A 111,668-nucleotide genomic window follows, 5' to 3' on the forward strand; every position below is an offset into this window, starting at 1 on the left:
CATAACCGTAGGGAACAAGTCCCCCCTTGCTTGTTCTGAGAGCATGACGCCATCAGATTGTCCACCACTACCCTGCCTTTGCCAAGCCGATTGCTCTGCCACCTAATCACGGAGCTGAAAGGCCCCCGAGCTCCACCCAAAACTGCTCCCCGGCGCGGTTAGAGGGAACGGAGGCAGCTAGTGTGCAACTCTCCTTTTACACCGGGGGTCGGCAAACTTTTTGGGCCGAGGGCCACATCTGGGTGGGGAAATAGTATGCAGGGCAAGGGGTTGTGGTGCAGGAGTGCGGTGTGCAGGAAAGGGATCAGGGCAAGGGATTAGGGCAGAGGGGTGTAGCAGGGGGCTCAGGGCAGGGAGTTGGGGTGTATGAGGGGGCTCAGAGCAGGAGTGCACAGGGGTTCAGGGTGCAGCAGGGAGCTCAGGGCAGGGGGTTGGGGTGCAAGAGGTACGGGGGGGCTCAGGGGAGAGAATTGGGGTGCAGGAGAGGTGCAAGGTGCAGACAGGGGGCTTAGGGCAGGGAGTTGGGGGCAGGGTGCAGGAGGGGTACAGGCTCCAGGGTGGCAGCGGCGCACACCGGGGCCAGGACGCACTCCCGGAAGCGCTGCAGCTCCTGGGGGCAGGGCCAGCTCCAGGCACCAGCGAAGGAAGCAGGTGCTTGGGGTGGCCAATGGGAAGGGGTAGCACATCCGGGTCTTCGGTGGCAATTCGGCGGCAGGGCCCTCAGTTGCTCTCATCCTCTTTGAGCTGCCGCCGAAGTGCCGCCGAAGAGGAAGACGGGGAGCAAGGGACCCGCTGCCAAATTGCCACTGAACAATGAAGCAGCGCGATTCAGCTGCCACCGAAGTGCCACCGCTCGACTTTTTCTTTTTCCCCCCCTTAGTCACTTGGAGCAGCAAAAAAGCTGGAGCTGGCCCTGCCTGTGGGAGGGGAGGGGAGGGCAGGGCAGGGCAGGGCTCCAGTGTGCTGCCCTTGCTGTGCCTCCAGGTACCTCCCCAGAAGCTCCCATTGGCTGCAGTTCCCCGATCACGGCCAATGGCAGCTGCAGGGTCGGTACCTGGAGGCAAGGGCAATGCACAGAGCCCTCTTTCTCCCTCCCGGAGACTGCAGGGACATGGTGCCGGCTGCTTCTGAGTGGCATGGGGCCCGCCCACCTCTATTTTACACCCTCACCCTGGCACGTGTGACGGAAGAAAGGGCGAGGGAGGCTCGTGAGCGCCCAGCCAGACACTGCTAGCTCGTCTTCTACAGCTCAGGCTGCCGGCAGAGCATCCCATGAGCGGGAATCTGCAGAGAACACTCCAAGGAGAACCCAGGGCTCCTGGCTCCATGCCCTGCTGTGACCACTAGACCCTTCTTCCCTCCTAACGACCATTCCCGTGAGACCAGCTTGTTAGCAGAACACTCCTGCCCCAGCCCCACCCAGACGCAATGAATGGGAACATCTGGAACCTGGGCCTCCTGACTCCAGGCATTGCTGCCTCTCAGGCAAACAGGAGCAGGACTGGGCTGTTTTCAGGCTATTCCAGAAGGCTGAGTGTTGGGAATCCCAATACTCCTGGGTGCCAGGATGCTAAGGGTTAACAGGTGCCAATGACAGAACCACTAGGGTGACTCGCACTTTGCAGCCCAATTGCTCAGGTGTGGGGGTCCTGGAGGCCCACCCCCCGTGCAGAGACCCACACTGATGGGGGGAGGGGGCAGAACACACAGCACTGGATCCTCACATTGCTTGTGCCCAGGGAGGGGCAGCCCAGCTCTCCCTAACTCATTTCGTTCAGGGGTGGAGGCAGTTAGCCCTGGCAGGGCGAGGGGAACGCTCAGGCCCAAGAGGTCACGCACAGGGGCTGTTCACTGTCCAATGCTGGTTTATTGTGGAAAGGAAATAAAGAGACAACAGGAGCTACAAATCAAAACTTGGTGAGAGCAAGAAAGATTGTGTCAAAGTATAAAATCAGTGCCTCCCACCCCAGCGGCCGGCAGCCTGCGGCTCGATGGGGCTGGAACCAACGCTACAGGATTCCGTGGAAATACTGTGATCCAAAGGAGAGTGCTCCATATAAAACGTGTGCAGTGTGCTGCACAAACGCACCATGGAGAGTCCAGTCCTGCCAGGGGATTTTACAGCAGCCGCCCTCGCTGGCGAGCACAAGGCCCAGAGCTCCCGGCAGTTGTATCTCCCAAGGCAGGCAGGAGGCTCTCAGAGCAGAACCATCGTGGAAGGGAAGATTCACTGGCCCCAAGGTCAATACAAGTTCAGCCTAGAGCTGCGCTCTTCAAGCTGGAGGGTCAGAGCTTAAGGGGGTTCCCCAGAGGATTCACAGGTGGGGTTGAAGGTCACCTGATTTCCCCCAGCCAGTGAGCAGCGCTCGGTTCTGCTGCTCAGGCACTCGTGCAAGGACTGATCTTGGGCTGGTGAGATGGGGCTGGCTGATGCTTCTCAGGCCCTGAGGGGTGGTGAAGAACAGAGGGACAGCAGGCCTAGCGCGTGGGTCTGAACAGCCATGGCTGGATGCAATGGCGCAGAGAGAAATAAGTGAGTGGGTGACAATCCCATCTAGGGGTTGAGCTATTGCAAACCACGAGAGCCACCCACCAGAGGGACGTCCCGCTCCAGCCGGCTGGATCCCAGGGAGCAGCGTATTCCTTATTGCGGCTGAAAGGCGAGAATGTTTCTAGCTGAAGCTCTTCCACTTCCACTCCACCTGCCTCCTGAAGTTCTAACTGTACAGACCAGTGCCTCAGCAACACTTGGCAGGCTGAGAAGATGGAGCCTGAGGCCCAATGCTCAGCAGAAGTCTGCCACAGCCCCCAATCATCAACACAGAGGGACAGCCCTCCCGGTTCCGGCAAGCCATCCTCCACAGTAGGCCAAAGGGGCTTTTGCTGAGCTCACATGGGACTTGGCACACTGGGACTGGACTCCTGAGGGTAACAAGGGCGTGAAGCTGGGGTAGCCCTCAGACACCTGAGAAGCTGCCAATGCTGCCCTTGGGTGGAGGTGCGGGGCTCAACACAAGGCTCCTCGGAGCCTCATGCAGCGGGAGGATAAAAAAAACCCATGTCTGACCTGCGCAGGGAGGGGACACACGGTGGGCCGGCCTCTCTGCAGAGAACAGGAGATGAGAAGGGTGCCATCGGCATGCCCTGTTCGAGCCCCGCGTAAGCAATGGGGAGCAGAGAGATGCTATCCAAGGCTGCTCCCATTTAGGACACTGCTCCGAGGCCCCAGGTGCGGCTAGAGATCATTACTGATTAATCAGCCCCCCCACAGCTCCCCACGGCAGATGGACTGAGGGGCCAGAAACCAGCTCCCCCGTCCCACTCGCAGGCCATGTTTCAGTGGGAGAGCTGTCAGCACAACAGGTGCACAGACCCATCCATGGGCTGTGGTTGGTCCTGGGGTGAGGTGCTTTGCTGAAGTGATTTTATTGCTGAGGGCAGGAGCTCACAAGGGTCTGGGCACACAGCTCACACCAGGTGTCCTCTGGGGGGGAGGGCACAGGGCACCATGGCATGGCGCACCATACAGGGCACAGGAGTTCAGATTAATGTAGTTGAACCCACAGTGCAATGTGGACACATCCTGGTTTACAACGAGCTTCTGTCCCTGTTGTTTGGGGTGGACCCACACTCAGACTGGCACCGAAGTGGTGAACTCAGCGTCCGCCAGCACCTTTGGCTGTTTCGGTGCAAGGCTGTGTGGGGCCGTGCTGAATTCAGAGTCAGTTTAACCCTGCTGGAAGAAAAGATGGGAATGACAGCTGATGGCCCTGCCCCAGCGCACAGCCGAGTGCAGTCCGGCACTGCCTTTAGTGACTCCAAGCCAGCGAGTGGGATATAAGCCAGTTGTAAACCACCACGAACGGGCGTGCCCGGGGACCTACACGGCTTTCCAGCTTGTCTGAAATGCATGTTAGTTAACCCAGGACAGCTTGTGTGCAGCCCAGGCCTAGGAGGGGACTACTGGGCTACAACTCTGTATCAAGAGAACCGTTCTCACTTCATTGCCATTTGCCTTAGTGTCAGGCAGGCATGGGGACGTCCCCTCGCCCCCCCAGTGCTGTATGCATGGTACCCCATGCTTCGAGGGCTCCCACAGGCTTTCCACTCCTTCCTAGAAACCACACACAGACTCCAGACAAACAGCTGCGCTGGGAGGGTCCCTCCAGCTGACCAAACGCGGCCCAGCATGTCTTACACAACATTCAACGCCACCATGTCCAACAGAGATGCAGCCCTCTGCGACTACATGTCCCAGCATGCAATGCTCTATGTGTTGACACAAGCAGGGGCTGGCAAATTGCATGCTGGGAGCTGTAGATGCTCCAGGACACATCTTTGTACTGACAACGAAGGTCACTGCATTCTGCTCCCATTTGTGCAGCCCTCTGGCTCCCAGCCTGCTGCCCATGCAGCCCTCAATGGGCACTTGGAGCCCGGCCTCTTTGATTGGTGTCTGGGTCTGGAAGATGGATGAGTCCCTGGAAGATAAACCACCTCCCAGAACCCGTCCTGCTGCAGGGTTCCAGAGGCAGCCCCATGGGACATTAGTGTCATCCATCAATGCCAGGGAGGGGACATGCCCCATGAACATCTTCTCTTGTCAGCACCTCACATCAGCTTACAGCATCGCTTCTTCTCAGCAGGGGTCTCCTCGGCTGGGGCCGTCAGCTTCAGGAGAGGCGGATCACCACTGGCTGCCGTGCAGTACACGGAATTCTGCTCCAAGTCCGAGCGGGGGTAACCGCTGCCGTGCATGGTCTCAGCGAGGCCAGGTGAGAGGGGGCCCTCACCCTCGGTGGGAGGATAGTCCTCTGGGTGGTGTCGCTGGAGCTTGGCGGCTGCCCGCTGGCGTTTGAGGTCCGCTAGCGTGTGGTGGGACTTCTCCTTGCACAGGTCGGCCGACAGCTCCTCTTGGGTGGCCAGCTGGTAGGAGACGCTGCGGTCCAGCCTCTTGGAGTAGAGGTGTTTGGGGGGTCTGGGGGCAGAGGAGCCCGCAGTTCCATTTCTCTGGGTCAGCCCCGGATTCTGATGCTTGTCTCCCACCAAGGCCCCTGGACCTGCCACTTCTGCTTCGGCGCCCTGCTGGGGAGAACAGTACAGTACTCAGCCCTCATGCTGGACACCTGGAGCCACCCAGGAATCCGGGGGGTTCCCATTAGCACATTGGGGCTGCTGGGGACTCACGGGGTGCTGAGAAGGAAGCGCTAATGGCTGCCAGAGGAGCAGGACCTGGGACATGCCTTGGTGGTTTAGGCCAGCAATACTCAGTTCCAACCACATGGGGCTCCCAAGAGCCTGTCCGGGGCTCTCAGAGCCTGCTGCTGCCAGGTGGAGGCAGGAGCCCTGAGCATCTCGTTCAGGGGTGGTGATGGCAGCGAGGGGGGAACCCACCTCTCCCCTCCCTGGAGCTGAGAAGAGGGACAGGAGACAGCCACGCTCAGCGCCAGGTGGGACCACGCAACGCAGCCGCCTCACTCCAACACGGCGTGCCGAGGGGCTGCAGGGAATGTGGGGGTGCCGTGGCTGTCCCCTACTCACAGGACGGTGCTGCTGGAGCTCAGCGTCCGTCTGCTTGTCCTCGTCCTCAAGCTCGGCCTCGTTCTCCCGGTGCTCCACCTGCTGCCAGACGATGGCCTCTTTCTCGTGCTCCTTGCGATAGAGGTTGGTGCGCTCCGTCACGCTGACCCGCCGCACCACCTTCCTGGGGACAGCGGAAAGCAGGATCTGCATGGCTGGGAAACAGGGGAGTGCTTCCTGCCAGGAGGGAGCCAGTGCTGGGGCAGATAAACGCCAGGGACTGACCTCGCCACAGCTGCTATTCAGCTGGGGGCAAACACCCGCGGGACATTCATTTCCTGCTGGTGTTGAAAAGCAGGATGGACGAAGCACAGATGGGCCCAGAGATGTCCTGCCACTGGCCTGATCACTTATCTTTCCATGGTTACGGATGAAGGTGATGGGCAGAGATTATATTCAAGCCGTTCTAAACATTTAAAAGGTGTGGTTTTGCTGGAGCCTGCTCAGCTGGTGGGGGAGGGTGCTGCCTAGGTGACCCGTTAACAGCAGCCCCAATGGCAGCAGAGCGCCATCATGTGTTCAGTTTGTGCACAAAGCCAGTGGGTGGTGGTGGGGGACATCAGAGCCTAGCTGAGGCTCAGGTGAGAAGGGTCTGGACCTCCAACAATGGGAAGCCTCAGCTGAGTTTCCCCAGGTCTGCCTGGCCCCTGGGAATGAGAGTCCTGCTCTGGGGTGGCCTCTGCTCCCTGCAAGGGAGGCCAGCTATCCGTAGTAATCACCTGGCCTTACCCTCGGCTGCCAGCACTGGAGGTGCGTCGCTGCAGCAGCGACTTGTGCTTGTCGTGAGACTTCATGATGGCATCATGCTTGTGCTTCAGCTCCAGCAGCTTGGCCCGGACCTCCTCATCACCACACACGTCTGCAAGGGACACACAGGGGAGGGACGGGTGGTGAACAGCCATGCAGCTCCAGAGCAGAGCCAGTCCCAGGCAGGCACTCTGCGGCCCTGCTTCCCAACAGCTCTGCAAGCCCACCACAGCAAGGATCATGCACTCCCTGCCCACTGGGATCTCCTGAGCTGCCACCCCCTTCTCAGGCATTCCCGCCTCTCCAGCTCCCCCGCTACCCCATTCTCCCTACCCCCCTGTAGACAAACCGCTGATCCACTCAGCCTCTGGGATGGTCCCCCCGTCCTTCTCTCATCCCCTGCCCTCCGCCAACCCACCTCACCGCTCACAGAGGAGTACACACCAGCAGAGCAAGCAGGGAAGAGGAGTATGCCAGGGAAGGGGGGAACCTTTAGGGCAGAGAGCAGATGACGTGGGGAGCGATGGGAAAGGTTCTTCAGATGGCAGGAGCTCCTCAAACACCAGCCTCGTCTGGTCTCTCACCTGCCCCCAATCCTCTTCACGCCCCACCTCTTCTCCCCAGCTCAAGAGCATAACCATGCCGACAAAGGGAACCAAATCAGAACTAAGCCCCATCCTGCTAGCGTATCCCACGCCCACTCAGCCTCAAACTCCCTGCTGTCTCTATCTTTCCCCACCGCCTGCCTCCTACGCACTGTGCTTGGGTTCGCCTGTTCGGGCTACCAGGCTAGGAAGTGTCTGTGGGTAACGAGTCATTTGCATTGTTTGTGGACCATAATCCCATGCTTGGGACTCTGGCTCCCTAGGCACTGGAGGTCAGGCAAGAGGGCAAGTGGACTCTGTGCTGCTGAGCCCCTGGAGGATGGAAGCCCCAGCAGGACTGGGAGAAGATGGGCACTTTCACTCTGCCCGGCAGGTTTGGAGAAGCAGGCATGGAGGCAGAGAAAGGAGGTGGGGCTAGGAAGGGCTGTGCTGATCCCAAATGGAAAGCTGGGCTTTGCCATCAAAAATCACATGAGGTGGGGAGAGGAGGAGAACTAGGGCTTTTGAGGGGTTTAAGGACGAGGTGGGACTGGCAGTCGGGGTGGCTGCAGGGTCCTCGGAACGCACTGCTGGGTTGGGGAGGAGCCTGCCACACGAAACACGACAAGACACCTCGGAGGATTTGCAGAGTCTGAAAGTTCAGACTTACCCCATCACCTCTCCTCCCCTCCCCATCCATCTCCACCAGCCTCTGCCTCCCCCTTCCCTTGCACCCCTTTTCATCTCGGCCCCCTCCAGCCTCCTCCATTCCCTGCTCTCCTAATGGCTTGACTCACCCAAGGGCGTCTCGTCCAGCACAGACTTGCCATTGAGATCAGCTCCATGGGCCACCAGCAGCTCCACCAGATGGATCTGACGGCAACAAGGGAAGTTGCCTTTAGCGAAGCAAGAAGAATCTAAAGCACAAACCTGCTCCACACCCGAGCTGAGAGGAAAATCCCCCTCTGACCCCACCACCACCCAGCTGGGAACCGCGCATGCCAGAAGCAGAGGCACTGCAGCCTCCTGTCGGCTCCCATTGCCATAACGACCAGGGCGGGGGTGGGGTTCACAAGTGGTCCCCGTATGCCCTGTGCCTGGCAGGAGAGAGATTCCTAGCAGCCCTTGCTCACCCTCTCCCCCATCCACAGCACGTTCCGATTCCTGACTACTGTCACTGCAGTGCTGCGGCTGGAGGTGGCCAGCCACCCACACTTTAGAGCAGGCTTTCACCTGAGCTCCCTCCAGCCCACTGAGACCCCAAGGCCCTTCGGGAGGAGTTGGGGTGGCCCTGTGTCCAGCACCCCGCTCTCAGTAGCCATCGCTTCCATGTGCCTGGCCCCCACCCATTACTATGGAAAGCACTCTGGCAGGCCTGACAGCAAGCGGACGCAGTCCATGACCAGTGCTAAGGTCGCGGTGCCACTAGGGGGCGCTGCACTCCACCACTGGGGAGTTGTTCAAGGGTCAGGAAATTCCCACTAGGAACATTCTCAGCCAGTGGCTAGATGTGCAGTCTCCAGGGCCGGCTCCAGGCACCAGCTTATCAGCCAGGTGCTTGGGGCGGCAACTCAGGAGTGGGGCTGCACTTTTAGGGATTCGGCGGCAATTCGGCGGAGGGTCCCTCACTCCTGCTCAGAGCGAAGGACCTCCCGCTGAATTGCCGCAGATCGCGATCGTGGCTTTGTTTTTTGACTGCTTGGGGCGGCAAAACCCCTGGAGCCAGCCTTGGCAGTCTCACCTGCCTGCAAGAACTCACCTGCCCCCAGCAGGCGGCGGCGTGAAGAGGCTCCCACCCATCATTGTCCTTCGCGCTCATGCTGGCCTTGTGTTCCAGCAGCAGCTCGGCAGCTTCCAGGTAGCCATTTGCTGAGGCAATGTGCAGCTGCAAAGCAGAAGTCGCCAGCGCTAGAACCCTGGGCCAGGCCCTAACGCCAGGGCTGCTCTCTCCAGCAAAGCTTGGCTGGGATGGCTAAACCGGCAAACCTGCTCAGAGCAGATGCCATGGCCAGTAACACTGCATCAACACGGGTGTATGCCAGTAGAGAAGTATTACAAACAGTAAAATAACCCCCCTCTTCCCCCCACTGGTGTTACTCTACTGTCAATGTTTCTAGTGTGAATTTGGGCTCAGAGGGAGATCAGTCAGTTCAGTTGGGGCCTGTCTCATTTGATCAGTGGTCTCCAGAGACAGAAAGATACTGGGTCACCTCCTTTCCTGCTGTGATCAACAGGCCAAGGAATGGCGACATCAAATGACAAGGTAGAGGAGACACAGCTAGCGAGCCCGCTGGCCATTATTGCCAGGCCATACCCAAGCAGTGCGGCAGCAGGAGTCAACGTGCTGTGCAAGGAGGGGTTCCGCTGTGAACTGGGATCCTACAGAGGCAGCACATGCAGGGCTTTGCGTATCAGGGCAGACAGAGCTGCACATGCAGGATCCTACAGAGGCAGCACATGCAGGGCTTTGCGTATCAGGGCAGACAGAGCTGGACTGCACATTCAATGCGTAGCCAGCCAGAGCGGAGCACTGGGGTATGTGTTCACAGCACTCTGAGGAGATGGGCTGCTGCATTTTGTACTAGCTGGAGCTTTCTCAGGGCAGGCAGCTGCTCCTGGCAATGCAGGGTTTCAGTGATCTACCCAGGAGGTCGCAGACATGTGAATCATTGTGACCAGTCCAGAGCCTGACGGGAGAAGGGAAGATGTTCTGGCCAGACCCAGGTGGAGGTGGGAGGTTCTTGCTGCCATGGCTATCTTGACTTCCAACAGCTCTGAGGGATCCAAAGGGACCCCAAGGCCGAGGACTGAGTCTGAGCACTCCAATATGTGAGCACATGGACTGGGACTCTGCAGGTAGAGACACAGTGGCCCCAGATGGCTCCCTGTGGGCTCGGACTGAGCTATTTCAGCACATTTTCATTCACTGCAGTGCCTTTAGGTGGGATGGGAGAACCCGGTGCTCAGCAACGGCAAACGCAGCACTGTCTGCGGACAGATGGTTCTCCACCAGAGCCACAAGCGCTGTCTGTGTCTGCTGTCCTAGGCCCCAGGACAGCAGCAGCTGCTGGGGGATGTGGAGACTGGGTTTTGCTAGCTTTCAGTTTGGCTTGCTTAGAGGCACAGGTGGTGGCCCTGACCACTGCCAGTGCTTCTATGGCTACTTGTGTGAACAGGCAGAGCCCTTGGAAGGAAAAGTTAGTGGTCCCGGCCCTGCTCTTGGTGGCCTACGAGGCGTCCCACATGCAGAGGAGCTTGAGAACAATGGGTCAGTTCTAGTCTCTCCCCAGCCATGGCCAGATTGAGTATGTTCACCAGCGCTTCATCCCTCAAGAGATGGGGCTTCTGCTGCCTCCCTAAGACCAGCCCCCCACACCATGTTCCCCTGCAGCCCTGCTCTCCTGCGCCTCACTTCTCGGGCAGAGCATTATTAACTGGGAACTTACCAGAGTGGCACTATGGTCAAGTGGAGTGTTCAGATCGGCACCTGCCTGAAGCAGCTTCCGGATATCTTCCACCATGCTGTGCTCGGTGGCGGCTCGGGCCTCCTCAATCTTCTCCTGAGTTATTCCTACACAGAGGAAGTGCCATGAGGGCAGCCATGGCAGGTGTGACAGGGGGCTGGCCTGTACCCCAGCAGCAAGGCTGGGAGGTGTTTGCTTATTGGACTCCATCCCAAGGACCATGTCGCTTTCTTACAATCAGCACTAGTCTACCTAGGAAGACACACACATGTCCCTTGCCCGGGAGCAGCCATCTGTCCTTGGCACCCTCTTCTCCTCTGCACCTTACCCGAGTGATCTACTCCACTCCTAGGGCTTTGCTTCCATCTTGTTGCTGACAAAATCCACCCTTTCCCCTGGGTCTCTCCCCTCTGCTTAGTCTCCCAGCTGTACCTGTCTCTCCACAACTGTTTCTGGACCTCGACCATCAATCTCCCCCAGCCCCAATCTTCCCCCAGGCCCTTCAACCTCCACCTTCCACATCGGGGGCCAGCTCCTCCCTCCTCCCCTTCAGGGCTCGGGCCAACATTCCCCTGCTCCCTCATCTCCCTCCACTAGCCTGCTTGCCCAGTTTGACTTTCTTTCACCCTTAGCCGTTGCCCATGCTGCCCTTGCTCTGTGGGACGCCCTTCCTGATTCTGTGTGCCAGACAACCTGACCTCTCCTCCTTCAAACCCCTCCTCAGAATCCATTTCTTCCACCAGCTCCGCCCTGGCCCCTCACTCCTGCATCAGCTTGATGGATTTTGTATATAAACAAATGGATGCATTTGGTGCAGATAACTCTCCTCGCCTTGAAGTATGCGAGCTTCCCATCGCTCCCACCCCCTTGCCAGCTAGCGTTTCTCCCTGTGTCTTGGCGGGGTTTATTGAACCTAGACCTCTTCGTGGGGAAGATCATGTCTGTCTGTCAAGTGCCATGCACACCCATGGCACTGTATAAATAACAACAGGAGCAAGAAATCAATGGTCTCTATGCAAGAGGCTCATCGCCCCGCAGCAAATCTCAGTGGTTAAGAGGAAGGAGGCTGCTAAGAGGGTTCCCTATAGCCCTCTCCCAGCGCAGCCTGGAGCCATCAACCAGGGGAGGAGTCAAAATCTGGATCTTAAGAAGTGATGCTCCTTCATTCTAGGATGTGTCTCTGTGTCGGGAGAGCACTAGAGACAGAAGCAGCACAAGGAGAGAACCCAACACAGATCTCACTGGAAGGTAAATGGGGCATTCTGGGTTGGACACTGCTGCCAAGGTGCCAACCCCCCGACCCCCAGCCTGACAGCAGCTTGCTGCACCATGGGGCAGGCCTGCAATGCCCGAGCCGAACAGGAGAGCCAAGAGGGATACGCACCCAGCGCTGAGTGAATAACCATGAACCATCCATGGTGACAACAGGGAAAGGGGATTAGACACTAGCCTGGGACTGGGGAGACTCACCCTGATCTGCCATGGCCGTTTCAATGTAGTCCAGTGTCACCTCGTCTTCGCAGAGGTCATACGGCATGTTCCCATCTGCGTTAACTGCCAGGAGATTGGCACCACTGGGCAGGGGAAGGAGAAGAAATAAACAGTGAGGAAATAAGGCAGGTGGCTACCTCTCAGCTGTGCCCACGCTAATGCCACACACAGCACCCGTGTGCCGCTGGGCAGCTAGTGTAACAGATACAAGGAGCTATTGTCATTAAAGAGCCACCAACAGCTTCTGGAAAACGTTCTCCATGGGCACGATTCTGCCTGCCTTGTAGATTGGGTTTCTTGTCTCAGCAAGGGACAGCTACATGAAACAGGATCCCCGCTCCTCCAGGGTCTGGCTGCTGCTTCTTCAGTACAGCCCTGCGGTCTCCCTCCAGGGCCCTGCCCTCCTCTCCAGCATCGCCCCATGTGATGGGACTGCTGGACTCCCCTGGGGAAGGAGAAGCTCTATTCCCCTGTTTCCACACTGATGTCCCTGGGAGAAGGATGAGGTGGCGGCTGTGGAAACGAGTCTGCTCTCGAGAAGGTTTTCAAAGAGGCTCTGGGGATGCATAGAAATCCAGGCAGTGGGAGTTGCAGGTCTGGTGTCTAATGAGATGCTGAAGAAGCCCATGTTACCCCTGTTCTTACAGGAGCCTGCCCGTCCCCATTTACCTCCCCCTGTTGTTCCCACCCATGCTAACTCCTCCTGGCTACGCTTTGCCCCCGATTTATGCACCCACCATTCTCCTAACTCTACTTCCAGCTTTAAAACACAGACTCAGCTGAGGTGCCGCCTAGCAACCAGGGCGCCATGAGGGCTGCAGACCAGGGCAGGCAGCCTCGAGGTGCTGGGGATCAGCAAGCAGGTCCATGCCCGTCCACAGTTGGCATTCAAATCCCAGCCCCTCCTGGGCAGGGAGTGCTGGGGGAAGGCCTTTCATAACTGGGTCACTCTGTACAGCAAGAGGAGCAGCAGAGCATTTACTGATGCAAACTGCCTTGTGCAGCTGCAGACAGGCCAAGGCCCCACTGACAGGAGATTCCTGCAGGCAGCCCAGACGGAGGCAGATTGGGTTACCTGGTCAACAATACACCCCCATTAAACATTTACAGCCCGACAAGCCGGGTTCCAAACAACTACAGGGAGTCTGACAACGTGACTTCAATTGGAGGGGAGGGGAAATAAGCAGACTGAAACAGATGCAACTGTTGCAGGGGAGGTGAGCTCCCGAGGATTAATACTCTGGCTTGCCACCTCTGAAAACCTGGGGGTTCAAACCTGGCTTGGGTCACAGGAAAGGGAGATGCCCGGGCTAGGAACAGGACCCCTAGGGGGCATCCAGCAAATCATCCCTGACGGAGCTCAGCGACTGCATACAGAAGTATGAGGACTGGACAGGAGGGGGTGCTCCAGAGTCAGGACCGGGGGCAGGGGGGGGATGAGTGGAACTGCGGTGGGTGGACAGATCTGCAGTAGTGGTGTAGCCGTGTTGGGAGAGGTGGGGGAGGTAATATCTTTGATTGGACCAACTTCTCCTGGGGAGAGAGAAGCTTTCAAGCTGCCCAGAGCTGTCCTTGAGGTCGGGGGGAGAGACTGGGACAGAAACAGTCAGAGCCTCTCCGGGTGCAGGAATCACCCCAGCCTGGGCTAATTTTGTCAGACTATCCTGTGCTAGGTTCACGTCCCTTGACTCAAAGCTAGGTCGGGGGTAGCAATCCCAGTGCCAGGGAGGATTCTAAGCAGTTCTGGGTGCCCTCACGCCAAGGCACCTTTCCTGCCCAAGGCTGCAGGGTTACTGCCCCGGGGACCCGCTGAACGCCAGAGCAGCTTCTAGAACTGTCTCCTGGGAGTACACCGCTCTGTTATGGGGCACCTGGTAGGTGGCTTCACAAGCCCTAACTCATCCACCTCCTTCCCCACCTCAGGCTGGTCTGTTTGCAGGCCCTCTCCCCTAGGGGGAGAAGGCCGCCCCCCCGGTCACGCCCCTCTGCATGGCACGCCTAGGAACCCGCGTACTGGTTAATCAGCAGCTCCACCAGGTGCAGGTGCCCGCAGGTGGCGGCGGCGTGCAGCGGCGTCCAGAGCTCACTGTCACAGGCATTGACATCCGCGCCGGCCTCCAGCAGCAGTGCGACCACGTCCCCGAAGTCGTCGATGCAGCACTAACGCGAGAGGGAGCAGAACACAGGCGGTTACTCTGGCTGGGACCCAGGAGTTCACTCCACTGACAGGCCTAGAGGAACAGGCCCTGTTGTTGCAGGAAAGGTCCAGCTGCTGCCCCCTCACCACAGACCTCCATCAATTACCCTTAGACCTGCCCTGGAAGGAGCCCCTCTGGAGGGGGTGGGAGTGCAGGCTCCATGGCTCTGCCAGTCCTTGGCTACTTCATGAGAATGGCTTTTGTGAGGTGGATCTCAGCCACTGGGACCAGGACTGAAAGCCCAACTCACCTGGCTAGAGCACGGGACAGGCAACCAGGATTCCTGGCTCCTAGTCTCAGCCTGGCTACGGACTTGCTGGGTAACTATGGGCAAGTCCCTTCCTCCTCTGTGCAATGAGCTAACTCTAGTGACCAGACTCACACAGGACTTGTGAGGATAAATTCACTGATGTCTGCAAAGGGCTTTGAGATCTCTGGAGGGAAGGCCACAGCATTTCCCGCAGAGCACTAGAGAGCAGACAGATAGAAATGATTCTGGGCCACTACCCAGGTGCTGATTTTTAACCCTCCGCAGGGAACCATCTGTGTTTGTCCCTGGGCCTGGTGGAGGTGGAGGCCCAGTAGGTCTCTGTCTTGGACGTCCATGAACCAGCAACCTGCAGAGCGCAGTCTCCTTTTGAAGGGGTCTTGGTTCAGGTTTATAAGCAGCCTTTTAAGATGGGACTTGCTTACTCCCAGCAAACCAAGGCAAGGCAAGAGCATCCTGTGCTGGCCGCCAGGAGGATGCCGGCCCGCCCGCCTGTTACTAAGGGAGGGACCCTACATGTCAGGAGGGGGCAGTACACAGTGTTGTTGTAGCGTGTTGGTCCAGAGCAGGGGCAGGGAACTTCTACCCACCAACTCTCGGTCCCCACTGACAGCTTAGCCCCAGGTGGTTCCTGGGCACTGCAAACACCCACTGGAAAGGCTCCTGGGCACTGCAAACACCCACCGGAAGGGCTCCTGGGAAAGCAGGTGGAAGCAAGCCAGGCCCATTAGATGGGTGTGAAGGGGACATTGCTCTGAGAGGTTCATAAAGCAGATGGGTAGATTCATACTGCGAATTCCTGCCTGATGATGGACTGACAGGCTCCTAGGGGTGCTGAGGCCAACAGTGCACCTAACCCCTCTTCAGTACCATTTGCAGCCCATATAAAGAGCTCCCGCCTTGTCGCCGCTCGAAGCACGGGAAGTCCTGGCCTGCAGGAGGGCGGAGAGGGAGCAGGCATTATGTTCTCCCAAGAGTTCAGTGCACCCTGGGGACTGGTTGCTTGGCACCAGGACATTCTCCAGCTCACAGGGGGTGAGGAAGGGTGTCAGGGAAAGGAAAGAAGCGGGGGATAGGGAGCAGAGTGGAAATGAGGGCCCTGGAGGTAACCTGGAAGAGCTCGGATCACTGTGGGCCTGACCCTCTTCCCACTGAAGTCAGTGGCAAAAGCTCCTTTATGCCAAGTCGGTGGGTTGGAGCCACCTGAAATGGGAGGTTTGGTCTTTTTGGACCCTGGGAGGCCAAATTGAAAGGGCTTAAGAACCTTCAAGCAGATGAGCAGGGAGTGAGCTGAAAACCAAAGCACCAGCCACCGCAGACTCTCTTGACTGGAATTAGCAGGCGCCCAAGCCCACTGCACAGATAAAGGGGATGGAGCTCCACTGCTGTGCACGTGTGGCATTAATTCCAGTCTCTACACACAGCGCAGTGCTCCACACCAGGCGAGACGCCCAGGCACCCACCGGCACAACGTGACTCACCGCACGGAACGGTGTATCCAGCACAAGGGGAAAAGCCCGTGGGAGAAACAGCTAGTGTGAAATACACTCATTTGCTATTATCATGCACACCTGAGGCAGCAGACATTTCATGGGGATTAGCAGTGTAATGGGGGTGTTCAACTCTCTGACAGTCATTCAGCGATTCCAAGGCCAGAAGGGACCATTGTGATCATCTAATCTGACTCCCTGTGTAACACAGGCCGGAGACCTGCCCCCAAGTCATTCCTAGAGCAGACCTCTTAGAAAAACAGCCAGTGTGGATTTTAAAATGATCAGTGATGGAGACTCCACCATGCCCCTTGGTAACCTCTTCCAATAGTGAATGACTCTTGCTGTTCAAAATCGACACCTTATTTCCCACCTGAATGTGGCTCGCTTCAACTTCCAGCCACTGGATCATGTCAGACCTTCCTCTGCTAGACTGAAGAGCTCATTATAAAATACTTGTTCCCCATGCAGGTACTTACAGACTGTGATCAAGTCACCCCTTCACCTTCTCTCCGTTAAGATGAATAGACCGAGTTCTTTCATTCCACTGCCATAAGGCAGGTCTTGTAATCCCTGAATCATTTGCATGGCTCTTCTCTGAGCCCCCTCCAACCCATCACCACCCTTCCTGGCTGGGACTGGGAGGGGAGAACACTGCTTCACTCAGCCCTCTTCGGTTTGCCCCGGGCCTGGAGTCACCAAGGTGGATTGGATGATCTTGTATCTTGCTTGCAGAGCCATTAACAGGTCCTGATGTCAGTCTATCAAGAGTCATGATGCAACAACACTGGCTGGAGGGTGTCAGAATATCATGATACACAAGCCTGTCTAAACACATTGTAAAAAGTGGCAACCCTGCCAAGAGACATGCTGGGGGTATTTGATTACATTGCTACTAGATTGCTGGGCCATTTACAACCCTCTAATTCCTTTGGGGTATGTGCTTTCCTTAATCCAAGCCTCTGCTGTTCTCATTTGGGTATGTCAACACACATTTGTCTCAGCACAGAGATTGCTGGCTCAGGGTTTGTAAACACTGGTCACTCAGCCTCTCTCTGCTGCCGAGGAGCATCATACAGGTTTCCCGAGGATTTCCGCATGTTCCTTTTAGCAGCTAATCAAAGCACACACACTCAGGCCACCCCACACACATCAGACTATCCACACCTAGGAACTGTCATGCCAAATGAGACAAGTGATCACTGAGTCCAGCACCGTCTGTGACAGCCAACACCAGCTGCTGCAAAGGAAGATGAAAATTTGCAGTGGACAATTACACAATAACCTGCCCATCAAGGAAGTTTCTTCCTTACCCCCACAGCTAGTGGCTGCCTCATGCAATTCTAGTCCTGCAATTGTTTTCATCCTATCTAATCTAATTGTGGATGTTCTCACTGCTCTTTTAACTGTCCGACCCTAATGAAAACCCTTTGCCTCAAGGCTAGCTAGTGGTAGTCCTACTGCCCTTCTACAGCATGCGGTATTTTGTATACCTCTGTTTTACCCTCTTATTCACCCCTTCTCCAGTCTCTCTTCATACAGAACTCTTTCCAGGTCTCTATTTCTGTCATCGGTATCTGAACCTCCTCTCTATTTCTGCTATGTCCTTCTTGGGAGGAGGGCCAGTGAGCATGTCCTACCAGTGATTTATGGAACGGCACCAGTGTATTCTCTGCATTGCTCTCCATCCCTTTCCTGACACATTCTAACGTCTTCTTTGCTTTTTTGACTGCTGTTGCACACTGAGGAACGGTTTTTATTGTACCCTCCACAGTGATGCCAGAGTAGTTACAGATCCTCGGCTCAAGACGGAGCATTTCAAAGCAGAGCCTCCTCCAGCTCCTTCTACTTATTAAAAGTGAGGGTGGCTGCAGCTAGCTCCGGCTCACTGAAATGCTGCCACTGGACTCCGAGGAAGTCGCCAGTGGAAGCCTCGACTAGGTGCGTCTGTGAAAGAGTTTCACTGAATCTGAGCTTAATGAAAAAGTGCACGAGCCAGCACCAGGCAAGGACGGTGAAAGGAGAGAAGTCAGATGATGAGAGGGAGCCAGAGTCTGCTTCCTCAGAGCAGACTTCTGAAGAGAGACGTAATGGAGAGAATTCCCACAAGAGAGGCAAGGAGACTCCGCTGTGTCTCAGGCCACAAACTGCTCTGAGCCAGTCGTCAGCCTCTAGGAAGTGCCTGCTGCGGTGACATTACTGCTCCAGTCGCTCACTCTTTGCTGCCCCCAGGACACTCTAGGTGTGAATGCCCCCTTGCATTTTACTGCTTGGCTATTTACTTAGCTCTATTGTTACAGGATCACGAGATGGGGGGCGATTCAAGGCTGCTAGATGAGCCATCAGTGAGTGGCCTGGAAGGGTGAAGATTTTTGTGGCTATAGTAGGTACCAATGATTATGGTTTGTGGCAGCTGTACCATATAGATGATTAGCAATTATGAGTTTTAGAAGCTGTGGTTCATTCCATGTTAATTTGTAATGGGTCCAAAACAGCTATTCACCAGATCATCTGTAACCTTTAGATCAAAGTTGCTGGGGAAGGACCAGCTTGTGGCTAGAACACAGAACAAGGAGTCAGGACTCCTGGGTTCTATTCCCAGCTCCATAACTAATATGCAGTGAATACAGTCACTTCACCTCAGTGCCAAAGTTGTAAAATGCATTTGTTTTGACAGACAGATCTAGATAAAAGCACCGATCGTGTGCTTGGGGCTATAAAGGAATTCCTGGCTCAGAGAACTCACACTCCCAACAGTACAACTTCCCTGGATCATGGCGGGGTCATGAAGATATGAGAGAGAGAGAGAGAGAGAGAGAGAGAGAGAGAGAGAGATCAGTTTGAGAAGCACTGGATGGTGCTAGAGAAGAGTGAGACATTTTATTACCATCACTGAGAGAGACTGAAAATGCTCTGAAGTGCAGGAACCATTGTGAGTGATAAACTCAGGCAATAATTTATATATGTTATGTTCATTGGGGGAGAAAAATCTACCTTCTTTTCAAGCTGCACTCCTGTCTGTGGTTGCTAAAGCACCACCTTGTAGCTTCCAGGTGACACTCGGTCCCTCCCTCACCAGTGTTCCCAGCCCAAGATGCGAGAAAACTGTGCCTTTTCTTCAAAGTCTCGAGAGCCCAGATCTAGGCCATCAGAAGCAGTTATTAGCTGCAGTGAGAGATGTCGTCACCTGTGGCACCAGCATCTCTAAATTCAAGGATCCAAGGGGTTGGGGTATTGGGGGATAAGAAAATAGGAATGATCCCTCTGGAACCACCCGGTTGTACCTCCAGTCATGTCTAGAACCTGCAGCTTCAGCTCAGTTTAAAGCTGTCGTGACCAGGAAAAATACAGACCCTGTTTCTCAGCCCTTCCCTCCTGCAAAGCTGGTGTCTGACAGTTGGTGCAGCTACTCCCCACAGTAAGGGATTGGGGAGCAGTGAAAAGAGTAAGCTGGCAAAGGGACACATTTAGCTAGAAGATGGAGACAAAGAAAGAAGAGGAGTCAGGACAGATTTCTACTGCAGTTACTAGCACAGGACTGGCTAGGCACTGCCTTGGCGATGTCACAGCCTGCCAACCCAATGCGGCTGGAGGAAGTGAAGGAAAGTTAGGAGCCCTGGGGGTACCTGGGGGATGCAAGAGAAGTACTGAACAGGAGAAGTGCAGGGACTGGACACTGAAAAGTGAACGCGGCAGAAGAACAGATTGCTGGGAAGGCTCGGTAACTGAAAAGGGCTCTTGCCAACAGGGAACTGGGAAGGCTGCTTACCTGGTGCAATGCAGTGAGGCCATCTTCATTGTACAAATTGGGGCTGATGCCACGCTGAAGGAACTGGCGAACTGTAAAAACAAAGAGCTTTTAGACAGGGGTCTCCACACACTCACCTGAAGCTACAAGGGTCACTGGGGCAGGGGGATCCAGAGGGATTTCTGGTACGTGTAACCAAGGCAGAGAGAGGAGACAGCCAAACATTTTCAGAGACACAAATGGAAGTCAGGTGCCTAACTCTCATTGACTTTCAGTGGGAGTTATGTGCCTTTGAAAATCCCCCTCACAGTCCTGAAAAGCACAGGGGCAAGCACCTCCCCTTGTAACAGAAACGTGTCTTACACTGCACGCACAGCTCTTATGTCTGCTTCAGGGCAACCTAGAAACAGAACTCACCCCTAGAAGACCAGGTGGTCCCCTGCACACCAGCAGGTGCCCTGGACTGATTTGATGGCCTGACCTCAAGAAAGAGAGAGCAGAGACTGAAGAGCTGCAGCAAAAGAAATTGAAGGTGATTGGGGTCACAGGGGGATTTAAATTTGAGAGAATGCAAAGAGGAGTGTTACTTGGGTTAGAAAGAAGAAGAGAAAGAGGTGGGTGGCTTGACTGAGGTATTCAGCTTTTGCAAAGACATCAAATTGGCCAGTCCCTCTTCCTTCTCACCGCCGTCTACTAGCAAGAGAACACAGAGACACCTTAATCTTAAAGGACAGGACACTGAAAGAGAAAGGAAAGGAATGAAAGGAAATGGGAGGCTTGGATTTTTATCAGTAAATGCTGATTTCACTGAAAACACACAAGCCCTCAATAAATATTTCCAAGGATAATAACTGAAATGTACAGAGAGGCAAAGTAAGAAAGATGCTGCTCGAGAACCTGCTGGGGTTTGGTGTAAGGCTATTTAATTTGTCTATTTTGACATATGATGTTGGACAATTTGAGTTTTTAAGTTACAAAGCTTTAACTTTTTGAATCTCAAACTCTGCTGTCATGTAATAATTGTCTGAGCTCTCCATAAACTTCCCACAAATTTAAATCAATACAAATAAAAAATGCTTAAAATCCATCATTTTGTGCAACAGTGAAAATTTAAATGGATAAAAATAGAAAAATGCTTAAAAGTAAATATCAATATGATCTGTCAAAATTATCAACATTAAGACTGGAACTCTGCCCTATGCAGAGTGATGTTAACCTGTGGAATTCACTGCCACAGGCACTTTGATCCAGACACTGTGGCTGGATTTTAAAATGGGCTGTAGATTGTATCTGATCCTTCTCAATGAAGAGTGATTTAAGGTGAGGCTCTGTATGCTGGGACCCCCAGGCTCACAAGACACATCACCAGGGCAGCCAGATATGGAAGTATTTCCATAAGGCTTGTTCGACAGCCTTTTATAGGACCAGAAGCTGGAGATCTAAATAGAGTACTACAGGGGTGTTGTAGCTGTCCTGGTCCCAGGATATTAGAGAAGCAATGGGTGAGGTTGTCTCTCTCACTAAGCGAAGTTGGTTGGTTGGGCCAATACAACATATCACCCACCCTCTCCCTTGTCTCTCTCATCACTGGGGTGTTAGGAACATGGGAGGTTTTCTTTGCACAAGACTATAGTGCTAGACCTTCTACGGCTCCCTCCCTGGCTGCTCCCTCTTTTGTCTAGCCAGGAACGCTGGAGCACTGAGAGATACAATCTGTGCTTCAACCAGTAACTGAGACCAGGAGCTGATAGTAAATGGTAAAGCTACAGGACGGGCAGGACCTGGCTGTGTGCCTGTACCGGAGTTAAGATGCTGGATTAAGCTCCAATCTACAGTACGGTTTTGGACCATTTTTAGCTGAGTCAGGGGACAGCCATGTTGTAAGTAGACCCCCGCCCTGGGTATGGGTTTAAGACAGACTATGCCTTAGTCACCAAACTGAGTGGGGTGGAGATAGGGTGAGGTCAGGTATTAAAAGTAAAGTTCTGTGATAGGCAGAGGAAAGTAAAACCAACAGTTAAAGACAATTTCCCAAGGAGACTGAATTACCACCAATCTCAGACCCAGAGTGGGCAAAAAAGGAAAACACACAGTGTCATCAAAGAGCCCAAGCTAGACTTACTTAACTAACTGATTAGGCTCCAGCCCCCGCAGCAGAGGGAAGGAAATCGGCATGTCTGTTGCTCTGCAGTTCATCTTTGGAAGCATTTAACACTACCCTCCACAAAACACTAGATGTCATCAGAGTAAGGAAGAGTCCTGCACTGGTCCCTGCAGGAAGGACCAGATGATCCAAAAATCTTTTCCCGTCTCTTAACCTTTATCATTCTAAATCCTCAGGTAAAGTGTAAAAGAAGCCCAACGAGACTATAAGGCTATGGTCACAGTTAAGCGAAAGCCAGATTAACTGATAGGGCTCTGAGATCTCTCACTGACGCCCCCCCCCCCCCCGCATTATGAATACATCTGCTTTTGCTCATGTGACAGAATCCACCAGGGGTGGCATGGAGATGAGCCTTGGTCAAGGACTGTGAAGCAGGTAATCCTCTCACCTTATCAGAGCCCCTCCACTTTGAGAGCTGCCTCAGCAAACTAGAGAATGATGCACTCCAGATGGAATTTCCTTGCACTGCTTATTTTGGAAACACCTCTAGTTCCTGGAGAGTGTGAAAGAACTGGTTCAACTGGTCAGTGCCCAAGAGGACGTCTGCATCTGTGCAGGCTGCTTCTCCCCCCACAGTCAGCAGGAGATGCTCTCCTTGGACTAAGACCAAGATAAACCAATAACAACATATCAAAGGGTTCAGACAAGGTTCTTCTTGGGTCTAGCTATCCTGCCCACAAGCAATCTGTTCCCCAGGAGTCCATGGCTAGGTGTGCCCTCTTCTAGCAGTACCACTGCACAGGAGGTTTTCAGAGCCTTTGTTTTACATTCTTCTTCAAGAGTCACATGACTGATGATTTGGAAAGAAGTCTCCAACCCTGCCTTCCTCCTCTCTGCCTTTGGCCTCCCTGAGCTCTAGCTCTTCATGTCTCCCAGGATGCTGCTGCCCACCCTCCTGAGACACACAGAAATAGGATTCCCGCTGCTCGGGCTCAAAGCAATGCCACTGGGCTTAGATCTGATTTAAAAAGGAAAGCAAAGAAGATCTAGGTCCAGGCACTGGAAGACCTGTGTTCAATTCCCAGTTCAGCCATAGACTTCCTGGGTGACATTAAGCAAGTCCCTTATGCCACCCTGTGCCTCGGCTTCCTGCCCTGAAAACAGGGATAATAGTCCCTGGCCTCCCAGAGGGGCTGTGAGGATCAAATCCATTAGTGATCATGAGGCACTCGGACATTAGGGTGTTGCGGGCTGGATAAAGCCCCTAAACAGAATAGAATTCTGCTTGTTTTCAAGCTCTTGGTGACCTTCCCCAGCTAAACCTGCATCTTACCTCATTCTTTTCTCTCCTCTCCCCATCTCTGCCCCGTCACATGATACGCCTCTAATTGGACAAGAGCCTTTTCCCCTGCAGCTCCTAGTGCCTGGAACTCTCTGCCTCATCAATCATCCAATTCCTTAGAAGTTCAAACTATTTTTATACAAATATCTAGACATTTCCAGAGCTGCTTTAAACAAATTTAAGGAATACAATAAAAAACCATCTCTTAAGAGTAGGTTAGATATATGTCTATTAGGGATGGTCTAGACAGTATTTGGTCCTGCCATGAGGGCAGGGGACTGGACTCGATGACCTCTCGAGGTCCCTTCCAGTCCTAGAGTCTATGAGTCTTTTTCTCTCTTGCCCAGATCTCTTCATCTCTCTCTGCTACTTAACTCTGCAGAGGGTGTGGAGATCATGCATCGATGCCATACAAAATAAAAGTTATTGTATGGTGCAATTTCTTTCCCTGGGAAACAAACAGCTGGTTTTATTAGGGAGGTTCCTTCACCAAATTTTCCAGCTGGGTTAAAAAAGGCACAAGATCAACTATATTATCAAGGTCACACACTGAGTCAATGGCTCAGCCAGAATTCCCAAAGAATCAAGGAGCCATTTGAATCTAATGTCTTTATTCAGACCATTGGGCCTATCTGCTCCTAGGAGTGGTTCTGGTCAGTGTTTACGATAGACACAGAAGAAGGTAGTCCATTATGACCGAGAAGAACACTAGGCTGTGTATTAAGAAAATACGACTGTGCTCACCTGAAAATTTCTTGTATTCAAGTAATGAAGTCTGCAGATCTGTTACAATAGGTACTTCAGCCTGCGTACAGCGTGGAGCAGAACCAGATCTGTCAGTCACTGGCAAGCAGGGGAATGCCCTACCTTCTGACATTCCCTCCAGTTGAGAGAGCTTCCAAAGCCAGGAGAATTCAATTCTACTGTCCTGAACCACAGACTGTGTTAAACATGCCTTCAGGAAAAAGCACAACAATTTCTCTTATTGCAGAGCATGGAGAATTCCCCCTGAGACAATCCTGAATCTTTGTATGTCAGTTTCTTTCTCTGCTTTGGTTGATCCATTTGTCCCAGGGTGGGCCTGATCTGTGGACCTGATTACTCACAGAAAGGAAGTTTTCAGGTCAGGACAGATGAATTGTCCTGTTTTTCCTTGTGCCAAGGTCCACAGATCCCTTACACAGGGATCTTCACAGCAGTTTGCCTCCAGGGTTGAAAGCAGGATCATCCTTTAAAGATGAACATCCCAAAGCAGGTACATTATATATCCTCCATATTCCCCTGGGCATTAAGGTGTGGAGAAGATTTCTGCTCCCTACCCCCAGCCCTCCAAAAAAGGCACCGGATAAAGACTGGAATACCCATATTTAGCGTTATGGTGAATACATGTTTTGATGCCCACCTAAAGGATCTTAATACACTAGACAAGACTTCTCTACCCAAAGACTGTCAGTGCCCCTAAGGACTGTATTTTGATGCTTAACAGGAAAAAAAAAATGTCTGAACTTACTCTGGGAATCAATGCCTTGAGAGTTCAGAACTATGTGTCTGAATTAGAAGCACAATACTGGGTCTCATCAAAGAAAGCTCCCAACTTCAAAAACTTCTCTGGTTGGAGACAGTAGCTGTCAGGAGGTCTACTCAAATAATAAACCAAGACAATTCCTGCAGGGGTTCAACCTGGGTAATGCCATAAGGAGCAGTGTGAGGTTCCACGGCTGTGCTTTATGGTCCTGTGGGTTGTTACCCTCATGAAATATTTAATGTCAGGATTCATACAAAACGTCCTTTTCTTGAACATTATACTCCTGAGAGGTGACTTTGGGGCTTGGCAGTCCTATACCCACAACAACGCCCTCCTGGCTAAGCTTCATTGGAGTTACGTGCTAGTTAAGCTATGCACTTTGCGCAGCAAGCAGAATAAATTCTACTTTTCAACTTGTTTGATGGTCCATGAGCATTTTAAATCACTTCATCCAAGTACCCACTTCGAATCTGTCTCCTCCTGGTTTTGGTAATAGCAAACAATGAGCCAGAAACAGCCAAAGGCCCACAGACCAGAGAGCCATAACCTCTTCAACAGCTTCACTGCTATTCTCTGCTTTTGATCATTTGTACAATCCTAGGGACCAGTGGAAAAGGCACAGAGCAGATACTCTGCCCAACTTTGCAGGAGGTCATTCACCACCTCCCAGGTCCTGACGCACGGAAAGACCACAGGGGGCACTTTGCTGTTTCCATTTGCCAACAGGTCAATCACCAGCCCCTCAAGTTGACTTTGAATGACTGGATGCATCAGAGGGCAGGTTCCATTCTGCTTATTCTAATTTCTGCCATTTCAGTCTTGGTTTTCGCCTCCCTCTTGAGGGGCAATGCAGAGATAGGAAGCTTACGCCACCTAGATCAGGAATCGTTATTTCACTCTGGGATAGGGCGGATCACATTCTTCTCAGTTTATTCATAAAAACCCCATCAGATGTGTTGACTGTCACAATCAGAACAAGAATGTAACCCTTCATATTCCAGAAACTGTATTGCTATGTTTCAGCTTTCTCTTTGTACAGTGCCATGATCAGAAAAAATTGTCTTGGAAAATAAAGTACATTTCTTTCTTCCTCAAAACCAGTATTAATATACCATGATTCTGAAAGAGACCCTGGGAGCACTTGTCAGATCAAATAGTGTTTAACCATGTTGGGGGAGGAGGGGAATTTGCTATCCTGTGGCAGAGTGGAACAATTATCTGAGAGATGGTAAGACGGGAATGCAAAGATAAACCTCCCACTGGAACTATGCTCTGTTTATTCCAAACTCTCTGAGCCTAGAAACAGGAGGGGAAATTAGTTTTATTGCCCCAATCTGAAGTAGATGGTGGATGGTTTTCAGTCACATTCTTGCATTTCCGTGGGTTGCTTGAGATTGGGAATGGAACAAAACTGTTCCTGGGATTCTTGCAACTTCACAGAGTACAGCCTCTGCAGTGTCCCATTTGTGCCCATAATCCGGGGACTGCTTCAACTTACCATGTGACCCGGTTCCTTGCTATAGCATCTATCAGGAGCCAGGATAGTCAGTCAACTTTTCCGATGACTCTGAACGGCCTCAGCTTTGCAAAAAGTTTCCCATTGTATGAGTAAGAGCTGGGAAGTGATTTGCCCAAAGCCCCATGTGCCCTTGTCATACTGATTTCTATGCTGTGGGACTGGCAGGTCGAGAGGGACCGCCCTTGCAATGCTGCTCACTCACGTTGGCATTGCTTGCCAGAGCAGGCAGAGGCACTTACGCTCTCAGATAACACTTCATACTTATTTTTTTGGCGGTGGTTGGAGGGGTGGGGGGGGGTTTAGTCTGAGACCACCTGCAAGCTTCGAGGCCCCCAGGAACTAGGGCTGAGGTAACGCTTGCCTGCACCGGGGTGCCTGTGAAGGGCCTGCATGGTGAGGCAGTCACTTTTTCATGTAAAAATCTCCCCCAGGGAGAAATGCTGAGTGTCCTTGACCAGTAAGGACAAGAGCCATCGTTATCTTCGTTAGCGACACCGGGCTGAATTTGACTGGCTGCAAGCTGAAGAACCTTCCAGCCTTATAACATGGAGGGCAGGGGGCTAGAAAGAAAAATGGTGGATGCCTGCTTGTTCTTCCAGCCTGGGCTGTTGTCCCCCTTCTCACTCCATAGCCAGCTACAGAGAGCAGGAGCTGGAGATAGCAGTACTGATGCATGTCAAGCTACGATGATCAACATGGCATAAGAACCCATATAAAACAGAACCTGCAACAGAAGCCAGGAACAGTGACCTGGACATTAGGATGTGGAGACCTGCAGCAGCAGCTGGAGATGACAACCCAATACTCCCATTATTTAGATGTGGTAGGAACCCCCCAGCCCCTTCTTACGTCTTCTAAAGCAGGAGTTCTCAAGCTTTTTCTTTCTGAGCACTCCCCTCCGCCACTCACCCCGCACATGCTATAAAAACTCCACAGCCCACCTATCTCACAGTAACTAGTTTTCTGTATACAAAAGCCAGGGCTGGCATTGGGGGGTAGCAAGCAGGGCAATTGCCTGGGGCCTTATGCCACAGGGGCCCCTCAAAGCTACACTGCTCAGGCGTTGGTTTCAGCCGCAGGTGGCAGGGTTCTGGGCCCTGGGCTTCAGCCCCTTGCGATGGGGCTTTGGCTTTCTGCCCTGAGCCCCAGCAAGTCTAACGCCGGCCCTGCTTGGCGGACCCCCTGAAACTTGCTCGCGGCCACCCCCCCGGGGCTCCTGACTCCTGGTTGAGAACCACTGTTCTAAAGGAGCATGAGGAGCGGGATATACATCTACTCCTTGTCTACAGCAGCTGCAGACCTCCGCAGTTTCACAGTACTCTGCCTGTAAGAGTCAATCCTTACAAATTATCCAATATTATTGTTAGATTCCCTAATTCTGATCCAGACAGCCGGCCTCTCTCCCATAAAGAGGAAGAATTCCCTTTTGTGTGTACACATGCACATAACCAAAGAAACCAGCACATGCCTGTAGCCTGGTTTTCCCCGCATGGATCTGCCATGTAGCACTCTCTGTAGGTGAGCAGGGGAACCAGTGGTGATATATTTTCCCTTTGGGAATCTGCCCCTAGGATCCTGCTTCAGAGGTAGGGAGAAAGACTGGGCATAGATATTTCTCCAAACATTGTTCAAGTGACTAGTGCCTCTCTGCCCTCAAAGAGGCAGGGCTTAGTGTCTCCCTTCCTGCATGGGGAACAGTTCTGGCTTTCTCCAGGAAGGTTCTGGCCTGGGACTCAGGGATGGGCTCCCCAAAAGCTCTACCCCTCTCTACAGCATAGGATCCACATGGATCAGATAGGCCTGTGTTCCCCAGGAGATCTCAGCCAGGAATATGGGGGCGGTACTGTTACAGAAAGGGAGGGAGCTGACCTTGAAGACCCCTTACCACACTCTCTGGCGTTGGCAGAATTAGTGCTGTGTTCAGGGCCCTCCATCCACGACTCATGGAGAAGCACAGAGGAAGGAGGCAGCTAAGCACTGCAGTCAGATGCATGGCTGCTGGAGTGGGATGCAGTACCTCCAGCACAAGTCTCCATCTGGTGCACTGCCCTTCTGGCTTCGCTCCTCGCACAAAGAAGGGGCGGCTCAGGTTATCCTGCCCAGACTGGGCTATGAGGGAAGCTGCACTCTGCCCAGGGAGTTGGCTGAGCTCCCCAGTAAAACATGGAATAAGTTGGGGGAAGCAGGAGACACAGACCCATCTTTTGGTCTCTGGCTTTTCTTGGTCTAGAGCTCCCTCTCAGAAATCTGCAAGGGCACTAGCTACTGCCAGTGCCTCAGGAGGGGAAACAGAGCTAAGGTGACAATCTCCCCAAAAGGCCAATGCAGCGGGGACATGGCAGGGAAGTAGACACACACAAAGCCAGATCTTGGTCAAAATGTGAAGTCTGGAGTTTCCTGCTGAAAAACCTGGCATCAGGGAAGGGTGCAGGAGCACTGGGGAGGCAGGGAACACTGAGGGAACTTGGGGGGGCAGGGCGCTGCTAGTGACTGACAGGGCTGGTCCTGCTGCCAAGCTGCAAGCATGAAGAAAGCAAATCTCTCATCCACTGGCAGGGTTTACCAAGTACACACACAGCATTCAAGCTGGCTTCAAGGTTGGGCACTTCCCACTTGTCACAGTGATCCCCAGACTCATTACCAAGACTGCAGAAACAGAGATTGTGAATCTGCCACATCACCTGATTTCTGTTTAAGGTTCAACGGTGTTGCCTTCAGTGCTGATGGGCACAGGCAAAGCAGCTCAGTTAAATCCGTCCCTCTGGTCACGACGTAACTGGTTTGTAGTCACAAACTGGGCTGGGTGCTAATGTTTGAGCAGCTGAATGTGGCGGAGCACAATCTGCTGAGGTTAATACATTCGAGGCACCTGCAGTCAGGCAGTCTCTGGCCTTTGCGGCATTTCCCCAAAATGCCCAAGGTTGACTCAATCTCTTTTGCTCTCTTCCGGTGACTGCCTGCCCTGGCCCCCGAGCGCATTCATGGCCATCAAAGGCAGGCCAGGATCGCGTCTCAACCTGAGCTAGAAACGACCAAGCTCTGTATTTGCCCCGATTTCTGGCACATCTGAATAAAGAGTTCTTGATATAATTGTTTGCATTTGCACAGCTCCTTTCATTCAAAGATATTTCATTGTTTTACAAATACCCATTTCAGGCTCAGGGGCCCACGAGGCTCTGTAGGTTAGGACATCTGCTTTAAGGATGGATGAACTGAAGAACAGAGAGGTCAGTGACATGCCCAAGGTCAGAGAGAGAGAGAATGACCACTGGCAGATCCAATGATAGAAACGCCCCAAATTTCACGTTCTTGCCGCTAAAAACTCCTTCCCTTGATCTTCCTCTTCTGTATAAGCTGGTCTGTTATACATCATCGGCTGTAAACAGGGACCCTGCAATAGACACAAGTGGACTGCCAATTGCACCGCCTGCCATCTTGTGCCCTGCAGCAGTCAGCAAGAGGTCTCTATACCGAAACAGAAACATAATCAGTCAGTCCTGTAAACCTGAAGTCTCAGGGACGCCTCACGTTGGCTGTTGCAGGATCTACTAGCTCAATGATTCAGATATATGCTTTCATGCTCTTCTGTATAGGAACGCTTTTCCTTTTTTAAACTGTCCTTTCACCCCAGAGGTCAGAAGCAGGCACCTCTGGTGTTGCCTCCTACCATTACCTGACATGTTTCTGGTGCTGAAAGTCAACCAAGTGATTTGGAGCGTGGGCTATAATGGCAGAGAGAAAGAAGGGTCAGGGCAAAACTGAGAGGCAAGATCAAACCAGTATCTTAGATGCCTATATACAAATGCGAGAAGTATGGGTAATAAGCAGGAAGAACTGGAAGTGCTAATAAATAAATACAACTATGACATTGTTGGCATCACTGAAACTTGGTGGGATAATACACGACTGGAATGTTGGTGTGGATCAGTATAGTTTGCTCAGGAAGGACAGACAGGGGAAAAAGGGAGGAGGTGTTGCCTTATATATTAAAAATGTACACACTTGGACTGAGGTGGAGATGGACATAGGAGACGGAAGTGTTGAGAGTCTCTGGGTTAGGATAAAAGGGGTAAAATACAAGGGTGATGTCGTGCTAGGAGTCTACTACAGGCCACTTAACCAGGTGGAAGAGGTGGATGAGGCTATTTTTAAACAACTAACAAAATCATCTAAAGCCCAAGATTTGGTGGTGATGGGGGACTTCAACTTTCCAGATATATGTTGGGAAAATAACACCCCAGGGCCCAGACTATCCAATAAGTTCCTGGACTGCATTGCAGACAACTTTATTTCAGAAGGTTGAAAAAGCTACTAGGGGGGGAAGCTGTTCTAGACTTGATTTTAACAAATAGGGAGGAACTCATTGAGAATTTGAAAGTAGAAGGAAGCTTGGGTGAAAGTGATCATGAAATCAGAGTTTGCAATTCTAAGGAAGGTTAGAAGGGAGTACAGCAAAATAGAGACAATGGATTTCAGGAAGGCGGATTTTGGTAAGCTCAGAGCTGATAGGTAAGGTCCCATGGGAATCAAGACTGAGGGGAAAAACAACTGAGGAGAGTTGGCAGTTTTTCAAAGGGACGCTATTAAGGGCCCAAAAGCAAGCTATTCTGATGGGTAGGAAAGATAGAAAATGTGGCAAAAGACCACCTTGGCTTAACCACGAGATCTTGCATGACCTACAAAATAAAAAGGAGTCATATAAAAAATGGAAACTAGGTCAGATTACAAAGGATGAATATAGGCAAACAACACAGGAATGCAGGGGCAAGATTAGAAAGGCAAAGGCACAAAATGAGCTCAAACTAGCTATGGGAATAAAGGGAAAGAAGAAGACTTTTTATCAATACATTAGAAGCAAGAGGAAGACCAAGAACAGGGTAGGCCCACTACTCAGTGAGGAGGGAGAAACAGTAACAGGAAACTTAGAAATGGCAGAGATGCTTAATGACTTCCTTGTTTTGGTCTTCACTGAGAAGTCTGAAGGCATGTCTAACATAATGAATGCTTATGGGAAGGGAGTAGGTTTAGAAGATAAAATAAAAAAAGAGCAAGTTAAAAATGACTTAGAAAAGTTAGATGCCTGCAAGTCACCAGGGCCTGATGAAATGCATCCTAGAATACTCAAAGAGTTAATAGAGGAGGTATCTGAGCCTCTAGCTATTATCTTTGGAAAGTCATGGGAGACGGGAGAGATTCCAGAAGACTGGAAAAGGGCAAATATAGTGCCCATCTATAAAAAGGGAAATAAAAACAACCCAGGAAACTACAGACCAGTTAGTTTAACTTCCATGCCAGGGAAGATAATGGAGCAAGTAACTACAGAAATCATCTGCAAACACTTGGAAGGTGGTAAGGTGATAGGGAATAGCCAGCATGGATTTGTAAAGAACAAACTGTGTCAAACCAATCTGATAGCTTTCTTTGATAGGATAACGAGTCTTGTGGATAAGGGAGAAGCGGTGGATGTGGTATACCTAGACTTTAATAAGGCATTTGATACGGTCTCGCATGATATCCTTATCGATAAACTAGGCAAATACAATTTAGATGGGGCTACTATAAGGTGGGTGCATAACTGGCTGGACAACCATACTCAGAGAGTAGTTATTAATGGCTCCCAATCCTGCTGGAAAGGTATAACAAGTGGGGTTCCGCAGGGGTCTGTTTTGGGACCGGCTCTGTTCGATATCTTCATCGATGACTTAGATGTTGGCATAGAAAGTACGCTTATTAAGTGTGCAGACGATACCAAACTGGGAGGGATTGCAACTGCTTTGGAGGACAGGGTCAAAATTCAAAATGATCTGGACAAATTGGAGAAATGGTCTGAGGTAAACCGGATGAAGTTCAATAAAGACAAATGCAAAGTGCTTCACTTAGGAAGGAACAATCAGTTTCACACATACAGAATGGGAAGAGACTCTCTAGGAAGGAGTACGGCAGAAAGAGATCTAGGGGTCATAGTGGACCACAAGCTAAATATGAGTCTACAGTGTGATACTGTTGCAAAAAAAGCAAACGTGATTCTGGGATGCATTAACAGGTGTGTTGTAAACAAGACACGAGAAGTCATTCTTCCGCTCTACTCTGCGCTGGTTAGGCCTCAACTGCAGTAATGTGTCCAGTTCTGGGTACCGCATTTCAAGAAAGATGTGGAGAAATTGGAGAGGGTCCGGAGAAGAGCAACAAGAATGATTAAAGGTCTTGAGAACATGACCTATGAAGGAAGGCTGAAGGAATTGGGTTTATTTAGTTTGGGAAAGAGAAGACTGAGAGGGGACATGATAGCAGTTTTCAGGTATCTAAAAGAGTGTCATCAGGAGGAGGGAGCAAACTTGTTCACCTTAGCCTCCAATGATAGAACAAGAAGCAATGGGCTTAAACTGCAGCAAGGGAGATTTAGATTGGACATTAGGAAAAAGTTACTAACTGTCAGGGTAGTTAAACACTGGAATAGTTTGCCTAGGGAGGTTGTGGAATCTCCATCTCTGGAGATATTTACAAGTAGGTTAGATAAATGTCTATCCGGGATGGTCTAGATAGTATTTGGTCCTGCCATGAGGGCAGGGGACTGGACTCGATGACCTCTCAAGGTCCCTTCCAGTCCTAGAGTCTATGAATTTATGAATACCAAAGAAATTCCAGAAGTCTTGAAGAACTCAGTGGTTTGAGCACTGACCTGCTAAATCCAGGGTTGTGAGGGGACCATTTAGGGAACTAGGGTAAATATCTGTCTGGAGATTAGTCCTGCTTTGAGCAGGGGGTTGGACTAGATGACCTTCTGAGGTCCCTTCCAACCCTAATCTTCTATGATTCTAAGAATGTTGAACTTACGTCACTATTCAAAAGGGCCACGGGGGTTGAGTCAGGTAACTATAGGCCAGCGAGCCAGACACTGATCTTTGGCAAAATAATGGTAAAGCTGATACATGATTCAACTGATAAAGAATTAAAAGACTGGAATGTAATAAGTGCCAGACAACATGGTTTCATGGAGAATAGGTCTTGTCAAACCTGATTTCCTTCTTTGATGAGATTACAAGTTTGTTTGCCAAAGGTAACTGCATAGGTACAATACATAATACTTAGACTTGTGTTAGTAAGTTGGCGCAGTACCACCCAACATTCAGATTAAAATTTAGCGCTATACACTGCAAATGGAGTACACATCAAATGGATTAATAACTGGCTGACAGATCTCAAGAAGTAGTTGTCAACGGGGAATCAAACGGAGGTGTTTCTAGGGGCTTCCACAGGGTTCAGTACTAAGCCCAACCTAGTCAACATTTTCACCAGCAAGAAGTCAGTGTAAAGTCACTGATAAAAATCCCCCAAATGTAGCTAAAGCTGTTTCATGGATTGTTGTTCTTAAATCTTCCCATAATTCCTCTGCTCGCTCTGGCAATCACTTCCCATCCATGCTAAGCTCCAAAGCCTTCACAAACTCCTGGCATTTCCTCTGCTTTTCGCTGTTAATAGCATTGATTGGGGCTTGCTCCTAGGTTTTGCTCTATGTAGTTTCTTGGCTGCAATCTTCACGTTGCTAATGATCAAGGAGTGGTCACGTCACAGTCAGCACCATGGAAAGTCAGGCAAGTGTTCACACTAAGGGTAGGTCTTTCCTCCTGAGGATAACAAGGTCTAACTGGCGCCAGTGCCTGATTGTGGATGTCGCCATCACACTGTGGTGCTCTTTTCCTGTAAATTGGTCATGCACATTTGGTTTGGGCGCAGAATTCAGTAAGTCGTTGGCCGTTCTCTTTCATCTTGCCAATGCCAAAATGGCCTAGGCAATCTGGCCAAGAGTAGTTGTCTGCACTGACTCTTGCATCAAAGTCACCAAGAAGGAAAAGTTGCTCAGTTGATGTGTATTCTTTTGACAATTTGATGCAAAAAACTGTAAAACGTATCCTCTTCCTCGGGGCTAGATCTGAGTGTCGGTGCATAGGCACTAATGATGTTCACAGAGCCGATGGTCATCTGAAGTTTAAGTGAGATGACACACTCTGACTTCCCAATGGGTGTTTCTAGGAGCTTTACCCACTTGTTTCTCACATCAAAGCCGACACCGTGCAGACGATTTTCTTCGCCACTTTTACCTTGCCAAAGGAAGGTGTAATTGGTCTCTTGGACAGAACCAGCATCTGCAAGTCTTGTTTCCTGAAGTGCTGCAATGTCAACATTGAGTTTATACAGCTCATGGTCTATCAAAGCTGACTTCTGTATTCTGCTTGTCTACTGTAGGTCGTCAATGTCTGTCAATCCCAGACACATGGTCCTGACATTCCAGCAGCCAAGCCGGAAAGTTCCTGGTTTCTTATCTTTGCCAGGTGCAAGGTTTCCGTCTGCCATTCAACTTTTGGTCTAGTCCCAAGCACCCGATGAGGTGGGCAGACTGTGGCGGGTCAGCAACTAACTGTCTGGGGGCTGCCCGGCTTTGTGGTGGGTGGTGGCTCACCAGTGGAATGCAGTGATTCCTCCCACCATCGAAGTTGACCCATGGCCCCCTCCTCTATGCCAATCAAGTGAGAGCTTATAACCTGTAACTGACACCTTCCATGTTGTGTCGTCTCCATGTGATGTGGCTGCAATAGCCTGGGCAGTTGATATGGAGGTGCTGCTTTACCCATGTTTCAGCGTCCCTCTCTTGACTTCAACGGTATGGACTAAAGGAAGGATGGGAGTCGATGCATTTGGAACCAGCTACACTGCAGGAGTTGCCAGAGCAGAGGAGATCTTCCATCTGCCTGCCTTTTGGGGCTCCACTCCTAGATTGGTTATCAGTCATAGCTGCTGAAGGGCCCAATCTGTCCTACGCGGATGTCATGGGAAAAAACACTGAGTGAATTTGCTCATCTGCCTTTTGATGCCATTTGATGGCAGTCAAGCTCTGCGAAGAGACACAGACAGCCTCAGACACAGGAAAGCTCAAAGTCATGTATGACGGCCTGAAGAAAGCTCTAGGTCCCACTGTCAGCAAGGTTGCCCCTCAAATTGCATAGCAATTAAATCACTACAGATAAAAGCAAGTAGTTGCTGTGCTGGGTTGAACACTATTCAGAGCTATGCATACAAGAAAGAAACATCACCAGCGAATCACCAGACCAAATACCAACTCTACAGGTCATTCAAGAGCTAGATGTGGTGCCCACCGTAGAAGAGCTAAGCAAGGCCACTGATTTGCTATCATGTGGCAAGGCTCCTGGAAAAGATGCCATCCCAGTGGAAATCTTCAAGTGCAGGAAAGACAGCCTGTTACCATATCTTCATCAGCTGCTACTGAAATGCTGGAAAGAGGGTGAGGTACCATAAGAGATGTGCGACCCAAACATCACCACTTTGTATAAAAATAAAGGTGAAAAGGGCGACTGCAACAGCTACCGGGGTATCTGTAAGAGAAGTAGTGAGAGGCAAAAGGGCATCCTTTAAAAAGAGGAAGTTAATTCCTAGTGAGGAAAACAGAAAGGAGCATAAACTCTGGACAAGTGAAGTGTAAAAATATAATTAGGAAGGCCAAAAAAGAATTTGAAGAACAGCTAGCCAAAGACTCAAAATGTAATAGCAAAAAAAATTTTTTTAAGTACATCAGAAGCAGGAAGCCTGCTAAACAACCAGTGGGGCCAGCTGAGCGATTGAGATGCTAAAGGAGCACTCAAGGACGATAAGGCCATTGCGGAGAAACTAAATGAATTCTTTGTATCAGTCTTCATGGTTGAGGATGTGAGGGAGATTCCCAAACCTGAGCCATTGATTTTAGGTGACAAATCTGAGGAACTGTCCCAGACTGAGGTGTCATTAGAGGAGGTTTTGGAACAAAATTTATAAATTAAACAGTAATAAGTCACCAGGAACAGATGGTAGTCACCCAAGAGTTCTGAAGGAACTCAAATGTGAAATTACAGGATTACTAGTCTGTAACCTATCATTAAATCAGCTTCTGTACCAAATGACTGGAGGATAGCTAATGTGACACCAATTTTTAAAAGGGCTCCAGAGGTGACCCTGGCAATTACAGGCCATTAAGCCTGACTTCAGTACCAGGCAAACTGGTTGAAACTATAGTAAAGAACAAAACTGTCAGACATATAGATGAACATAATTTATTGGGGAAGAGTCAACATGGCTTTTGTAAAGGAAAATCATGCCTCACCAATCTACTAGAATTCTTTGAGGGGGGTCAACAAGCATGTGGACAAGTGGGATCTAGTGGATATAGTGTTCTTAGATTTTCAGAAAGCCTTTGACAAGGTCCCTCACCAAAGATTCTTAAGCAAAGAAACTGTCATGAGAAGAGGGAAGGTCCTCTCATTGATTGGTAACTGGTTAAAAGATAGGAAACAAAGGGTAGGAATAAATGGTCAGTTTTCAGAATGGAGAGAGGTAAATAGTGGTGTCCCCCAGGGGTCTGTACTGGGTCCAGTCCTATTCAACATATTCATAAACGATCTGGAAAAAGGGGTAAAAAGTGAGCTGGCAAAATTTGCAGATGACACAAAACTACTCAAAATAGTCAAGTCCCAGGCAGACTGTGAAGAGCTACAAATGGATCTCTCAAAACTGGGTGACTGGGCAACAAAATGGCAGATGAAATTTGATGTTGATAAATGCAAAGTAATGCTCATTGGAAAGCATAATCCCAACTATACATATAAAATGATGAGGTCTAAGTTAGCTGTTTTCACTCAAGAAAGATTTTGGAGTCATTGTGGATAGTTCTTTGACAACTTCCACTCAATGTGCCACAGCAGTAAAAAAGCAAACAGAATGTTAGGATTCATTAAGAAAGGGATAGATAAAAAACAGAAAATATCATATTGCCTCTATATAAATCCATGGTACGCCCACATCTTGAATACTGTGTGTGGATGTGGCCGCCCCATCTCAAAAAAAAATATATTGGAATTGGAAAAGGTTCAGAAAAGGGCAAGAAAAATTATTAGGGGTATGGAGAGATTAATAAGACTGGGACTTTTCAGCTTGGAAAAGAGACGACTAAAGAGGGATATGATAGAGGTATATAAAATCATGACTGGTGTGGAGAAAGCATATAAGGAAGTGTTATTTACTCCTTCTCATAACACAAGAACTAGGGGTGACCAAATGAAATTAATAGGCATCAGGTTTAAAACAAACAAAAGGAAATATTTCTTCACACAACGCACAGTCAGCCTGTGGAACTCTTTGCCAGAGGATGTTGTGAAGGCCAAGACTATAACATGGTTCAAAAAAGAACTAGATAAATCCATGGAGGATAGGTCCATCAATGGCTATTAGAAAGGATGGGCAAGGATAGTATCCCTAGCCTGTTTGCCAGAAGCTGAGAATGGGCGACAAGGAATGAACAAAAGAGGTAATCCTCAAGTGATTTGTTCCTTGTCGCCCATTCCCTGCTTCTGGCAAACAGAGGCAAGACACACCATCCCTGCCGATCCTCGCTAAGAGCCATTGATGGACCTATCCATCATGAATTTATCTAGTTCTTTTTTGAATTGCCATAGTATTGTCCACATAGTACAGTATTCTTGCCTCAAGCGGTGAGCTACAGCAGATATTTCATAGAAAAGGAAAGTGAAAATCCTCATGATCTACCCAATTGTGCAATACTAGGGGGTGGGATCTCTTCAGATCCCAGTTAGTGCTCATCTAACACTCCAGAGCAGGAGGCCTGATAAGCCTATCAGAGTTTTAAGCAAGGCCATTAAGTAGCTATTTTGTTGACAACTCATTGACCCTCCTTTATGACATTAGCAGTGCAAAGGTCGAAGATGGAACAGATACATTCAGTCATCATGCCTGTTTCCTGCCACCTAGTCAGAATCCCTCCAGAACTCTGTCCAGTTCATTTCCAAGTCACCCAGGGAAGGACCTCTCACCACCTCCCTTGGAAAAGTCTCTTCCCAGTGGGAAGCTTTTACTGACAGTCAGCCTACATTTGAGTTTCCTTCAGTCATTCCTGATTGTCCAGTGTCCCTTCCTCCATTAACCAGGACAGCTCCTCTCCCTTCCATGGGATTATAGCACTGCCCTGTCACCATCATTCCTCTGTGCATTCAGGTTCACACAAAGTCCCATCTCTTCCCCTCTGCAGGGCACAACCTCCCTCCTTAAGGCCACCATGCTGTACCACTACCCATCTCTACAATGGTGCTAGTCACTCCCATTTCAGGCCTAATTAATCAAGCCCAAAGAAAACACAATGCGACATGACTGACCAGCACTCTTTGTAAATACAAGAGGACGCCAGCTAGCCATGCCCCAAGTATCTGAACCACCTTAAGCCGCCAGCACCTCCTTTTCCAAGTACTCCCATTATCAGATGGCTGGGGAGCTGCTCAAGCTGTTTGAATAATCGGGATGCTAAAGCAGTTTGCTATTTTCTGCTACCTACCCCTACCCCTTATTACTGCTTCATCACGTGGGGTGTTTTGTTTGCTTGGTTCTCTGTCTGTAGAGCAAAAGATCCCAGGGTAGGACCCTTTTCTTCTTACTGGTCTGCAAAATACCAAACACACCAGTGCTGGTAGATAAATATTAACTAATCCTGGTATGGCAGTTGTGTGTCACCACATAGCCAGGCACTACAAATTTCATTCTTTAACCTGACCTCAGTGCTATCCGCATTGATTCCTATTATATAAGGTTTATTTCCACTTACAGCTCTCTGATTGATACTCAACTGTAAGAAACAAGAATGGTTCCTTTACCAGGCATGTGAGTTCCATTTACCAAGCATACAGGGACGCTCTGAGGACACTTTCATTTCCAATCCCTCCCCTCTCCTTCTGAATGGGAAGGGCTGGCAGGGCAGGCCCAGGCAGAACTGCACTGACTTGGATAACCTATTTCCCCGGCTGGTTTTCCTCTATTACAGAACCTACTTTATCCCATACAAGGGAGGAAGGGGGGGGTTTCAGCAGGCATCAGGACGAGCATTATTGGCTCCCTAGGTGGAAGACTCCAAGCGACAAGAATGAATATGCTAGTGAGTGAACTCCCCTCTCAGGCCCGAGGTGACTCCTCTGCGTCAGGGAGGAGACACACTGTATTGCCCATGTGGAAGAGGTTTGCCCTGCTGCGACCACCGGTATAGGCAAGTCTTTGGCCTCCAAGGCACAAACGTTAAACACGACTTGCCTAAAGCATACAGCATGTCAACAGCAGAGCTGAAAAGAACCCAGAAGTTCTGACTCACTGCGGAGCCAATTGCACTGTCCCCTCCAGAGGCTGTGGGGGAGAATTTCTTTAGGGACAGGTAGGAGTGTCGCAGCACTAATCTATCTCGTGACACAGAGCCGAGCCTTGGCTGCCACGGGGGTTGGGAGAGGAATCCCACGAGAATGAGATCTCCCGTTCCCTAAAAGAGAACGAGTCTCCTTGCTGCTTTGCGAAGCTAAGCCAGGGAACGGCCATGCCAGGAGGTACAGGTCTCTCACATTTCAGTACCAACCACTGAGGGTGGAACCTGCAGCACTCCTCAGAACAGAAAGGGCCGACATTCAGAGATCATTGTATCAAGGAGGAAGCTAACGCCTGCCAGAAACTCACACAACGCAACAAAAAGAACCAAGAGAAAACAAGCAAAGAATCCTGCCTGTGGAAACAGTAAACAGCCATTCCCAGTGTTTGCGTGCTGAGGGGAACCAGTAAATACTGATTTCAGAGCGGCCTCCCGCGGAGCTATTCTTTCAGGCTGAAATACGTTAAGGGCTTTGCAGTGTCAGGGAGATAACAGATCAGACCTGGTGGAAATTGGGAATTTATAAAAAGGAGACCAAGTGAGTCAGGGGGAAAGGAAACAAAGAACCCAGCAAAAGCCCTGTCTGAAATAAGCCAGTACATACAGTATTGATACCTGCAGCCACAGTACTGTCTAAGGCTGTAATCTTACTACACCACACAAGATATGCAGGGTCAGGCCATGCACAGAAGATCTTCAAGAGGAAAGGATTCTGGTAATTCAGTAGATAGCACTCCCCTCTCCCCGACAGCACTGAAGGAGCGCTCAGCCTAACGCTAAGGTGCACTGTATGCTAGATGAGACACGCAGGGCCCCATGCTTGTGGTTAAAGATCCTACGGCCCTTTTCATAGAATATGTAAGTTGTGCTGTCTCTCGTGTCTTGGCCAAATTCCACAAATGAAATGAGAAAAAAATGGGGCTTGTGCCCTTTTTATGATGGGCAAAGAAGCAATGGTAGGTTTCTTCCCCAGAAAAGGCCACAAGGAGGGGCTGGGGGTGGAGAAGAACCTAGTAGTTGGAGAATTACTGAAGTGGTGCATCAAAGGAGCAGGAGAGAGAAATGTGAACGGGGAGGGGAAAAGGACTTTTGGTCAGACTATTTACAACACCTACAGGACCACAATGAGTCAACAGCACTTGGGAGGAAGGAAGCCTCTACCCAGAGTTCAACATTCCCATGTCTTCAAGCAAGGTGTGGAAGCTCAGTGTACATCCCTGGAGGCCAACGAGTCCTCTGCAAAACCAGGGGAGCAGAGCTGATATTTCTGGTTTCAAAATTGAAGATATTTTTTAAAGAAGCACAAGGCTAATTACCCCCCTTTGGCAGATCTCCTGTCATTTCTGTTGGATAAATTATTCTTCCGTGTTCTAGTCTGTAAGGTAGTGATCCTGTGTGCTGTTAAGCAGTGGCATTTGGTCCACACGGAGATGGCTGCATTTCAGTGCTGGCCGAAGTAATCCTTGTATTAGCGTTTGTAGTACTTTAGGATCTATATAAATGCAAAGCACTTTTTTTTTAAAAGCTGGTCTTCAATATTAAGGGATTGGTTCCAGCCCTTGGGAATTTTGGGGCATTTCACCTCCATTTCTGTAATGAAGGCAAGAGAATTCTGCAGACTCCGTATCCCAGAGATCTGCACCATTTGAAGGTTAAATATTACAGTGTGACTAGCACTGCTTGGCCCTGATGCAGTTCACTGTGTCCACTGGCATGGCACACCCACACACAGCACTCACTCCCCCCTCACACACACCGTTGCTGAGCCGATGCACCCAAGAGCCCAGCCTTCATTTCCTGCACAGCCGCTCAGAAAAGTGGCCTAGCAGCAGGTGTATGGCTGACCGCAGAATAATGGGCACACTTTGTTTCTGGTATAAATTTATAGCCAGTAATAAATTAAGTTACTATTATAAAGTAATATGATCTTATCTTTTGTTTCCGGTGCTTTGGTTGGTACTTTGTGCTCCTGAGGCTTACGTCCAACTCCTGCTTACAGCTGGCTCCATCCTGGCTGAGGATCCACACACATGGCTGCTCGAGCTTGCTGGGAGCTTGTGACATCACCAATGGCAGCACCCTCAGCCTCCCACAGCTGCTCCTCCATTCCATCCCAGATCTATGGCTGTGGGTTTCCTGTCCCCCAAAGGCAGGAAGTGTGAACATGAATAACTCGTGATCTTTAGGAGAAACCACTGTGGGAAATCGCCCTGCTCTAGTCATGATTTTGCACTGGGTATATTTTACAGAACTGTTTAGCAAAATAAAAAGTTTAAAAGGAGATTTAACATTTCTTCACTTCTACAAAAAATAAGGGACAACCCTGGTCATGGACCATGTGTACCCTAATGGCCTCTGCATTCTCCCTGTCCTAATCTGTATCAGCTGATTGGAGCTCCTGCTGGGAAGTGTCAATACAAGAGCTGCTTCCATGAAATAGCAACAAAGATTACTGAGAACTGGCCAAGCCTTCATTTTAAATATGCTGCAAAACAGGCTGATTTACTACAGGAGTTTTGCTGTAACCCCACATCTCACCACCACCACAGATTTTATATTATAGCTTCAGTTAGTATGCAGATTTCATGCAAGTTTCATAGCTGATATTTTTTTCTTACAGTTTTTTAGATAGAGTTAGATGAAGCTATTGTGCAAAGTTAAAACATTTTTAAAAACAGGAGATCTTAAAACAGAGTGAACAAAGCAGAGAAACACGGGGAGGGAGGGCTTCCCAGAAAGCAATAGCTGCAGAGAAGAAGGTCTTTGCACCACCTGTGGCGCAAATGTGTTGAAGTTGGTGCTAGATGAGCAGGAGGAGTGAGGGAAGAGAAGATGAGACATAAGGCACAGACAGAAGGGCTGTGAGATCAACTAAATCATGTCTAGGAAGTATATTCAAGTGAAGGGTTTTATCAGGTTAAAAATCACATTTAAAAATAAATGAGTCTCCCTTGCGTTACCAACCAGAGATCACTGAGACAAACTATTATCAATTCTCATTTTATTTTGACCATCACTGGTACCAGAGCAGCACCAGCAGACCCAACCAAAATCAGGGCCCCACGGTTCCATGCACTGTGCAGATATGTAATAATAAAGGCTATGATTTTGTCATGAATATTTTTAGTAAAAGTCACGGACCGGTCACAGGCAATAAAGAAAAATGCACTAGCTGTGACCAGTCCATGACTTTTACTAAAAATATCTGTGACAAAATGGGGATCAGCGGATCCCCACACCACCGGCAGCAAGACAGCTGAGCAGCGGCTGGGAGCTGCAGGGCTGCCACCACCTGCAGGGCAGCTAGAGGTTACAGGGAAACCCAGCTGCCTGCAGTTCCGAGGATCCCCTGCCGCCCATGGGGGCCAAGAGCTCAGGGATTCCCCACTGCCTGCGGAGGCCGGGAGCTTGGAGTTCCCCTGCTGCCTGCAGCTCCACAGGCCCCTGCCGCCTGTGGGGGTAACCCCCGCCATCCATGGTAGCTGCGGGGTTCCCCTGCCACCCACAGCACCACGGCCCCCATCACCCGTGGCAGCTGTGATCTTTAGGGGTTCCCCCACTGCCTCTGGCAGCCTCCACAGCTCCTGGCCCCAGCGGGCGGTGGAGAACCCTGCAGTTCCCAACCACCACAGGCTGAAGTCACGGAGGTCACTGGAAGTCACAGATTCCGTAATAAGTGTAATAACTTAGTAATAAGTGACAGTCCCCACCCCAAAGAACTTACAAGCTAAATAGGCAAGACAGAAAAGGATAGGAGGGGGAGGAAAAAGTCAGAGTGACTTCCCCCAGATGGCACAGGAAGTCAGCCACGATAACAGAACGCAGGTTTCCTGAGTTCCAATCTAGTGCCTTATATACTGGATCACGATGCCTCTTTATGCTGTCTGTTTACTTCCAGCATGTCAGCCATTTTGGACAATGAAATTTTACGATCCAGTTTCCCTTTCAGGGTTTGCATGCCCTAGAACATGGATGTAATGTTTGGGTTGCAAATGCAGCAGGGATACATTTAACAAGAGTCTTTGCCTTCGTGTTTCTTGGAGTTTTTTAATTAAAGGGATCGTGGTAGCGTGGCTCCTACTCTCCGTTTTTGTAAAGCTCATTTTTACCAAAACCTAAACTTGGGGGGACAAGTCTGATCTGACAGCCTGGCATGAAAAACCAGGGAGGATCATACTGAACTGGATGATGGAATTACTGTCACCCATAAGATTCTTCAATTCCAATCACAGCCTATTTTAGATTCTTTCACTTCCAAAATTGGTACTGAACGGACCACATGGATGGACACAAAAATGCCAGATACAGGGCACATTTATTTGATACTGTATATATTCTGAAATGTTTACAGTGCAAGTATATGTACAGTATGCTCCAATGTTATTACTGCACTTTTGTTTTAAATATTGTTTTAGTTTTCTACATATATAGCTTTAGTTTCTATGCTATTTTGAAGAGGTCATTACTGTAAAGAAAGGATCGGACATCACTGAACAGAAGGAAGAGGGACCATTATGATGCCATGAAAGATTTAGACTGGGGTTCGCAAGGAGGCCAGAGGGAGTTGGGTGCCAAACTTTCTGACCACGTCTACATTAGAAAGGGTTTGCTGGCATAGTTATACTGGCAAATCCTCCTACAGTGGGGAGAGAGCTAATACCAGAAAGAGTTCTTTTGCCAGCACAGCTTATACCAGTTCCCCAAGCAAAATAAGGCATACTGGGAAAAGGGCTTTTTCAACAGGATAAATACTTCTACACTAGGGCTAACCTACCTATCATTGCTAGCAAGTAAAACTTAAGTGTAGATGACCAGGTCTCACTGACTTTCAAGAACCTAAAATCTAAGCCAGATGCTCTCAAAGTGCCAAGTTACATAGTCATGGAGTTGTGGAGTCACAGGCAGATGACACTACATCAAATTAACACTTGGGTCATATTTTTTCCATAACCCGCAGGAGTGGAGAATTTTTTTAAATGACTTGTCATAGTCTGGAGCACAGTTCTACTGCGCAAGGGTGAATTTCACAACAAATTCAGTGACCACGGAATTGCAGCTTACACAGGGCCCTGCACAGAGCTACCATGACTACTAAATAAGTATGAACCCTTGTGAAGTGTGAATATATACCATGGTTAGCGATGACCACATCTCCTATTTCCTATTTATTAGTTGTATTAGGTAGCCTGGGTCCCACTGTGCCGGACTCTGTACAGATATATAGATAAAAATGGTCCCTGCCCCAAACGCTGACAATCCAGAGACAAAACGCAACTGGTGGGTGAAACAAGCCAGCAAGGAGGCAGGATGAAGTTACAACTATACAAACTTGTGCACAAGTTGTAAGTATTTTGTGTGCGTAGTTCTGAGTAGCAGCAGTAGTCGCAGCTCAGCTGTCTAAAACTGCTTACGAGCTCATTCTAAAGCAAGCGTGCAGAGGGAGCCATCGGCCATTAGAAATCCAGACAAATACGCAGTAAGGCAGCACACTTCTGTCTCTAGCATTCCCCTCCTCTCTTCCACAAATCAGCTTCAGGTTGTGTTTCGAATTTCTTCCTTCAGACCCTTTTGTTTCCGCCTCTTCTCCACCTGATCCCTGGGCCTATGTTTCTAGCTCCCCTTTTGATCTCACTCTCTCCACATTTTAGGGTGACAAAGAAAGAAGGTTGATGCGCTTCCAAGGTCCTCCCTATTTTCTCCTTTTACTCCATCCAGGTCCTACAAGCGAATCCCCTCCCTCAGAGAGGATGGATGGATGGATTTAGCAACTGTTGCTGTTCTGTCAGAGACAAAGGAAGTCCTAGACAGGTCATAAGAGGTACGTATCCTTCCCATAGGGGCAGAGTGCTTTATCAGGCCTTGCCAGCACAGGAAGTGAAGGACCCAGCTCAGTCCACAAAACCTGCCACTAGACTCTTTTGCTTGGGTGTCCTGTGCCCAATCTCCCTCAGCTCTTCACTCCCCCTTCTGTTTGTCACCACTTATTTCCCATCTCCTCTCTGTCCCAAGTATAAACCCCACAAAGGAATTTTTCTTTAAAGGATTTTATACCCAGGACAACATAAGAAATTACTGGGAGTATTAACAGTCACCAAGGCTGTATCAACACACACATTCACCAGGCTAGGCTGCTCTGAAAGATACCTTCATTCTAGTCCTTCCCACAAACATGCTTCCTCATGGTCCACAAAAAGTAAGATCATAATTTTTTTAAATAAGATGTGATTACTAAATCATCCCTCTCTCTGGATTTCCCAGTTGGCCCCATCCTTTGAGTCTCTCACACGGGCTCCCAGAGGCAAGGACTGGCTATTTTTTGATCTTGCACAGCACTGAGCATATTGTGAACGCTAAACAAATAATCACCAGATCAAACCCTACACATCTTGCCCATCATTCCAACAGCCTCCTCAAATGCCCGTAAGAGCAAATGAGCTTTATAGAGTGTTCACAAACCCAGGCTATATGGGTCCCAAGCAGGAGCCAGTTCCAGAGTCAAGTCTCTTCTGGGGAACGTCTTGCTAGCAGTCCCCTCCCATCTAAACCGGTTATATCATGCATGGAGAGAGGTTGCTCTTCAGATCACTGCCTCCCAAACCACTTAGGGCATTCATAGCTTAGCACAGCACTTTTTTCTCCACTCGGAGGCTTACCGGCAACTGGGACTGAACCCAGGGAATGGTTTAATAAGCAAAGCACCACATTCTACAATAGTTTCAGTTTCTCAACAACATCATGCAGTGCCATTACAGCAATCTAACTGAGGTGACACGTGCTTGGATAACTGAAGCAAAGCCCATAGTAGAAAGGACAAGGTGCACACTTGTAGCAAAGCAGAGATAAAAAGTTTGCACAGCGATCAATGCATTGGAGATCGATTTAGCAGGTCTAGTGAAGACCCGCTAAATCGACTGCAGATTGCTCTCCCATCGACTCCTGTACTCCACTGAATTGAGGTGAGTTGACTGGAGAGCGTCTCCCATCGGCATTGCATAGTGTGGACCCTGCAGTAGGTAGATCCAAGCTATGTCGATTTGAGTTATGCTATTTACGTAACTCAAATTGCATAGCTTAGGGTACGTCTATACTACCCGCCGAATCGGCGGGTAGTGTTAGATGTATCTGGGATCAATCTATTGCGTCTCATCTAGACACGATAAATCGGATTACTTAGATAAAGGAAATGCGGTAGATATAATTTACCTAGATTTCAGTAAGGCGTTCGACACGGTTCTGCACGGGGAACTGTTAGTCAAATTGGAAAAGATGGGAATGAATATGAAAGTTGTAAGTTGGATAAGGAATTGGTTAAAGGGGAGGCTCCAGAGGGTCGTATTGAAAGGTGAATTGTCAGGCTGGAAGGAGGTCACTAGTGGAGTCCCTCAAGGATCGGTTTTGGGACCGATCTTATTTAACCTTTTTATTACTGACCTTGGCACAAAGAGCGGGAATGTGCTAATAAAGTTTGCGGATGACACAAAGCTGGGGGGTATTGCTAACACGGAGAAGGACAGGGATACTATTCAGGAAGATCTGAACCACCTTGTAAACTGGAGTAATAGAAATAGGATGAAATACAATAGTGAAAAGTGCAAGGTTATGCATTTAGGAATTAATAATAATAATTTTGGATATACGTTGGGGGCGCATCAGTTGGAAGTGACGGAGGAGGAGAAGGACCTTGGGGTGCTGGTTGATAGCAGGATGACTATGAGTCGCCAGTGTGATACGGCTGTTAAAAAAGCAAATGCGATTTTGGGATGCATCAGGCAGGGTATTTCCTGCAAGGATAAGGAGGTGTTAGTACCATTATACAAGGCGTTGGTGAGACCCCATCTGGAATACTGTGTGCAGTTCTGGTGTCCCATGTTCAAGAAGGATGAATTCAAACTGGAACAGGTTCAGAGACGGGCTACAAGGATGATCCGAGGAATGGAAAAACTGCCTTATGAAAGGAGACTCAAAGAGCTTGGCTTGTTCAGCCTGGCCAAAAGAAGGCTACGGGGGGATATGCTTGCTCTATATAAATATATTAGGGGGGTTAACGTTAGGGAGGGAGAGGAATTATTTAAGTTTAGTACTAATGTAGGCACGAGGACGAATGGGTATAAACTGGATATTAGGAAGTTTAGACTTGAAATTAGACGAAGATTTCTAACCATTAGGGGAGTGAAGTTCTGGAACAGCCTTCCGAGGGAAGTAGTGGGGGCACAAGACTTTCCTGGCTTTAAGACAAAGCTTGATAAGTATATGGAGGGGATGTTATGATAGGATCGTTAATTTGGGCAATTGATCTTGGATTACCACCAGATAGGTCTGCTCAATGATCTGCAGGGAGATGTTGGATGGCATGGGAACTGAGTTACTGCAGAGAATTCCTTCTTGGGTGCTGGCTGGTGACTCTTGCCCACATGCTCAGGGTTTAGCTGATCGCCATATTTGGGGTCGGGAAGGAATTTTCCTCCAGGGCGGATTGGCAGGGGCCCTGGAGGTTTTTCGCCTTCCCCTGCAGCGTGGGGCACGGGACGCTTGCTGGTGGTTTCTCTGCAGCTTGAGGTCTTCAAACCAATTTTGAAGATTTCAATAACTCGATCCTGGGATAGGGGTTGTTATAAATTGGATGGGTGGGGTTCTGTGGCCTGCCTTGTGCAGGAGGTCAGACTAGATGAATCCCCGAATTGACACCTGTACTCCACCTCGGCAAGAGGAGTTGACGAGGGAGCCGTGGTGGTGGACTCTCCACCGTGAGGACGGCCAGGTAAATCAAACTAAGATACTTCAACTTCAGCTATGCAAATAGCGTAGCTGAATTTGCATATCTTAGTTTGAACCCCCAGCTAGTGTAGCCCAGGCCTTAGATTGAATTTTCTCTGTAGTGTAGACAAGGCCTAAGAGTAACGTAGGACCTCACACCACCTAGGCTGACACCCTGGCCTCACGGATAATAGGAATTTTGTCACTGACTTCAGCAAAGCCAGGATTTCACTCCCAGATTGCAGAATTCTTAACACCAGACCAACAAAATGATGGTCTCACACTCCGTCAAACAGGGGCACCAACATAATTTGGACTGAGCCTCAGCAAAGCTCCAACTCATATAGATACTGGGCCAGGTCAGTGGTGATGAAACAAAGCTAGATACCAGCATATTGACTACACCCTCCCTACCTTCCCAATGGCCTGATATATCTGTTGAACAGGAGGAGATAAAATAGGCCCTTAAGATAACCTCCAGAGAGGGCTCTTAGGGGCAGAGGAACAATTACCAAACACTATCCTGCGGCAACCACAGTCTGAAGAGGGCATACAGAGCCTTTCCTCTCAAACAGGGCTCAGGTCAGTAATGGGCAGGAGCTGTTGCCCTGTCAGATGGCAATTTAGTGGCCTGAGTCCAGTCCTGGGGGCAGAGAGGTGAAGGTCTGAGCAGGCCACAGAGATAGGGTTGCCAATTTTGGCTGGACGTAGTCCTGGACGTTTCATCATATGACATAATCTTTAATCTTTTAATTCCTGGGGACTCCAGGACAATCCTGGATGGTGGGCAACCCCACACAGAGACCAAGCCACTAGAGGTCAGCTGTCCAGCTGGCAGGACAATGCAGGGAAGCGACACCTATTATATGGACAGAGAGCGTCAGCCTCCAGGCCGGCTGAGCCAGCAGTTTTCCTTCGTGTGAAGTTTAATGCAAAAAGCCACAAAGCCCCTTTTCTCTTCCTTCACTAGAGCCTGTAACCGAGCCCTGAAGAGATTCAGCTGGTTAACATCATTTCTATTTTTAGCCAGCCTGCCTTTTCATTTGAGGACCATACTGTGTCATTATCTAGTCAGGCCAGAGGGAGGGGCAGAGGCAGACAGTGCATCCCCTCTTTCACTTGGAAACTGTGCTGGGAGAGGAGGGGAAAAAATATGTTGTTGTAAATTGCTTAATCCCAATGGAGAGTAAGAGCGTTAAGAGGGAATCCATCTGTCCACTTGTCAATAGCAAGTGGAAAAGAGTTCCTGACAAGCACGGTGAGGTGGCTAAGCCATCCATTCCATGTTTCTAGTTGTGAAGGGAACCTCCCAAATTTGACCTGATGCAGTGTTGTCTTTCTGAGCCTGCAAACAGCTCCAGGGCCTCCAGCTCTCCCAAGCAGAGAGAGAATTAAGAAATTAACATGAGGCAGAACCCTGTGGGCAGCAGTGAAAGTGCCAGCACATTCACTTTGCTGTTGCTTGAGTAACCAATGAACAGCAGTAAAAGCAGGAACTGAGGAGGACCGGTCTGCCAACCCCACAAATAAAGGAAGTTGAGAGAGGAATATGGTAAGGTAGCAAAGAGGCAACTCCCAGCAAAACACCTCCAGCCAAGAGGGGAAGGGTGGGAAGGGTAAACTCCTTCACCCTTTCAAAAGCCAGAAACGGGCAAGGGGAATGCTTCTAATGAACAGAAGCCTGCTAGCCAGAGGCTGATACAAGCCACAGAGGAGGGTCCCAGGAACTGCTCCCTTCATCATTCTCAGCAGCTGGGGTGACAGGCTTCTTAGCAGGGCATTGCCCCAGGACATGATGGGTTGGGACACTCCTTTCATAGCTGTTGTTAAATGAAGGCTGTATGTTTCTAGTCATGTGATTCACTAATCTCATCTGTACAGCTGAATAATTTACATAAGCACTAAGGGAAAGGACCTGTCACCTGTGACTAGTGCAAATAGCAGCCCGGATTAATCCTCAGGCTACAGGTGTCTAGTAATCCCTCCATTAGGCAAGCAGTTTGTACATTTTTGTATACACTAGTGATGATAAGGATACATACTGTAGTTAATTATAGGTCACTGTTAAGTCAATACTCCTCTTAACACTGTTTGCTCATCTTCAGCTGACAACGTCATGTCCAGCAGAGAACCAAAAAGCAATGTAATCCATGTAGTTTGCAAAGGGTTTGCTGTTCATTTTCTCATGTCATTTTGCTAATGCTGAATCGACTCTCAATACTGTACAGAGCTCAAGCCGCTGCCCATTATTTAATGGCTCTATTAACCACCAGAGCCAGCAAGATTTTGTTAGAACTCTAGTCAAAAAGTTCTCAGGAAACTAAACTTAACAAGAACTGGGATTCTACAGAAATCAGTTTAAAAAAGGCAAATCAAAGTCTGTGATTTACAGAATATAATTCTGATGTGTCTGTGGCAGCAGCTGAAAACCCCTCCTTGACTCATTTTCTCTTTCTAAACTCTCAACCTGCTGGGCTTCTCTCTCACCAGGCCCGTGTTAAATATTGGTAAGACTTGCAACACTACCTGCCCTTTAACCATGATCACCCAATTGCAAGAGACAGAGATGAGTTTTGCCTCATTAAATCCAGCTGCTTCCTGGCACCAAACCTCCTTGCTAGGTCAAACTCTGTAGCTACTTGTGCCCTCTGCACCATTCTGTATATGAAAGAGACACTAGAGGGAAAATCCTGCATTTGCAGAAGCAGGTGGAGCAGATATGACTTAATAAATCAGAGAAGTTAGAGACTGAAGAGACCTATGACCTCTTCCCCATCCCCCAGCCCTTTGCCAACTTCGCCCGGTCACGTCTCTTCTTTGGTGCATCAAGCCTATTAATTGAATGTCAAAAAAAACCACAGGCAAATTTCACCTTGTGGCCTGGGACACACATTCTTCACAGTACCAGGAAACAAAGCCAGCTCTCCCCAGCTTTCCTCTGGACCTGACTTTTCCCTTGGAGGCTGTGCGTCATCGACTGACGCCCACCAAGGAGTTTAGCTCTGTTTTGCAGGCTGCAGTGCATCGTACGAGAAAAGGGAGCCTCAGGGGACCAACAACTTGGGGCAAAGATTTGGGGCAACAAAGCACAGCCCCCTCCAAAGTAATGTCAGGCAGCTCCGCATTTGGTACAGTGACTCCTGTTAAGGATGAAGCCGGTACTCCTCTGCCATTCCTTTCCAGCACCTCCTGCTAGCCAGAGCGGGCACTGGAGTAGCTGTGCAGGTGTTTTGCTGTTCTGGATTTGCCACTATTTTAAAACAAAATGTTAAGGGAGCCTGAGGTGAACCCAGAAGAGCTAGAAATGCTGGAGGGGTGAGAGTGACCTGTGACATCGAGTGCTTTCTGGTGTAGCCGCTTTCCCCCGATGCCATTCAGATGAGACAAAGGCACCCAGGCCCATTCCTCACAGGCCCCTCTGTTCTCCCTGCTCAATGGCAGCTGAGGGCACGCAGTGAGTCACAGGACAGTGCCCAGACAGGCGGCAGTGATTTCAAACAAGGGATTAGTGTAAACAGAACAAGGTGTTCTGTAGATACACTGAAAGCAGACTGCTGTCACAGAACCATCGCCTTTCAGCACGCTGCCCGTCATTTCTTTATCATTTGTGTTATTTAAATCAAGTCTGATGGTGTCCAAATGCCACCTTTCCATCCTGGGTTGTTTGCCTCCCTCCCCCCCACAAAGAATTACCCTATCCCACAAAGTGGGGAAGGGTGAATGTGGCCCCAGAGCCAATCGTGGGAGCCCTGCCCAGAGCCAGTTGTGTTATCAAAGACAATAAGCATACAGGAATGGGCAGCGTTATCTACATGCTCTACGGAATGGAGAAATGGGATTTCCCTGCAACAAGAGAAGGTGACCCACTACCAGGGACCAAACTCATCAGGGCCCGACGCTATGTAAATAGTCTGTACCCTTCGATAAAATCACTCAGCTCTTCCTCCAGCGGAAAGAAGCCCACATCAAAAGATCATCCCACAATGGGCCCTTTCTTGCTTAGGAGTGAGTTGATCTTTCCAGCCCCTAGATCTAAGCAGAGGCAGTGATGCAGCTGCTTACCACACACGACCTATGGAGTCCAACCCTAGAGGCCTTCAGATTCCATTGCTAGTCCCGTCATTTCTGAACAACAATTTCTGCTTGAAGATATTTTTTAAAATGAAGCCTCCCAAGTCTTATGGGGACACCCCCATCACCATCCTGCACCCCTCAGACATAGTGCCTATGCCCCCACCCCCACCTCTTACACTCAGTCTGGGAGTACCTGGCCCTTCCTACCTTCCTCCACATCATTGCGAGATGCTGCCTCCAGCAGCTTGATGCTCTCCGGAAACAGCACTCGCTTCTCCTTGCTGCTGTTTTTCTTCCTCTTTTCTGCTCTGACCTTCTTGCCGTGAGCCTCCTTTTCAAACTGTGCCCATTTCTTCAGCTGCTGCGTCCGGCGTTTCTGTGCATGTTTCAGCCGCTCCTGGGTGCTCATCCTGGCCACTGCTGGCATCTCGGCCAGCAGCTCCAGGTGTTCCGCCATGGCTGCTGCAGGGAAGGGAACACAGACTGCTCCTCGTTGAGGTCTCGATTCCAGCCACAGGAGCCCCAAGGCACTGGGAAGAAAGCCCAGGCGTGTATAGAAGAGAGGCGTGAGGATCCCTGCCTCCAGAGGGCATTACCTGCACCACTTCAAATGGTCTGTCACCAGGCCACAGCCTCAGAGAACATGAATGGTACAAACTTGTCTTATACCTGGATCCTGGCTGCTTTCTGGGGCTCTGCCACCCCCTCTGGAGATAGAGGGTTCTGCTCCATAACCACCCCTCTCTCTCGTTTCTCCCTGAGTGGTTTGATGGTCTTCCCAGGCCTCAAACACCTAGGATCTTTCCCATGAGTTGGGAGTCAGCAATCTTTCCAGAAAAAACACTCACCATGCAAACCAGCAAACAAGTAACGTGCACTGTACCATTGGTGAGAGAGGCTCCTGCTCCTACCCCCTCAGCCCAGCAAACGGCCATGCAGGGACGACGAGCAGCAGCAACAGACTCTTCATTCATTGGGTTTAGGATCTTTGCAGCCTCTTTTCACCTGCACACCGTTTCACAGGAGGCCCAAAGATACCCGTACAGTGCCCTCGTGGCTCTGCCCGAGTGGTTTCAAAGGTAAAGGTAGACAATTAAATGAAGAGCCATGGAGATACAGCCATCCAGACAGGCACCTCAAAGCTCTGAGCGAGGTCAGTCAGTTCTCTGTCCACACTGCTCTTTGGGAGCAGACAGAAGGCTTGGGAGGTTAAGCTGGAAAATCTGTGTCTCTCCTGCAGAGCAGCACTGCTATTCAGTCCTGTATTAAGTTAGTGGGGTGCCATCTCACTGGAGCCTTTACACCCCAGCAATTCATAGGACAGAGGAAGGCTGGACGGATTTTCAGGCACACTCACGGTGGGAATTATTACAAAGTTATTTTGTCTGTCACCAAGTCCATGCTTGGAGGCTAATTACTTGGCTAACGTCCTCCCTTTTGCCTCCTGTGTTCATGAAGCAAGGGCCGTGGGGGGGTAAACAAGGGGAAAATGTACTGATGACTTAGCTGCAGCTGCCCTCATTCCAAGCAGCTCCTCCCAGCACCGGGAACCAACAGGTTGTTCCAGAAAGCTGTCTATGGCTGCTGTGTCCTCCCCACAGAGATCATTCAAAGCTGCCCAGCGGAAGAGATAAACACCAGTGAATATTCAGTGCCTATTACCACCATAAACCAGCAGCCCCCGAAGGACCGAGATCAAATATCAAGCAGAAGAAAAGAGAGGAAAAGGCAGATCCACACACCCCTCTGTGTCACCATATCCACAGCACTGCACAATCCTGTTACAGCCGTTGCAGAGAGAAATCCCTTCTGCATTCGTTTCTTCCATGTGGTCTCCAGTCTTTGCCACTTCCAGGTGCTCGGTGAACTTTGAGAACATGGATCCTCATTGTCAGAGGGAGAATCCCTCTCTCCACATCCCCTGGTGCTCTGCAAGTTAACGTGTTTTCCTTGGAGCCGCCTGAAAGCCCTCCAAGAGGAAGCGGTCTGTTTGCACTTCCCCTCCCCGGGGTGGACACAAAGGAAAGCGGCACAGGAGCTGGAGCTCTAAGCCTCGGATTGCATCCTGGCAGCCCCTGCAAGTGCTCCGGCAGCCTTGCTGGCAACTCCTCCCTCCCTGCAGTCAGCCACAGTGACACTTGAAAGCTGGGCTGAGCTTCCCACTGTCCTCGGAGAGTGGAGCTTCAGGAGTCCTGCAAAGAAAAGAACAAGCAAAAAACCAGAGTGGGGTTAGGGCACTGCTGAGGGGAGAGAGCCTGCCCCTCCCTACAAGACCCTGACCCCTCTCTGCACCCCACCTGATGCTGGTTTTGCCCTCTGTTAATCCAGGATTAACCTACAAGCAAAGTTTAAGCAAATTACCCAGAGCTTTGCCAGTAGCAATTGAAAGCTTCTTTCTCCCTCACTGAAGCTGCTCACACGGAACAACCCTGCTGAGCACACCTTCCTGCCAGCAGCATTCCCGCAGACCTGCCAAGGCTTGGAAACTCGCAGCCTCCCCTGCAAGCCACGGTGCTGCTCGGGTAGGCTGGCTTTCAGAGCACCAAGAGGACGAAAATAAAAGTTTCCTCTAGGAACAGAGCTGCACTGAGTTAGCTGATTACAGAGGTGTCTGACCCCCAAAGGGTGAGCCACAGAGACACGGCCGCTCCATCTCCCAAGCACATGATTTCATTGTCTCAGACTTTATTTGAAGAATGTTCTGCAGTTCAAAGCAGTAACCGTAGCCACCCCACCAGGAAAGCTCCTGTGTAACAGCCTAGTATGGAAACAAACCCTTTCCTTCTCCTTGAAGGGTCACTAGACCCTGCCAACAAGGGACAGATTATTTACTTACCTGAGGACACGAAGTTTCCACAATTGGCCGAGGCCTCTTATTATTGAATCAGAGAAGGGAATGAACTTACTAGGTCTAAAGTGCACCTCTGGGGCCAGGGCAGGACTGCTCCCGGCTCTCTTAGCAGTTCCTGTCTAGCTGTGAACAGCAACACACACTTTGCCCTTGGGAAAGCCCAAAACACTGCCAGCCCCTTGGGGGAGGGACTGCCTCTTTGTTCTCTATTTGTACAGCCCCTAGCACAATGGAGGCCTGATCCATGACTGGGGCTCCTTGATGCCATGGTAATACACTTAATAATGCAAGGTGGGTCAGAATTATTGTCCCCATTTTACCAATGAGTAAACTGAGGCACAGAGATGTCCAAGGTCACAGCCAGTTTGTAACAGACCTGGGAAAGGAACCCAGGTGACCCAACTTCTAGTCTTCTACTACAACCACAAGGTCACCTTTTCTCCCGTCTACCACTTCCCACGGGAGAACACTGCACAACTGAAATCACACAATGGGGTGGTCCCGAATATTCACCAGCCTTTTTCCAGTGTATTCTTGGTATCAGCCATTCAGAACAGATCAGCAGTGAGAGCAAAATCTGAGCCACACACCACGCACTCAGCTAGTCAACAAGAGTCACAGAAACATAGAAACTGCCAAACTGGACAGACCACAGTCCATCTAGCCCAGTAACCCATCTCGGACAGTGACCAGCACCAGATGCTTCAGAGGAAGATGTAAAAACCCTACAGTAGTAGACGTGGAATAATCTACCCCCTATTAAGTCTCACCATGGTCTCTCCTAGTTAAAAGACTGGATTAAGCCCAGAAGCAGGAGGCTGAGCATGTCGGGCCGCACCCATTTTTCCAGCCCCCTCCGCCCCCCCCCCCATTGGCCAGGGCCCCGGGGCCCCGTTGGCCCACTGGCTAATCTGCCTCTGCTAGCAGTGCAGATAGTATTCCAGATGAGGTCACACCACTGATTTACGTCATTGGGCAAGAGACCTAAAGGCAGATACTGGCAGCTGCATAAAGCAGCACCTCTTTTACAACACTAACTCACAAGAACTTCACAGCAGCAGAAACCAGAATACTGTAGCCACTGGGATTTGTTTCAGAACAGTTTCAGCTTGCTTCTTGAAGTGATCAGCCTGATCCATGAGTCTGCTCGAAATGTGTGTCTGCACAGCATGACTAGTGGAAAAATGGGGCTCCCAAACAGGAGGAACTAAATCAGAAGAGCTCAGGAGAAATGCCATATATAGCACGACAAACAAGAATTCCTGTGACACCCATAATCTCCCTCCAAAAGCCAAAATCACTAAGGAAAAACAAACAGGAATGTGCTTAGTTCGTCCTTAAGGCTCACATTCACTGGGGAAGGGGGGAGAAGGATGAAGAATGTCACCACAATTCTGAACTTCATTAAACATTTTTAGGTTTAGCTTAAACCTTTGGCACCGAGAGCAGACATATGTTGACAAGGAAAATGCACTAGGCAGATGCAAATTAAAGAGACAAAACCTTAATTTTGCATTAAGACACATTATATCTTACCACCATAAGAACAAAACCAGAGCTCTGCCCTATTTTCTGTGGTACCCACAACACTGATCCAGGCTGCCAGACAACAGAAGAGGCAGTGAAACAGCATGCATGGTCCTAACAGAAGATAATACACTACTTTTTTCGAAAGACCTTTCTCGAATATGATTGTTGTGGCTAGAATGGTTGCTCTAAGTGCAGCATTGTGTAGTGACAAAATGTGCCAGAATCTAATCTCAAATCCACTGATGTAAATCCAAAATTTCATAGACATCAGTAGAGTTACTCTACATTTACTCTGGTGGAACTCCTGAAATCAGAATTAGATACAGTGATCTCACATTTCATACAGCATCTTTCCTTCAGAAGCATCTCAAATATTTTTACCATACATACAGAAGTTATTTTGTCCAACACTGAAATACAGCCACCTTTGAAATGAAATGCAGCAGCTGTTTAACAGCAGCTGAAAGATACACAAGAGTTTAGGAGTGGAGTGTCCATTAAAACCACAGTGGAGGAAGCCGGGGCAGAATGTAACTTCCAAATTGGAAGGTGCCCAGGACTGCAAGCAAGGAGTTGGATCCTTGTCTGAAAGGCAGCACGGGACTCCCAACAATATGCCTGGGTGTTAGTTCAATCCTGACTCAGAAGAATGTTGAATCACCAACACTATTTCCTGCAGCACCTGGATGTCTTCTCTAACCAGTGACCTTAACAGGCTTAGTTTAGAAGCAGGGATGCTGGAACTGGGTGGGGGGAGGATGGCCCCCCCTTTTAAAAGTAGGAGGGCTATGCTCTCCCACTTTTTCTGGGCCATAAGGGAACATGATGGCAGGGGAGAAGGGGGTAGAGAGGAGCAAGTAGGGGGTGAGGTCTTGAGGTGGGGGGGGGAAGAGGTGGAACAGGAGCGGGGCCTCAGAGGAAGAGACGGTGCAAAGCCAGGGGCATGGTGAGAAGGGGTAGTGTGGGGGCAGGGTCATGGTTCAGGCACCTGTACCTCCCCCCGCACCTTTAGGGCACGTCCACCACTCCTGTTTAGGAGATGAATGAGATCACAGCCTGAGGGAGCAAACAGCATATTCCTGAAGACTATGTAGAGTTCCATGAAAACCTGCTCTCCAGTCAAAGGGCAAATACACAGGATTACTGGATTATTTTGTATATTTAAGAGATCTGATCCCCATTGGTTCAGTTGTTTAATAAGATTAACTGCCACGGGACAATTTTTTTAATTGGGGACTCAGAGTATGGATTGGTCATGGCAAACTATGATTTTGCATATATTTAAAACAGTGGCACCCTCAGCTCACAGGTATTCCTGCATGTGTGTACTGTTTTCACCGTCACACACCCTGTTTTGCTGTCTCCTGTTGTTCTATTAATGTAGACTGTAAACTCCTCTGAGCTGGGATTCCACCTTGTGATTTCCTTGTTTTGTAAAGCATCGCTCACATCTATGGTGTCAGTCATAAATAATAATAAGGCTAAAGGTTTCAGAATGGCAGCCGTGTTAGTCTGTATCGGCAAAAAGAACGAGGAGTCCTTGTGGCACCTTACAGACTAACACATTTATTTGGGCATAAACTTTCGTGGGCTGAAACCCACTTCATCGGATGAATGCAGTGGAAAATACAGTAGGAAGACATATATATACACACAGAGAACATGAAAAAATGGGTATTGCCATACAAATTATAATGAGACTAATCAATTAAGGTGGGCTATTATCAGCAGGAGAAAAAAACTTTTGTAGTGATAATCAGGATGGCCAATTTCCAACAGTTGACGAGAAGGTGTGAGTAACAGTAGGGGAAAAAATTAGCATGAGGAAATAGTTACTTTGTGTACTGACCCATCCACTCCCAGTCTTTATTCAAGCCTAATTTAATGGTGTCCAGTTTGCAAATTAATTCTAATTCAGCAGTTTCTCGTTGGACTCTGTTTTTGGAGGTTTTTGTTGGAGTACTGCGACAATTAGGTCCGTAATTGAGTGACCGGGGAGGTTGAAGTGTTCTCCAACTGGTTTTTTAATGTTATAATTCTTGATGTCTGTTCATGTACCTCAGTCATTTCTTGCCACACCGCAGAGCTACTGCAATCCTGCACAACCAAACACACTTGCCAGAGTACCTCAATCCAGCCCCTTAGTATTCCAGTCCTGGAAACTCCAGACCTCTGCCAAAGTCTTCCTGACACAGCTGGGTCAAGCCAATTGGGGAAATCCTGCCAAACCTTTCAATGGCCTCCGACTCCAAAGGCCAAGATTCAATGCATCACTTTCTTTCCCCACACCTGACCCAAACTGCTGGTCATACCTGCTGACTGGGGGTTGCGGAGGGGACAGCGCTCAGTCAGGGAAAGAGAAGCAGGTGATGTGTTTTGTGGAAGGCGTTATCGGAAGGGTGGAAAACAAGGAGTGGGCACTGGGGAGTCTACTGCACGCCTCTGCCTGGAGCAGAGCTTTGATAAAGTAGGAGAGCCTGTTTTCCGGCCAGCTCAGCCTCCCTCCTGTAGAAACTTTCAGTTGAGGGGTGGGGGAATCTTTCATTCTACACTGGGACAAGCAGCACAAAAACAAACCAAAAAGATCCAGATTTTTCACAGGAGGAAAAATTCTGAAAAATTCCAGAGAACAACTGCAGAATTTTTCAGCCTGGCCCCAGCTGCCCAACTCCCTGGGCAGCTGCCTCCTGGGGTTGCCTGCTCAGAACGGGTTCCATCAGAACATTTTTAACCAGCTTTGGTAGGAGATATTTTAATTCCCTAGAGCGCTCAAGTTATTACCATTGACCTCTTAGTCAGCATAAAGCAGCACCACATGGCACTGGAGCTTGGGCACTTGCATTTCTACCTGTGCTTACTGAGGGGTCAGCGCCTGGACCCAGGAGTCCCCACAGCGGCAGGTGCCACACTGAGCAGGCAGCAGCATGAGTTACTTGTATCCAGGTCAGACGGCCAGTTGGACCAATTTCTGTGGGGTGGTTTTATGCTGTGGGTAAACATTCGCTAAGGATTAGATTGAGACCAAATTTATTTCACTTGTGGCCAAAGTCTCTTTATCTTTAAGACTGTGTATACAAAGCAAATGCAGCAAGGGCAATATTGCATGAACTGTTGTACTGCTTGCCTTCTTAAAGAGCCGGGTCCTATCTGCAATTCTGCCACTGAGTCACTGCGTAACGTTGGCCACCTAGCCTCCCCATCTGTAAGCTAGGAATAATGCCGCTCACCCACCTCTGTGGAGTGGTCTGAGATCTGCAGATGAGAAGAGCAGAATAACCGAGTCATATAGATGGCTGCTGAAATGTGCAGACCCAGGAACACTCAAGCATTCAGCACCAGGCTGAGGACTGGGAGGGCGTGGGGGGAGGGAGTTTTCTGATGTCTGTGAAACTCCTCAAGTTCGCATTGTCCCTAAACTTTCACTCTTGAGGTCAGCTGTTCCTCTTGACACTCCAGATAGCAACATGGCTCTGCCCATACCCATATCAGGAAACCACCTAGGGCCTAATACCTGGTAAATCTGCAGCAGAAGAAAAGCAGCAGCAATTGCCAATATCAGTGTTCAATTTCAAGCAGAAGCCAAAGTTTGGCTCTGGTCTGCAGGAGGGGATGGAGCACCACACTTCCAGCAACAAATGAGGTGTCAGCAGCAAGAAAGGAGTAACTGGTGCACTAAGAGAGTAAAACCAGATTCAAAACCACCCAGGGTGGGATGCCCATAGAAAACCAGAGATTTGGGAGAAGCAGGAGATAGCCAGCTTAGACTTTTCAGGCTACGTGCCTCACACCTGAGGCTGGGAGGAACCAGACACACAGCAGAAACAGTGTGCTAAGCTAAGTGAGGGGGAATGCCAAGAGATGCCCCACAGCTCTTACGCACGAGTGGTGGTGATGAGTTCCAGTGTGACTCACATTCAGTCCTACCAGGTCAAAGAAACTCAGCACAATGCAAGGCCTCAGAAGAGGGGAACAGAAATCCTGAGGCCCTTTCTGGTTGGGTGCTTTTCCCTCCCATGGTGGAACAAGGCCACAGTGCTAAATACTCCGGCAGAAAACATTTGTATAAGATCTCATAAAACATTACTAAAGGGTCTGCATTACATGCAAGCCACAGACGAAGGCGATGTCAACACTTACAAGCTGTACTGATACATCTCTGCCACTGTGGGAGTGCCTGCGTAGCCGCATTATGCTGACGCAGGGCTGCCCGGGGGGTGAGGAGGGAGAGCACAAGTGGGGCAATTTGCCCCAGGCCCCGGGCCCCCACGAGAATATAGTATTCTATAGTAGTGCAACTTTTTTTATGGAAGGGGCCCCCAAAATTGCTTTGCCCCAGGCCCCCTGAATCCTCTGGGCGGCCCTGTGCCAACAGGAGAGATCTCTCCTGTCAACATAATAAAACCAGCTCAATGAGCGGCAGCAGCTATGTCAGCAGGAGAGCATCTCCCAATAACATAGTGCTGTGCACACAAGCGATTATGCCGGGGGGGGGGGTGTTTCACATCCCCGAGCAACAAAAGTTTTGTCACCATAAGGCCTAGTGTAGACATGGCCTAACACAAACATGCCCTCTGGACAACTGAATCACCTTTTTGAGTCTTTGGCTACCATACAGCCTCCAGCCTTCACCATGATTTACAAGCGCCAACTTCTAAACTACTGATGTCCAAATAAATCCAGTCATTTCTTATGTTATGACTGTTCCAGCCCAAGGCTTTAGTGACACTAGGGGGTCACAAGTATCAGGTGATTATCACCCTTTGTGAGCGCTTGACCTAACCCAAGAAGGACATTAGAAAAATCTCCCTTTCACAGCAGATAAATCAGCTGTCTGAGGTGCCAAACAAGTGAATTTGTCAAGCCCCAAAAAGTAACCCACAGGCTTCTTAAACATACTTTTTTTACTCAAATGGACAACATAAAAATACATTATTCCCACAAACGCTACAAACAAAAACCCACACTTGGGATATCTGCCCTTGCCCCCACCAGTGACAAAAGAGAATTCTAACTTCACCCATCTCTGGCTTCCAAGATCACTTGTCTGACAAGGATCTAACTGTTCCCACTGAATTCTGTGGCCAAACCAAAAAGGACTAGGAACGTCTAACCCTGCATGGACTCCAGGACATACTTTCTAGAATTAGCCTTGGAAAACTAGAATAGTCTCTGATATGTCTAAACCAAACAATGGTAAAAACTGCTGCTTAAGATACCACAGCTACAGTGGCAGGTCTATAGCCAGCTGTTGGTTAGAGGAGAGAACTTGGACCTGTCATGTGGCTGGCTGAGTTGACCCCATGAGGAACCGCTTTTCATCACAGATTTTGAGCCTGGGACATTCACGAACAGCTACCTGTGTTAAAGCATCAGAACCTTGGGTGGGTTGGACACTATAATAAGGATTAATCAGAGCTCTGAAGGGAAAGTGATCTGAAACTAGCCCTGCAGCATATGAAATGCTGTCCTCCACTACCACACCATGTACCATCTGGTCATCACCAAGTCCTTGTGGGGAAACAAACGTACCAGGCATGGCTCCCAGATCCAAACGGTAGGAGATGAGTATTCAGTAGTTTGGAAAGCTTGGAAACAAGAGATGCAGACCACATCAGTATCTGGGCAGCAAAGAAATCTGCTTGACAAAGGAGATGCTTCACTTTTTGCAATTTCTGGGGAAAGAAACCTTCTGTCCACAATTCCCATCAAGACAGCTCTTTTGCAAACAACATTTGAGTTATATTTTGTATGAAGTAAGAGCATTTTTGAGGCAGTATTCCCTCAGAACTCTCCAATTCCCATAGCACTGGTGACACTGTCCCTGGATAGCTGATGGGCACTTCGCTGCCAGAAAAATAACACATTAGGGTTCCACAAGGATCTGTTCTGTGTCTGCTGTTATTTAACATCTTTATTAATTACCTGGATGTAGAAACAGAGCAGACTGATCACTTCTGCAGATGACACAAAGCTGGGGGGGGGTTTACAAACACTTTGGAGGATAGAGTTCAAATTCGAAGAGATCTTGATAAACTGGAGAACTGGGCTAGACAACAAAATGAAATTCAACAAAGACAAATGTAAGGTGCTACACTTAAGGAAGAAAACCCAAATGCTCAAATACAGAATCAGGGGAAACTGGCTTGGCAGCAACACTGCTGAAAAGGATCTGGGAGTTGTGGTGGATCACAGCCTCAACATGAGTCATCAATGTGACGCTGTTGTAAAAAAAGCAAATTCAATTCTGGGTTGCATTAAGAGAGGCACAGCATGCAAGTCACAGGAGGTATAGTACCGCTCTACTCAGCGCTGGTTAGGCCTTAGCTGGAGAACTGTGTCCAATTGTGGTCACCAATGTACAGAAAGGATGTAGAAAAACTGGAAAGAATCCAGAGCCGAGTGACAAAGAAGATCAAAGGGCTGAATCACAAGCCAGATAAGCAAAGGCTGAAGGAACTGGATACGTTTAGTTTGGAAGACAGGAGATTAAGGAGGGACATGATAGTGGTCTTCAAATACTTGAAAGGCTGCCATAAAAAAGATAGAGAAAAGTTGTTCTTGTCCTGGTCTCTGTAGCAAGAGAGAAGCAATGGGTTCAAACTACAGTACAGCAGATTTAGATAAAATCTCAGAAAAATTTCCTAACTGTAAGAATACTAGGAGAATGGAACAAACTGTCTAGGGACTCAGGACTGGCTCTAGCCATTTCGCACCTCCAACACGGCGGCACGCCGCAGGGAGCGCTCTGCCACTCGCCGGTCAGGCGGCTCCAGTGGACCTCCCGCAGGCGTGCCTGCAGAGGTTCCACAGGTCCCATGGCTCCGGTGGACCTCCCGCAGGTGTGCCTGGCTCCACCAGAGCCACAGTGGACCTCCCGCAGGTGTGCCTGGCTCCACCAGAGCCGCAGTGGACCTCCCGCAGGCGTGCCTGCGGATGCTCCACCGGAGCCACGGGACCAGCGGACCCTCCGCAGGCACGCCTGCAGGAGGTCCACCGGAGCCGCCTGCTGCCCTCCAGGCAACCAGCAGAGCGCCCCCCCCCACGGCATGCCGCCCCAAGCACGCGCTTGGCATCCTGGGGCCTGGAGCCGGCCCTGTAGGGACGTCTTGGAAGCGCCTTCACTGGAGGTTTTCAAAAGGAGGCTGGAAAGCCATCTGTCTTAGAGGTTTAGACATAAAAAATCCTGCATCTTGGCAGGGGTTAGACTAGATGTGCCTTGCAGTCCCTTCTAACACTATGGTTCTACGATTCTAAGGGTACGTCCACACTACACGATTATTCTGATTTTATATAAACCAGTTTTGTAAAACAGATTGTATAAAGTCGAGTGCACACGGCCACACTAAGCACAATAATTTGGCGGTGTGCGTCCATGTACCGAGGCTTGCATCGAGATTTCTGGAGCGTTGCACTCTGGGTAGCTATCCCGTAGCTATCCCATAGCACCCACAGTCTCTCCCGTCCATTGGAATTCTGGGTTGAGATCCCAAAGCATGATGGTGCAAAAACAGTGTCGCGGGTGATTCTGGGTAAATGTCGTCACTCATTCCTTCCTCTGTGAAAGCAACGGCAGACAATCATTTCGCACCCTTTTTCCCTGGATTGCCCTGGCAGACGCCATAGCATGGCAACCATGGAGCCCGTTTTGCCTTTTGTCACTGTCACCATATGTATACTGGATGCCGCTGACAGAGGCGGTACTGCAGCGCTACACAGCAGCATTCATTTGCCTTTGCAAGGTAGCAGAAATGGTTATCAGTTGTTCTGTACCGTTTGCCGTGCCAGTGTAAATTGGCGATGAGATGATGGTTATCAGTCATTCTGTACCGTCTGCTGCTGTCATGGGTGCTCCTGGATGGCCTTTGCTGAGGTCAGCTGCGGGCGCAAAGACAAAAATGGGAATGACTCCCTGGGTCATTCCCTCCTTTATGTTTTATCTAAAAATAGAGTCAGTCCTGCCTAGAATATGGGGCAAGTGTACTAGAGAACCAGTGTACCAGAGAACCAGAGAGCACAGCCACTCCGTGTCGGATCCCACAGAAATGATGAGCTGCATGCCATTCTAGGGGGTGCCCCTGCAACAACCCGACCCGTTGCTTCCCTTCTCCCCCAACCCTCCTGGGCTACCATTGCAGTGTCCCCCCATTTGTGTGATGAAGTAATAAAGAATGCAGGAATAAGAAACACTGACTTTTTAGTGAGATAAAATGAGGAGGAGGCAGACTCCAGCTGCTATGATAGTACAGGCAGGACATTAAACAGTGGGGGGGAAGAGGAACCCAGCATCCCGCTGCTATGATAGTCCAGGCAGTGCAGAATCTTTTCTTTAGACATGAAAGCGGGAGGGCTGATGGAGCTCAGCCCCTAGTTGCTATGATGAAGACGGTTACCAGCCGTTCTGTACCATCTGCCGGGAATGACCAGGAGTCATTCCTATTTTTACCCAGGTGCCCCCGACCAACATCACCTGAGGCCAGCCAGGAGAACTCACAGGATGATGACGAGGACAGCTATCAGTCATTCTGCACTGTACCGTCTGCCACCAGGGAAGGGAGGGGAGAGGATGCTGCTGTTCAGTGCTGCAGCACCGCATCTACCAGCAGCATGCAGTAGACATACGGTGACATTGAAAAAAGTCAAGAAATGATTTTTTTCCCTTTTCTTTCACGGAGGGGGAGGGTAAATTGACGAGATATACGCTGAACCATCCCAGACAATGTGTTTGACCCTACAGGCACTGGGAACTCAGCCAAGAATGCAAATACTTTTCGGAGACTGCGGGGACTGTGGGATAGCTGGAGTCCTCAGTACCCCCTCCCTCCCTCCCTCCATGAGCATCCATTTGATTCTTTGGCTTTCCATTACACTTGTCACGCAGCACTGTGCTGTGAACTCTGTATCATAGCCTGGAGATTTTTTTCAAATGCTTTGGCATTTCGTCTTCTGTAACAGAGCTCTGATAGAACAGATTTGTCTCCCCATACAGCAATCAAATCTAGTATCTCCCGTACGGTCCATGCTGGAGCTCTTTTTGGATTTGGGACTGCATCGCCACCTGTGCTGATCAGAGCTCCATGCTGGGCAAACAGGAAATGAAATTCAAAAGTTCGCGGGGCTTTTCCTGTGTATCTGGCCAGTGCATCCGAGTTCAGATTGCTTTCCAGAGCAGTCACAATGGTGCACTGTGGGATACCGCCCGGAGACCAATACCGTCGATTTGCGGCCACACTAACCCTAATCTGACATGGCAATACCGATTTCAGCGCTACTCTTCTCGTCGGGGAGGAGTACAGAAACCGGTTTAAAGAGCCCTTTATATTGATATAAAGGGCCTCGTTGTGTGGACGGGTGCAGGGTTAAATCGGTTTAACACTGCTAAATTCAGTTTAAACACGCAGTGTAGACCAGGCCAAAGATACACAGAAGAGCTGAGTGATTGGTCCTGAAGGGATTGATTTATAAGGAGAGATTTATAAGAGCTGAATCTGTCTAGCTTGGCTATCTGAGGACAAAAATCTAAAAGGTGTAGCCCAAGGGGGGATAATTTAGAGTGTAGAACCAATGTGAATGAAATTGTTTTTAGTTAGTCACTGTACCATTGTAACTTCTGTTCACCATTTCATTACACTTGCCATTTTGCCTACATTGTAACATTGTAACTTCTGTGCAATATTGTAACTCAAAACCCATTTTAAAATGCTGACTCCATTTTGTAGAAGGCTTGTGCTGCAGCCCCGATTTTTGCAAGCCATACTGTAATTTTATTAGTCTAGTTAAGATGTGTGAATGAGGTATGCATGGGTGATAGAATCAACCTCCAGCATCAGCCCGTCCTGAGGAAATAAAGTTCAAATACCAACGGCTAAAGAACTAGACAACAGCCCTAACTCAAGCAAGAAGCATCCACCCTAAAAAGAAACAACAGAAGGAGGATCAAAGCCAGGTCCCAGGCTGACAGTCATGCCTGCAATTGACGGGTGATCAAGCAAACCCAGAGGCGGCGTGACACAGCGAGACCTAGGAACTTTGAATCCAAACTAAACTCCTATAAAAAAGAAAGGGTGAGATGAGAGACTTTGGGTAACGTTTTGCTATCAACGTCAAGGAGCATCGGTGCGCGCCCGACAGAGACCCGGCTCCTCCTCGTGCTCAGCTTTCCTGGCCAGTTAGCTGCCACGAGCTCCGATCCCAAGCTGCGAACTCAAACTGCAATCAGGACTGGTAACAATCCAGCAGCTGCAGAACATTTTGGTGTGTGTGAGTGTATGTGTATAAGCATTAAGGTATTTGCTAATAGTTACGAATTAATAATAAATGTAGCATCTTTGTCTTAACCCCTAAAACGATCCTGTATAAGTTTGTGGGACAACAAGAGCAATGGGAGAAAGTTAAGCTTTGGATTTCTCAATTTAGGATGGACACCAAGAAGTGTTTCCTGACAGCAATGTGGATAAAAATCTTTTAAAATAAATAGATAAATCATAATTATTTGGTTTAAATATATTTTTTAATTATTTAAATTATAAGTTTTTTTTTAAACCTTGTTTATAATGAAATCTGAGTTTCATAAAAAATATGTTAAGAACTAAACTTATTATAATTTGGTTGTAAATGTGGAACATGCTTTGATAAGAAGTTTATGTAAACAAAACATTTTAGGTTATTTTGTTTAATAAAATAAATTTTACATGCTGTTGTGTGTGGTTAATTAAATTCCAGTTACCATCCTAAAGTAGCTTGACACAAATCGTAAGCAAAAAGTTTATCTAGTAAATAAGCAATATATCATTTATCATTTTCTAATATACTAAAGGTATACAATTAAATATTAAGCTATACAATTGCTTAATAAATGTATGTATCGTGTACCCTCCTAGGTAGCAAAACAATATACTAAATTAGTGTAAAGGCTCTAATGAGTTGCAAATCAATTTGTTTAATGACTATATCAGCCAATGAGAATGCACCTTCCTTTAGAAAATAACTGAAGTACAATTTAAAAAAATATTAAAATTGATTATTTAAATCGAGTCTTTCCACTTGGTGATTTAAATTGCCTTGATTTAAATCAATCCACCCTGCCTGACAATGACATCTAGGACTTGGCTACACTGGAGAGTTGCAGCGCTGTAAACCCACCACCAATGCTGCAACTTCCTCACCGTCCACACTTGCAAGGCACATACAGCACTGCATCTCCCTGGCTGCAGCGCTGGTTGTACTCCTGCTCTGCCTGGGGCATAACGATTGCAGTGCTGGTGATGCAGCGCTGCTCTGCAAGTGTGGCCACCAAAAGCGCTGTAATTGGCCTCTGAGGTATTCGGAGGTATCCCAGAATGCCTGTTCAGCCACTCTGCTCATCAGTTCGCACTCTACTGCCCTGGCCTCAGGTGACCAGCCTTTTAAATGCCCTGGGAATTTTAAAAATTCCCTTCCTGTTTGCTCAGCCAGGTGTGGAGTGCAATCAGTGAATCTTCCCAGGTGACCATGCCTCCACGCGCCAAACGAGCCCCAGCACGGAGCAATGGCGAGTTGCTGGACCTCATCAGTGTTTAGGGGGAGGAAGCTGTGCAGTCACAGCTGCGCTCCAGCTGCAGGAATTACGATACCTATGGGCAGATCTCAAGGGCCAGGCTGGAACGGGGCCATGGCCGGGACACAGTGCAGTGCAGGGTTAAAGTGAAGGAGCTGCGGAGTGCCTATTGCAAAGCCCACGAGGGAAACCGCCGCTCAGGTCCTGCCCCCACGACCTGCCGTTTTTACAAGGAGCTGGACGCGATACTTGGGGGTGACCCCACTGCCAATCCGATGACCACGATGGACACTTCAGAGCGGAGAGAGGAGGGGGAGGTGGAGAGGGGGAGGAAACCGAGAGTGAGGATACTGGGGTGGGGGGAGACACCCTGGAGTCCCAGGAGCCATGCAGCCAGGAGCTCTTCTCAAGCCAGAAGGAAGGTAGCCAGTCGCAGCAGCTAGAACTTGGTGAAGGAGAAGCAGAGGAGTGAGTTCCCGGTAAGCAGCTTTTATTTTCAGGATGGAAATGTTTCGGGAGAGGAGGGGGGGTTATGGCTGCATGCATGCCTAGATGTGGAATAGCCCATTGATGTGCTCTATCACGTCGTGGTAATCGGCCTCGGTAATCTCTTCAAAAGTTTCTGCCAGAGCGTGGGCAATGCGCTTGCGCAAGTTTATAGGCAGAGCCACTGTGGTCCTTGTCCTAGTCAGGCTAACGCGTCCGCGCCACTGTGCCGCGAGGGGTGAGGGGACCATTGCTGCACACAGGCAAGCTGCATAGGGGCCAGGGCGGAATCCGCATTGCTGTAGAAGACCCTCCCTTGCTTCCCAGGTGCCCCGCAGCAGCGAGATATCTTCCCGGATTAACTCCTGTGGAAAATGTTGGGAGAGTGTTCAGTGTAGGTCCCCCTGCAGCTGTTTGCTTTCCCCAACGCACAGAAACCCCAGTACAACCCTGAACCAATCAGCCCCTCTTCCCAGGTGACCCGCAGCAGCGAGATATCTTCCAGGATTAATTAACTCCTGCACTCATTCCCCGTTACTCACCATTTCTTCACTGCTGTGGGTTCTGTGTGCTCTGTTTGGTATGTGGAAAGTATGCTAAAGTGAGACTGTAAACTCCTTCCCTGTGACTATACACAATGCTGCTTCTCTATCAAATGTTTCAATTTTTGTCTTTCTAATAACAGTGTCCTTGAATACTCGACTGGCCGTATCAAAGACTGCTGAGAGGCTACAAAACCTGAGGAAGAAGCCACGAAAAAGCAAAGAAGATATGGTGAAAGCAGTTATGAATCAGTCTGCCAGAGAGAGTAAAAAACTGCAGGACTGGAGGGAAAGAGAAAGCGGGAGAAATGCAGCGGCTAAGAAGAAAAGCACGAAGCAGCTGATAAGCATCCTGGCACGCCAAACAGACTGTATCCAGTCACTTGTAGCCATGCAGGCAGAGCACTACCGTGCCGCCCCCCCACCAGTCCCAAAGCTCTTTCCCTTGTGCCCCAATGTCAGCTCAAAACCCCCTTCTCCAGCATCCAGGTTCTTACCACCACCAGTTGCCCCCAACACCTGTACGTTCACCAACCAGCCCTGAGAACGACCCTTACCCTCTGCACTCAACCCCCATCACCATGCAGCATTTTCATCCTGAAGTGCAGCAGTCATTGCACAGCACTCCAGACAGGACATATTCAAACCTCTGACAGTACAGTTCACCACCCCAACCCCCTGCCCTTTTAGTTATTTTCTTTTCAATAAATGAATTCTTGGCTTTTAAAACAGTTTTTTTAATTGCAGAAAGTGAAAGATACCGTAGCCCAGGAAAAAAACAGGCACTGCAAATCATTGTAACCACTGCACTTCTCTCCCGTGCAAGGCACCAAACATTACTGTTGGCATTCAGGCTCAAATTCCTCCCTCAAGGCATCCCTAATCCTTGTAGCCCTATGCTGGACCTCTCTAGTAGCCCTGCTCTCTGGCTGTGCAAATTCAGCCTCCAGGCGTTGAACCTCAGAGGTCCATTCCTGACTGAATGTTTCACCCATCCCCTCACAAATATTATGGAGGGTACAGCACGCGGATATAACTGCAGGAATGCTGCTTTCCCCCAAGTCTAGCTTCCTGTACAGAGATCACCAGTGCCCTTTTAAATGGCCAAAAGCACACTCCACAGTCATTTGGCACCGGCTCAGCCTGTAGCTGAACTGGTCCTTGCTCCTGTCAAGCTTCCCTGTATACGGTTTCATGAGCCAAGGCATTAACGGGTAAGCGGGGTCTCCAAGGATCACAAAGGGCATTTCTACGTCCCCTACTGCGATCTTCCGGTCTGGGAAAAAAGTCCCTGCCTGCAGCTTCCGGAACAGGCCAGTGTTCTGAAAGATGCCTGCATCATGCACCTTTCCAGGCCAGCCTGTGTTAATGTCAATGAAACGCCCACGGTGATCCACAAGCGCCTGGAGAACCATAGAGAAATACCCCTTCCAATTAACGTACTTGGATGCTAGGTGCGGTGGTGCCAGAATAGGAATATGCATCCCATCTATCGCCCCTCCACAGTTAGGGAAACCCATTTGTGCAAAGCCATCCACAATGTCCTGCACGTTCCCCAGAGTCATGGTTCTTCTTAGCAGGATGCGATTAATGGCCCTGCAAACTTGCATCAACACGATTCCAACGGTCGACTTTCCCACTCCAAACTGGTTCGCAACCAATCCGTAGCTGTCTGGGGTTGCCAGCTTCCAGCTTGCAATAGCCACTCACTTCTCCACTGGCAGGGCTGCTCTCAATCTCGTGTCCTTGCACCGCAGGGTGGGGGCGAGCTCCTCACACAGTCCCATGAAAGTGGCTTTTCTCATCTGAAAGTTCTGCAGCCACTGCTCGTCATCCCAGACTTCCATGACGATGTGATCCCACCACTCAGTGCTTGTTTCCTGAGCCCAAAAGCAGCGTTCCACGGTGCCAAGCATTTCCGTTACTGCCACAAGCAATTTAGTGTCATACGCGTCAGGCGACTCGATATCGTCGTTGGACTCCTCACTGTCACTTTGGAGCTGAAGGAATAGCTCCACTGCCAAACGTGATGTGCTGGCGACACTCATCAGCAAAGTCCTCAGCAGCTTGGGCTCCATTTCCCACAGAAATCGCGCTGCACAGAAACCGTTGGGAGACTCGCAATGGCGCCAAACGTGGACGAAAAAACAGTGACTGCTGGGATGTGAAGCGATGCACCACGGGGCGTTGGGACAGGAAGCGGAATGACCCGCACCCTTCCGTCCCCTTCCCACAGCACCAAAATGGGACAAGGTGCTCTGTGGGATAGCTGCCCACAATGCACCACTCCCAACAGTGCTGCAAATGCTGCAAATGTGGCCACACTGCAGAGCTGGTAGCTGTCAGTGTGGCCACACTGCAGTGCTTTCCCTACACAGCTGTACGAAGACAGCTGTAACTCCCAGCACTGCACACCTGCAAGTGTAGCCACGCCCCTAGAGACTGCAAAATAGTCTCCTAAGGGAAGTGATGGAAACCTCAGCTGAAAGTGACCTGGGTATATACTTTTGGAAACAGTCCTCACCCTGAAAGAGGTATGAACTCCAGGGGACCGCTAACCCTTCCCATCTCTTATTTCTATGACTTCATGCAAGGTCTCCTTGTGCATTGAGCCCTGAAAGGCTGAGGACCCCACTCCAGCTGGGCAAAAGCAATGAGGCAGCCAGGACAAATGCAGGCAGACAACTAAAGACAAGCTTAAGGAGAACTGTGCTGTTCCTTTGAACTTTCCACTGCCTGAAGTATAAAGAACATGCCTGATGAATATTTTATCTCCTTGCAGATGCCCTTCTCTGTCTTGCTCTGAAAGCTCATCTTTTCTTTTAATGCTTTTTTCCCTAAAAGCTGCAGTGGCACATGTTGCTTGGGCTTTTTGACTTGTTTTTGAGACAGACCAACAGAAATCATGCCACAGCGCATTAGGCTTGCCTTGGAGCTTCAGGGAGTCACTTGTCATCACTATCCAGTCCAGCGGACAAACAAAAGGAGGTTAAAGACAGAGGAGCGAGGCAAGAACTCCACTTAGAAATGGCAGCCCAGACACCAGGAACTCCATCCTACCTGGAAACAGAAGGCACTCGACCAAAAACTAGGCCAGAGAGTGGATGGACTGTTTCAGAATATGAAATATTTACATACAGAGCAAGTGAACATGCAGCATGATGGCTGACTCTCATGCTTGGCTGCATCAGGATGGTTAGCTCTATGGCACGGTTCTGGCCACCACAGCAGGAGAAAGAAGGACTGGAGCTATTTAAGATTTATAGCTGTAATGCGTAACAGCCACAGGTTTCAAACGAAGGGCCCTACAGGAGTGCTGAGCTCCTGCAGCTCCCCTTTAAGTCACTGCTGTGCAGGTGTTCAGCACTTTTGAAAATCAGAACAATCTAGGTAGGTGCTTTAAGCTCTCAGGTGGGAAAAACGTAGCCAGCTTTATGTGGGGGCACTTCACCAAAAGTATTTTTCTAAGAATGGGAACTGCAGGTTGTCACCATTGGTAAAGTCTCAGCCACACACCTCCAAGGCAGGCAGAGGCCCTTCTACAAAGCAGCTTCCCAAATCTGCCCAGCTGAGGAATATAAATGACACCTTGTCTGGCACTTGAGAGCAGTGCCTAATATGCATGAAATGGAGCAGAATGCAGCTGATCTGACACTACAGACCAGCAGAGTCCTGTGCAGGAGGGTGTTAGCAAGGCCCCTTAGAGCAGTAGGGTCTGGAGCTAAGACTTCTCTGAGGCTACGTCTTCAGCAATCGATTCCTCGGGGATCGATATATCGCGTCTCATCTAGACATGACATATCGATCCCTGGACGCGCTTATATCAATTTCGGAACTCCACCAACCCCAACGGAGTTGCGGAGTCGACATGGGGAGCCGCGGACATCGATCCCGCGCAGTGAGGACGGTGAGTAATTCGATCTTAGATACTTCAACTTCAGCTATGTTATTCACGTAGCTGAAGTTGCGTATCTGAGATCGATTTTCCCCCGTAGTGTAGACCAGCCCTCAGATGCACAGGCCTGACTGCTGGGAAGTTTTTAATCAAGATTCAGCCTAAATTTCCTCTCTCTCACTAATACTTCTAACCCCCCAACCCCTGTAAACTCTGAATCAGGGGTCGGTAACCTTTCAGACGTGCTCTGCCGAGTCTTCATTTATTCACTGTAATTTAAGGTTCCGCGTGCCAGTAATACATGTTAACATTTTTAGAAGGACTTTCTATAAGTCTATAATATATAACTAAACTATTGGCGTATGTAAAGTGAACAAGGTTTTTTAAATGTTTAAGACGCATCATTTAAAATTAAATTAAAATGCAGAGCGCCCTGGACCAGTGGCCAGGACCCGGGCAGTGTGAGTGCCACTGAAAATCAGCTCACGTGCCGCCTTCGGTACCCGTGCCATAGGTTGCCTACCCCTGCTCTGAATAATTGCTCCCTTCAGAAACATGGTTAATTTCCTTATTCTCCTCCTCTGTCTAACCTTGCAACCTCCGATCATTTTTGCTGCTCTCCCCTGAACTCCCTCTAATTTATCAGTATCTTTTTGGTAACATGGTTCCCACGTTGAATTAGTCCAGGGCTGGTCAGACCAGAGCTCCTGAGAAAGGGGTGGTTACTCCATATGCATCCCATACGTCACACTGGACTTTCAGCAAGCTTTGCGCACTGCAAGCTCATTTCTCCTTGTTCCCCACTGTCACCCTTAGAAGGCTGTCACTCCCGCAGCGAGGAGAGGAAGCAGAATTTGGTCACACATGTCGTAATTTCCCATGATTTACTGAAATTGAATATCCTCGTAGTGCAGCATTCTGTGAAGCCAGTCCTTATTCACTCGAGCGTAAGAGCACCATTGTGCAACAAGCACATCACGCTTTGGGACTGCCTTAGGGCTGACCAGATGAACAACGGCCCCCACATCGAGCAATCCTACCAAAGCCAACCGGCACACCGTGATTATATAGAATGTCACACCCCCAATTGCCTTCCAAACATTCATCTGCACAACATGCTGGGAGGCAGGTATTTTACAGAAGAGGACACAAACATGAAGAGAAATCAAGGGACTTGTCCAAGTTCCCAGAGGCAATGTGTTGTGGAGTCAGGAAAAGAACCTCACTGGCTTCAAGGCTGAGGTTTCTAGAGGGGGTGGTATGATGGGACTGCCCACAATGGCACGTAGCTGAGCTGCAACTGCCAGCAGCAAATATCTGCAAGGGCCAGTGATGGGACACTAGCCAGGGTGGGCTCTGAGTTACTACAGAGATTCTTTCCCTGGTGTCTGGCTGGTGGGTCTTGCCCACATGCTCAGGGTCTAACTGATCACCACATTTGGGGTCAGGAAGGAATTTTCAACCAGGTAAGATCGGCAGAGACCCTTGGAGGGTTTCGCCTTCTTCTGCAGCATGGGGCACAGGTCACTTGCAGGTTTAAATTGGTGCAGGGCTGGCCAACCTGTGGTTCCAGAGCCACGTGCGGCTCTTCAGAAGTTAATATGCGGCTCCTTGTGTAGGCACCGACTGCAGGGCTGGAGCTACAGGTGCCAACTTTCCAATAGGCCGGGGGGGCGCTCACTGCTCAACCCCTGGCTCTGCCACAGGCCCTACCCCCACTCCACCCCTTCCTGACCCTTCCCCTGAGCTTGCCGTGCCCTCGCTCCTCCCACTCACCTCCCAGAGCCTCCCTTGGCCATGAAACAGCTGATTGGGAGGGAGGAGGAGGCGCTGATCAGAGGGGCTGCTGGGAGCAGGGTGGGGGAGCTGCTGACGTATTACTGTGGCTCTTTGGCAATGCACATTGGTAAATTCTGGTTCCTTCTCAGGCTCAACTAGTGTAAATGGTGGATTCTCTGTAACTTGAAGTCTTTCAATCATGATTTGAGGACTTCAGTAACTCAGCCAGAGGTTAGGGGTCTATTCCAGGAATGGGTGGGTGAGGGTCCGTGGCCTGTAGTGTGCACGAGGTCAGACTAGATCAGTGGTTTGCAAACTTTTGGACTGATGACTCCTTTCACAGAGCAAGCCTCTGAGTGCGACCCCTCCTCCTTATGAATTAAAAACACTTTTTAATATATTTAACACTATTATAAACACTGGAGGCAAAGTGGGGTTTGGGGGTGGAGGGTGACAGCTCACAAACCCCAGCTTGAGAACCTCTGGACTAGATGATCATGATGGTCTCTTCTAACCTTACAATCTATGACTCTATGAGAACTCATCTCTGACTCCAAGTCCTCTGCCTTTATCCACAAGACAGCATTAATTGATGGGACACAAACAGAGGCAGGCAACCCAAGCTTTTAAAGTTCAAGGCCCAGGGAGTTCTAATAAATCTTGTCAAAAATTTATCAGAAACTCTCTGGCAAAGAGCTGGAACTTTCAGGGTGAGGAGGAAATTCATAGCTGTAAAATCCTTCTAAAAAAGCTCTGTGGAGTTGAAGACAGAGGTAATCCAGTTACTCAGGTTAACACAACATTTTGCACTGCAATCTATATGCCACCAAAGTGACCCGTAAGTGAAGTCCAGCCCATAATCCTCACTGGCCACGGACCTGACTTGTCACACACTGAGGAGAACCAGTTCAGTGATTTCTCAGAGAGCTCAAGTACTTACCACAAGCCTCATTGCCATGGCAATATGCACCAGAAAAATTAATAATCAGCCTGTGGAGCAGAACAACATGGAGAGCAACGAAGGGTGAAAATTCAGGGATTATTTTGCTGTTCTCCAGAACTAGGCCAAATGCTACACGGATCCAGTTTGATGAACAAAACTGGTTTTGGCATTTTGCAGTCTACTTTGTCGCCATTAACACATTTCCTGGTGCACCACCTATTTCAGGGCTATGCTACACCCAGGAGAAGGAAGCTGATCACACATGCTGATATATGCACGCGAATCACATCTGCATCATAATACTTACTAGTACTTAGCACTTACATTGCTCCTGCTAGCCTCAAAGCAGCTTCCACCAGCTAATTAATAGGATCAGCAGGAGCAGTATGCACAGGACTGGAGGAGAGCAGTAGCATTGGGGTTTTGTACCAGTTTACCTGTGCAGCCCCCTAGCATGGACATGAGGGGCATACTGGCATACAGGTGTTTCTATCACTATCGCTTAGTTCTGGAATTTACATTTATGCCTGTATATCTGCATCTACAGTAGGAGGTTGAATCGATTTAACTACATCAGTTCCTAGAGAGTACAAAAAAGCTGTGTGTAGACAAACCTGCACCAAGGGAAAATCTTGTTCTCCAACATGTGCCATATAAATATGATGCACTTTGTACGAAGTAAATTCAGGTTGTGTACATCAAGCTGTTAGTCACTAACACTGATAATGCACCTGTCCTGGTTGAAAAGATAGAGAAAGGTCAGTCCCCACCCTGAGAAGACGGATATGAGGGAGGGAGGAGCAGTAGGGTAGAGAGACCAAGCCAGCCATGTTTCCATGGATCCCCAGCCAGGCAAATAAGGACATGATAAAAGTATACAAACTAATGAATGGCCTAGAGAACACAGATCAAGAACTCTCTTCTCCCTCCCTCTTTTCTAACCGAGGAACAAGGAACACTCAATTTATTTAAAAGGTAGCAAATTCTAACTGACAAAAGGAAATATTTTTATACACAACGTATAATTAGATGTGAAACTCATTAAATTATGTCATTGAAGCCAAGAACTTTGCAAGGTTCAAAAAAGCCTGGACGTTTATTGGATAGTATTCAATATTATAACCCTGGATATTCTCGTTAACAAGCATTTGGGAAGGTATATCAAACCACCTTCTTCAGGACTTATCCAAATCACTAATAGTTACAGATTAGTTTAAGACTTTCACAAGGAGCAGATTAACCCATAGCTGCTTACTCTGGGACTGTAGCACCTGGTGTTGGCCACTTTAAGAGACAAGATACTGGGCTAGATGGACCAGCAATCTGATGCACTCTGGCAATTCCTGTGCTCCACAGAGGCATCAGCAACAGAGCAGGAAGGGAACAAGCCTTCAGAGCCACAACAAGCTGGACTGAACTGGGAAAACATGGGTGGGGTGCCTTGTATTCTAATCAGGAAAGGAAAGGACCCAGGGAGGGAGATTCAAGAAAAGTGTTGCAAAAGGCACTGAAATGCCCCCAAAGTGGTGGAATTCCAATCGAATATGATGGGCAGAGTGGAAGTAGGGGACTGTGACTTAACTTGCTAAAGCAAGTTGAGTGAAGCAGCTGAACAAGAGAATGGAGCTGGGAAAATTAACAGCTAACCAAGTTCTGTGTATATCTTACTTGTTGCCCGTCCATTATGTTTTGTATGACATCCTATTAGATTGGAAGCTCCCTGGTGCAAGGACCATGTCATTTACATGTTTACACAGCATCTAGATCCTAATTGGGGCCATAAACACAAACATGAAATAATACACGAATAGCCATCACCCTCCCTCCCCCATGTTCTCACTTGCAGAACATTTCTCTGCTCCAGCTGAAGTTTCCCAAGCTAGGCAAAATCCCTCTCTCTCCTGCTGTTCCTGGGTTATGGAAAAGCGGGGAGAAGAAAGAGCTGCCATATTTTCAGTTGATATGAATTCTCTCCTTTGCTCACTCAGCGCAAGACCAACTGGGCTCCCTCCACCCCCACCTGCCAGAAATATCAGGACACAGTGAAAAGAGGGAAATAATGGTGCCACCAGAGTTTCAAGTGTCACTTTAAAACACTGGTAATGGTGCCCCCTACCCCCTGCCATGGGACCCCTCATCATAGCGCCCCCACCCCCTCCATAGCCCACTGCCCCATCAGAGCCTCAGCCCCCACCACAGCCCCACTTCCCTGCACCACATCACAGGACCCCTGCCCCCTCCACAGGCCCCCCATCACAGGACCCCTGCCCCCTCCACAGCCCCCCCAATCACAGGACCCCTGCCCCCTCCACAGCCCCGCCTCCATCACAACCCCGCCCTCTCCACAGACCCCCCCATCACAGGATCCCCCCGCCCCCTCCACAGCCCCCCCCCAATCACAGGATCCCCCCCGCCCCCTCCACAGCCCCGTCACGGGTGCGCTCCTGCTCCCGGCTGCACTCACCCGCCGCCGTCGGCAAGAGCCGGGCCGCTCTCCAGCTCTCTCCCCTGGTAGGGGCGGGTCCCCACAGCGTCTCGCCATAGCAACCACCCACACTTCCGCTCTGGGCGGAGCTTCCGCCGGACGTTGTAGGATCAGGGCAGGCGCCAGCGGCGCCATGTCGAGTGTGGGCGAGATGACGGGGGGAGGGGCCGAGGGAGGGAGGTGCAGGCCCCAGGGCGGGCACGAAGGGGCCTGCCTAGGCCACGCCCCTCCTGTAGGGGTGGGGCCAGGAGGGTGAAAGGGCGGGGCCGGGGGCCACTTAGTGACAATGGGCCCAGCCTGGGGGCCCCACCCCAAGGGCCTGGCTATACCCCCAATTCCCCCTGCCTGCCTCAGGGCCTCCTGGGGTGCCCATCTCCCCCCCCCACCTTGGGGCCCAGGTGGGGTCCCCATCTCCCCCCACCACCCACCTTGGGGCCCAGCCGGGGTCCCCATCTCCCCCCACCACCCACCTTGGGGCCCAGCCGGGCTCCCCATCTCCTCCCACCACCCACCTTGGGGCCCAGCCGGGCTCCCCATCTCCCCCCACCACCCGCCTCGGGGCCCAGGTGGGGTCCCCATTTCCACCCCCCCGCCTTGGGGCCCAGCCGGGCTCCCCATCTCCCCCCACCACCTGCCTTGGGGCCCAGCCGGGCTCCCCATCTCCCCCCACCACCCGCCTTGGAGCCCAGCCGGGGTCCCCATCTCCCCCCACCACCCGCCTTGGGGCCCAGCCGGAGTCCCCATTTCCACCCCCCCGCCTTGGGGCCCAGCCGGGCTCCCCATCTCCCCCCACCACCCGCCTTGGGGCCCAGCCGGGGTCCCCATCTCCCCCCACCACCTGCCTTGGGGCCCAGCTGGGCTCCCCATCTCCCCCCACCACCCACCTTGGGGCCCAGCCGGGGTCCCCATCTCCCCCTACCACCATCTGCCTTGGGGCCCGGACAGGTTCCCCATCTCCCCCTACCACCATCTGCCTTGGGGCCTGGACGGGCTCCCCATCTCCCCCCACCACCCGCCTTGGGGCCCAGCCGGGCTCCCCATCTCCCCCCACCACCCACCTTGGGGCCCAGCCGGGGTCCCCTTTTCCCCCCACACATTGGGGCCCAGCCGGGGTCCCCATCTCCCCCCACCACCCGCCTCGGGGCCCAGCTGGGGTCCCCATCTCCCCCCCCCGCTTCGGGGCCCAGCCAGGGTCCCCATCTCCCCCCACCACCCGCCTTGGGGCCCAGCCAGGCTCCCCATCTCCCCCCACCACCTGCCTTGGGGCCTGGCCGGCCTCTCCATCTCCCACCACCACCACCACCTGCCTTGGGGCCCAGTCGGGCTCCCCGTCTCCTCCCGCCGCCTGCCTTGGGGCCCGGCCGGGATCCCCATCTCCCCCCACCACCCACCTTGGGGCCCGGACAGGCTCCCCATCTCCCCCTACCACCATCTGCCTTGGGGCCCGGACGGGCTCCCCATCTCCCCCTACCACCACCCGCCTCGGGGGCCCGGCTGGGCTCCCCATCTCGCACCCCCACCACCTGCCTTGGGACTCGGCCGGGGTCCCCATCTCCCCCCACCACCCGCTTTGGGGCCTGGACGGGCTCCTCATCTCCCATCATCACCACCACCTGCCTTGGGGCCCGGTCGGGCTCCCCATCTCCCCACCACCACCACCACCTGCCTTGGGACCTGGCCAGGTCCCCATCTCCCCCTACCACCACCCGCCTTGGGGCCTGGCCAGGCTCCCCATCTCCCACCCCACCCACCTCAGGGCCTGGCTGCGGGCCCCATCTCCCCCCGCCCGCCTCGGGGCCTGGCTGCGGGCCCCATCTCCCCCCGCCCGCCTCGGGGCCTGGCCAGGGTCCCCATCTCCCCCCCCACCCGCCTTGGGGCCCGGTCGGGTTCCCCATCTCCCCACCCATGCACCTCAGGGCCTTGCCACAGGCCCCATCTGCCCCCGCCCGCCTCGGGGCCCAGCCAGGGTACCCATCTCCTCCTGCCCGCCTAGGGTCCTGGCTGGGGGTCCCATCTCCCCCCGCCTGGGGGCCTGGCTGAGGGCCCCCCTTCCCCGCTCTTGAGGCCTAGCTGGGGGCCCCATCCCCTCCACGTTGGGGTCTGGCCAGGGGCCTTGTCTCCTTCACATCTTGTCTCTAGCTGTGTTTCCTGATCCATCCAGCTCAGAGTCCCGACCCACCTGCATCAAGGGTCCCAGGCTGCCCTGGCTTCATCAAGATCCAGCTGAGTTTTCCAGGCCATCTGGGCCAGGGTCTCTGTAGCCCCCAGCTCAAGCTCTGGCTGCCATTTGAATGCCACCTGCCTAGGTAGAGTTGGTGCCATTGATGGATGTCACTACCCCCATATTTAACACTCCTCCCAGGGCCCAATCCTGCTCCAAGTGACTCCAGTGGGAGCCCTTCGAGTGGAGAGCAGCCCCCCCCCCACACCACAGCAGGAGGCCTGACTGATCTCACCACCATGGATGTTCCCCTCGTGTAAGTGAGGCTGGACCCAGTCTCAATAAAATTACTCTAGGCGGCATCTGCTTTTTAATGGGATCCCCTGGATCCCAGCACGAGGCACGAGATGTGTCCATTCCCGACACATTCTCTCCTTCCCCTGAGCCCAGTCCCTCATGGAATTAGACCAAGAGCTTTGTTCCTTTCAGTGAAACGTTTTCTTCCCACGTTTCCACAGCCTTCATCTGTGTCTTCAGTCTGCCTGGAGGGTTGATTTTCCTACCTCACAAGCGCACTGTTCGCTCTTCCTTTGTGTTGCATTGATGGCTGTAGGTTAATTGTTGTTACTTCGGTAAAATAAAAACAAGAAAAATCCTATTCACAAACCATGGTACATTTCCATCGCTTTGCTCCCTGGATAAATTCTTTTAAAATGTGATTGACTTTCTTACTCTTCCCATTCACAGAAATGCTCCTCTGCAGAGCCCTAGGGGTGGGTGCTGGCCATATATCTTTTGCTTCGGCCAATGGCTGTAGCCTAGCCAGTTTCCCCATGGCTTGCATGCCCTAACAAAGAGATTCCCCCTGGTGGGGGGTACCCAATGGCAGGGTATGACTGTTGCTCATGCTGGATCCTGACCTATATTCTCCTCTTTCCCCACACAGTTGGGGCTACACAATGCTGCTCCCTGCAGTGTTCATGACCTCACGCAGGAAGGGAAACCAGTCCCTGGGTGAGGGATGGAAGGAAGAAGAAAGCCCAGACGGCTGGGGAAGGCTCGGGCTAGCTGGCAATGGGGAAGGGTGGCCTAAAGTGGAGGTAGTGGGGTGGGATGGCCAGCAGCAGCCATGCTGTGAGCACTGGTAGAAACACAGCAGAGAAGAACAATAAGGAGCAGCACTGGAGCTGGTGAGAGGAGAGAGCTGGACAGAGAAAGAAGAAGAGGCAGGAGGGGGAAGCAAACCCAGAAACAGACAGAGGAGAGGAGACAAGAAGGGAAAGAGCAGAAAGGAAAAGCCAGGAGAGTCAGAGGATGGGCCAGGCTGGGAGGGGGCAGCAGCTTGACCAAGGCAGGTCAGGAAGGACGAGGATAGCTGGGGCTGATGCATTGTATGGGTGGGACCATGGCGCTGTGATAGCTCCAGGGGAAGGTTCCGTCCAACCCAAAAGAGCTGCTGCCATTGATTTCACCCCTTAATTTCCTGCGAGCGTTTCTATGAAAAGGGCTTTGTAAAACCCATTAGCAAACAAACTCCACTGAGCCCTGAGGACCCACCAGTGTCTTTCAGCACAACTTCCTATGCAGTAAACGTGCCAAAGAGCAGCAGTTCTGGGTTTTGCATATTAGGCGGACGGAAGAATGACATCAATAGTTCTCTGCACTGTATGACTCCAGCCATGGAGGGTCTTCAGATCTGAAACACACAAGTGAATAGCCAGGAGGTGTAGCAGCTGTTTGTTCTCTTCACGGTCCCACGAACCTAGCTGCAACTCGGGGAATAGCCGAGTCTTCCAGATGTGTCCCCTTGAGGCAGTTTCTAATTCTAGCTCCAAATAGGCAGTGCAGATGTAGCAAAAGCCCAGCTTCTCCTGGAGTCTCTGCAACACAGATCCTGCCTTCCAGCTGAGGCTTACGTCTGTTTATTTTCATCCTGGCTAGTCTTATGCTCAGCTTGGAGAGCACCTCTAGGGATTGCAAGGGCTGGCTCCAACATGCAGTGCAATCCAGAGGAGTCTTTGCATTGTCTGCAAACGGAGCCTGGGAGCAGGTTCCTGGTGCTGCTCTCTCCTGCACAGCTGCAATGTCCCCCATCCACTCCAGCCTTGAATGACCCCGCGCCCAAGGATGGGCTCTCCACATCCTCCCTGCCTGCTCTCTCCCCTGTCCGAAAGATCCTCACCGATACTTTTTTTCCTAATTCAGTTTCAGACTTGTTCTCGATGGAGAACTACATCCCCCAGAAATACACACACACACACACACACACACACACACACACACACACACACACACACACACACACACACACACACACACACACACACACACACACACACACACGAGTCTCCTCTGTGTTACCCCTGGCCAGGTGTCGGTGTTTCCACATTGCTTCTCCTTGCTCTTTATGGACAGACTGTTTCCCAGCACCCAATAATGTCCCCCATTAGCTCAGGAGACAAAGTGAGGTTGTCTGCATCCTGGCTACAAACCTCGGGAGAGCTAGAGTGGGATCACCTGAGTTGGAATGTGACCTCACCTGTCCTTATTTATTAACACTGACAGCAATTCACATGATAAAAGTGTTGTACCAACAGAAATTCCATAGTGAACCACTGCCAGCTGCACGCTGGGGCACTAGGATCAGTGCAAATTCACTGGGGAGAGCGCCTCCTACCGAGCCACCTGGGCCGTTCCCTGCCGCACAGCACCCCTAAGCAGTGTGCTGGGGCATTGGGGTCAGCACTGACTGCAAGGCAAGGGAGCCTTCCCCCCTAAAATCATCCATACCCTCCCCTGCAGTCCAGCACCAGCTCACTCCACCATGCTAGGAAACCAGGCTCAGCACTGACTCAGGAGAGCAGCTGTTAATTCCTTCAGCCCCCTTGATTTTTCTGGCGGTCTCCCACCCAGCCACTGAGCCAGCCTGACTCTAAGCCTTCCTGATCCAAATTCCCAGAGGTGCTGAAGTCTCCCAGCTCCCATCACCTTTAGGTAGAGCAGCTGGCGCTCAGCGGCGCCCCTCAGCACCCAGCATGCTTTGCAGGCAGATTCTCGGAAGGAAGGGGGAACCACGCAAGCATGGGGGCATTCTTCTGACATCACAATGAGGAGACTTCACAGCCCACGGAGCTGGCGGGCTTCGGAGACATCCCGTAGCACAGGTTCTCCGTGCCAGCAGGCCTCCGCCTTTCAACAAGCACCATCAGAGAGATCTGCCCCAGCCCCCAGACATGGCCCAGGCTGGGCCAGCGTGGGGCGTATCCCCTCATGCCTGCAGGGCAGGAGGACACCACGGAAGAATAGACCGGTCTGGGCTCCTTCCTTCCTGTGAAGATGAAGCCGATGATTGGGAGACCGACCCGGACTGTATAAATGAGGCCACCAAAAGAGGCTTTTGGTCAGAGGAAGGGCGTGGAGCCAGCTCTGAGCTCTCCATTGCTTCCATCATCTCTGGTAAGGACCGGGGAGAACGCGGGGAAAAGACCCTTGACAATAACCACAGGGATTCTGCCTACCTGTGGGGACGTGTGGATGGGCCGAGAGCACCTCTCCCTTCTCCCGGGCATGCTCCTGCCTGCTGCCCTTCAGCCTCAGCCTTGCCGCTGCACCTGGGAAACAGCCTGGGGCAGGATGTGGGGCCGAGGGGGAGTGATGTCCGTGCAGGTGTGAGGAAGGGAAACTGACCACCAGCCAAACAGACCTGGGTGCTGCTGTGTGCCCCAAGGAGACCCATTATCCGCTTTATTCGCTTTCAGCTCCAGGGGTCACCAGTGTGGGATACAGGAACAATCTGGGAACAGTCCCTGCCACAGCGTGAGTCTGTGATCCAACCCAATGGGAACCTTTAGTCCCATTTCTACTACAAATTCAACCGTGTCAGTCAAAGTGTGATGTCTGGGGATAGGGGGGAGTTACACACACACACACACACACACACACACACACACACTAATGTCCAGTGCGGGGGAGGGAGAGAGATCATGTTGTACACTCATGCGCGTACACACACACACAGAGTGTGATGTCCTGGGGGCGGGGGAGAGAGAAAGATCACGTTGTCACACAGGAATGTGTGTGGGGAAGGGGGAGAAAGCTCATGTTGTGTACACACACACACACACACACTCGGTGATGGCAGAACCAGGGAACAGAACCCGTCTGCACCAGCAGCGAATGGAAGCCCTGCTGGCCAGACCCCTGTGGGAACAGCCCGTCCGTTGCTCGCCCTCCCGCTCAATGTGCTTGGGATTGCAGGAGTTCAGGCCGATGGTAGGAGCAGGAGGCTGGGAATTAGGATCCCTGCCCAGCTCAAGTTGAGCATGGCACAACCCCGGGTAGGCCTCAATTTCCCCTCCCAGGGAAGGCGCTAGAGGAGGGCAGAGGGCAATCACCCTGCCATACTTGTTATGGATTTTACTCTCCTTTCTGGGATTGTTTCAGATCTGTCAAACTCCATCCGTGGCTGTGAGCTGAACCAGCCTGGCACGGGGAAGCCAGGCGCACCCCCTGCCCTAGCCTACGAGAACAGGGGGTACCGGCGCCCGCCCACTGCTGAGGACAGCCACCTCCGGAGCTCTCAAGAGACCATCCAACAGAGCACAGGGCCAGGCACTGGGGCTCCCCTGCTGCGGCCGTACCCCAGCGTCTACCTGCACTCCTCCATGGGCACGGGCATCGAGAGGGCCTCCGTGTTTGAGTGCAACGCTGCCGAGAAGCTCGACGCTTTCTTCTGCGAGAAGCTCAAAGCTTGCGAAGAGGCCCCCGCGCCGCCCTGCCCTGCCAGGGGTGACTCCAGTACCTACGAGAATGAGGAGCTCCTGGGTGATGAGCCAGGGCTGGAGGCTGCCAGCAGGGGCCGGGCCCACAGTGGCACAGGCAGAGAGCGGCAGAGAGGAGCCCAGCAGGGCAGTTTGGCCCCCCAGGACCAGAGTGGGGGGCACAGACAGAGTCACACCAGACAGAGGAACAGGAGGAGGGACAGTGGGGGAGGCCTCCAGCGGCTGCCCAGTTCTGGAGCCGCCCCCGACCCTGCCGCCTGCGATCGGAGCCATGGGCCGTTCCAGCCAGGGGACGGGACGGCAGCAGGGCCGGGGTGGGAAAAGCCTCCCCACGAGAGGGGGTGCAGCAGACCTTGCCTGGAGGCAGGCAGGCCGCCCCGAATACTCCCGCACTGCATGATTGCTCATCTCCAGAGCTGTACGGCCTGCCAGCGGTTTAACCAGAGCCTGCAGGCCTGGCCTGGGGAGGAGGCCCCCTACGAGAACAGCTGGGCCCCACGGGAAGAGGAGAGCGCCCCCAGCAGGAGGGCGAGGTCAGCAGCACCCTCGCAGAGGCAGCTCCACCAGAGGCTCTCCGAGGTCCAGAAATGGCTGGCGCAATCCACGGCCGAGGAGCCTTCGCTTTGTGCGGGGCCAGAGACCCACAGGGCCCCAAGCCCAGTTGCCCCAAGCTGGTTCTATGCCTGTGATAGCTACAGGAACCTGGATCAGAAAGAGGGCGGGACCTGGAGGAGGGTGGAGTGGGACAGGGACCAAGGGAGCCTCAAGCAGCCTGCAGAGCCCAGAGCACCCCGGGGCAGCGGGAGAGGGAAATCGGAAGCAGGAAACGCCCCGCACCGCCAGGTAAGGAGGGGCTGGGGGCAAAGGGATGGTTTGGAGGCTGAACAGCGAGGGAAGGGGGAGATAGAGGCCCCTGCACAGTGCAATAGTTCTGATCTGCATTAGCCGGCACGGCAGAACGGGGGGCTACGTGTGGGGAGCAGCCTCGAGCCCCATTGCCTGGGCCATTGAAAACCAGCCTGGAGACAAAGACCTGGAGACTCTGGAGGGACCAGCCCAGCCTCTGAGGCAAGGACTAGCTGCTTCCATCAGCGCTGCCCATCGCCAGACGTGCTGGGCTTCCTCCTCGGAGCGAATCCCCTTGGCCAGTGCACAGGGGTATGGCAAGCCAGGTACAGCGCCCCCCACAGGAGAGCGGGGGATTTTCAGGGATGAGGGGGTGAGAACTGGCACCAGACACCACTGCCCATCTGTGTCCCGACACTCAGCCAGAGGTGGAACGGGAGTCAGGCTAGCAAGCCTGGCTCACCGGCAAGGAATGAGGGTGCACGGTCAATCAGGGAGGAGGCAGTCCCTGGCACCCCTTTTATTACGCAGCAGAGGGCCCTGCTCCCCCCTCACTGGGAACCCACCCTTGACTGCAAGGGGTGAAAATGGAGCACGTTGTGCAGGACTGAGCCCTGTGTAACCCCCTCCCCCCCGGGGCTTGGTAAGAATGGATGGCTTAGGGGGTGGGAGCCCCACTGCTGGGGATGGGGAGCTCGCGCTGGGAGACGGAGCGGGCCACAGCGTTTGCCTCCATGCAAGTGTGACCAGCCGCTCTCCGTGGGCTGCTGGCAGTGCCCTGCGGGCCACCATTTGGGAGCCAACATCCCAGATGACCTGCTAGGTCTCTCCATCCTGCTCCAATTTCTAGGGTTGGGAAAAGGATTAGTCATTCCTGTGGCTGAGCCAGTGGGCACAACAAGAGCTATCAGGCCTCAGGCTCCAGGGTGGATCAGCAGCTGGAGTCAGGAAGACATGTCCTTCCATGGCAGTGTTGCAGTTAAATGTACCTGGCAAATGTCCAGCTTGGACAGAGCATCTGGCATGGGAGACAGGATCCCAGGGTTGATGAGCTATTGGGCTGTCCAGCTATGGCAGGGGGTAGGATGGACCGTGGTCTGTACTGGTCCAGAGGGGCCCCTAGGTGAGATGGACCATGGTCTGTCCCGGTCCGGGAGGGTGCAGAAGAGATGAACTGTGGTCTGTCCGGTCCAGGGGGGCAGATGAGATGGACCATGGTCTGTCCCAGTCCAGGGGGATAGAGGCAGACGAGATGGACCATGGTTTGTCCCGGTCCAGAGAGGGGTGGGGGTGCAACCCCAGATTAGGTGGACCACTGGTTGGTTCCTGAATGGCAATGAGCCAGTTGCTGGCAACTGGAGTGATTTCCTCCCCCAGCACCTGATGCCCTGGGGGTGGGACCCAGCTATGCCCACTCACTGCACTGCGTGACCCCCTCTCTCTGCCTTAGCCTGTGGCAAGGAGCCTTGGCCATGAGGAGCTGAATGCAGCGACCGTCTCGCAGGGCACATACTCCTGCCTCTTCTGTGAGCGCCAGAGACGTGGCCCAGGCTGCGAACCAGGCCAGCGGAGGGGAGGCCACGCCAGCGAGTCTCGGCCTGGCACCTGCTCTGCTGCAGAGGCTGCAGCTTCCAAGCTGCAGGCCGAGAGCCGTATCCAGAGGATAGTGGAGACCTTTGAGAGACGATCCCGCAGAGATGCCAAAGCAGCAGCACAGGAGAAGCTGTTCCAGGCTGCCCGGCAGAGGCAGCTGGACAGAAGAGCCAGGGCAGTGGTGGCAAAGGAGCACAGAGGGGCCAGGCTGGCTCGGCAGCCTCAGAGTGGTTCCAGGCCACCCCGATCCCATTCCAGGGAGCGCTGGCGAGAGGCACTTCGGCCCGAGGCCATAACTGAGGGGAGGCCCCAGGGCTCCCTGCGAAAGGGAGACGTCATGAAGAAGAGGCCAAGCTTTGTGGAGAAACTCAATGGCCCATCACTAGCCCCTTGTGATCTGCCTGCAGCTCAGCCACAGGGAGCTCGCAGCCCCAGGGCCGCTCAGGAGTGGGGACGGGCAGCACCTACGTGCTGGGAGCCTGGTGTGCCACAGCACAGCTCACCTTTGCTCATCCGAGCTGGGCTGCAGGGCACCAGATAAAAAGCAGGGCCCAGATGACAGCCCAGGTACCGTCTGCCTGAGCAACATGGGAAGGAGAAGAGGGGAGCTGTGGAACGAGGGGGGCACCAATCTGTGGGGCCAGGGAGGAGCTCAGAGCTGCTGGGGCTGGGAGAGACCCCTGGCTGGGGCCGGCAGCCTGGGACAGGTCCCCCAGGGGGGACAGGGGCTACAGAGAACACCAGTGTCCGAGTGATGTGTCTATCAGTGGGGACGAGCCGGGCAGGGGGAATCGGGGCCATAGACTGCCTGAGGAATGCCAGGCTGCGCCAGCCAGAACAGCGTGCGTGACGGCAGTCGGCTGGCCTGCTCGGGGGGGCATGCCACGGGATGCTTTCTGAGATGGTGCAGGAGCCCCCCCAGGGGTGCAGCACCCCTTGGCTCAGCCCAGCTGTCCCCACTGGGGGAAAGGGCCAGTTCCATGGGGTGAGGAGAGCCTGGCACTGGCTGGGCTCACTCTGCCCCTAGGCCAGAGGAAAACAGGGACCAATACATCATTGCACCACTAGAGGTCGCTGTGTGTCTCCTTAGGGAGGCTGACGCATGGGATGGGAGCCAGGGGCACCCTGAAAAGAGCAACGCCCTGGGCTCTGGCATGCACCCCCATCCCCAGAGCAAGGGCCCTGCACCTACGGGAACGGTCCCCCAACACCTGGCCACGTCTGTGCACTGACGGACCAACACACACACACACACACACACACACACACACACACACACACACACACACACACACACACACACACACACAGAGTATCACTCACACCTGTGGTCAAAAATCACATCACTCCCCACCTCCACCCCCAAAATGACACGTTTGGCTTAGAGACTCTGTGATTTTCACACTAATCCAGGCTGGATCTTCACTTGCCTCTTGGTCACTGGGCCTTCGGGGTTGCAGTTTCCAGCCTTTCCCCCCAAACCGGGAGAGCTGGGCCCTTCCTTTTATTTGTCAAGTGAAGCTGCACGTCTCACCCACTCCCCTGACTCCAGGAGCTGGGCCTTTCAGAAAATGCCAGATGTAAGAATTAGCAACAAATTCTTCCACTGCCCCCTCCCCCCCCCCGACACAGCCACACGCACAGGGCCGGCTCTAGCCATTTCGCTGCCCCAAGCACAGTGGCACGCCGCGGGAGGCGCTCTGCCTTTCACCGGTCCCACGGCTCCAGTGGATCTCCCGCAGGCGACCCTGCAGAGGGTCCGCCAGCCCCGCGTCTCTGGTGGACCTCCCGCAGGCGTGCCTGTGGATGCTCCACCGGAGCCGCAGGATCGGCGGACCCTCCGCAGGGACAGGATCGGCGGACCCTCCGCAGGGACGCCTGCGGAAGGTCCACCGGAGCCGCCTGCCGCCCTCCCAGCAACTGGCAGAGTGTCCCCCGCGGCATGCCGCCCCAAGCACGCGCTTGGCGCACTGGGGCCTGGAGCCAGCCCTGCACACACACACCCCACACAAACACCCCCCCACACACACACACACAGATGAGCCCCACCCACAGGCCCAGGTTTGCACTCTGCGGGCTTCTCTGAAGACTCAGATACTGCCCCCACTACCCCCTCCCCCTCTGCTGTTTTAATTTTCCCCTTTTTAAAAACCTCCCCTATTCTCCCCACCCTTGTGGGGGGCAGGCTCGGAGCAGTAGTGGGGGCTGTGCGTCAGGATTGCGGGGAGCCAGCAGAGCGTGTGGGGGTGGGGAGCCCAGGGCTGGGACAGCGGCAGCAGCTGCAGATCGAGATTGAGGGGCATCGTCAGAGCTGGGGGTGGGGAGCCCAGGGCTGGGCTACCTGGGGGGCTGCAGGTCATGATTGAGGGGCACCCGCAGAGCTGGTTGTGAAGCCTGCACAGACCCTCTTTGCTCTGGGCCTGCCTGCGGCTGGCACTGTTCCACCCCCTACCCCCAGCCCGGAGCATGGAGCCAGGGCTGAGGGACACCACAGAGGGAAATCCACATCCCTCCTCCCCAGGGCGATGGGCTGGCCTGGCGCTGGCCAAGTCAAGCGGCCACATCAACAAGCCTGTCCCAGCTCCTGCCCCGTCCCCCTGATCTCGCACAACAATGGGTCTGGGGAGGCCCCGCTGAGCTCAATCACCAGCCCAACAAAGGGAGCTCCGGCCTGGCCTGGCAGCAGGGAGATGGATGCAGACACCTCTGGGGGGGAGCAGCCCTGGAGGGGAGGTGACAAATGCACCAATCCCAGCTCTGGGGTCAAAAGGGCAAGGGGGGAGCAGCCAGAAATGGGGAGCACAGGCCTGCACCCTGTGTGCCATGGGGGGATGGGAACCAGTGGGCTTGGCTGGGGAGAGCCGGGGAGGGGAGGAATTTGATGACAGTGGATTTAGGCTGGAGGCGAGATCTCCTGGGCACTGGGTCAGGCACTCGCTGCCCGAGGGCTGGGCTGGGAGCCTGGCAGACAGACTGGTGAGCACACCAGAGAGGCTGTGGCTCGTAGCAGCACTGGGGGCACGAAGGAGGTGGCAGGCAGAGGACACGGAGCAGGGCGGGATGGAGAGCCTGTGCTAGGTCAGAGCCACCGACTGGCCAGCCAGCAAGTCCCTATAACCCCCAGGGGAACCAATGCACGTCCTGGCCACAGCCCAGCGGGTGCAAACCAGCCCCCTCGGAGCTTCGCCTGTCCCATCCCACCAGCTGAGGTTCACCCCCAGCAGCACAGGTTTGGGGGACTGGGGTGACAATGTGAAAAGCATGTGTGTTTCCTCACCCAGCCCTGCCCTGGCCAGCTCACCCTGCCATCTCCCAGCCCCCAACCTCGGCTCCTGGGCCAGCCCCCACCCTCACTCACCCCTTCCACCTCATCGTAACTTCAGCTCTTCCCTCTTCAGCCCCAGTGCATCCCGCCCCATGAGCTCCCCATGGCCAGCCCTGGCACAGCACCAGGCATACTGCCAGCCACAGGGAGTCAGCTCCCACCCCAGCCAAATTTCTTAGCAGTGGGAAAGCTGGCGGGGGGGGGGGAGGAGGATCTGTGCATGTCCCTAGGCAGATACTGGGAACATGACACATGCCAGCCCATAAGGCTCCATGTCTGGGACCAAAGGGAGTTCTGATTTACCAGTGCCGATCTCCACCCTCCTCTGGGTGGGGGCACCCAAAGCTCCCTACGCCCCAGGCTGGATTCATCCCAAACCCACCCCTAGCCCTCTGGGTGGGGACAGATCATTGCAGACAGGCTACAGAGGGGGAAGGGACACCCAGGCAGAGCCCCCCGTGAAAGCACCATGTGTGGCCGGCCGGCATGTGTCAGTCCTGTCACTGGCACAGTCAGAAGGAGCTGGGTGGTTACAAGCGATGGCCACGTGCCAGTGGAGGGCTCTGCACTGCGGCTGGTCAGCAACATTAAAGTATTCGGAGGCCCTGAAACAAACAGCGACACAAGCAGCCAGGGACCGGAGGGCTGCTGACAGCAGGGCACAGCCAGCGGGAAACGCCGGAAACGGCCGGGGCCTGAGGAGCCCCCCCCGGCCCCTGCTTCTCCCCTAGCTGTTCAGAGCCAGCAGCAGGGCATGAACCCGCCAGGAGCCCTGCTCCATGGCCTGCAGGGGCGTAGAGCTTCGCACCACTAACACACTAGGACACTGGGATTGGCACCGACTGCCAGGGACAGCGCCCCGTGCTTCTCCCCTAGCTGTTCAGAGCCAGCAGCAGGGCATGAACCCGCCAGGAGCCCTGCTCCATGGCCTGCAGGAGCGTAGAGCTTCGCACCACTAACACACTAGGACACTGGGATTGGCACCGACTGCCAGGGACAGCGCCCCCTGCTTCTCCCCTAGCTGTTCAGAGCCAGCAGCAGGGCATGAACCCCCCAGGAGCCCTGCTCCATGGCCTGCAGGGGCGTAGAGCTTCGCACCACTAACACACTAGGACTGGCACCGACTGCCAGGGACAGCGCCCCCTGCTGAGCCCCTGCCCTGCTCCCCGCACCACAGTGCCTCCTGCTGGGCCACCGCCCCGCACCACAGCGCCCCCTGCTGAGCCCCAGCCCTGCTCCCCACACCACAGTGCCCCCTGCTGGGCCCCCGCCCTGCTCCCCGCACCACAGTGCCTCCTGCTGGGCCCCTGCCCTGCTCCCCGCACCACAGTGCCTCCTGCTGGGCCCCTGCCCCGCTCCCCACAACACAGTGCCCCCTGCTGAGCCCCTGCCCCGCTCCCCACACCACAGCGCCCTCAGCTGAGCCCCTGCCCCGCTCCCCACACCACAGCACCCCCTGCTGAGCCTCTGCCCCGCTCCCCACACCACAGCGCCCCCTGCTGAGCCCCTGCCCCGCTCCCCGCACTACAGTGCCCCCTGCTGAGCCCCTGCCCTGCTCCCTGCACTACAGTGCCCCCTGCTGAGCCCCTGCCCCGCACCACAGTGCCCCCTGAGGTCCCGCCCAGCTCCCCACACCACAGCGCCCCCTGCTGAGCCCGTCCCACTCCCTGCACCACAGTGCCTCCCTACTGAGCCTGCACCCAGGTCCCCACACCACAGCGCCCGAGGAACCGAGCCTCCAGTCAGCACAGCCAGGGCTCTGCGGGTACCTCCACACTGCAGTGAAAACCCACAGCACCGAGTCTCAGAGGCTGGGGCCACTGGCTCGGGCTTGCAGGGATTGGGCTGCAAATTGCAGTGTAGACTTAACCCGAGAGCCTGGCCAGACGGCATGTGTGAAAACTCAGGATGGGGGCGGGGGGAGAACTGGTGCCTATATAAGACACAGCCCTGAATATTGGAAAGGTGCCCATAAAATGGGGACATCTGGGCACCCTCGGCAGCAGGCACAATGTCCCTCTCACATCGGGTCTAGCCTCTCCTTTTCCTGGTTATATGGCCCAGCCCCAGGGCAGGACTCTGGGACTGTGCCTGGACTTTGTAAACTCCAGACAGGGGTAACCCGCCCTATCACAGCCAGCCCAGGAAAGCAAGGCCCAAGAGTGGGGCGCGTCCCCTCCTGAGTCCCCGGTGCCACGCCCGGCAGCAGGCTGGAGGTTCCTCGGTGGTCTCCCAGCCAGGCCGGAGATGCTTGTTGGGCCGTTCCTGTGCCAGGTCTGGGGCTGTTGGTGGGTGCCCCACCCTCATGGCCCACAGTCGCTCGCTGTCACCCAGGCAAGTCCCAGAGAGTCGCAGGGCCCCGGCCTGGCAAACTCAGCTGGAAACCCACCCTGAGCATCCACAGCCACTGCATGGCCCGGGGCCTTGCATCTCCCTGTCAATCCACCCACCTGGCAGCACAATCTGCTGCCGACAGGGCCCCTTGCTGGGGCCTTTGCTAGGGGCGCTGGGGGGCAAAGCCTCCCCTGTGGATTGGAGTCATGGGGCTGCTCGGGGCTGGGCACTCAGCTTTCCTGGGAAGTGGGCAAGGCTCCAGCTCTCTGGCCCAAGCCCTGCAGGTCCAGTGTGGGGAGTGACCCTGCCCTGGGTCTGGGGGGGAGGGGAGAAGGGGCCAGATCCTGAACCCCGTGCTCAGGTCTTCCCCCGGCCAGGTGCCCATGGGTGTCAGGCATTGACCCCCGCCAGGGCGGCCTGGCAGATGTTTCGGACTCGGCTGTACCACGGGCTGCCAGAGCCCCCCGAGGGCCTGGCCCCTGCGGGCTGGTGGGGTCCTGTAGCGCGGCTGTGAGGCCGCAGGTTCTCCCCTCCAGCCCCTAGCTGGGGTTGAGCCCGGGGTCTCTCCTCCACCAGCCTTTAGCCTCCTCCCAGGCACCCAGCTTAACAGAAAGCTGCTAATTGTCGGCGGGGCGGCCCGGCCCCTGGTGCCAGCAGTCTGGCTCCCCAGTGGGGCAGGGATGCGGATCAGCATGAGAAAGGCTTGAGCTGGAGCAGGACAGCGGCTGCCTCCCACCTGAGCCCGCCCCCAGCCCCTCCTGGCCCGGGGCTGCCCTTCACCTTCAGCGGGGCCGGGCCCCGGAGCAGCAGCGCCCGGGCCATGTCCCGGCCGTCGGGAGAGGCAGCCCCCGGGCAGAGCGGCGCGGAGACAGGGGGCTGCCCGACCCCCCCGGGGGACGCGCCCCAGGGCTGTGCCAGGGAGAGGGGAAGCCCCGGCGCTGGGGATGGAGCGGGGCCGGGCGAGGAGCCCCGAGACCCGGGCAGGACGGCGAAGAAGAAGCGCTACAGCCGGCACCGCAAGCCGCCCTACACCTACCTGGCCATGATCGCCCTGGTGATCCAGGCCTCGCCCGGCAGGAAGCTGAAGCTGTCCCAGGTACGGGCAGGGCAGGGATCCAGGAGTCCTGCCTTGATTTCCCCTGTGGTGTCCGGTCCCACAGGCTCGGGGCCGGAGGGGGGGAACTATGGGACCGTCTAGTCTGACTCCTGCATCTCCCAGGCCATGCGCATCTCCCAGGTCCCCTGCTCCGGTCTCCCGCCCCCCCGGCGCCCCTCGGAGAGCCGGGCAGCCCAGAGCCGGGGGATGGGGGGGCGCTGGGCTCCCGTTGGTACAGGGCCTCCCCCCCGAGCCTTGCACTTCTCTGGGGCAGCCCCAGGATCAATGGTGGGCGAGGGGGATGTCTGGGGCACTGCCCCTCCTCCGGGCCCGCATGCCTGCTCCGGTCCCCGGCGCCCCTCGGAGAGCCGGGCAGCCCAGCGCCGTGGGGGCGGCCGCTGGGCTCCCATTGGTACAGGGCTCCCCCCCCCAGCCTTGCACTTCTCTGGGGCAGCCCCAGGATCAATGGTGGGCGAGGGGGATGTCTGGGGCACTGCCCCTCCTCCGGGCCCGCATGCCTGCTCCGGTCCCCGGCGCCCCTCGGAGAGCCGGGCAGCCCAGAGCCGTGGGGGCGGCCGCTGGGCTCCCGTTGGTACAGGGCTCCCCCCCCAGCCTTGCACTTCTCTGGGGCAGCCCCAGGATCAATGGTGGGCGAGGGGGATACCCGGGGCTCTGCCCCTCCCCCGGGCCCGCAGCCCTGCTCCGGTCCCCCGCCCCCCCGGCGCCCCTCGGAGAGCCGGGCAGCCCAGAGCCGCGGGGGGGCTGCCGCTGGGCTCCCGTTGGTACAGGGCTTCCCGCCCCCCAGCCTTGCACGGCTCTGGGGCAGCCCCAGGATCAATGGTGGGCGAGGGGGATACCCGGGGCACTGCCCCTTCCCCGGGCCCGCAGCCCTGCTCTGGGGCCGAGCTGGGCACGATCGGGGAGGGGGGCAGGCGACAGCCCCCCGTGGGGGGAGGGTTTGGCTCCATTCAGCCCGCGCCTACTGTATATGGTGTAAATAAGCCGCGGGTCAGGGGTCGGCCGGGGAAGGAGATTAGGAGCAGCGGGGAGGAGGATTCCTCGGGGGTCAGGTGACCTGGGAGTTTGCACAGACACGGGGGGATTAGCACGTCGGGATGCAGAGCTCGCCCGACCCCCAGGCCAGGGGCTACGGGATCACAATGGCTTTAGCGCTGCCTGGGCCAGCGTCGGGCCGAGCTGCCGGCAGCCAGCGACTGTTTAAAGCCCAGAAGCGCAGAGCGCTTTACAAACACGGAGTACAAGGCCAGTCAGTATCACAGCCTGGGGAAACTGAGGCTCGGGGCCAGTCTGAGGTCCCCCAGCCAGTGGGAACAGAATCCAGGTGCCTGGTTCCGAATGCTCTGCTCTAGCCACTAGACCCCACTCCACTCACCCTAAGGGACCCTCTTCCCCCCTTGGGCATTTGCCCCCAGCTAGCGGTGCTTGCCCATACCGCCAGGGCAACCTGGGAGGGGGCGGGGCCTGGACGAGTCAGCCAATCAGCTCCACCCAGATCAGCTCTGCATCGGGCAGGGGGGCGTTAGGGACCAGATTGTACCCACATGCTCAGCTCTGCTGGGACCCCTTCATCCCTTGGTGCCCCAGCTGCCCTGCCCCATGGGCCCCAGAGCACTGTGGGTGCTGCAGGGGTTAATAGTGGGGGCTGGGGGCTTTGAGATCCGGGCAGAGGAGGTATCAGGACAGCATATGGGGGGGGGGTGGCTTTCAGCTCCCCTGGAATGGCAGGGCAGAGCCAGGGGAGACTCTCCCTGGAGCCCAGTGTGGGCTCTATGGGCTGTTTTGGGGGCTGCTGCCAGCGAGTGGCCTGGCCCTGGGGTGCTGTTCCGGCCAGTCTTTGCCCCGGAAGCCAGCAGGAGGCATCAGGTAGTCCCCAACAGCTTGCCACGTTGAGTAATCCCAGCCCCCCACTCAGGTTCCTGGGTGCTGCAGGGGCTTCTGTGCTTGTGCAGCTCAGGCACTCTGCCAGGGCAGGGACGGGCGATGGGCATTACCGGCCCTGCTCCCACGTAACCTACGCTCCTGGTGCTGTGGGTTCCCTGGGAGCAGGTGGGCGAGCTGAGCTCACACAGAAGAAGGGCGGGTTAGGGAGGAGGCCCTGGGGACAGCTGTGCACCCAGGGGCAGAACAGACCTGGGGGTGCCCTAGCACCAGCCTTTACCACCTTGTGGGAAAGGGAAGCTCCCTCTCTGAGGCCTATTCAGTCCTTGGCCCCTGCTGAGGGCTAGTTAGTGCTGGTTAGGGGGGTGGCTGCGCAGCGTGTCCCCTGGCCTGCTTGGAACAGGGATGCGCCCCTCCACATTCGGGTCTCATACACACGCCACCCAATGACCACAGTCATGATCCAGCAGGAGCCAGACAGGACCAACATACTGGCTATCCTCGAAGGGATTAAATCCTCCTCTCTGCACCATGCCCTGTGCCCCAGACTTGCTTCCTGACAGGCTACAATGCCTCCTTAAAGATGCAGGCAGCTGCAATCTGCTCCACTCCATGACCATCAGGGGCCTGACAATTCCCTGCCTGGCACCTTGTACCCTCAGTCTCACCTGTGCTGGAGGAATGCAGGGGGTGGGTGTGGGGGGGAGAGAGAGAGAGATGATGTGTCACCAGCCTGCTTTGTACAGGTGTGAAAGATGACACAAGAAAACTCTGAATGATAACTGGGAATTGTTTAAGAACACTTTGTCAGATGCCCAAAAAAGCCATAATCAAGGAGGACTGTATTGGTTAAAACACTGATCTGGTTCAGAGGAGAAGTGAAGGCAGCTATACAAAATTAAAAAATAATGTATAACAAATGGAAGAAAGGGGAAGTTGATAGTAATGAATATAAATGAGACGTTAGGAATTGTAGAAAATTGATAAGGGAGGCAAAGAAACACAAGGAGGCGTCTAAGGCCAGCAGAGTTAAGAATAAGAAGTAGTTTTCGAAGTATATTAGGAATAAAAAGAATCCTCACAATAGTATTGGTCCAGTACTAACTGGAAATGTAGAATTATTAATCATAATGCAGAAAAGGCAGAAGAGTTCAATAAATAATTGTTCTGTATTTGGGGAAAAATACCTAGATGATGGCATCTCATCATATGATGATGATAACACTCCATTCATTCCATTAGTCTCTCAGAAGGATGATAACCAGCAGCTACTAATGTTAGATATTTTTAAATCAACTGGTCTGGATAACTTACATCCAAGAGTTTTAAAAGAACTGGCTTGACCATTACTGTTGATTTTCAATAAATCTTGGTACAATGGGGAGGCTCCAGAAGACTGGAAGAAACCTAACGTTGTGGGGGTGATGGTGGACAATCAGCGGAATGTGAGCTCCCAGTGTGACACTGTGGCCAAGAGAATGAATGGGATCCTTGGACGCAGAAACAGGGAAACCTCGAGGGGGAGCAGAGAGGTTATTTTACCTGCATGTGGCCCCGGTGCGAGCGCTGCTGGGGTCCAGGGCCCAGTTCTGGTGCCACAGTTCAAGACGGATGGGGATAAATTGGAGAGGGGTCAGAGAGGAGATATGGGAGTGATTCCACGATTAGAAAACCTGCCTTGTAGGGATACATTCTAGGAGCTTGATCTATTTAGCTTAACAAAGAGAAGGTTAAGGGGTGGCTTCATCCCAGTACCTACACGGGGAGCACACATCGAATAACGGGCTGCGTTTCTAACAGCTCTGCTCTGGGAAGGACTTGGGGGAGGGCTCTGGCCCGTGCTGCACAGGGGGTCAGCATGGATGGTCACACTGGTCCCTTCTGGCCTTTGAATCTAGGACTCTGAGCCAGCCGAGTGCCAGATGCAGCCCCCAGCACTCAGTGAGTTGCGCACAAGGCCCCAGGAGGGAGGAGACAGGAGCCTCCCCACTTTGTGCCACTGCAATCTGAGGTGCCCACCTGGCTCCCTGTTCCGTGTGTGGCACAAGTGCTGTGTCCCACACGGGTCCCAGTGAGGTGGCGCCAAAGCCAGCAGCCCTGCAGTCCAGGCTGGGACAGCCTGAGGCACATTGAACGGAGCAGTCTCACTCCGCCCATGGCCAGGGGCTCTCACCGCCTGTCTCTGGTTTCAGATCATCCAGGAGATCGGCGCCCTCTTCCCCTTCTTCACGGCGGGCTACCAGGGCTGGAAGGACTCCATCCGCCACAACCTGTCCTCCAACCGCTGCTTCTCCAAGGTGAGCGCAGGGGTGAAGTGAGGGGAATGGGGCAGGGCTGGGGGAGAGAACGGCCTCTGGAGATATGATGTGTTGGGGGGGGCTGGGTCCCAGAGTAGGGGGATGGTATCGGGGGCTGGGGGAGTAAGGAGCCAGCTTTGGGGATAGGTGATGGACTGTCAGGGCCCAGGACAGGGCTTATGGGGCTGGGGGAGAGCCCATGGCTAAGGATGAGGCAGTGAGGGGGCAGGGTCAGCCTGGCAGGGGCGCTAGGCTCTGAGGGGCAAATCGGTCAGGCCTGACACACAGGAAAGCTCTTTCCCGACTTCCCAAACTCCTGGGGTTGGGATTGGGGCCTCTCCACACTCAGGGTTGCTCCGTGGGTCCCCTGCAGACCGATCCCTGCACTGTGCCCGTCTCGCTTTCCCCCTGGCAGCTGCTGAAGGATCCTGCGAAGCCCAAGGCCAAAGGGAATTTCTGGACAGTGGACGTGAGCCAGATCCCCCCGGACGCCCTGAAGCTGCAGAACACGGCCATCTCCCGGCAGGAGGCGGCCTCCTTCGCCAGCGACCTGGCCCCCTTCATCCTGCACGGCTGGCCCTATGGCTGCCAGGGGCCACAGCACCAGCCGCAGGGCACCAGGGCCCCCTCCACCAATGCCAACTCCGACAACGAGGAGAGCGGCTACCAGCTCAGCGAGGCGGCGAGGCCGAGCAGCTCCTTCACCATCGACTCCCTCCTGAGTGACTTCCAGGAGGTGGGTCTGTCCGGGAAGCCCCGGGAGGCCGGGGGCCAGCCCCAGCCCATACAGCCCCCACCTAGCCAGCCAGTGGGAGACTCCCTTCCCATCAGCATGGACCTGTGGGGCCCAGTCCCCATCTTCCGCGTCTCCTCCGGGCCCCCGTCGCTGCCCTGGCGACCCCCGGGCACTCTGGCTGCACCGCGGTCTTTCTCCTCCTCCTCCAGCAGCATCTCCACCCTCAGCTCCTTGTCGTCCGATGAGAAGGAACCTGGTAGCCGGCGGTCAAAGCAGGCGCGAGGCTCCCGCACTCCGGCCAAGCGCCCCCGGCTACTGGCTGCCCGCGAGAGCAGCAGTTCCAGCTCGGACTCCGACGGCTCTGGAGGCTGCACCCCGGCTCCGTCGCCCACGTTGGTCCCCGGGCCATGCTGGGAGCAGCTCCCCACCTCCTACACCAAGTGCGTGGCCCCCAACGTTGTGGCTCCTCCAAGCGGCCCCCCATTCTTCGCCTTCCCCTCCGTGCCGGGCCTGCCTTACTACAGCTACAGACCCCCCAGCTATGTCAGCCCGGTGTACTGGGACCTGAGGCCGGGCCCCTCGGTGGCCCCTAGGCAGCAGGGCCCTCAACTGCCCAGCCTCTCGGTGGACCTGGACCACATGGTGCAGGGCATGCCCCCCAACAAGAGCGTGTATGACGTGTGGGTGAGCCATCCAGGAGACATCGTGCACCCAGCATTGTACAGCCAGGGCCCCGTGCCCGGAAGCATGGCCCTGACCCGCTACGACTCCCTGTGATGGGCTCCAGCAGGGGGGGCCGGGCAGCCCCATGGCCTCTCGACAGCCCTGTCTCTTCAGGAGCCAGGATAGACAGGCTTAACAGCGCCTCTCGAAACCGGGACCAGCAGGCAGAGCTGTGTGTGGGTATGCAATGGTGTGGACCCTGGAGACTACAAATCCCAGCATGCAATGTTCCATGCAGAGCTGAGTGTCCGGGATGGGGGGCACCCCTCCGCCCACGGAGCCAGCTGGCAGCAAGCAGGGCATCCCGACGGGCTGTTCTGCTCTGCAGGAGGAAGACACGGATGCCATCGACTCTGGTCCTTACCCAGCGGGGAACCATCTCCGCTGCCTTTACTTACCTACCTGGACTGCTGCCATTGGGCCTCTCCGGCTGGGATGTGGAGAGTTCCTGCAGGACTCTCTCTGCTCCTGCTTCTCCTGAGCTGCCTCCTGGCAGGACAGGATCCATCGTGGGCATTGCTGTGGTGTCCCACTGACAGCTGGTCCTAGGGCAGAGGTGGGCAAACTTTTTGGCCTGAGGGCCACATTGGGGTTGCAAAACTGTATGGAGGGCCAGGTAGGGAAGGCTGTGCCTCCCCAAACAGCCTGTCCCCTGCCCTCTATCTGACCCCTCCCACTTCCCACCCCCTGACTGGCCCCCTCAGAACCCCTGACCCATCCAACCTCCACTGCTCCTTGTCCCCTGACCACCCCTGCCCAGGACCCCCCTCCCCTAACTGCCCCCTGGACCCCACCCCCTATCCAACCCCCCTGCTCCCAGTCTCCTGACTGCTCTGACCCCTATCCACACCCCTGCCCCTTGTCAGCCCCCCTGGGGCCCCGTGCCTATCCAACCCCCCAGACCACGCCCCAGAACTTCCACCCCCATCCAACCACCCCCCTGCTCCCTGTCCCCTGACTGTCCCCAGAGACTCTCTGGCTCCTTTACCATGCCACTCAGAGCAGCATGTCTGGGAGCCGTGCCACCCAGCCGGAGCCAGACACACCGCCGCGCTGCTCAGCAGGAGCAAGCAACCCTGCTGCCCAAAGTGCTGCCTGCACAGTGACGTGGCTGCGGGGAAGGGGGACAGCAGGGGAGGGGCTAGGGGTAGCCTCCCTGGCCAGGAGCTCGGGGGCCAAGCAGGACGGTCCCTTGGGCTGGATGTGGCCCATAGGCCGTAGTTTGCCCACCTCTGTCCTAGGGTGAATGCACAAGGCCATGCTGCTCCCAAGCTGGGCAGGGCTGGGCTGGAGAGACCACGATGCCCAGAGATGACCGAGTAGAACTCAGGCAGGACCCTCCACTGCCTTCCACATCTCATCTGCACATATGTGCCCACGCTCCGGGGGACAGCGGCTGCTCCAGTCCAGTGGCTCCTGGGAAGGGCCTAATCCAGGCACCCAGCTTCAGCCGGCTCCAACTGGGCAGATCTGGGGGACATGGAAATCTGAACGCAGATCTGGATTCCTAGCAGGACAAACCATCCGGCCACGTGACAGCACGAAGGCTGGGCCTGCCTCGGGGGGGGTTTCCTGCTCACCCCAGAATCTGCAGACAGAGATGCAACTCTCAGATGGGGGCAGCTTCATGACTTTCTACAATGCTGGGGTACCCTCCCCAAGCAGCCCACCAGGCATCTGACATCAGCTTCACCAGGACACGGGCAACACAGCCACGGGCTACTCGCGAGGCACAATTACCACCAAGGCAAGACGGGATCAGTGTGACCATCCCGTGTGACCGCCTGTGTAACACAAGCCAGAGTCCTGCCCCCAAATCATTCCTAGGGTAGAGCTGTTGGGGAAAAAAACAATCTTGATTTAAAAATTGCCAGTGATAGAGAATCCCCCAGGACCCTGGGGAGATTGTTCCAGTGGTTAATTACACTCACCATTAAAAACGTTACACCTCATTTTCTTTCCAGCCTGAATCTGTCCAGCTTCAACCTCCAGCCACTGGATCGTGTTAGACCTTCCTCTGCTCAATCGAAGAGCCTGTTACTAAAGATTTGTTCCCCACGCAGGTACTCCTAGAACGATCAGGTCACCCCTCCACCTGCTCTTTGCTAAGGTACAGAGATTGCGCTCCCGAAGTCTATTCCCCATAGGCAGGTTTTCTAACCCTTCCGTCATTCTCTGCCTCTTCTCTGCCCCCTCTCCAATTTATCAAGATCCTTCTTGTATTGTGGGCACCAGAACTGGACCCAGGACTCCAGCAGCGGTCGCATGAGTGCCACATGCAGAGGGAAAATAACCTCTGCTCTTACTCAAGCTTACGATGTATACTCCCGGGGTCCCATTAGCCTCTTTGGCCACAGCGTCACACTGGGAGGTCACGTTTAGCTGCTTATCCACCCCCACCGCCAAATCTGATTCAGCGTCACCGCTTCCCAGGAGAGAGTCCCCCAGCCTGTACCTATGGCCGGCAGTCTTCGCTTCTAGATTTCTGACTTTACATTTGGCCGTATTGAAACACCTATTGTTTGCTTGCACCCGGTTCACCAAGTGATCCAGATCACTTGTATCAGTGACCGGGTCCTCTTCGTTAGTTACCACTCTCCCAATTCTGTGTCACCTGCAAAATGTATTGGTGATGCTGACATGTTCTCTGGCAGGTCACTGATAAAAACGTTCAATAGCGTACGGCCAAGAACTGATCCCTGTGGGATCCCACTAGAAACACATCCACTCAATGGTGATTCTCCTCTAGAATTACATTTTGAGACTAGTCAGTCAGCTTTTAATCTCGTTAAGACTTGCCGTAGTGATTTTGATTAAAAACTAGAAAAATATAAAATACCATGAGGTACCACGTCAAACACCTCACAGAACTCTGGCACATCAAAACTGTTACCGTTATCAACCAGACTTGTCATCTCATCTAAAAGACACTGAGTGAGTTTGACAGGATCTATTTTCCATAAGCCCATGTGGACTGGCATTCATTATATCTCCTTTCATTCTCTATTAATTGCATCCCTGTTAACACAGCTAATGGAGAGCTCCCTCTCCCTCTGCTAGCAGCAGTAGCAAGTCTCTTATCCCTGCTGTGAGTCTAGTCACTAGAGGACATCATCCTTCACAGCTAACAACGTTACATGCCTTAGAGGGGAGTCTCCTCTTGAGTCAGTGTCCAGCATTTTTAAGACCCCTTTTATCTAAGTAGGAGGCCACGTTCTGGTCCCAGGTGCCCCAGGGAACGCAGCACGTGTGTTTTAAAGTGAATCTGGCCCATGCTTTTTACTCTTTAATGTTTTTCTGCAGCAATTTGCCTCTTTTCCTCCTCTTTGTTCAAATCCCCCCTTGAAAAGCAGCACTGGCCGAATGATTCCTACCTGCGGCACAGCTTCTCTCTTCCTTTCCATTTACAAACTGGCTGTCCAGGCAGCACGAGGCCGACTGCAAAGTGATGCACATAGGCAGGAATAATCTGAGTCCCTCATTTCTCTGTCTTGGGTGCTTTTATGGTCCCCATCACGGTGTCTGAGAACCTCCCGATCTGTAATGTGTTTAGCCTCACAACTCCCCTGGGACGCAGGGCAGAGTTGTTATCCCATTTTATGGGTGGGAAACTGAGGCTCAGAGAATAAGTCACATGAGGGGGTGTCCTGTGGTAGAACAGTGACTTGAAGCCAGGTCTCCCAAAGCCTTGGCTGGTGCTCTAACCACTGGGCCATCTGCTGAATGTGCAGCAGAGTGGAAACCCACAGTGTCCGGAGAGAGAGGGAAAATCGGATGATGCCCTTCTCTCCATTCAGACTGGGCGTACAGGCCAGGGTAACCAGCTTTTGGAACAAGCTACCAAGGCTCGTGGGGTATTCGCCGTCACTCACAATATTTAAATCAAGACGGGCTGGTTTTCTAAAGACCTGCTCTGGTTCAGGCAGGAATTAATTCCGGGGAATGGGCTGTTCAGATGAGATGATCACAGTGGTCTCGTCTGGCCTTGGGAGCGATGAAGCTAGGGGACATGGCCTAGCTACCTACCGTAATGAAGGGAAGAGAGGAGGTAGATCAGGCTCTGCTCTTCCCTCCCCTTCTCCTCCTGCAGGACCTGGCGGGATGGTCAATTAATTTAAAAGGCAAAAAGTGCATAACCGATCAGAGGAAATGCTGCTTTACCCCCCGCACGGTTGGCCTGTGGAACCCACTGCTCTGGGGATCGCTGAGGCCAAGAGTTTAGCAGGCTTCCACTGAGGGCCGAACACGCATGTTGGTGAGAACATCCCCCAGGGTTTCATATGCCAGGCACCCACTGGGGACAGCCCCCGTGGAGAGGGTATTCCATAACCACTACTGGGAGGGTCTTGCCCCGTCCCCGGACGAGCTGGTGGTGGCCCCAGCGGGCGGGATGCTGGATTAGATGGACCATTGGCAGAGCCCGTGAGAACAGCCCTACATGCCTTAGCCACTTGTTGCAAGGATTTGATTGGAGATTTGAGCTGTGGGGGTGGGTGGTGGTTGGATGCCTGGCTCACGTGGCATGTTGCTGCGAGCCCCTGGCTGCGAGTTCGAAATTCACCTCTGGCATGGACTGTCCCAAGCCCACAGCTTCCCCACCTCCTCCCACCAGCCGTGGCACTAGTTGCACCGGCTGCAGACAGCAAACAGGAGCGCAGGGCAGAAGCAGGCAGAGGAAATTCGGGGTTTCTGCTAGAGGAAGTGTGGCCAGAGCGGCTGCTCAGGGGCTCTCCCAGGCCTATCAAAAACATGGGGCTTGGGCCAGATCTGCATCTCGAGTCAGTAGAGCTTGGAACTGCCCCACCAGCCCTGCCCACCTCATTAACCTCTGGTCTGCACATCTCTGAAAAAAACCCAAACCCTTCTCCTCCCCAAGGTCTCCAGGATCCATCTGTGTCTGACCTGTCTGGACTCCTCCACGATTGTATTTTCATCTGGGTCTAGTCCCACACACGGCACCCTGCCTGCACATCAGTAATAAAGTCCAACGATGTATTTGTCCCTGGTTAATCGGCTGCAGGTCTGCGCGTAACCCCCGGGGGGGGGGGGGAGTTCTGGGTGTCAGACTGGGAGGGGTTAGGAGTGTCAGAGAGAAAGGGGGGTGTCACAGATAAGGCCTGAAGTCACAGGCTTACACCAAGCTAGGAGCTGGGTGACAGCAATGGGACCATTCAAGCAATGAGCTGAAGGGATCGGCAGCTGGCCCAGGATGAGCTGCAGCGCTGGGGGAGGCCGTTTGGCCTCATCGCGGTAACTGAAATTATCTTTGAACAAGTCCGAGAATGTTCCTCACGCTCACGAGGAAGCTCATGCACCCGGTACAATTCTGAGAGCCCATCCCTATGGGTCTATGTCAGAGCCCACTTCCAGGGGATCCACTGAATTGTCAGAACAATGTGGAACACCCTCAATTAAAACACAAGCCTGTGTGAACCCGAGTCTGGCAGGTACCTGTGTAAGTGCAGAGAGCATCACTCGGCATAACAAACAGCAACCTGTAATACAAGGCTATAATTCCATTTAAACTGCCATCACTATGTTTCAGAGTTAACGGGAGAACAGAATTCCAGACTGCCTGCAGCCGTCACTGCACCGGTTACAGCTGACAGTTGAAGGGGTTTCTTTGTTAAATACAAACCAGGAGGGCTAGAAACTGACTTTTCAGACACTAGGGCTTAGAATCTGCTGCCCCATTGCACACTGGGCGTGGGTTTGGCAGCAGGTCCCATAGCTGTGGGATAGGTAGGTGCACAAGTCCCACTGCCCAGGTCTGAGCTAGCCTGGAGCTCTGCCACCCACCAGGAGCATCCACCTGGGGATTAAACCCAAACACACCATTCAGCCCCCCCCGGGAAGCAGCAGGGCTCTTCCCCAGGCCTTGTTCAGTGAGCTCCCATCCCATGTGCTCGTTCACTGAACTAGGGAGGGGGAGCAGAGATGGGGGGCTGGTGAGATCCAGCGACAGGGGGCAGTCTCAGCTGCTCACTGGGCACAGAGGAGCGCCCTGGACCTCCACCCAAAAGAAGCCACGCCCACACAGTCAGCCATATTTCACATTTGCCCCCTCCCCTGGCAAACCAAACCAACCCCCCCAGAACAGACCCGCCCCAGCTCCATCTCCCCAGGACACCAGGCGACCTGCGCTGCCTCCAGGTAATCTGCGCCATCTGCCCCCGCCCCTTGCTGGGTTCGCCTCTGCTCCCCCTCTGCCCGACTTGGTGCACAACTGGGACCTGCACCTCGAGCTCCTCTGCGTCCACCTCCTCGCCTCTTCCAGGAGTCCCTGCCCCAGGGGAGGAGCCAGCTGGGGCCTATCCCGACCTAGCCCCTGCCTCTGAACCCCACCAGCCAGAGGTCTGGCATGAGTGGGTCCAGCCGGGCAGGAGCTGGGGGGAAGGGTAGGAACTCAGAAGACTTGGCCATTGGGCATGTGGGCTAACGGGCCAGCGATGCTCATGCCACTTGCTGCACGTAACTTGGGGGGCGGGGGCCTGCAACACTGCCCCCTGATGGTCATTATGGACCTACCTGTGCATGGCCTCAGCTCGCCGCCGCTGGAAGAAATCGGCAACCTTAATTCTAGCTCTGGCGGGCACCCTTCTCCCTCCTGCCCTCCCCTCTCTCCCCTCCTGCCTCGGGACCCCACCAGACCCTTCTCGCTCCCTCCACCCCATCGTCCCACTCAGCCCCTCATTGCCCTCCCAGTCCCAGCACTAGGGAACCGAGCCAACGTTTGCTGCATGGTACAAAACCCCAGCCCGGCTCCGGGGGGGCAGGGAGCCCTGCCCCAGTCACCTGCAGGGGGCACTGCCTGATATGCCCCCCTCTCGTACTGCCCTAATCCTAACATCCCACAAGGCTCTGCTGGTGCCCCCCTCCCCCTCCCACTACTCCAGCCCTCTGCTTTCCCACTACCCATCTCAGCCCCCCCAAGCCCAGCCTGCAGCCCCCCCACTACTCCAGCCCTCTGCTTTCCCACTACCCATCTCAGCCCCCCCAAGCCCAGCCTGCAGCCCCCCCCACTACTCCAGCCTTCTGCTCTCCCACTACCCATCTCAGCCCCCACAGCCCAGCCTGCAGCCCCCCCAACTACTTCAGCCCTCTGCTCTCCCACTACCCATCTCAGCCCCCCCAAGCCCAGCCTGCAGCCCCCTGCTGCTCTAGTCCTGGCCCTCTCGTGGGCAGGGGCTGATGCCTGTGCCCAGCAGGAGGGTGTTTTTGTGCTGAGACCCCCAAACTCACCTCATGTGTGGAGCCGTGAGTGGAGGGCAAAGCCAGGCTCTGCGGCAGACGTCGGGGGGCTGCAGGCAGGGCCAGGGAGCCGGGGTCATGCCAGGAGCAGGGAGCAATGAACAGATGGTGCGAAGGGCCCGTGAACTGTCACAAAGTGGTTCAGCATCAAACGCTCCACAACAAAAGGTGAGAGGAGCTTGCGTGGCCCTGCCCCAGGGGCTGCCATTCAGCCCCCCTTCCCCTTCCCCACAGCCCAGCCCCCGGGAGCCAGGTTGGGCCAGACTGGTGCAGGGGAGCTGCTGGGATGGCACCATGGGCTTCAACAGGACTGGGGTTGGGGGGTGAGTCTGATCAGGGGGATGTACCCATGGGGAGCTGGGGTCCCACGGTCCCGTGCACCAATGCTCCCCGCAGGCCCAAGCCAAACACCCCCCACCCCAGCCGGGGTCTGAGCCCGAGCCTGCCCTGCACCAGCCCAGCCGCTAACCCAGGCCATAACTTGAGGCCTAACCCAGGGCTCTTAGGGCGCGTCTACACTACAAAGAAACTCCCCTCCTCCCGCCGTCTCGGAGCCTGATTCGGGCTCGCAAGGCTCGGGCTGCAGGGGCTGAACCCAGCAATGCCCCAGACGTTCCCTCCCCCTCGCCGGGTCTCAGAGCCCAGCCTCGGGCCCACGCTGAGCGGCTGCCCTGCTGCTCTCACCCCACAGCACTCAGAGCCTGGGCGCCCACCGCAGGCTGGTCTTTGCAGGGTGGCCAGGCCCTCGGGGCAGCCAGGCTGCGGCCCTGGGTGCCTGAGAGTTCGGGAACGGATGGAGCTGAGCGAGGAGACTCCAGCCTGAGGATCAGACCAGGTCTCTGCTGCTGGACGGGCTGGAGGATTTAAGGGAGAGTCGGGAAGCGGCCGTGGGAGGGTGAGCAAGCCGTGTAGTGCACAGGGCGAGTATCTGACCTGGTCCCCACCCCCCGAGATCTGTTCATTTCCAATCCGGTGAGCTGGTCCGTCCCTATGCACCTCCTGGTGCACTGCTGGTGCCACTTCTTCCCAGCAGCTGGTACCATTCAGGACCGTAACCCCTAGCCAGGCACCGAGCCAGGCCTGGTCCCCTGGCCCTGCACCGAGCCAGCGTGAACCTCCAGTTCTCTGCTCGGCGGGAGCTGAGGACCAGGCCAGATACACGCTATTCACCTGTGTCTGCAGGAGGGACGGGCGAGGTCAGGTGAGGGCCACCTCACCTGCCTGGGCTGACACTGCCTGAGCCTCAACCTCCCAGTGGAGGGCCGGACACTGCCCCGGGTGGTCTGCTGGCAGGGGCGGAAATGGAGGGGGCACTGGGCCGTCACCCCCCCAGGCTGCATCTTTGCTTTCCCCCGCAGCCCTGGCCCTTCAGCGCAGCCCCAGGGCACACATCCCAGCCACGCCCTGCCAGGCAGAACCTGCGCACAGAGCATGTGTAGGGGGAGTTTGGGGGCAGGGCTGGAAGGGGGGGATTTTTCGGGGGGGGGTTGGGGTCAGGGGAGCAGCAGTGGCGCAGCTGGAAGGTTTCCTCCTCCCTACCTCAGCAGCTGGCTTGCAGGCGGTGGGACAGGGGTTGCTATTTCACAGTGCGGCGTATCAGGGACCCAGCCCCCCCGCACTGAACTGTTCCCTTCCCCCCTCCCATCTCCGCTATCCATGCCTGAGCCCCCGCCCCATTGCGGGCTGCGCCCAGTGCCCCCCCCCAGCCAGCCATCCCTCGCCAGGGTGGGGCACGAAGCTGCCAGCGGCAGCATCCTCAGCCTGTCCCCACCACCGGGCTTGCTCAGCTGTTCTGCCACCTGGGGGCTCCCCTGCCCCATTCCCCCCAAACTCAGGGTCTCCCTCACAACATGGCTGCCCCACCCCTTCCGAAACACCTTAACTCTTCATACACCAAAGCCCACCTGAGCCCCTCCACACTCCCCCACCCCCGTGAGCCATCTGTCATCAGAGTCCTCCATCTTGGACCAAAGTGGTCTCCAGGTCGCCCCTCTCACCCCTCTGCCCCAGGGCCAGCTGGGGCTTTCTGGGGCTGAACCCCTGCTCTGACTGGGGTAACGGGTTCTGTCTCCTTTCTCTGCCCTCGCCCCCGCTCTCCCCAGCTGGAGGGGGCACTCTCTGGCTGTATGGCAGACCCAGGACCGAGCGGAATATGCCCTGCCTGCCACTGGTGACGAGCAACACCAAGGGACCTCACTCAGCCACCCCCCCACCAGCACCCCTGTGGGGCAGAGGCCAGGGGACCTTGCTAATGGTAAGGGGGGGGGCATGGGCCTTTGGCTCAATTTGGGGAGTGAGGTCAAGGCTTTTGGCTCTGCAAAGGAAGGGGTGCCAGGCACCAATGGGCAGGAGGGTGGCATCTGCCCTCAGACAGAAAGACGCACCCATGAGTCCTGGCCCCTGCTGGTACATCGAGTTTTTCTAATACTGAGAATGTTCCCTAGGGAGTGTGAAGGGTGGGCTGCAGCTGGGAAAACGCCTGGGACCCCTCATCTAGGCCAGGCCCCACTGGCCTCAGGAAGCCCAGCCAAGCAGCCAGACTCTCTGGAGGGTTTCCAATCAGCAAAAGCTCCCCTCTCCGATCCACATGGCGGTGGCGGCTGCTCTGGGAGCTGTGTGGATAGGAACATCAAGGGAGCTAATGGCTCCCCTCAGGGCAGGACAGGCTAGCAGAGCCAGGCCCTGTGCTGTGGGGCTGGGAGCACAATGCGCTCTGGGTCTTGCCCCTGTCTGTCTAGCCAGGAGGTGCTTCTATGGCCCTCAATCCCTAACCACGGCTGACTGGTTACCCCAGCCCTGGGAGGTGTCCCCCAGCTCTGCCAGTGCCCCATAATCCTGACCTGCAGCCCCCTGCTGCCCCAGCCTTGGGCTCCCCCCAGCTCTGCCAATGTCCCTCAGTCCTGACCCACAGTCCTCTGCTACCCCAGCCCTGGGCTCCCCCTAGCTCTGCCAGTGCCCCTCAATCCCGACCCGCAGTGCCCCGCTGCCCCAGCCCTGGGCTCCCCCAGCTCTGCCAGTGCCCCATAATCCTGACCTACAGCCCCTTGCTACCCCAGCCTTGGGCTCTCCCCAGCTCTGCCAATGTCCCTCAGTCCTGACCCACAGCCCCCTGCTCCTCCCAGCTCTGCCAGTGCCCCTCAATCCCGACCCGCAGTCCCCCGCTGCCCCAGCCTTGGGCTTCCCCCAGCTCTGCCAGTGCCCCTCAATCCCAACCCACAGTCCCCCGCTGCCCCAGCCCTGGGCTCCCCCCAGCTCTGCCAGTGCCCCTCAATCCCGACCCACAGTCCCCCGCTGCCCCAGCCCTGGGCTCCCCCCAGCTCTGCCAGTGCCCTATAATCCTGATCTACAGCCCCTTGCTACCCCAGCCTTGGGCTCCCCCCAGCTCTGCCAATGTCCCTCAATCCTGACCTGCAGCCCCCTGCTACCCCAGCTCTGGGCACCCCGCAGCTCTGCCATTGTCCCTCAGTCCCAACCACAGCCCCCTGCTGTTCCAGCCCTGGGCCCCCCACACTCCTCGCTCTGCTGCTGCCCCCCAATCCCGAGCCGCAGCCCCCTGCTGCCCCCACTGTTCCATCTGATTGTGAATCGTAACCTCTCGGTGACCTCCCTGCTGCCAGGGATCCCCGGTGCAATCAGCACCAATATTAGCAGCCCTGTTAGTGCAGGTGCTTTACATAATCCTCCCAGTGTTAGCACAACAAAGGGCTGGGGCTGGACGGTGAGAGGAGCAAACTGGGCCAAGGGAAATCTAGGGGGTATCTCAGGGGACATGGCCCACCAGGGAGGGGGGTCAGAGTGAGGCTCGGTCCCCCAAGAGAGGGTGGGAGCCTGGGGAAACCACTTCTGGGGAGGGTCCCGCCTCTCCTCACGGGCTTTGCCACTTGGGATTCCTGCCGCCGAGCCAATCGCCCCAAAACACAGACGTGAGGGGCAGACCCGGCCCTGCCCAGACCTGGCCTGAGAGCAGGGTGAGCAGCCAGTTCCAGCCCCATGCCTCAGCCCTGGAAGCACAGAGCTCACCCCGGGGGGACTCCAAACACTCCCCCCCCCGAGGACTGCAGGCTCTGAGCTGGGAGCGTCTCGCCCCAGGAATGCTGCACCACCCCAAGGGGAGAAATAGCTGAATTTAAAGGGTTAACCCTTTCATTGCTGATTGCTGGAGCAGAAACACCTAGGCCCTAGGAGTAGATATTCCCTTCCTGCTGCCAATCTCCTCCCAGCTCGGGAATCTCCCAGGAGACACGGAGCCGCCAGCTGAGGACCTGGGGATCACCAACGCCAGGATCCACATGGGGAAGGGCGGGGAGCTGATAACGGGAGCCTCTAGCTCAGTGGTTCCCAATCTGTGGCCTGTGGGCCCGCTCGAGGCCCAATCGACACAGAGCTGCGGCCCGTGTGACACCCTCAGGGCCATACAGGGAGTAGGGATGCAGCCCACCTAACACATAGGTGGCCCA

General features: G+C 53.2%; 2 protein-coding genes across 8 annotated transcripts; one reads left to right on the plus strand and one right to left on the minus strand.

Moving 5' to 3' along the window:
• Positions 1–1,847: 1,847 nt before the first annotated feature.
• On the minus strand, positions 1,848–78,222 carry PPP1R16A (protein phosphatase 1 regulatory subunit 16A). Of its 7 annotated transcripts, XM_030553972.1 has the most exons (12): positions 78,149–78,222; positions 53,868–54,317; positions 52,333–53,739; positions 19,592–19,662; positions 13,881–14,026; positions 11,846–11,949; positions 10,358–10,482; positions 8,671–8,796; positions 7,709–7,784; positions 6,310–6,439; positions 5,542–5,704; positions 1,848–5,085 (listed from the first exon to the last, which is right to left on the minus strand). In XM_030553972.1, exons 3-12 carry the CDS (start codon positions 52,580–52,582, stop codon positions 4,612–4,614), a joined length of 1,665 nt encoding a protein of 554 aa, XP_030409832.1. In that variant the 5' UTR covers positions 52,583–53,739; positions 53,868–54,317; positions 78,149–78,222; the 3' UTR covers positions 1,848–4,611. The 7 variants fall into 7 exon arrangements, with proteins under 7 accessions (XP_030409832.1, XP_030409833.1, XP_030409829.1 ...); XM_030553973.1 differs by having other exon boundaries at positions 1,848–5,082; positions 52,333–54,317; XM_030553969.1 differs by having other exon boundaries at positions 52,333–54,317.
• A 15,807-nt stretch (positions 78,223–94,029) lies between these two features.
• Positions 94,030–100,014, plus strand: LOC115645081 (forkhead activin signal transducer 3-like). Its single transcript, XM_030549483.1, has 3 exons — positions 94,030–94,305; positions 98,397–98,501; positions 98,917–100,014. The coding sequence occupies exons 1-3, from the start codon at positions 94,030–94,032 to the stop codon at positions 100,012–100,014; spliced, it is 1,479 nt and encodes a 492-aa protein (XP_030405343.1).
• Positions 100,015–111,668: the final 11,654 nt, after the last annotated feature.

This window comes from Gopherus evgoodei, chromosome 2, assembly GCF_007399415.2.
Source record: "Gopherus evgoodei ecotype Sinaloan lineage chromosome 2, rGopEvg1_v1.p, whole genome shotgun sequence".
NCBI classification, from domain to species: domain Eukaryota; kingdom Metazoa; phylum Chordata; order Testudines; family Testudinidae; genus Gopherus; species Gopherus evgoodei.

What these genes read in the sequence shown, in the direction of transcription:
- PPP1R16A (XM_030553972.1), bottom strand. Translation starts at nt 52,582, where the DNA reads ATGGCGGAACACCTGGAGCTGCTGGCCGAGATGCCAGCAGTGGCCAGG. An exon ending in CCGCCGCCTGCTGGGGGCAG is followed by an intron (nt 7,785 to 8,670) that starts GTGAGTTCTTGC and finishes TGTTGCCGTCAG; the next exon opens with ATCCATCTGGTGGAGCTGCT. An exon ending in GCTGGACGAGACGCCCTTGG is followed by an intron (nt 6,440 to 7,708) that starts GTGAGTCAAGCC and finishes TGTCCCTTGCAG; the next exon opens with ACGTGTGTGGTGATGAGGAG.
- LOC115645081 (XM_030549483.1), top strand. Translation starts at nt 94,030, where the DNA reads ATGTCCCGGCCGTCGGGAGAGGCAGCCCCCGGGCAGAGCGGCGCGGAG. An exon ending in GGAAGCTGAAGCTGTCCCAG is followed by an intron (nt 94,306 to 98,396) that starts GTACGGGCAGGG and finishes CTCTGGTTTCAG; the next exon opens with ATCATCCAGGAGATCGGCGC. An exon ending in CCAACCGCTGCTTCTCCAAG is followed by an intron (nt 98,502 to 98,916) that starts GTGAGCGCAGGG and finishes TCCCCCTGGCAG; the next exon opens with CTGCTGAAGGATCCTGCGAA.